The sequence below is a fragment of the Onychostoma macrolepis genome, chromosome 09 (assembly GCF_012432095.1).
Source record: "Onychostoma macrolepis isolate SWU-2019 chromosome 09, ASM1243209v1, whole genome shotgun sequence".
Classification (NCBI taxonomy): Eukaryota; Metazoa; Chordata; class Actinopteri; order Cypriniformes; family Cyprinidae; genus Onychostoma; species Onychostoma macrolepis.
This window is the reverse complement of record NC_081163.1, coordinates 5,756,348-5,881,449: the sequence shown is the minus strand read 5'-3', so window position 1 is coordinate 5,881,449 and position 125,102 is coordinate 5,756,348. Positions and strand designations below refer to the sequence as shown.

General features: G+C 37.3%; 2 protein-coding genes and 3 long non-coding RNA genes across 8 annotated transcripts; 3 read left to right on the top strand and 2 right to left on the bottom strand.

Annotated features, from left to right (window-relative positions):
* The first annotated feature begins 8,260 nt into the window (after positions 1–8,260).
* igfbp2b (insulin-like growth factor binding protein 2b) lies at positions 8,261–34,012 on the top strand. Of its 2 annotated transcripts, XM_058786045.1 has the most exons (5): positions 8,261–8,745; positions 23,929–24,086; positions 26,591–26,626; positions 26,904–27,044; positions 27,917–34,012. In XM_058786045.1, the coding sequence occupies exons 1-5, from the start codon at positions 8,403–8,405 to the stop codon at positions 28,073–28,075; spliced, it is 837 nt and encodes a 278-aa protein (XP_058642028.1). In that variant the 5' UTR covers positions 8,261–8,402; the 3' UTR covers positions 28,076–34,012. The 2 variants fall into 2 exon arrangements, with proteins under 2 accessions (XP_058642028.1, XP_058642029.1); XM_058786046.1 differs by lacking the exon at positions 26,591–26,626 and having other exon boundaries at positions 8,263–8,745.
* A 132-nt stretch (positions 34,013–34,144) lies between these two features.
* Positions 34,145–49,529, bottom strand: igfbp5b (insulin-like growth factor binding protein 5b). 2 transcript variants are annotated; one of them, XM_058786048.1, is made up of 4 exons: positions 48,421–49,529; positions 40,131–40,255; positions 39,917–40,036; positions 34,145–38,329 (listed from the first exon to the last, which is right to left on the bottom strand). In XM_058786048.1, exons 1-4 carry the CDS (start codon positions 48,746–48,748, stop codon positions 38,195–38,197), a joined length of 708 nt encoding a protein of 235 aa, XP_058642031.1. In that variant the 5' UTR covers positions 48,749–49,529; the 3' UTR covers positions 34,145–38,194. The 2 variants fall into 2 exon arrangements, with proteins under 2 accessions (XP_058642031.1, XP_058642030.1); XM_058786047.1 differs by having other exon boundaries at positions 40,131–40,342; positions 48,421–49,522.
* Positions 39,965–48,405, top strand: LOC131546470 (uncharacterized). 2 transcript variants are annotated; one of them, XR_009272716.1, is made up of 5 exons: positions 39,965–40,056; positions 40,999–41,092; positions 41,208–41,361; positions 43,074–45,551; positions 45,637–48,405. It is a non-coding gene; the product is annotated as an uncharacterized LOC131546470 (long non-coding RNA). The 2 variants fall into 2 exon arrangements; XR_009272715.1 differs by having other exon boundaries at positions 41,208–45,551.
* Positions 49,530–56,708: 7,179 nt separating the features above from the next.
* On the top strand, positions 56,709–99,596 carry LOC131546472 (uncharacterized). The gene is made up of 4 exons (XR_009272718.1): positions 56,709–56,764; positions 57,548–57,587; positions 76,931–77,074; positions 99,298–99,596. It is a non-coding gene; the product is annotated as an uncharacterized LOC131546472 (long non-coding RNA).
* A 19,709-nt stretch (positions 99,597–119,305) lies between these two features.
* On the bottom strand, positions 119,306–121,955 carry LOC131546471 (uncharacterized). Its single transcript, XR_009272717.1, has 5 exons — positions 121,901–121,955; positions 121,573–121,677; positions 121,227–121,299; positions 120,440–120,533; positions 119,306–119,360 (listed from the first exon to the last, which is right to left on the bottom strand). It is a non-coding gene; the product is annotated as an uncharacterized LOC131546471 (long non-coding RNA).
* Between the last annotated feature and the right edge of the window lie 3,147 nt (positions 121,956–125,102).

The following is a 125,102-nucleotide window of genomic DNA, read 5'->3' as shown; positions in this document are numbered from 1 at the left end:
TCAGAATTCATAAAAGCTGTTCATTTGTGAATATTATCATAAAGGACAAATTATGTAAGGATCAAAAACCTTTAGTCACAGGGTTTCTCTTCTGCACTAATCCAAAAGCCGATGGAAAAATCCTATTGTTTTTTTGTTTTTTTTGTTATGGGTTGGCATACGATAATAAGTCATCACTGCAGGACTCAATATGTGATTCATTATTTCATGCAAAACTTCAAATCTAGTGATTATTTCACTTCACAAGCATCAGCCTGATGCCTTTTTGTGTCTGTGTGGAAACAAACTCCCAAAAGTTGTGTTGCTGTCGAGGAATCTAACTGGAGCTCATCATTTTCTTGCTTTCCAGTTTTCATTTGCAGCGCACATCAGGCGGTCAGTAATGTGAGCATGTCATCTGAGACCGAGACGTAACAGATTTCAGAGACAAACTAATGAGACCTCAACATGAAAGACTCATAATGATTAAGGACATTTTTAGGGAGTGATGCGTAAAACTTTAAGCCATTTCCTTATAAGTTTGTTTAATTATCCCTCCTTGAAGTTAAAGGTTTTCGAAGAAGTAATGATCTCACTGAAAGGCTATATTCTGGTAGCTTGACAACTCAGTAAAAACATTGTAAACAATCATCTTTGCTTAATCCAGAATTGACTCACTTGAGTTGTTGAGGCACTGGAACATATTCTGGATTCTCCAGGGTTGAAGAGTGACACCAGCCTTGTCATTTCTGCCAAACTGCTGTTGTGATGTGCAACCAACTCCGCTGTGGTGGAACCGGGTCCATTTCTGGTCCAGGGTGACCACGTTTACCCCATGTTCGGTGCTTTCCTTGGAGCGCAAACAGAGCGGGGCCTTATTGTTTCTTTTAATTTTAAACAGCAATTAAAGTGTAACTGGAAAACATTGCTCACCTCTTTCATTTCATCAATCCAAGTTCTCGTCCTGGGTGTTAGCAAGTCCAGATGATCCTTGTCTCTGTTCCTTTCAATTACAGTCCAACGTGAGCAATGGAAACATTCTCCAGCTCCACTGTTAAATTCGCTTCGATGAGACAACCGCTTGAAAGATGGACACCTATAAATGCTGTGAAAATACCTTTCAGCGCCATTCTGGATTTTCACACGGCGTAAAATGATTTACCTAATGCACATCCATCTGGAGTTGCTAGGCAACATACACATGTTACAATCACAAGACATTTGCGATGGGAAAAATTTCCAGGAGTGGTTATGTGAAAACATTTCCATTTTAGAGAGATGCAAGCTTAATCCCGTTAGCCTCTGAACAAACACACAGACTGGATCCGTATTAGGACCGTGTTGCAGGTCTCAACAATAAGGATTTTTTTTTTTTTTTTTTTTTGCTGGCTCAGTTGGTCCAGTAGTTTCCATTTTTCCTTGCCCTGCCAACATTTTCACTGGCCCTAAGGCAAAAATTAAATATTTTGCTACCAAGAGTCAGAAGCAAAGTATAATTTATATTAAACACATTGTAAAACATGTCAACCCTCTTCAGGTTTAATTGCTGCCTTAAAAGTGCAATCAAGTTATAGCTTAGTGTTAAGTGCATTACATTTCATCTGACCGCTTTGAATGAATTATTTTAACCAGGGAGGTCCCGTTGAGATACAATATCTCTACAATATTCTACCACAGAGTCCTGGTCAAGATGGGCATCAGAAACAAATGGATAAATGATGAACACAATTAAAGGTCATGTTATTTCAAGATTTCTTAAAGACAATATTTTTATGACAACTTCTTAAGAAGACATACTAGTAATAAAAAGCTTTAAACAAATTAATATTTCACATTTCATAATCTCTATTGGAAACAAATGTGCTTTTCAACTTTCTATTTATCAAAGCAAATCAGCATATTAGAATGATTTCTGAAGGATCATGTGACTCTGAAGACTGGAGTAATGATGCTAAAATTTAAGCTTTCACACCACAGGAATAAATTTCATTTAAATATATATATTACAATACAAAACCATTATTTTAAATCATAATATTTCACAATAATACTGTTTATTTTGACCAAATATGTGCAGCCTTTGTAAGCATAAGAGACTTCTTTCAAAAACATTTAAAAATCTTATCAATCCCAACCTTTTTCACAGTAGTGTATCATCCACACAAATTAATTTTCATAATGGTTTATCATTTGCAATAACTTGAAGTGTACATAAAAAAATTAAAATAAAATAAAGCATTTATTATTTACAAAAACAGCACAGAAGTCACATCTAAATCGTATGGTAGACCAAGGTACTCAAATCAATAAATAACTAAACCAATAAAGCAAACGTTTATCAGCACAGAAGGACGGCAGAAAACAACAGATAATATGCCTGAATGTTAAGTTTGACAGAAACAAGATGCCGACTGGCTGTCTTTTGTTTAGGACAACTAGACCGACAGCCTTTTTCCTTACTCAAATGTACAGTGTTGATAAGGAACTGAAAAAGCTGCCCAGTTCAAGAGTTATTCCTCCCTTCCAGATTTTGAACCCAGCCCAGATCATTAACCGCCATATGTCTCCTATTGAAAACACATCTACTGTACAGGAAACCTTAAGAGAGGAAATACTCGTACATGATAATAGGAGCCATAGACCAGCTGACTCGAGCAAAAACAAGAACCAGTTGCCTGAGTTTTAATGACGGTTTGACATGAACAGCCTCCAGAGACAAGGATTATGGAAATGCATCCTATTGACTTCTACTAAAAATGAACCAACTGCCACTCAACTAAACCGAATGTACTGTATAGTCATGCGTGCAAAGTACAAAGATAAGAAAACAGCAGTTGACCAGTTGACATTTTCATGGTTTAATGTGAATAGGCTCAAATCTGATAAAATTGTGCATCTAATGAGTGGAAAAACATTCCCTGAGTCAGAAGAGTAAGGGACAAGAGGAAGCTACAGCTATTCCAGACTGGGATGAATACTAACCCAGAAATTTTAGTAGATTTATGACACATTATAGCTGTCAGAAGCAAGAGGACTTTTAGAGGTTCTGAACACAACACTACTGTTCAAAAGTTTGCGGTCAGGAAGATTTTGAAAGAAATTAATAGTTTTATTCAGCAAGGACACATTGAATTGATTAAAAGTGACAGTAATGACATTTATATGGAGGATTTCAATATCAAATAAATCTTGGTTGATATAATGAGTGCCTCTGAGGAACAAGTTGCCAGATTTTGTCAGGTTAGTGACTCCACAACACTCCACAACTAAATTTTTTTTTTTTAAAGTTGTGATCGTGAAATAAACTGTACTTTGAATGGGCAAAATGTGCAAACATAAAGTCTACACTTTTGTACATACAGTATCTGTCTAAATGGGCAGTCCTTGGCCAGGATAAGCTGCAATGTGGTTCAGACTTTATACTTAAAGTCAAAAATCCGGTTAAATGGAGATGACCTTAAACTCAAAACTTTCTAGAGCCGGATCAGACCTTCCTTAATCCTCCAGGTGGCACTCAGACTCCAGTCCTTCAGTGAGCCTGATAAATGTCTCTACTTTTCGCTGCCACTCTTCCTAGAAACCCAAAGGGAAGATGTCCAGGCAGTTCTCCACACTCAATGCAATTATTTATATCTAGACACAAAGAGGAGACTGTGTATCTTGGCAAAGCCGAGGGTTCAACCCTTTCAGTTGACTGGCCGCAGTTCACCAGTGCCAAACAAATTACTGTGTGGTGGGGGCCGGATAATTAATGAAACATGGAGAATGCAGAGAGAGAATGATGTTCGCATATCATGATCTGGGAGGAAAGTTTCAGAGGACAAATGAAGTGTAAAATTAAATCTGCAAGTTGGTTGTAGAGATCTCCCAAAATAGAATAAAAATGAGGACACAGACACTATTATTTATTGTTTCACTCATGGAATATGCTGTATATAGCCGGATGACTACTGAATCTACAGTACGCCCGAATAAATTCAATAAGCGAGTGCTACTTTAGGATCCGCTTAACACATTTCACGTTGTTAAAACCGTTTTTGGGAATTGTGTTGATGTTCCCTCAAAATCAACACTGAAAATCCGAATAAAAGTCGTCTGGGCCTAATAATAACTAACCAGAGCTGCAGTAAAACACGACATGAAGAGCTGGCGCTAACGGTGGTGAGAAATAAAAACCATAATGCTTATTCACCATAGATTCCGTATACACTTCCTTGTGGAGAAAGCCCTGCCAGATTCTGGTGTGTTAAGAGAAAGGAAGTTCAGAGATGGTGTTGAGGGACCAACTTGTCAGACATTACCTCACAGACCAATCCAAGGTGGCTCAAACTTCATCCTTTGCTAAGTTGTACAACCTCCGCCTGGAAATCCCAGAATTTACCCATGGGTCAAATGCAGGAAGCTTGTTAACAGTGGAAAAGTGTAAAAGGCATTTTTTCCCGATGCTCTCTCGCCTCGTGTATTGGTAGCATGAAACAGGTGTCCCTTCACCTGAATGCCAGCTTGCTCAACCCTTAGCTGTCTTCCAGAATCTCTTTGCCTAATGTTTGGATGAGGAAATTTCTAATTACGGAAAACTTCACTTAAGACGAAAAAGAGACTGTTTCCCACACACACAGATTTATTTTTAGTGAGAAGAAATGTCGTATTTAGTGTGGCACAAGAACACCAACTCTGAGGATGTTTATACATAGACCAGGCTCGTTGGCTGTGCAGCGGGAATTCTATGATATTCCGGTTGGTGACCTTGGAAAGACATTGTGTAATACGGCAGCTGCTCAGGTTCATGCCATTTATTTGTTTTTCCAAAATAAGGGACCATTCCCTTCCTACATTTAAATCTCTCCATCTTCTCCTAAAGAAATGGTTGTCCCAAAAATGAAAATTCGCTCATTATTTATTTACTCTCATGTCCTTTCAAACCTTTTTATTTTCCAAGTAAGATTTTTGAATACATCTTTTCCATACAAACTTCAAAAGGAACGAAAAAATAAAAATAATTATAGTCCATAAAACTTGTGCACTGTATTCTGAGCGTTCTGAAGTTATACAGTAGATTTGTATAAGAAATAGACCAAAATTTTAAGTCTTGAGGGAACTGAAGTAGTGACGGATCACTACTGTACATCCGAGTGTAATGGATCATAGGAAAATTTGATCGGTTGTTGACTGGATGTAGAGATGTAGGCATTGCACTCACAATTGGAGTCAGGAAGGTCCAGTTATGACATGAAATTTATGAGACTGAAACATTTTTTTAAATAAAACATGCACAAATAATTGATTACAATAAGTTGTAGAAGAAAATAGGGTGAATTTCCATTTCATGCTGACTTTTAGTTATCCACTGATGGTGCATCAGAAACATACATACAGGTTTGGAATGACACAAGTGGGAGAAAATGATGATTAAAGAAGAATAAATAAATATAAAAAAAAAAAAATTAAAAAAAAGTACAACTAGTCCAAAATAATTGGCAAAATCAATCAGCTATTCTTTTCCATCAGAAAGCAAACTAAAAATGCAACGTTACATCTCACAAATGGTTTGTTAAGCAAATTTGACTGCATGTGTTCTTTTCCTGATGATATACGGTGATTTGTATATTCAGGGCTAATCGAGACTTCAGCCTAATGTCTCCAAAGTCTCTTTCATAAGCCACAGGCCGCACAGGCATGAATAAGCCATAGAATCATAGACAATCCATTAAACAAAGAATCCTTATGCCTGACAGCTTGTAACTACAGGCTAGAGTTACTCAGTCAGCGGCTGTTTCTGTGCTCATAAATCAACAGTGATCAACAACATTCAGTCTCTACAGCAACCATGAGAGGCAGACACATGGGGTAACAGAAGCCTGTTTAACAGCACAGCTCTTGATCCGTATACAGAGAGATACGTGATTTGGGAACAGAAAGAAATAAAATAAATAATAAATTAGCAACAGCTGTTATTGTCAAGCCCAGGCTTTTCTGCCAAGTCCAGAAAAATAACAGTAGTGTCAGCCAAAACAAATTAACAAGTGCACACATCAGCAAAAGAGCTTAAATATTATTAAGAATTAATTAGTGGTGCATGCTAATGCAAGCATTGCTATTACTATTGCCCAGGGTTAGGTTTGAACAAGTTTTGAACAAACTATATGTATTAAACTTCGGTACATGACTTGTCTAACAGTAGCTACGTTTAAATGCACTCAAATAATCAGTTTATTAATGGCTCAATCTGACTAAAAAGCCTTCATGTGAACATTTCAATCCATCCGACTGGGATATAACCAAATAAAACTTTGATCAGATTGAAAGTGGTGGTCTAGACCTAGAAAAATTCAATTGAAAGGAAAAAAAATAATCATGTAAATGCCTGAACTAGAAAATCTCCTCATATAGATTAAAAAATACTTTGCGCACACGTGCAGTGCCATGACAAACATATTTACATACACGTTTAACATCTTACAAAACACATACACATCTTAAGAAATTTGGCACATGAAAACATACCTGGTGTTTGTGCTACTGACATGAATGATAGCCTATATCTCAAATCGTATAGATCGTTGATGAAATCTCTCCTTTACTTTCTACACTGTAAAAAGTGATAAGTTGACTTAACTTAAACAAATTGAGGAAACCCGTTGCCTTAAAATTAAGTACATAATAATTTTAAAAAAGTTAAGTGAACTTGACAATTCAATTAACTTATTTTTTTAATTATCATTTACTTAAAAATGTTAAGGCAACAGGTTTCCTCAATTTTTTTAAGTTAAGTCAACTTATCACTTTTTACAGTGTAAGTCATAAATGGCCTACCAACCACCCAGAGCACAAGAGCAATCACATAACATGCTAAAAAGACTCAAAACAACCCAGCAATTGCATAGCAATGACAATCGCCCCCAGCAATCTAGCATTATGGTTGGCCAATTTTACAAGCAACCACCACTCATATTCTCTTCAGAAAACATTAAAACCCATGTATCTATTTCTAGAGAGAACAAACAGGTGGACTACCACTACATTTAGATTTCACCAACATTACTGTTATTGTTATTACTGTAAAACCATCATGAATTAAGATAGGAAAGAATGTAAAAATAATCTTTGTCATTCCTCAGTGTGTTTTAAGTTTGAACCCCCTTAACTAAAGTCAAAATAAACCGTCCTAAAAAGATACTGTTTTTACATCTAAGTAAAGTTTCAATAGTTTTCAAAGAAAGTCTGGGTAACTAAAAAAATCGTCAGAATGGGCTAAATCAGGGTTCCTCAATAGGCGGCCCGCGGGCCACATCCGCGCTAATTTCAAATAATGTGTCATGAAAATTCAAACACAGCATCAGAAAGCGACATTAACTTATATTGTGTTTACGGAGACAGAGTTTGCTGCGCGGCGCGACAAATCCCCGACAGAAAACTGCCGCGTTTTATTTATGAAGTTCAAATGATTTGCAATGCTTTGTCGCGTCCAGTGTAGATAGGCTACTATGTGACAACAAAAACATGGCAAGTGTGAAGTAAAGAAAAGTGGACACGGAAAATAGATGATTCAAATGTGAATGGACTGAACAGTTTTGAGAAAAAAAAAAAAAGAAAAAAATTCTAAAATAGAATTCCGTGGCTTATTGTCACGTGCCGCTGTCGCGGGTGTTTAGGACAAAAATTACATTGAAAATATACTTTTTATCGCGTCACGTCTTGTTGGGACACACGGTGTTACAGTTTTAATATTCAATAGGCAAAGTTCTTCTGTATCTAAAAGCAAAAATGTTCATAATTGTTTGAATAAAACAGACTATTTCGACTGTTTGCGCCGAAAACTGATAGCGCCCAGTCACATCAATGGATAGGCTACCGCAATTTGTAAACTGATTTATTATAGACTCAGATATCAAAAATAAATTATAATGTCATTAGGTGTTTTGTTTAAACTAACATAGTTGACATTAGAGGACAGTGCTAGAGGCCATAGGATTTCTAATGTTCGCGCCGAAAACCGATAGAAAATCGCTCCCAGTCAAGTCAACAGATAGCCTACTGTAATTGGCAAACTGATTTTGTTTTTATAAAATGAAATGTAGGAGACATTTTTATTTATTTTTTGGCTGGAAATGTTACTATAGTAGGCTAATTTCAACTTAGAACTTAGGAAACATAACAATTGTTGCAACCATAACAAACATTGTCCCAAAACAAGCAGCGTATCTCTGGCAGATGAAATAGCCAACAGTCGCACGACATCGACTTGTTTATCTATATTTGACTTTGACTGGCTTTTGACGTGATGTCATTTCGGAGTAACATGACAGCAAATAGGACCCAGCAGAGCTCTCCGGCGAACCTCACCTGTCCCCAAACGCACTTTTACTTTTCCACCTGAAGTCGCATGCAGAATCACGACATCTGTCAGACTTAAAGATAACGGCATGTTTCCTGCATTGCTCTGCAGTTTGTTGCTCCTGCACAGCTCGCTCGGGGAGATCGTGTTCCGCTGCCCGAGCTGCACCGCGGAGCGCCAGGCGGCGTGTCCCAAGCTCACCACCTCTTGCGAGATTGTCAGAGAACCGGGTTGCGGTTGCTGTCCGGTTTGCGCCCGGCAGAAGGGCGAGCTGTGCGGCGTCTATACGCCGAGATGCGGGAGTGGTTTGAGGTGTTACCCGAGCGCGAATTCAGAGTTACCGCTGGAGCAGCTGATACAGGGACACGGACGATGCGAGAACAAAGTGGACCTGGAGCCCACCATGCCCAACCAGGAGTCAGGACACAGTGGTGAGTCTCAAGACTTGTTTGTGAACATGAATTGATGCACAACCGCTGCCAAAATGTAGGCATATCGCATGGATGATGTTGCACTTTGATGTCTCCTCAATGTTGATTTCTCCTTGATTTGGGAAATTAGCACTGAGTCAAATATCAGTGCAGGGTCTTTGTTCTGGCACCCTTTTCTCCACCATCTTGTTTGATTGTTTATACAGCCCCTTTGTTAGATCACCAACTTCTGTCTGAATTGCTTCTGGTGCATCTGCTCATACGTGCTCGATTTTGTTTATATCAGGATTCTCACAGTCATTGGAAAACCTGGGAATGTCAGTCAGTGTTAAAATTAGGATTTCTTTGGGAAGGTCATGGGAATTCATGCAGTATTAAAAAGTCATGGTCATTTGTAGAGTTAATATAATTAATAAAGTTACTTATTGTTTATTTTTATATGGATTCATTTTGATGTATTATATATTTAAATATAAAATATGTTTCAGATATTTCATCAGCTACATATGCTCTATAAAATAATAGTTTTATAAGTAATTATAAAGTGTAATATAATAAAGTGGAAGTAATAAATTAAAATAGGACTTTTTATCAGTAATTATAAAATAAAGTGTAATATAATAAAGTGGAAGTAATAAATTAAAATATTTATAGAATATATATTATAACTTACAGTAATTCTTATCCATAAACAACATAAAAATCAACATAACCCTATATTATACTCGCACAACACTCATAACAGATTTTAAAATAATGATTTTATATGTATTTTATAAAAATTTTATAGAGCAATATCTAGTTCATGGAAAACAAAATATCTACAAAATAAGGTGCTCCATTTTTGCAAAAATTAAACTTTTCTCAACTTTGAGTTGCTGGACACACCCACATCCCGTCCTCAGTGGTCACTGAGTTCATGTCGTTTCATCAATGCAGACTGGAAAAGTCATGGAAATTTCTATAGTCACTGCTGGTCCAAATTTATCAAGTTATGTTAAGCTTATCTGGTCTGGTCACAGACACTCAAAAACACTGGGAAAACCATGGAAACTCATTTTCAAATTCTGTGGAAACCCTGTTATACTTACTTGAATTAGGTGGATAAAGTACCATATAAACCATGCTTTTATTATTATGGTCCTCGTGTTTTGATACAGTCAGATTAGATCACTTAAGCAGCAGCATTAGACATTTGAGGTCAGCTTCTTTTGTGCCTCCTTTAGAAGCAATTGGAGATCAATAACATTGTGACAGCCTATAACATATGTGGCAATGAAACCCACACTTTTGGGTGCAGTAGGATGATCAGTGTTGAAATTTAGTTGACCATGGGACCTTTGATCCCCTCAGTAAGCAAACAAGCTTATCACCTGTTGAACGTTTGCCATTCTTTTATTTGTCTTGGTGGTCCCAGAATAACATATGTATACGACTGTGAAACTTTCTCAGGGGTTAGTTCTTTCTGAATAGGGAAATAAGTGTATCATGCACAGTGCTGCCTGTTGCCTTGATAATATCATTTGTATAATCCCATGTGGATGTCATCAGAGGCCGTCTCTTTTGCTCTAAAGGCCAGGATGAGCAGTTCTAACCTTTTGCCATGCAACTGAAATATGTGACCTAGATTTCTAATAAAATAAAGAATTTTCAAATTACTGATGACTAAATGATGCCAAATGCCTCTGCTTTGAAACAAATTGGCAGCAGTTATCCTGTTGTGCTGTTGAATTTTCCAAGAAATCAAGGGTGAAAGGCTAATGTCGTCTGGCACAAATTGGACTTTTGCACACTGAACTTTGAGGCCCGTCCAGGCACCCTTGTGAATCTGCCCCGATACGCTAGCTGAGCAGCGTTTGAATGGTGTATTTTGGGATACCAGTAAACACTAAGCAACAGGGTTGCCCAGCACCAGCAGTTAATCTGCTCATTTCCAAGCCTTTCCAATGCAGGTTTCTAATAAAGAGAAAATACTGCCAGCTACAAAGATAGTTAAAGTTCACCGTTACTCACCCTCATGTTTTTCTGGCACTGTGTTATTTTATTTGTTCTGTGAAAAATAAACATTTTTAGGCTTAATGTCAAAGCTTTTGCATTCCATACAAACACGACTGCAAATGATTTTAGAGGAGATTTTTCAGTGAATATTACAGTTTTATTATCTATTTGTCACACAAAACAATTGTAAGGCTCTCAAAGACATTGAATATGGCAGATAAAGGGTAAGTTCACTGATTTTCAACCAACTTTGCATTGTTACATTGTCGGAAATATGTGTAAATGAACAATGTGTACGTTTTCTCTGCATTACCTGCACCAAGTCTGTTTTTTTGGTTACACCTTATTTTGATAGTCCACTTTAGAAATTCTACTATCTATAAGTAACTTTGTAACTACATGTCAATTACATGTCAACTAATTCTCATTAATTTGCAACTACATGTCTACTAACTCTCAGAGTAGACTGTTAAGGTAGGTTTAGGGTTAGTAGAATAAGTTTCTCACAGTCAGTATGTTGTATGTTGTGGACCCATCAAAATAAAGTGTTAGAAGATATTAAGCAGACAGTCTACTAATACTCTAATGACTGCTAGTTGACATGTAGTTGCAAAGTTACTTACTGTTAGTAGAATGTCTAAAGTGGACTATCGAAATAAAGTGTTACCTTTTTTTCTCCACAGCCTCTTTTCTCTGTTTTCTCTAACTTTTTACTGCGTTGACAGCCAACTTTTATTAAAACCTAATTTTGCCAATGGCAAATTACCCCTTTAAGTCACATGGACTTTTCAAATGATACTTTTATTTTGCTTTTTGCAGCTTAGCAGTATAAATCACCATCCACTGTGATTGCATGGAAAACAGAAGCTCAGATATTCTATATTCGTTCTCTTTAATGTTTTCTGGAAGAAATAAAATAGTAGTTGGACTTGGAAAAACGCGAGAGTGAGTAAATGATGACATTATCATTTAACTAACAGTTTAATCAAAACTCCAGTTGGCAGATTACTTGGCAGTGAGGTGTGTGGTCAGTAACATACACATTTATCTTTCTTTTCTCACTGTTTTCTGTGAGAAGAATTCAAAATCTGCATCAAACCAGTTAGTCCTGTGAGTACGGTTACTGAAAGTCTTGTGGAAATCATGTTAGCCAAGACCAGTGTCCACGTTCTGGTCCTTTACTTCTGTTTATGCTTAACAGAAAACACAAATGAATGGCGAGTATGTCGTCTATTAAGGCTCATTAATGCTGTGAACTATGAATGAATGTTGTAATTATGAAACTCACTAGAAGGTGCTACATCCAGGACCTCTGATCCTCTTCTTTGTGTTCGCTGCATGCCTTTGTGTTTTACTGCGTGGCCACTCCTCGGTATAGCTTTAACTCAGTGTTGTGATTTGGCACCCAGGCATTGCATCTCAAATGAAGGCTCATTTTGCACTGCGGCTGGTGAATTACATTCAGTAGTTCCATCACACTGAGCGTCTCTTAATTATCTGAAACCTCGCTGTGCATGGTCTTAACTGTGAGCTTAGTGCACCACCTGTAGTTAGCATTGTTCATAATGTCAGGAGGCTGCCTCAAACATGATAGAGCATGCATTAGGACCTGATTAGAGGAACATCTTTAGTAATGACACTTAACCAGTGCACAGCTGCTGGCTTTCGTAATGTTCCCTTGGCTTCAACTTTGGATCAGTTTCAAGAAGTCTAGAATATGTTTTGTCCATATCCAGGGTTTTGAGAAGAACTATTTTGCAGCATGTTGTGAACACACATCTGAGGACCTCTGTCATCATTATGACCTTTAGCATGGCACTTAAAGGATAAGTTCATGCAAAAATGGAAAATGTCGTCATTTATTTACCTTCATGTTGTTCCAATAAAAAGAGCTGCTTTATTTCCAAATGATGGCAGTGTATACATACAACTTCAAGTCTCATATTAGTTTATTGTGAAAAACAGACTAAAATCTAAGACATTAGTCACTAATCTAAAGAGTTCACAGATCTTATTCCAACTTGAGTTCAATTAGAAAAATTCCGTATTTAGATGTGTCACACCAGATTTGATGGCAAATGCCACTGGTTTTTGCATGGCATGTGTCCTATTACAATAGTTTTGAATATATTTAACTGCATATGAGATTTCAAAGCTATAGCAGAGGGGAAGATTATTAATATTACTTCAGATGACTTGGAATATAGCCCAAACTATATTTGTGAACTTTGGTTAGAATAGTGAACGTCTTATATTTTGGTCTGTTCTTCATATAAAAGTCATCATATGACTTCAGAAGACTTGCATGAGTTGTTTAGACTACTTTTATCATACTTTTATAATACTTTTTGTGCTTTTTGGGGCTTGGCAATTTGTATGGAATAAAAACCAGACTCAAAAATTGGCTTAATGTCATTTTTGGGCTTCATGCAAGAATGAAAAAGGTTTGGTACAACATGAGGTTGACTAAACACAAATTTTGTCATCTTTATTATTATTTCTATTATGTTTAAAATATTTTTATTTAGCTTAAACATTTTGAAATATTTCTTGCAACCATTTATGGTTTTCATCTAATATTTATATTTTTTTACCTCAGATTTTTAATCATTGTAGTTAACAGTATCAACGTCGCTCAAAGTGAGCATCAGTAAATGTACTTTAAGTTGCTTCTGATACAGTTACAAAACCAGGGATCCAAATAATGACTCTGATGACGAGTCTGATAAATCCAAAATAACACCAATCAATATACTTAAAAATAAAATGCTCACAAAAATTACGAATACAGTCATGGATCATTAGCTAAAGTCAGGTAAAAAGATGCACCTGTACACTTTTGCACCGATTCACTCCAGAAAATCCAGCCTCCTCACCAACATCCTACAAATATATCTCATGTTTATTCAAACTAGCGGTTTGTATCTCATGTTTGTTTTTCAGCCTTTTCCTCTTTCTCCTTGTATCGCGTGTACTGTGATTGCACTTGGATCCCTTCGGGGTCTGATGTGCTGAGACACGCTCTCTTCAACACCTTTCCAGTGCCTACAGTGGGGATGCCTTGGGTGACGGCTGCTTGTCAAGACCTGTGACACCAGAGAGGCTCCTTGTAGGTGCCGTGACTTTACTTTTGCTCCGGGGCATCTGGAGTATCATGGTGTCAAACAAGCAATTGAAATAACAGAAAATTTTTTTTAAAAAGCTTGGTCCTTTCTCCCCAAGGCCATCCTAGACAATCCCCCACAGACTGGAGAGACGATGAAGGAGCGTCAGCAAAATACACAGTCTGACACATCCAGCCATCTTTCACTATGTGGATAATGCTGGCTGCCTGCCTGCCCGACTGATACACATGAACATGTCAATATTGACTGCAACGGGTATATTCACTATGAAATGATTGCAAAGAATACAAGTCTAGTAGCAGAAAGGCTGTGTTAATATCTCTCGGCACCCAGCTACATTCCTGTCAGCAGGCCTATTTTGTTATGACTGACAAGAATTACGATTTGTAACTTACATGCTGCCATCTTAGCTGTCATGCTGATTTCAGCTCAGTTATAATCTTCTTTGGATTTTATAATTGAAAAACATTTATATGGGCCATTCTACAAAATTGATGCAAACTACTGTCCTGTTCCACAACCAAAAAACACATTTAAATCTACTGAATCTATTGAAACCCACAATAATATATGTAAAATCATCTTTTAGATGGTACTTGCAATTGGGAGGTGGCTGTCCCAAACCCTAACCCCTAAATTTGATGAAAATGATATAGAAAAAATAATTTCTGCATTTTCATGTCACTACCAAAACAGTGTGTTTTAGTCTATTGGCTGAGACTGATTTGAACTACACCCCCATACATTTATGATCAGGAAATATTTATGTGTCACTCTTTCTCATAGCTACATGTGTAGATAGGCCCCATCATTTTGAGGTAAATGTGTTAAAAAGTATGAAAAATCTGTGTAACTTTAAAGAACATCACAACCGAACACCATTTTTCTATAATTAAACACACTTTTTTTGGGAGTTATTCCATAACATTTAGTTTTTATGTGTATAACTGTTCAGAACTGTGCTAGCTAACCATAAGCTGATTAGCATCTTTGAGCTACGTTCTAAAGTATCTAAAACTGTCACTACCGAAAAAGTCATGACCGGAACATTTGGTGAAGTTTCGGTTGTGATATAGTTTTTTTTTTTTTTATGTTATATCATAAAATTGTCACTACAGTAACAGTCACGACCAAAACATGTCGTCATTGTTTCAGACAAAAGGGAACACATAATCCTTTATTTGGGGGAAATAAACAACGTTTTACCACAGTTATGCAATATTTTTGTATTTTAGTATGTTTTAGTAGTGTTTTAGTATGTGGGTTAAAATTCTGTAGTGTGATGTGGTCGCTACCAAAACATTACTGTCACTAATGAAAATATGTCTTCACGAGCTAAACATGGTTTTGTTGTTTTGTTTTGTTTTGTCTAAAATAAAGTATACTGAATTATCTACTAAGATTTTACGATAGAGTTGGTTCAATGTATATTCAAGCTAATGAATCCTTAAGTTTGAAATCAGTATGATGAACTTTTTACAGAAAACTTGGATTTAAAATACAACAAACCTCATAAACCACACTTGAAATATTGTTAAAATTGTAATTGTTATTGATTTACCTCTGAAAACTTTTTAATTAAAAAAAATATATATATATATATATATATATATATATATATATATATATATATATATATATATATATATATATATATATATATATATACAGTGAGGAAAAAGTTATTTGATCCCCTGCTGATTTTGTACGTTTGTCCACTGACAATAAATGATCAGTCTATAATTTTAATGGTAGGTTTATTTGAAGAGAGAGAGACAGAATAACAACAAAAAAATCCAGAAAAACGCATTTCAAAAAAGTTATCAATTGATTTGCATTTTAATGAGTCAAATAAGTATTTGATCCCCTATCAATCAGCAAGATTTCTGGCTCCCAGGTGTCTTTTATACAGGTCAAAAACTGAGATTAGGAGCACTCTCTTAAAGGGACTGCTCGTAATCTCAGTTTGTTACCAGTTGAAAAGACACCTGTCCACAGAAGCAATCAATCAATCAGATTCCAAACTCTCCACCATGGCCAAGACCAAAGAGCTGTCCAAGGATGTCAGGGACAAGATTATAGACCTACACAAGGCTGGAATGGGCCACAAGACCATCGCCAAGCAGCTTGGTGAGAAGGTGACAACAGTTGGTGTAATTATTCGCAAATGGAAGAAACACAAAATAACTGTCAATCTCCCTTGGTCTGGGGCTCCATGCAAGATCTCACCTCGTGGAGTTTCAATGATCCTGAGAACGGTGAGGAATCAGCCCAGAACTACACGGGAGGATCTTGTCAATGATCTCAAGGCAGCTGGGACCATAGTCACCAAGGAAACAATTGGTAACACACTACGCCGTGAAGGACTGAAATCCTGTAGTGCCCGCAAGGTCCCCCTGCTCAAGAAAGCACATGTACAGGCCTGTCTGAAGTTGCCAATGATTCAAAGGAGAACTGGGTGAAAGTGTTGTGGTCAGATGAGACCAAAATCCAGCTCTTTGGCATCAACTCAACTCGCCGTGTTTGGAGGAGGAGGAATGCTGCCTATGACCCCAACAACACCATCCCCACCGTCAAACATGGAGGTGGAAACATTATGCTTTGGGGGTGTTTTAATGTTAAGGGGACAGGACAACTGCACCACATCAAAGGGATGATGAATGAGGCCATGTACCGTCAGGGCCAGGGCATTGAAGCCAGCCAGGGCATTGAAAATGGGTCGTGGATGGGTATTCCAGCATGACAATGACTCAAAACACAGACGGGCTGTACATTTGCTTTCTTGATTAGGGGGACCTTGCGGGCGCTGCAGGATTTCAGTCCTTCACGGTGTAGTGTGTTACCAATTGTTTCCTTGGTGACTATGGTCCCAGCTGCCTTGAGATCATTGACAAGATCCTCCCGTGTAGTTCTGGGCTGATTCCTCACCGTTCTCAGGATCATTGAAACTCCACGAGCTGAGATCTTGCATTGAGCCCCAGACCAAGGGAGATTGACAGTTATTTTGTGTTTCTTCCATTTGCGAATAATTACACCAACTGTTGTCACCTTCTCACCAAGCTGCTTGACGATGGTCTTGTGGCCCATTCCAGCCTTGTGTAGGTCTATAATATAACTATATATACACATATACATATACACATACATACATAACATGTGTGTGTAGAGGAAAGGTGTGAGTTACTAGAAACGTGTACTTTGGATATTATACAATTTGCATACGAACAAAATTTGTGGAAAAAGACAATATTATCTGTTTCTGTTGTGTTGCGCCAAGTAGCCCCGCCCACTCTGAAATTTTATTGGATGAGGGCTGCCATAGTTTTGAATTTTGAATTTAGTTTTTATTTATTCTTTTTTTCAGTCTGTGTTTTCAGTTTAGTTTTTGTTAGTTTTTACTCTGTCTTTATTCTTAGTTTTAGTATTTTTAGTGTTTAATAGTTTCTGGTATTTATATTATTTAGTTAATTTTAGTACATTTCTCCTACCTGGTAAAGCAAGTTAAAATTATATAATTTAAATAGTAGCCAAAAATAAAATCATCAGTGCTGTCTAGTGTTAACAATACTGTTATCTAGTTTTCATGATAATGCAGGTGGGTACTAAAATGTACAATATTCTGTATCTAAAAAATAATAATAATAAATAAATAAATAAATGTTTTTTAATTTTTCATTCATTGTGAAAAAAAATGCTCATCACTTGAATATTGGTTAGGACACAGTGTAAAAGTCCATAATTTGGACTGCATTTTCAACTTTGGTATAGCTAATCAAACGTGTTAAGAGAGCTTGAAGATTGTTTTGCACTGTCAAAGCAAATATTTCCAGAGACTTTAATACATTCTTTCTGTAAACTAATGGTAGCTGTACTTAGCAAACTGTCTTCCTGAGACCCACACTTAGCACTGTGCCAAGTGTGTTATCACTGAGTTTTATAAGCTTGTTGCTCAACCGCTTGTCAAAAGCTGAAACTCAGGCAGTCCTTGACACTCAGGAGGCTGTAGTTGCTATGGTGCCAAATGGAGATCAACAGTACTTCACAAAATGAATCCAAGGCATTTCCTGAGGAAAACTTTGACTTCAAGCTGTTTCCTCAAAGGCTCAAATCTTAACACTGAAACTAGGTCACTATTATTTGTAAAATTCTAACTGATTATCAAATTGCTTGCTGTTGAGGAATATTACAACCTTAAAGGCACAGGTCACCCAAAAATGCTTTCCTGTTCCACAGTAGAATAAATGCATACAGGTTTAGAATGACAAGAAGGTGAGTAAATTATGTCAGAATTGTCTTTTTTTTTGGGGGGGGGGGACCCTGTCACTTTAAGGGTCATTCATATTGACAAATATTAAATTCACATATGCATTATTGAAAGAGAAAGTTTTGTTTTAGTTTGCGCTATTGCTAGAACATGAGTGTTAATATATAAGTGGATATCTATACAGCACTTTTCAATTTATGTGTATGCTGTAATAAGTAACCCAGTTATCGATTTAATGTGCATTCGCATATAACTTTTTTTATTATTATTTGAGAAGCACCTTTGAAAACCAGCATGACTCCCTGTCGCAGTCCTTCATTTACTGACATCTCATACTTTTTTTTGTTGAAATCCGTTTTTAGCATACATAACTTATCAGCAGAAGCACACACAATCATGCAAAGACTCGAGGACTGAATCTCATTCGTCTGCAGAGAACATTTCCTTTGTGCACAGTGGCAGCTGAAACATTGAGGCTCCTTCAGCAGGCCTCTGATTTATGATCGTACAACTTCGCTGTTTAGTCTTTGCATATGCAATTACAGAAAAGATAAAAGAGAGAGAGGGAGAGAAGAAGAGAAAGACAGAGAAAAGTGCTGGCACGATCCATCGTGTATTGAGAAGAGGCTCACGGCGGGTAGTTTAGGTTGAATGAAATCTTAAACGCTTTTTCATCAAATGGGGGAGAAAAAAAAATGGGAAACTGCTCCCAGAGGATAGTGACAAATTACTTCTCAGAACGATTTTCTTAAGTGGAATCAGAGAGAGTGCGAAATACTAAGACATTGAACAGATGTTTTAATGATGTAGAGGACACACAGAGGACACCAGTGGAAGTTCCTGTAGGACAGAATAGTAGAAGAAGTGGTTTGGATTGTCTTTTATACTTGTGGTTAATGGGGAAAGATGTAGCTCTTGCAGCTGTTTTCACACTTTGTTTGGTTTAAATCAGAGTTCTCTTCGAGTGTTATTTTAGTATTTTGTTATATACCACTATAGTTTTTATTAAGATTTTGAATTAGCTTTTATTTTAATATTTTCAGTTGAATTTTAGTTTTCGTTTTTCAAAAATGTTCCTAAATATAATTTTAGTTTAACTTTAAGGTAGTACGTTTATTAGCTACATAAAAGGAACACAACATTTTAGCTTAAATATTTCATCTAATATTTTATTTCAGCTTTTTTAAAATTTAACAGATATATTCCTTAATTGTTTTAGTTTACCAATAACAACAGTAAGTGTTTTATATATATATATATATATATATTCATCTGAAAGCTTAATTTCCATAGTCATTCGAGAATCAGAGAGAGTTGTTTATGCAGCCAGTGGTCATTTTGAGGACCAGCTTTGGCATATCTTTACTTTATTTTCGGTTTCTAAACTATATTGCAAGTGTATCATATGATGTGCCAGGCCAAGTGAAAGTCGTATCAAATTTGAGCTCCAAAAACCTCTTGTACATGCCCAAGGGAAGCCATTCTGCACCCACCAAAACCAACAGTTAGCTTTTGCAAAACCCTCCCACACCTGGTCCTGTTTTGCCGGACATTGGCATAGCTTTCCTGTGAGTCGTGTAGTTCCACAAAAGAAAGGAAATTAAATTACATTCTACACTGTTATTTCATGCCGCCGTGGTACAGCGGGTTCTTGAAGTTACAACCTTCACAAAAGGCCACATGGTTATGTAAGGAAGAAAGAGTGCCAGATACAAGCCGGCTTTTCGGGCATCGCAGCTGCTTATGTTTTTCTTGCATTACTTTTTCATACTGACACATTCTGCTCGCTGCAGCCTGTTTGGAAAAACAACATGGCCGCTCGGCTCCCACTTCCTAGCAGTGTGGGTTGAAAAAGCATTTTCTGTAAATGTTTAACCGGATGGGTAAACTGTGGACAGGTTTCAATCAATGTCAGTGTCTTTGGGTTGTTTTCCCATCATGCAGCGGGCCTCAGTTCATCCACAAATTGACCAGAGCTTACTGGTTACAAGAGCTTCATGTTGCATGTCGCTGAGTGCATGTTTGTATATATCAGTAGATTGTGTACTGTAAACCAATACGACCGGTTATAATCCTGCCGTCAGACCTCTGCATTTTGATAAATCCTGGAGAGAGCCTGCAGTTTCAGCTCATTAGAGAAGTATGCATGGATTAAACCAAATCAGCAGTGATGGAGAAGATTTAAAGTGTTTGATTATGGGTGGTAGCGTGCAACCAGAGCAGAACTGACCTTGAGATTTTTTGTTTCTCAGTTTTCACATAATAGTTACTGTGATTTAAAAGTGCTGTCATTTAAAACATTTTTAAAAAATGTAAATTTCTACTTCTTATTTAATTTTATTTATTTGTTTTTGCACATCACACCATATATGCTATTAATTAAAAAATATTTATAAAAATCAAATCAGGATACCCTGTTTTTCCCTATTTTTTTGAATACATCCTAACAGCATCTTACATGTACATCATAGACAGAAAGTGTATTAAAATACAAATTTTAAACAATTTTATTTTATTTATTTTTGCATGTTGGACTATATATATTTTTTTAATGTTAAAAATAATCATAAAAATGTATCAGGAAACCCTGTTTTGCTGTTTTTTTCTTTTGTTTGTTTTTTTTAATGCACAATATGTGAATAGCATCTAAGTGTACATCATGTAGAGATTCTTGCTAGTTTCTGAGTGAAACATATGTTGGTTGTGCTCTAGGCCTACTAGACGTTTCCAATGATATATGTAAAGGTTATTCAATCTCTGATGTATTTGCTCATTCCTATCATGATGATGTTCTCATTTCATCGAAAATCAAATGAAACTCATTTGTCAAAATTAAGTGGTAGGTAAGAGTTAGTCAGATTGCCTATATGCATTACAAAATTCACATTCTAGATTTTGAGTCAAGTGGGTGTTTTTTGAATACATTAGTTCTAGTTTAAAGAGCTGAAAACGTTGGTGATCAATATCGGTCCAGAAATTTAAATATAAACCACTTTTCACCGCTGAGCTTGTTGCAATTCATTATTGGATTGTATTTAAAATTTTTATGTACGATAGATGTAATGCTGTCTTAATGCAAATATTCTCATTTGAACAGGTATCGTGCCAGAAGTATGTCTGTGATGTTGAGGTTTTGGAACAGACTCAGTATGTAACTTCACAAGTGGCACTTGACTTTTCAACAGCGTGTCATGCTTCCTTGGGAGAAGCGAGAGAAAAACCGGCCCAGGCCCTGAAAAGAGTTCCTGTCCACTCCCCAACCGCACAGCCCACACACTAAGCCTTTGGAAAGAGAGAGGAACTGTGAGTGGGAAGTGTTGCTGGTGTAGGCCCAGGGATGAGAGTGTGGAACAGGGATGCTTCCGAGGATACGTAATGGCAGGTGTCTGCTGAAGCACGCCCGCCAATAATTTCTTCAATGAGGCAAACTCTGGCAAAGTCGCCCGCTATTTCAGACACTATTCTTAGGTCTGTTCCTGACAATTGGGCTTGAAACTTTAGACCACAGTATTTGGTGCTGGACAATGCTCAGAGCGATCACCCCCCTTCAGATCTCTAGGCTCCCATACTCACCCTGCGCTGACTTCATTCGAGTGGCTCTGGGCTCGTGGCCTGAGGGTTCTGCTTTTTAATGTCGATGGGCCAGACACAGAGCAGATCTGAATGCAGGCAAGAGTTTCAAAGGGCCAGCTAGAGTCCAAGTGACCCGCTCTGTGCAAGTGACGTTACCTTAAGGGACACACAACTAATTTGCCCCATACAAAGTCCAAAAGTACATATTTGCTGTTACAGTACATTTGGAATCAAATACATAGAGGTTTGTTCAGCGGTCTCTGTGCTTTGATGCTGCCCCTGAATTTAAGGGGTCAGAAGAATGTGTTGTCTTATTGTCAGATGACTTTTGAAGAGTCTTTGTTATTTGGTCCTTTTTGAGCATAATGCTATGAAATGTTGTTGTTGTAAATATATTTCAAAATTATTAGTAATTACTATTAATTAAAGCTGCAGTCTAAGTTTTGCCTCTTTGTCGCCATCTCTGTTTGAAACCTGCAATTGCAGTTATTTGCGGAGTTATTTTTTTAACGTGGGTCGTGCACGGATGAATCTAATGTTTTGAGGAGTATGTGTGGCTGTCACTCACCGCACCGGTGTGGATACTCACTGTACTTCGGAATCACAGATTCTATTCCTGCGTCTTGAAGTATGACAAAAATAAGAATTTTCACTGGATATTGTCATCTGATTGGCTAACAAGTCTGACACTTTTGCTTTGACCAACTGAGGAAAAAAGCATTACAATAAATCGTGCTACAATGGTGATTAAATCTAGCGATCAGTTAGCTCATATCACATCAAACCGTGCAAATTATTATTACAGTTAAACTTTGTTCTCAGATTGTTCATGTTAACAACATCAGCATTGCGTGACTACATGTATGTAGTGTGTATTAGAGTTACATGTAGATTTCAATTTCTGCACAGTCTAATCTCTAATTGTTTTACCATTCGAATTTCACATAAAGAAATTCTTTTAACCCAAAAAGCAAATCATTCTTCCTTAGAACTGGTTATCTTTAAAATACAAAACTTGTGTAATCCCATGTAGGCTATCTGTAACCAGATTCACATTTAAAACTGGAATATAATCTAATTTCAGTCACTTGTGTTTCATAAACACGTAAACCTTCTTGGATTACAATCCGCCATCAAAATGATAAATCCACACATGCGATAGCCTACTTCTTTATGTTTGCAGACGTGGTGTAATGACGCTGTCATGCTCAAATTTCCTGCCAATTCCTACCAGTACCACTCAAATTAGAAAACATTATTATAAGCTTACCGCTGTGAATCGGGCTAAGGTAAGGAGATAGTTTTGAACACTGGCTGGTTATGTACTTGCTCAAAAGTTACGGCCTGCAGCTTTAAATATTAGTAATTAGAAATATATTTTTTCTTAAAGGGATGGTTCACCCAAAAATGAAAATGCTTTAATTCAAAATAGTTTGGGCACTCACTCACACTGTTTCAAACCTGTAAGACTTTCTTTCTTCTGTGCAACACAAAATAAGATTTTTTTTTTTTTTTTTCATACAATGAATGTAATATTTTTGGTAAACTATTCCTTTAAATAAGGATAAAAGTCTCTTTTTGTTGTTAGTAGTTCACTTGTGATTTGCCAGGCACGTTTTAACTTAAAAGGCACATATCTCTTCACAGGCCTCTATGACTATCTGAATCAAGAGCTGTCATTAATCCCAGCCTTTAACTTTCTCTCTGCCTTGCTTTGATGCGCTGCCAGAACACTGATCCTGGGTTTGCTTTCATTGACAAAAAAGATAGCTTGCGGTCTTTGACATGAGAGCAATAATCCAAATTTCTATAAATAATATGTCAATTTATTATGCAACATCTAACCTAACAGGGTTGTGCAGCATTCACTATTTGATTGACAATAGCTTTTAAGAAGCTATTCAGCTGTAAGTGCAATATATTTATTTGCATGTGTATGTACTATTTATGCATTATTTATACAAATAATAGACTTTAAGTTCATGGGCCATGGTGGAAGAATCTGTAGTAGTTTACAGAAAAAAATATATTTTTATTTATTTATTTGTTATGTTCTGATGTAAAACTAGTATTGGAATTCCTCTGTTTGGTTATGCTGAATGTTTCATTTTAATTCATTAAATTCCCCCTTTAAATCCTGTATGCCGGTTTCAGCTCATGAATTGAAAGAGAGCCAATGATAAAAGTTTGCCCAAATCCTTTAACCTACCCTTCTTTCATTAGGAGAATTAAACGGCACGCGGTCCCCTCCAGTGAAAAAGCCTGGCAAAGAAAACAACTACCAGCACATCAAGGAAATAGCTGTGAAGCAGCATCTCAACAACAAGAGGACCAGGATGTACAGCCCCCAGGACGATCCCAAAACACCTCACCCCAGACAGGTGAGTATCCTGTTATGAAGAATCACAGGGCAACACAGAAAATATTAGACCTAAAAATATAAAAACCTGTATTCACCTTGAATGTCATTGTGTTCAGTACGGCAGTGCCCTCTTCTGGTTATCAAACTAACGCACCACACACACACACACACGCACGCAGTCTGGCATATGTGGTTTACGGGGACTCTCCATAGGCGTAATGGTTTTTATACTGTACAAACTGTATGTGCTATTGCCCTACACCAACCCTACACCTAAACCTACTCCTTACAGGAGACTGTCTGTATTTTTAGATTTTCAAAAAAAACACCATTTAGTATGTTTTTTAAGTCTTTTGGTTTACGGGGACATAGGCAGTGTCCTCATAAACCACCTTCACATTGTAGTACCCATGTTATTATACAGATTTGTGTCCTCATAAACCATATATAGCAGTTCACACACACACACACACACACTTGCTATGACATAGATATTCTCTTTTATTTATCAGCTAAACATTAATTTTCCTAACACTGTCTTCTGGGGTTCAGATTTACGGTATGTCCTTTGTACAACCCTCTATATTTGATGTTGCTATAATTCTGTGGTCTGAGGTTGTTTGTCAGTGTATAATTTATTGCTTCAGTATGTTATTTTCGTGATTGGAGCTGTGCAAAAACTGCTGTAAGCTGATTTTCGGGTGTTTTTCGTATTAAGACTGTTTCTAGTGCCATTTCCACTATGTTTTCAGTCAAAAACATATGATCATTTCCTTAGTTACCTAATTAGCCAGCGATTTCTGGTGTCTAAAACACTGCCCGGTGATAGCATACAGTTGCATTGGGATTGCCAAGGCAGAACAAACGGCTGCCGTCTCTGCTGAAACAAGGAATGAGCCAGTGCTTGTCGAATTTGGCCATCACGCAAATCCACAGAGAGTTAATTAACTTTTCTTGGACTTGTACCATGCTTTACCTGCACTCTTAAATCCTTAGCCAAGTGACCACTGTAACACCCCAATCAGCATCTCTATCAGACATCATCTAATGTTTTGAGCCAATAGACAAATTGTCTTGCTAATTTACTTCAGTTGGCAAGTCATTTTTTCTTCTTTTTTTTTTTTTTTTTTTTTTTAAGTACAACTTGAAGTAAATGGCAGTTCTGGCAGTTTTCTTAGTAGCTCAGATGTCGGGCTTGTTTTGCATGACATCTTTATAAGATCTAGCCTGTTTGCTTTACGTTGTCATATTAGCATATCCTCACCATTTAAAGGATGCTTTAAGCGCATTGATCTGGAAAACAATCCTACATTGACTCATATTTTCCTCCTCATTGAACGTATTCTATAGCTGCTATTAGGCAAGAACTAATTCAAGAAAAAGACAATCGATGTGACCATAAACAAACAGCAGCGGAGACAACAATAGCTGTCCTATGAAGCATACTGGGTCTGGTTTGGCCGACCTGAAAGCAATATTCACTACGGCTAAATGATATGTTGATAAAGCAAATGGATGTTGGAAAGTACCATAAAAAGGTAGATGCAATAAAAATAAGAAGCCAAGGCAATAAAAATTCAAACCAGTGATAATGTTAGGGTAATAAAAAGCCAAACCGAATAAACAAGTTTTCTGTGGGGGCCATAAATCAGTAGCATAACCATCACATATCCCATGAAAAGCAGACATTCAAGGAGAATGTCAGGGTGACGGCATGTCCGATGACAGCAGGGGACTGTTCACTGCTTTGTGATGGAGCACTTTTCATCCGCACGATACGGATAAGATCCCTGGCAGGCTCTCTTCCCCCAGTGCCCTCTTATCCTGGGCCAAGCAGGGAGCAGCCATCATGAGAGATATAGGGAAAAAGAGAAGGAACGGGAGACAGGAATGGTCTTTGATGCCGATGCCTGTCCTTGCGGAGAGGTGGGGAGGCAGAACTAAGCCAGCAAATTAGCTCGAGTACGAGATTTATATCAGCCACACAAATGTTTCATGAGGCCGCCGGCCTGCTGTTTATCTAACTCTCCTTATATGAGTGTTTCTTTGAGGAGTTTTATGAAAACTAACTTTTTATTAAATTAAGGTAACATTAACTCTATCTTTTTACCACATTTTGCTATGCCATCATCACTTATTTTTGCTACTTTTCAAATGCAGGTTTTATAAAAAAAAAAAAAAAATTTTTAGATGTTACTGTACTTGTTAAGCAATGTAAATCTAACTTGTCAGCAGCATATTTTGAAATTGAAAGATTTCTGATGTCTAAAACAGCCGTAGCACAGCTTACACACTATTTTTTATTTTACATAATTTCTGTCTGTAATCTTGTGCATTTAATGGAAAAACTGAAAATATTACAGAATTGTGTGTATTTAGATAAAGGAGATTGACAAAATAAACTAGTGAGCATGTAAAAATGTGGTTTAATATGTTTTAAGAGTTAAATAAATATTCAAATACATGTTTGTTTGTTTGTGTGTGTATGTGTGTGTGTGTGTCTGCTTGTTTTTGTGGTTTGAGGACACAAATTTGTATAATGACATGGGGATGACAGAGGTATTACAATGTGAAGGTGATTTATAATGACACTTCTTGTGTCCCTGTAATTCAAAAGACATAAAAAGCATACTAAATTGTGTTTTCTTTTTTGAAAATCTAAAAATGCATTCCTATGTTTCCTATGAGGGGTGGGTTGGGTTGGGTGGGGTTGGTGTAAGGCGATAGAAAATACCATTTGTACAGTATAAAAACCATTACGACTATGGAGAGTCCCCATAAACCATAAAAACCAACGTGTGTGTGTGTGTGTGTGTGTGTGTGTTTGGTTATACAGAGCCAGTGTCAACAGGAGCTGGACAGAGTTTTGGAGAACATCTCCCGAATGACGTTCCATGACAACAAGGGTCCTTTGGAAAATCTTTATGACCTGAAGTTCCCCAACTGTGACAAGACAGGACAGTACAACCTAAAGCAGGTGAAAGGACCAATATTTGACTCAGACTTTCAAAGACATTATCATGGTCGGAAATTAGCAGCTTTGGCAGCTCAAATAGTTTTTATTTTGAAGTTTTCTTGTCCATTTTCAATTTGAGATATTTTGCAGGTCACTTGCAGCATTGGCCGGGAGATTAGCACAAAAAGTACTCTCATTTGGATGGCAGCGGGTGTTAATTTCACTATAGGGAAATAGGAATATGAGACGTTGCACAACCTTTCAATCTGCAGCATCCCGCTGTTTTATTATCCAATTCCATGTGGAAGGTTCAATAAAGAGTCAAAGATGGAGCCAAACAGAAACTGTGTATAAAACAGTCCCACATTCTCTACAGAAGGCTGTATATATATATATATATACTGAAACCTTCATGAGTTAACAATTGTGTTCACAATTATGATATAATATTTCTGTGTCCTGGCATGACATGTTGCACCTTAAACCAGGACAAATGTGTCCCGGAGAAGTAAACGGGTATGTTGTTTTGACATGAAAACCTTGTTCCCAGGGCTCAAAACAGTGTACCTCACCACACTTAATTGTATTGCAATCATCCTGTTCCTTTTGCAATTATTGTAACTGTCAGTTTTTGTTCTTTGCCATTGGAGGACAAAATTGAGAATCTGTTTTTTGCCTATTTTGGGTCTCAGCGTCAGCTATGTCCAGTTCAATTATGACCTCATTTTGGGAGTGCTCAGTAGGGGTCAATGAGACGTGCTGGGCCAAATGAGGCGGGAGGGCTGTTTTGGGGTAGCGCCTCCACCCCGTACTCGCCCACGAGCTTCATTAAGCCCCCAACACCCACCGTTTCCCCGCCCGTCTCTCATCATCATCTCTCTCTTGTGTTCCAGTGCAACATGTCCAGCCACGGACAGAGGGGCGAGTGTTGGTGCGTCAACCCCTACACTGGTGTCCAGATACCCTCGTCCCCCAAAGTGAGGGGGGACCCCAACTGCAGCCAGTACTACGGTGGCCCCGAGCTGGAACCACCCACCAGCCAGCAGAAATAAACGCACCCTTGCCCTTAAGGGAGACGCCCCGGGTCGAAGACGAGGAGAGTTAAAGCGAGTGCAAGAGCGATGTGCATGTGTGTAATTCTGTACGTGTATGTGTATGTATATTTTCACAATAGTATGATCTGTATTGTCGATAGGAGTGTGGAAAGTCACATGCCAGCAAAGACAAGCAAGTCAAGGACAGGTAGTTAAACCTCCCCCTTCTCAAATCCAGATAACTGTACTCCAAATTTAACTCTGAGTGATTGTTTTTTTTCTGCCTATTTATAGGCTCGTCCGGTGCCTTTTAATCTTGTGACTGAATCTGGTTGCATAGAGTCGCTTATACAGCATTTGCAGCTGTTTGGTGCGAAGATGTGTCCCTTTAATTCTCCCTTTTGTCTTTGGAGACCCGATAAAAATGGTGGCGTGTTTTTTTGCACCAGAAACAAATAGCAACTGCAAAAGCAGCAGCTTGACGTTGATTTAAAAGTGAATCCCAAATTTTGGAAACCAAAAATAGAAAGCAGAGGGGTCTTTTTTGGGGGGCTGATTTGAGAGGATATGAGCAAGTATTTTGACAGCTTGAGTACCCAGCAGACAAATCAACCATAAGTACTCAAGTATTTGTCGATATGCATCAAACTGGCATCTTTTCTGCATGAGTGTTGCGTTCTTAAGACCAAAACATTTTCAAAATGTGTCTCTAAACCACTGCTTTTGTTTCCATTCAGTTGCATCGGGCTGAAAGTCGCCACATACGTGAGTTGCTATATGGTGTCGCTGCAAATTGCCACCCCATCTAACCAATTGGAGTGCAAGGTACGAAAGGCCCAAAATGTCAAACAATCGCAAAATTAAAAACGAGGGCCCTTTTTGGCACATATTACTGACCTTCAATCAGCATCATATGTTTTGAAGTTCAAGTGTGTTTTTACAGTCAATAATTGCTGTTGCTTCCAAGTACTCAAGATCTGGCTATCCCTGTTCCTGGCAGCTGATAGACCTCTGTTCTCGTTCTGCTTCTCTACCATGTGGTAGAATGCAGGTGGTGTATGTGTGTGTTTGTGGAGTGGGGATCAGCATTTACTAATGATGTGCTGACAGAGGGCTAGATTAGGACACAGGGCTGACATTGACGAATGTGATATAAAGTGGGTTAAGTGCCTATAAATAAACACAGGTTTGCCTGCAGTGCCAGTGGGCTGTGCCTCACCTTGATTCACTCTCATCTGCGGAGGGATGTGTTGGGGTTTGGCAAGGGTAATTTTGCCCAGTGTAACGCTTGAATGGGGTTAGTTGAAGAGTCCTGTGGAGGAATGTGAAGTGGTGCATGGGTTTAGTGAGCCTGTTTAACCAGTTGTTGTACCATTTTTTCCCCCCCAGCTGAGTGAAAACGTGTTTTATTCCTTGAACAGCCCAATGCAACAGCATTTTCTAAAATAAATAAAAAATAGATAAATAAATAAAAATGTTTGACATTACTACTGGGCTGAAATTGGCTCAGCTGGTCATAAAGATCCAATAGAAAATGACAAACAATGAAGTAACATACAGTGGGATTCAAAATCTGAACCTGGGATTCAAAATCTACATTAAACCTAGAAATAAAATAAAGGTTTAGGATTCTGTACATTTTTATACAGGGGAAAAAAAATCTGATTCTGTAATGTCTGGGTCATCAATTAGTAAGTATATTTGTCAAATTTGGTGCTGGTAAGATTCATATATTTTTGTGGAAACGGCCTTTTTTTCTTCAAGAGTCTTTGATGAATAGAAAATTACATGAATGGAAAGAACAGAATTTAGCTAAAATAAAAAATCTTCTGTAACATTATAAATGTCCTTAATGTCACTTTTGGTAAATTTACTGCATCCTTACTGAATAAAAGTATCAGTTTCTTAAAAAAAAAGTTACTGACCCCAAAACAATGCAAAATAGAAGCATTCTAGAGTCTAAATAGATGTGACCAGTGAGATTTAATGGGTTAACTTGCTCTGTCAGCAGGTGTGATCTGTAATGCCCTGTTCACACGGACACACAGCGGGTTTTATCGCTGAAGGCCCCCAGATCAATGTACTGTTGGATTGCACTGGGCGTTCCTACTACTCTGTGTTCTGACGTCATTGGTGGCCTGTGTGAATGGCCAAAGCTTCTGAAAATTTGATCACAAATGGGACAAGAATCCAGGTGCTGCTCATAAATTTCAACTTTTAAAATTCCGATTCCTGTATTTTCAGTGTAGCCTTTTGGATGCCACTGTATGTGACCTTATTGTCATATCGCTGAAAATTGGCAGTGTGAACAACAATCAAGGGTTGTTAAAGGGCAGCAGCTGTAACATCCCTTGATTAAGTTATATTTTAATTCACTAGCCATATCTCTACCTCTTAGTATCTCCTCCCCATCTGTCTCTCTCTTTCCCATCCTCTCTTTCTCTCTGAGCGTTGAATTGAACAGCTCAATCCAGAAATGGAAGTCGATAAAGCTTTAACATTGATCCTAACATGTTACAGTGTTCAGCCCAGCGTTTGCTTTTGTAGCTTAGCCTTTGCTATATTACCACATTAACCTTCAGTATCTTTCACAGTATTACCACATCTCGCTCGCCCTTAGTAGTAGCTTATATGTATTTACTTTATCTAGTTAGCGTTGTGCTAACTACCGCAGCAGACTGGCTCTCCAGAATCGTGCAGCCTCGTGTGATTTTGATGCCTCACGGATAAATTTGCTGAGACACGGGCTACGAGTTTTCCGTTTCGGTTTGTTTCCAAAATAGATCGCTGCCTGCCCTCCGGTGGCACAGTAAATTTTACGGTAGCTCGAGTTTGGCCTAGTTTGAAAACAGTGCGAAACCAATCCCTGTGGTTTTCGGGCATATTGATTTGCCAGAGCGGTTCCGATGGGATGGAAGTGTTCACGTATGCGTGTGTGTGTGTTTGTGTGTATTTGTGTGAAAGTTTCGATGCTGTGCCATGCCTGGAGCCAGTGTGACGGTGGGAAGGATTGCTTACCATCTGGTGCAGTGTAAAACTGTCAGAGCCGGTCTCTGCTTTTGGAGAGTCTCACACAAATGACAGGGGGAATTTCTTGAGCAAATCCAAATGCCTTGTGCCATGCCAGCATCTCACATGCCTTTTTTTTTTCTGTAATTCATTGCGTATCCTGTGTGTCACGAGATGCGGTGGCATTAAATAACATACATTACTCAAAGCATGCTCCTTGTGTCCACTGTCATGCAAATGGTGCATGAACTGAGTTTTCTGTACAACTGCAATGGAAAAAGCCATAAATGCATGCAAAAATAGACATTGGTTTTAAAATCTTGTAATAAAATCCAGCATGATTAAATGTATTACCTTTCAGACCCATGATTCATTTGTTGGGTTTCTTTATTGTTGTTTTTTTTTTAAGATTTCTTTGTTGGGTTTTGTGTTGTCTTGATAATGTTTTCCATGCACATGCATCGTAAGCCCTTACTGAAATTTTTGTTATTTTGGAATTTTAAAATGGCAATTTCCAGGCATGGAAGAGCCGTGGAAATGTATCATTAATATGTCTAATCTATATTAAATAAAAATTCATTAAAATTTTAATTTAATTTAATTTGTAATGCAATGCATTTTTTAAATGAAATAATTAATGAAATTCAATATTAAATTAAATGTTAAAATATTCACAAGCAAATGGAAAAGTAATAGAAATTCATTGGTCAAAAGGTGTGGGAAGCTTGTCTTTTGAGCTTCAAGAAAATTGATCAACTTTTGGCATTTTCTGGAAAGAAAAGCTGAGAAGAACTTGACTGTGGGTAGAATCAAGATCATCAGCTCTCTACTTTTTATATATGTATATATAGTCTGTATAAACATTGGGCCATCTTACGTACCATGGCAGTGCACATGATTCTGATTTTATTAAATCTAGAAGAGATTAAGTAGAGATTCACCGCTTCCCATGATGTACAGAATTTGATCTGCGCTTATCACATCTGTTTTGGCATTCCTTCCTTAAAACAGAAAGCAGAATGTAAACGAATCTCAAGAATATTACAGGAGCAGCCTACCTCACGCAGGGACCGGCCGAGGATGAAACGCTAAACTCTAATCGTGTTCTGAGGCGAAAGAGTGGTGTGGAGAGCCACATGTTGTGATAAGATGGAGCCATCTATAGTTGTTCAGCTAATTGCGTGATAAAAGAGACGTGAGTGCTTTGAAGTCTAAAATGCAGTTGTCAGTTTCTTTGAAGGCTTTAGTAATTGTCATGTTCACTGCCCTACAAATCAAATCGCCGACACGTGTACCTCTCCGGGTCTGCTTCGTTTCCCTTTACTTGATCTGGCTCTTACAAATGAATGCTGCTTGACTGCAGACAAAGCCCTGATCCATCACATCTGGAGTCCGTAAACCTGAGTTATCCCAGGAAGAACTTCACCTGTATGTCTGCATTAGTGATTACCTTGAGGCGACTAAAGTCTCGCCAGACTCCAACCATATCCAAGACCTATTTCACATCACATTTTAAAATAAAATGCACATATTGAATTGGCAGAGCAGAAGCAGCACTACTAGTAGAGATTTGGCTCTGAACTCCCTAGAAATGCACTCTTAACCTATTTATCAACAATCTTGTGCAATATAGGCTCTTATCAGTGGCACTTTTTGCCTTTTTGGCTTGATGCTCGAGTCCAAGCAGTCATGAAATGTTGTGCTAACTTGCCCTGGGGCTTTGTGATAAAACATGGCTCCACATTATCTATCCGTACTGTGAATGGAGATGTTGGTCCTTTCTGCCGGTCAGAGATCCCCCCTTGATGTTGGGACTCTTGGTAAATGACTTCCTTGTTCCTGAGCAATCTCTTTGACTTCTGTGGAAAGCCAGGTGCCTTGCCTCCGGGCAGAGTTTAAATGCAGTAAGTCTTCATCCAAAATAAACCTGTATCCTGTAACGCTGGGTTCCTCTGGGCTCCTCACCCAAATCCTGATTCATCAATGAAGACAATTGAAGTAGCAGACGAACAATGTGTGCATGTCATAGATTCCCAGTGGACTGACCATATGACTATTGTGTGTGTGTGTGTGTGTATCATGTTTATGATTACATACATACACCTTTCTTAATGATTACAGTACAGCACTTAACATGGAAGTAAACTGGGCCAGCAAGGGTTTAAAAGCAACAAATATTAACATTGTGTTTTTGTTAAAGCATGTGCATGCATTATGCAGTAAAAGCATGTTTATTGTATGAGCTGGAAAAAATGTCAAAATTGTCCTTTTTGAGATATGACTACATTTGAAGGTGAACGATGACCTGATTATGCATTAAATCATATGAACAGCATGTTTGTGAACCCTTTTAATATTGTTTAAAAAGCATCCCAGAATGGAATTTTGGTTAATTCCTATACTTCCATTCATGCTATTTTGTAGATTTAATGACTTAATATTATTATAAAATGTGGAACGTGTAAGTTAACGCTTAATATTTTCATGACATTGATGACAGAATATTGATAATAGCTTTACAAATAAGATCAAGTGATTATATCACTAGTCTTATGCTAACACTTTTTAATTAATGTGGCTTTCAAGTGTGTATGTCCATCAAAAGTGCTTTACTGTTGCTTTTTATTACAAAATCAGGTCGTTATTGCTGAAATTTGTTGTTGTCGATAGCACCCAGAACATTCCTGCCAACCTGATGGATTAATAAGCAGTGTATATACTTGGTAAGTGTTATGATCATTTCAAGATAGTGTGTCTATTGGGTCATTGAAATCCTACAGTATCTGTTGTCTTTATATTTGCATGCAGTGTGTGATAATGGTGTGACATCTGGGAAACTGTCCTGTGGTTACTGCCTTGGCTAGTGATAAATCTTTATTTAAATTGTTCTCATAAACAAGATCAAAATCATGTCATGTACAAATAAATTTATTGCACAAGCTTAAATGAATACATAACTTTATTTAAATAAATGCTTTGTCATAACAAAAAAAAAAAAAAGACAAAGGTTAAAAGAGTACATAAATTACAAGTTGAATAAATATTACACAGTGATATTCACTTTCTTAATAATTTGAGTTTTTTTTTTTTTTTTTCATTTTATTGGTTTTTAATAAGAGTTCCAAATGCTGAACATTTTTAGAGTCCTCCAGCCACTAAAGGGTCTTTTTCACATGCCAGTTTAAGCCACATTTAGGTGGTCAATCATCAAGTCTTTTCTCATCCACAAAAAAAGAAAAGCAAAAAAGAAAAAAAACCAAAAACGTTATGCATTCAGAGAAAGAAAGAAAACCTGTCGTTTCTACTGTAGTGTGAGTTATGAACGCTGCTGTCTACCCAAGTATGAGATTCGGAATCTGATGAAAGCAGATAAGCACAAAAGCAACATGCTGCGTCCTGGCAATCGATAGTCTGTTACCTCTAATTACAAATCAGAACGGATCAAAATCACATTAATGACACTTCTTTCCCATTCTCACAATGATACCCAGATGGATTCTATGACCTGGGGAAACAAGGTAAAACGGTTTCAGCCATAGTGCATCGTCTTATAACATTCATGGTTTTCGGATAAACACTTTTTTGACTCGTTGCATGCCTGCTTATCAGATTCCGAGACTGTCCATCTAAACATTCTACTGTGAAGTGTGAAGCACTGCAAAAATTAGTATTTTTGTCTGGTTTTTCAGTACAAATTTCTAGACATTCTTAAAACAAAATCACTTGACAACACTCATTTTCAAAGAATTTGACTTATAGGAAAATTCTAGCATTGTTTACTCACTGATGTTCTTTCTTCCATGGAACACAAATTCAGAGCAGGATATCCAAGCTGCATTTTTCCATACAATAAAAGTGAATGGTGACCACGGCTGTCAAGCAAGATTTTCAAGGCAAGTTTTGAACGAATAACTTAAGTTGAATTACATTTGTCACACAAAGTTCTCCTACAGCTATGAATGCATTTCAGAATTTCAGACTTTTACTGTGCATCTTTTGGAGCTTGACCGACCCTATAGAAGTGAGCAGCTTGAACATTTTACGAACCTTCTCCTTTGGTGTTCCATAGAAGAAAGCAAGTCAAACCAGTTTGAAACATAAAAATGAGTACATGAATTTTAATTTTGGGCCAAGTTGGTTTTTGTTTACCCTATGGGCAAACATGTCCCTAAATGTTGTTCAAGATATGTTCTGAAAACAGCTTTGCTTTGTAAATAAATTCAACTAGTCTTAAAGTTGTTTGGATGACTTAACTGGAAAACGAGACACAAATACTGATTAAGAAATCATTTTTGCAGTATGTATTGTGTGTTGTGAAAGGAGGCCCAGCACAAGATCACCGCTTGAGGCTCTCACCTGCTCTCCTTCTTCCCGGATATCACTGAGACGCAAAGTCTATTAAGAGTAGATTGAGAATAGACTGTGATTGGTAGAGTTGTATTACTGGTAAACCCACTGAATGATGATGTGGGTCTCAGGCTTGGGCTGTGAAGCCCCTGTCAAAGGTACTCAGGCAGGGTATCTGTCCGAGGCCTGCTCCTGCTCCTATACCTGAACTGAGATTCACTTTGAAACGGCACTAAACACGTGGCAAGGTAAGGAATTAAGTGCAAGCTGCTTTTGGAGGAGGGGGCTTTCGGCATGGATCAGGACCTGGATAACGCTGATTACTGATTTTGCCCTGTGGTGACTGACACCTACGAGGCTAATTGTGCAATAACAGAGGCGACTAGGCCTCCACGACGTACTCGAGACACCTGCAAATGTCTGGTTAACCCACACACCCTTAACTCACTCTTTCTTTTTCATGCCACCTTCCATTTGAAAGCCAATTGTCATTCGCGATTCTTTTTTGACATACAACGGTTACATTCTGCGGACCCGTGGTTATTTCAAATCACAGCCAGGCCCACACGGAATCTTTGTGCGTGGAATTCCGCAAAATCGGAATGCCTGGCATTCGCAAATTCCTGCTTCTCAAAGCTCCACGCCTAACATACGGAAAACGCGGATGCATGGATTCTGTCCGGGCCCAGTTTCGATGGGTACTTGCGTGATCTGGAGAGATGCAGCCCTACAGGGTACCATGTTAGCGACTATTTTTTCAGCCCCCTCCAAGCAGTGAAACTATGATCATTCGGGCCCTGAAATAAGATCCGGACAGACCCATTGTGGCAGGGAAATGGCTTCACTCACTCTTCAAGAGCCGACCGGTGAGTATCCCTGTGTGATGTATAGCTTGATTGAAAATACTCTCGTCAGCAATTACACACATTTGCAGTCTCTGTCAAATCGATCGTCAGCTTATTCGTAAGAGAAATAACAGTAAATGAGCTAGCGCTAGCTGGACTATGGTCTCTCCCTATCTTAGCCTCGGCGCAGGGAGCGATTTCTGATAGCTGCTTGACATACAATGTAGTGTAACGGATTTCATATCTAATCTGATGCTGTATTTGAACGCAACTGAGGTCCTTCGTCAATATAAAAAGGTCGTTTCGTTCCCCTTGGCTATTGTGTAACATTCACGTCACCATTCAAATGTATTTGCATGTAGGAAGGCACTGAGACTCGCACACAGAAACTCACACTGAACGACGCTGTAGTGAAACGCACCTTCTGTTTCCACCTCGGTTAATAACACAGATGAAATACAGGAATACAAATGAAACGTGTCATCGTGCTGACCATAAGAGCTATTACCTATTGGTGAACAGTCAAAGTGGGCGGAGCTTAGAAAGTGGTCCGACCTGCATTCAAATGAGCAAGTTGTCATTGTGGCAGGTCAGATGGAAATATGCAAATTGATAATGCTAACACTCCTCTGCTGAGCACCTGATGGTTGTGGTTGTTTGTTAAGGATAACAAAATAAAAATAAAACACATTCAATAATCTAGAGTTAAAGGTAATATACCAAGGTTGCACCTATTTCAGTGAAACCACATGGTCGAGGAACATGGCTCATAAGTGGACTGTCATTACCTCCATGAAGTCAAAGGAAACAGCACATAACAAAAATTGTTGAGAAAAGAAAAACAAAACATTACAGACAGAAAGAAACTACCGCTCTGCACGGTGAACGTCCGTCAAAGTTCAAACGCAAATGCTGGGAGCATTTAAGGGTTACAGCATCTCTTGATTTTAACTCGGCCCAGATGCCACAATATCTGATACGAAACTATTCCAGAGTGGCCTTTTCTTTTCTAGGCATGGGCACTGATTGATTCTGTGTGGACTTTTTTTTTTTTAATCCGGGACCCCGTGTAACTCTGCATGGCAGCGTCTGTTTACATAGGCACGGTTGGCATGTTAGGTAAGCTACAAAGTCTAGAGCCACTGAAACAGATTTGTCTAATGGGATCTTGGTTTTCACTACGTTCTGGAAGGGATATGCCACAAAGAAAAAAAAGGTATTTTTTTTAAAGCTACCGCCGTATTTCATTGCTCACACGCGTGCACACGCAAGCGCACGCTCGTACACACACGCATACACTGAACTTGGTGAAGTTACACATTTCCAAGCAGGTTCCCCAATGAATAAGTGCTCTGACAGGACCAAAAAAAGCCTGATAGAGATGACTGTATCAGCAGATCTCTACCATGTGTTTTCCTTTCTTTCTTTTCTTTTGGAAAACAACACGTTTTTTTCAAATAGTAAAAGTTCCTGCTATCTCCTTTGATACCTTGACAGCAAAAGATGTAAAAGACCAAGATAGCCCTGTTAATATTCAACATGCCATATATTCTTTTTTTTTTTTTGGTAGTTTTTTTGTTTTATGTTAACTTTAAACAAAACAGTATGGTGATCAAACCCCAGCTTCTATAAAAATATATAATTGTATGTATATATTTTTTAGCAATTTTTTTATTGTTGTTGCCGGGACTCAGCTCTAGCAGGGGGCTCCTCTGATTGGCTGAGTCCAGTGAGATAGAGATGAGCGCTCAGTCAAAACGATTCCTGTGGATTATCTCACTTTAACATTTTCTTTTTAGTCTGATTGTTCGTATTTGTAATAGCTGTTGTGTTTCTTTGTCGTTTTGCATCAAAATCTCAAAGTGACTGGCGGGTAGACTGGTGGGACAGGACAAGGAGGTGGGCCCTAGGTCTGGTGATCAGGGTGGGTTGATTCTCACTCGTTGTTGTTGCTGTTCTCCAAATCCTTGCACTGGATGTTACCTCCGCTGTAGTCTGTGCCGGGCAGCTGCACGCCGTATTTGTCCACGCACCAGCAGATGCCTCGTTTCCGGCCACGGGAGGGCTTGCACTGCAGGGTGGATAAGGGACAAAGGGTCATAAAAAGTTGCAAGCTCAACTCAAAAGAAATGCCTCAACTAGGACCGGATGGTATGCTGTCATAAAATATTTTGGTAACACTTAATTTTAAGGTGTCCTTGTTACACACATTACATGTACTTACTATTATAATAACAGTTAATTATGCATAATTACATGCAAGTAACCCTAAACCAAACCCTAACCATATGGTAAGTACATGTAGTCAATTAATATTACTCAGTACTTAAATGTATTATAAACACTGTAACAATGACACCTTAAAATAAATATTTTTTTATGATTATAATGGGCGTAGTTTAGTTTTGAACACTGTAAATCCTAAGGATTAGTATTATCTTCAAACTCAATTAGTCCACTAATTGTTTGAGTAGACTAGTTAATAAAACATTACAGCTAAATATGTAATAATACGAAGAAAAAAAAACAAGGCTATAATCAAGTATTGAACAATAGGGTTAGTAATTGTCTCTTTTTATTTATTGATTAATCAAATAATTAAAGGATGTACAGGGATTTACGGCAATAAAGAACAGCAAAAAAGAAAAGACCTAGAATATGATATGTCTAATATGCAGAAAATGTCTCTGTTCATGTTTCATCTCGTCACATTTAGTTATAAAATACATGAATCATGTAAACGTTGAGACTGTATTTTCAAAATTAAAAAAGGCGACATTTGACAAAAAAGTTTAGTAGTTTGCATCAGTGGATATTATTGTTAACATTCATAAAACAGTTGTTGAATATTAAATGTTTAGCTACAAAACGATTCAGTTTTACTTGTAAAATGTTTTACCTCACGCTCTTTCACCACTGAAACTGAAGCGTTGCATTTGAATTCATGTTTGGCAGCAAGCTAGTGAATCTCACTAATCAATCTCATTAATCGATGTTAGATGACTGGTGTTGAAATCAGTGCATAAATATAGAATTCAACTGATTTATGGTCACATGTAAATATATTTTACAAATATGTTCAATAATCACTTGGATTGGGTCCATGAAAAAAAATTAAAAAGAAAAAGAAAAAGAAAAGAATCAAATGGGATATAAGAGACAATGACATAAATGTTATGTTGTAACGTACTTTTGATTAGTAAAGTATTCTCTGGATTAGTATAGTTCTCTGGACATGGTTATTAATATTTTCAGTTCTTGTCCTCAATTTTTTTTTTTTTTTTTTTTTTTTGGCTGTGTTTGTTGCAGACAGGCTGACAATCTATGTATTTAGTGGTGGGATTTTTAAGTGACTCTTTATGCATATTACATCGATACACCAATAGGCGGCGACAGCGGTGATCTTTTTAAGTGAGTCATTTGAATCACTGACTGAACCGATTTGTTCAAAAAGCGAGTGAGTTACTGAATCACTCAGCAATTATAAATGCAGATTCATTCACCAAAGGAAAACCATTGTGTTGCGCAACGGTTCTGTCTGGAACTATTTTCATGAGTTAACATCGACTGACAGTGTTAATCAACGATTAATCAAAAAGTTCATTATGTTAGATGTCAATGTTAATATATTATACCATAAAAGTAACAAGAGTCGTACCTGTTTGCGCTTGAAGAAGCCCTTCCTGTCACAGTTAGGCAGGTAGAGGGAAAGAGCCATGACGCGGGAGGTGTCTTTCATACTTTGAATGATTCCATCCAGCTTCCTTCTGCAGGGACCCTGTGTCAGACGAACACATGGTGAGTTGCATCATCACCTCAGCATTTAACGCCTAGCTATCGTTTTACTGCAGCTGCTGCGTCACACAACTTACAAATTCAGGCTCATGCTTGTCGATGGGAAGGGGGGAGTAGTCCATCGACCCCAGTGACCGATGCTTCTCCTGTTGTTTCTTCTTGTCCTTGCGCACGGCAGCATGCTTCTTGCTGTTGATTACGTCTGGTTTGGGGTAAAGGGGAATTTTAGGAATCTGGTCTTCAGTCGTGTCTGGCTTCACTGTATCATCATGCTCTATTGATTCGCGATCTAAGACAAAGAGAATCAAATCATAAGCATTAACTAGATTTTTACTGCATAGAAATGTGAGTGCCAGTGCAAAATCATCAGCATGATGTTAAAGTGGTTGCCATATGGTGTTTTGAATCTCTATTATTCTATATTATATTCATGTCTCTAGATTTATCAGGTTCTTTAAAGTTAATGTATGAGATTTTTCCCTCCACCAGGCAAAAACCGAATGCATTAGCACACCTCAATTAGCCACACAATTTGAGGTATCATTCATACAATACCAATGATGTATGAATTTGATTGGCTGAGGCAGACCAGCCTAAAAATATAACTTTGAAATCTTTTTGTCATCCTAACAACAAACAAAGTGATGCGTAATGAAGTCGATTGTTAGATGATGACTGGTTGACCATTGTGGAATGGTGTATTTTAGGTTGTTTAGCACAGATTAGCACAATAACGCAGTAGTAATTTGCCTTAGCAAACACCTGTAATGATCTAAATGTCCTGACTTCAACAATTCAAAATTAAATTTGACTTATAAAAACTTGGCAAATCTCTTATAAAAACCTCCCCAAAGGCTTTAAGATATTTACACATCCTAGTTGCTAATGAGTTTCCAGAGCGTAAACTGTTTTTCCACCAAATGTTTCCTATGCATTTGTTTACAGAGGGTGTTGGCAGGATCAACAGCTGATGACCACCCCCAACCCAACCTATCCTAGGTTGAAACACTTGGCTATGCCTGACTAAACATCCAATTGGGTTAAAAATCTAATATCTCATTCTATTTGGTGTAATTTCTCCAAAAATGCATTTAGCTGTACAACCTAAACATTGAATGGACTTCTGCTGAATAATTCTGTTGATTTCATTGTAGAGAATGTGCATGACTACAGGATTTGGGAGTGAGAACAGAAACGGCTTTTCAAAGGATCCTTAACAGCTTAGAGACAAACTTGAAGAACTTTGAAGTCTCAATAACCATAACACCATGACAACCACAATGTTCTTCTGCAGGAATCTAAGGCTAGGTGAGTAGTAACTGTCAACACGTGTCCGGGGGAAATGTGGAGATATTACAGAACAAATAATTCAAGCACATATAGTTTGATAGTAAAACTCCACAGGATACATGCCTCTACTAATAAACTGTCTTTCCACTGAAGTCAAATACTGTTGGACAAAGCCGAGTTTCATAAAACTGAACACTTGAACCATGCAGAGAGAAGCCAAACATAGTACATCCAGAGGAGATTAACAGGTCATTAACACTAAGCATACAAAGTCAGGATATATAATTGCATTGACATTTAGCCATCCAAACCAACAAAAATCATCTGATAAATTATTATTTATCAAATTTGCAATACAAAATGGCATTTTAATAGGAGTTATTGCTTTTGTTCATTTGTTTAGGATTGTGGTTTATTGCATAAAAAAATAGTTTAAATATAATATTAATTCCTTTCAGATCTAATGCTGACATGAAATTCATTGTGCATTAAATCCATTTACTGTATATCCCTTATTCTAAATTGAGACATAATTGTGAAATAATTGTGAAACGCTGACAAATGCACACCTGTTTTTGCACTTCCTATATTAATGCACCAGGTTGCATGGCAGCCAAATTATTATAGTTAAATAAAACTGAAACCATAAACACTTTTATTTGAAATAAATTTAAATTCAGCAGAAAAAAAAGTCAACTTATTTTGAGATAGTTGTCAAGGAAACTTTTCTTGTTTTCACTTAGCTAACTTGATGTTCGACAATAACTAAAACTAACATAAAAATGTCTAAAAACTAGAGAGGAAAAAAATAAATAAATCTAATAAAAATGACCTTTTAACTTCAAAGTTTAAATCAAAAGGGATGTATAACACTAAAATAGCACTGCTTGGCATCCATAACACAGTTGATGCTATTTATTATGCAAATAAGCAATATTACTTGGCAAATTGTTCATGCATTTGGAAAGCATTTAATTTGTAAATACTTGGGTAAGGGATCGGCACAGCATTATGTGTTTAGACTGATGTTAAATTCATATTAAATAGATAGTGTATATTATTGTTGCTATTGTATCTTAGAGTGGCTTCATTCGAGAATCAGACAGAATGGAAATGGACATACAGTCAGGCCCAAACATCGATGATGTTGGGTTGCCAAGTATTTTTGCGCATACAGCCAAGAGGGCATTATCAGACAGCTGAGGCAGCCAGCAGAAATGATTGAGATAACTGCCCTCACAGTCCCCCTGAGCTCCAGTGCTTCACATTGCTGCGGACTGGGGCAGGGTGTTCTGGAGCGGCCCGGTGGTGAAAGAGTCTGTCTGACCTGGAGACGCATGGGGCGGGTGCCTGGTCATTACAGGAATTGGTTTCCTGGCTTCTGAAGTTACAATCAGAGCATGGTGCTGTCTCTTTGAAATCAATCCCGCAACTCATGACTTGGCAGACTGAAATTTCTGTACAGATTTCCCCGCAGGTTTGGGCTCCTGAAGCCACCTAATCTGAGATCGCCTCATGGAAATGTCGTAGGGATGTTTGCCTAGAGGGAGATTTACATGGCTTGGAAATGTACACTTCAAATGGGAGGGCACAGGATGACTGGGTTGGCACAATTCCTTATGGCTGTTTTTGTGATTTTTCCTCCTCGTGCATGGCACAAACGCACCGTGTTTGTGAAATCAACAATGCCTAGAGTTTACAAACCACTAAATTCGTCTTTTCTGTTGTAGGCTTTTCGGAGTGAGGACCAAAATCACTTTTTCCATGCTCGTGGTCCCCAGCTTGTAAAGGTTTAGCGGGTCTGTGTTTAACATCTGACACACAGCCAAGAACCTGGAGCCCGGCCAAACCAGACGTATCACGTGTAGCCTGTCTATTCAAATGAGCTTTGGAAAGAATGCAGAAGAGGTATTGGTGTCTCTCCTCTTGGTCTTGCAAAACTTTTCATTAAGATAAAGGGACCCGAGCTTTGCCAAAGGAGATGCATCTGATAGGGCTCTGTTTAATAATTTACACATGCGCTGGGCAATTATACTTCATGAATATCCACAGTTTCTTACAGCTTGGGGGCTAATGATGAAAGCAGATCTCCTTTTGAGTTGCGTTGTCACCTTGTCTGATTCTTTTTTTATGAATGTGCTGCCAAACACGCCGAGAAATGCTTCTTAAGGCCCTAAAACCACGTGTTTTAGTGTCTTATTAACATGCACGGTTGGAATTAGGTCTTCCTATTGTTAAATATTCAGACTAGCTCGCCTTTGAAAGTCGTTCTTGAAGCAAGCCGTTCTGCTTTGTCTTGCATTCATTGTCACAGACCGACCATGGCATCCCTGGCAAGGATCCACAGCTAAATATTTAAAGCCTGGACCGTGTCCACAACATGTTTGGGCCTCTGTAGCAGGGAAGCATGCCGCAAACTAAAGAAAACACCACGAATGCAACCGAGCACTAATGCTAGTTAAAACTGGGGTAATTGCAAACTACAAAGCAACATTAAGAGCAAGACCTGACTGATTTGAGATAAAAGTTTCCATGTTGCAATACACTATCGGTTACGACCAAGAAAGCCATCATACAACTTACTATTCAAACAAGTCCCCTGTAATTCAGGACAATGCAAAGTGATGACACCTGTTGATGCCCTTCAGGCTGAGAGCACATGTGTGCACCTCTTCATCGCCTGACCGTGTCTCATGTCATCAACACTCCGAAACATGAACTCAGGAGGGTGCTCTTCAGGACATCAATGGATGACTCCCAGTTGCTGATTTCAATTAGCTCAGACAATGGCAAGAGAGCGATACTGTCTGTAAGCTCAAGGCATCTTTCCACCAAGAGTATCTAGCTACAATCTTTCCTCTTCTAAACTAGGCAAGATCACTTTTTTTTTTTTTTCCCCAAGCAAACTTTAGCCATCCAAACAACATTAATCTTTATAATTACTCTTAAGATTGTATATAATCATTTGTAGGTGGTATGTAATTATTTAGGAAGGGAAAGTGAATAAAAGCCTAATTTGAAACATTATTAGGAATTTCCAAAATGAAGGGTGGGATATATTGAAGATTTTAAACAGTTTTTAAACTATAGGAGTTACGGCTTGGCGATATGATGGTAAAACTGTGTCAATCAGAGATTTTGCTATACTGTACGAGTTAAACCATGGTAGATATATTTGCATGGCTATCAGTGGGCAGGACTGCTTTACATTATTTACACATGAGAAGAAGAAAAACAAGCAGTAATGTGAAAATATGAAGCGAGACGTGTCCCTAAACAATTTGAGGACTTTTTTTATATAAAGGAGTGTAATGTGAAGAAATTTTTGCTTGTTTAGTTGAGTTTACATTGAGGCTCAGAATTTAGCATCGTAACTGCTGTTTTTATGTAGGTCAAGCGAGATTTTGAGTGTTATTTGATGTGATTTTTTATGAATGGATATTACGGCATGATGATTTCATATGCAAACCTTTTTAGGCTTCATTTGCATCTCAGAATTCAGAGTCATAACTACTTGTTTTGTATGTCTAATAAGTAATAGTATATATTTTGAGTGTTATTTGATGTGACACAATAATCATTTTATTTGCGTCTAACAAAAAAGAAGAGAAAATCAAACGTAACTTTTATTTGCACTTAGTTCACTAGGTTATCTAAAATTATGTGTTACGGCATGATTGTAAATGTAAACCATTGATTTAATTAAATTTACAGCAAAAATAACTACAGTATATTGAAATTACTGTGTTAGCACGATATAAAGTTACTCATAAAATACAATAGGAAGTAGTGCAATAGGAAGTAGACTTATGCACACAACGTGTGTGTGGCTCAGAGAATGAGCTTTACCAGTCATTTTCGAATGAATCTGCTACCCTAAGCAGGCCAAATTCTGTCACCACACTGCCTTTCCCATGATCCTCAACAACTAAATGTAACAGCTGTAACAAAACTAACGATTTTGTCTTGTGCTGTATCCTCCCGAGAATCCTGCAGGGCACAGAATTTGAGGCAGCGCTTTGGAACCACATCTGAACCTGTGCTGCAGGCAAGAAATTAGGCACCTTTTGTTCTCCTTCCCTGAAGAAACGTGACACTGCGGCTCCCCCTCCACCGGCTTGAAGCACATGACAGGAGGTTTCAACAGGTCGGCGTCTTCTGCTCAACCACAGGGTTACAGCCCTGCTGTCTGCTTACATTTTCTAAACGTGAGCAGTAAACCCATAGATTAAATAGATTGTTTTTGTCCATTCGCTGTTTTGGTCAGCCTGACATGTGTTCCTATTTAAGCAGGGCCCAGCATGAGGATGTCGCTGCCCAGGAATCACGTTTCTGACAGAGACGAGACTACTGTGTGAGCTGATTTTCTTCACAGCTGTTACTCACTCGCTAGCTTTCCAGGTGCCAATGACAAATACACGCTGGACAGATTGCTGTTAAACTTTACTGGAAGAAGTCATTTAAGCATGCCAAATAGGTTCCCTACTTGCATACCTCTGAAAGGATGACTGGGCACTTGATATACGAGCACTGTAGGGATTATGGTTAAAAAAGAGGAGAAAGTATTCTGTAATGTAGATTTCAAAAAGCTGGGCATCACTTTCAAAAAGTGCAAGAGATCTATTCAGGTGCTATTCAGTGAAGCGACGCGTATATCTTTCAGTGTCAGTCTGATGTTGCAAACAAATATATGTTTCTGTGAGTTTGGCCTGTGGCGCAATAAAAAAATTAGATGACAGACAGGCAATAGAAGAACAACTGCGTTCCATTCCCTTGTAATCGTTGTTTAGTTATGGCTACGTCTCTAGTGGGTAAATAAAGCGCATAAATCAGCGATAACGAAGTAACCGAATACAACAGCCAATTGCTTTCGGCCCATTTCTTTACGATGGTTTACTTGCACGCTCTTAGATTCAGACCTGCAATCGTTGCGAACGCTGCATACAGTTCTTTTGGGCAAGATGCCTGTAGTCATATCTGTTAGCAGCTGCATCCAAGTTCCACATGGCATGTCCGAACAGAAAGTCTCCCTTGTGATCGTTAGCAAATTTGCAGTATTTGTCAATCCTGGAGCTAAATGACAATCTGGCGTCGCCTATTGTACTTGGCTCTGAACACTGAATCTTTAAACCGTGAGCGCCAGCATTCAAGACCATGAAGGTATGACACTATTCACGTGAGTGAGACATGATTCCATTTTAAACTTGTATTTCAATTTTATGTTTGCACAACTGTGAAACTAAGGCGTGCTGGGGGAATAAAAATGGATCGGGAAGACACAAGGCCAAAAGGCTCTGAATCCTAATGCGGGCAAGGACGCTTGACCTCTCTCCCTCATTCCCTCTCTCTCTCTCTCTCTCCCTCTCTCTGTCTGTCCTGCCCAGCTAGTAAAACCAGGCTGAAACCGAATACCACGGGAGGCTAGAAGCGTCCCTCTAAATTCATCCCCATGCTTGACGAATAGCTCTTGATAGATCGGCTCCACAGACATTCTGCTGAATCACAAGGGCTCGACTGTGTGCCCACTGCAATCACAGAAGGGGTAAACCAGCAACCGCACTCATCAGAGGACTTCAGATAGAGACAAACAGGTTTCTGATGTGCACCTGTGTGTGAGGGGGTTGTATTTGTGTACAAACGGTCGTGGTGAAAGCCCACGACTGAATTCAACCTCATCGGTTTTGAATATGTGCTGTCTTGTTGGATAAAGCATTGCTGTAGTCTAAAAGATATAGTTCTGTAACCCATCATGCTATTTTTGTTCATGTGGCTCAACTGGTAGAGCACTGCACTAACAACGCCAAGGTTAGGGGTTTGATGCCCGAGGAAAGCATGAATTGAGTGCACAGAATAAAAGCATCTGGCAAATGCGTAAATGTAAATAATTATGCATGCTGTGCATGATTACTCTTCGTAAACGTGTGATTTTTGCACATAGGTCGGCTTGTAGAGACACCGTGGCTACCCTCCTCCCCTTGGATTTAATCTTTGAACAGTAATCCGACCCTCAACACCACCCACAGACTTAGACCTAAATTCAGAGCAACCTAGAATCTCAATCAAGAATATCATGAGGCGTGGGTACACCGTACAATGATGAGAGGTGTGATCATAACAATGGAGGAGTCCCTAACGTCAATAGAGCACCAAACAAATGCCATTGCCAAATCAAACCATAACTAAACACAAAGCAAGTGTGTACGAGGTTATGCATCTCGAGGCGTCTTTACTCAGTTCAGAGGAGCATACTAAAGTATGCAATTCTGCTGAATCTGATGCTGCTTTGCTTCTATGCCAATGAAATGCAATGAAACTTTGCCTTTATAGTGCATATATTTATAGGTTAATATTTTAACTTTCATACATTTCACTGCACATCATTTCTATGTAAATGCATTATATGATACTTTATATGCAGCTTCAGTACAAAAATGGTACAGTGATGGTATCAGATGGCAGTGCCATGGTACATTGATATATCCCTTAAAAAAGTACAGTGGCAGTGACTTGGCACAGTGATGGCATTAAATGGGAACTTTCAAAACAATACTATGATACTACTATGGTAAATGGTATAAAACATGGTAGTACCATGGTATATGTCCAAAATGCATTGGTAGTCCCAATGATATTGAAATCCCAAGTATTCTATACTCATTTTATAATGCTCAAATTTGAACGTATCTGATGACGATACAATGGTACTGGAATGGCATTTACATCATACTTTAGATGCGTCCAAAAATGTCATGGTACATTTCCAGAAAACGCGGTACCACCACGGTACTTTTTGTATAAGTGCCTTTGCAGCGTGAAGATGGAAACCGTTTTGTTAATATTTGGCTTTGGATGAAACATAAACAGGCTTCACTAATCCTAGTAATCTACAGCGCTGGAATATGATGGAAAACAGCACTGAGCAGCGCAGCTCGGCCACAACACAGAAAAGCTCATGCAGAAACATGCGCACGCCATAAAACTGGATCAGCGCAAGCCACAAAGTTCCCACCAGATACACGATCTCAACGCAACAACGCTTCCGTGCAACAAAGGCGCACTGCTTTCCAGTCAACTTACCAATGGGTGGGTGCGGTGGTTTGTATCCCTTCTCGTTCGTGCACACTCCCCTGCCGTGCAGCAGGGCGTGAAGCGGCTTCTCCTCGCCGTTGCGCGGCAGGCAGCGCAGTCCGTGCGTGCATGTACCGGTGTACACCCCGCACGCCTGCCCCTCCGCCAGAGCGCAAGTCAAGCAGCAGCCGCAGCCGGGCTCCTTCACCAGCTGACAGCCCACCGGGACCGGAGGACACATGGAGAGCGCCTTCTGATCGCACGGCTCGCACGGCACGTAAGAGCCTCCGCTGATGGACAACGCCGTGAGAAATGTACCCAGCACAAGAAGAGCCATGCTTGGTTTCAAAGTGAATGAGGTCCAATTTAAGTGAAAAATGAGAGCAAGAACTAGATATGAGAGCGCATGAACGTTTGGCTCAGATTCGAGTGAAAACTCCGCATGCAAAGTGAAAGCACAGGTTGGGGTGTCTTAAAAATGAGAAAATAAAAACAGTCTTTGATGAAAAATAGAAGATGAAGAAGAATCCGGTGGATTTTTATATAAATATATACATATATATATATATATATATATATTAAAAAAAAAAATGATTCACTTGGGTATTCTCCAATAGTCCAGTTTGTGCGCAATTGATTGCGCACTGAAATTCTGGACTTTCCGATTCCAAAACACTTTCCCCTCTGGAAGTTTTCTGAGCAGACTGATCAACTTCACAGCAGTGCTTGCCTTTTTAAAAACAGCCAAACCCAAACCCCTAACTATGAATAAGCCAAACAGCGGTGAAGGGAGGCGCACTTGCCAGATCGTGGCGCAGCGCCAGCGCCTTTTTTCCCCCCTCGGCAATAGGATCAGTCTTTTACGCAGTGATGCCAAGAGCGCAGAGCAAAACACAAATCCATGCAAAATCGAAGATATGCTCCTCTGAGATCTTCCGTGCACTTTGTGGCCGGTAGTATAGCGTCAGATTCGTGCACGAAGCTCAGCGGCTTTCCAGCAGATTCAAGACGAAACGCGTCAATAGGCAACGTGGATGTGACATGATAAAAACGCTTGCTCACATATAGAGAATACACACAAAAGAGCAAGATTAGAATCGCTCTGCTGATAGGCACCACCCGTATATTAGTGAGCGCAGAGATGCATGAGTAGGGGAGAATGGGGAGTGTTTTGTTTTAACGTCTGTAACTCTGTCTTGTTTTGCTCTGCGTGTCTCAAACTTTGACATAATATTCCTATGTTTGTCTTCTGCAAATTAAAGTAGTTTTGAAATCTACTACTTATCCATAAACCGTTCAAATCAGTGTGCTGCTGATACGGTAGCACTAATAGAAAACACGGATAATGAAATTGACTTGTTCAAAATAATGATTATGCTTTCAAGCGTTTTAATTCAAAATTGCGAACATGTGGGACATATTTTCAGCAAAAAGAACAGACAACTACTATAAAACAATAGTTATGAATAGTTTTGAAAGTGTCACAACTGAATGCTATATATCACATTAAACAGGAGAATTCGCTGATTCAGATAATACCACTTCTGTCATGTATTCTTCATTGACATAATCACAAAGCCAGGTGTGATCATGTATTTCTATCTTCTCATAAGGGTGTCAGTCATCTAGTGATGTAACTTCTTTCTAAATGGTTAAACTGATGGTGTTACAGCTCAACTGTTGTAACAAAAATCCTATATAAAAATGTCTCAGCGACATATGCAGCAATAGCTAGGCTACTGATGGCATCCCTGAAGTCCATATCACTGCAGCACACAATTAAAACCAGCTGAGGTGTGTGGTGAATACTGTGGTAAATGCTTAAAATCTCTTTTCTCTCATGCAGAGAGGTTTTCCTCGAGTTGCCAAGTCTCGTTTGAGCTTTAGTTACAGTGGTCTTGGTGGTAGTTTAAGAATAGGCAATCTACACCCACCTGTTCTGAACTCTGAACTGCTTAAACCACAATTTAGATGAGATTTAACAGACACTATTGTTTAATCATACCGTTCGCTCGGTGTCCAAGTGGCCCTCTGCTGTTTACATGTCCCTGATTTGCCTTATAGAGTGCTCCAAAATGGCATTTGCACATGTCCCATATGTAAAGTTCATCAATGGGTTGCTCTGTTTTGCTTTGAAATTGCTTTGTCAGATGTGTGATAGCTGGTTTAAAGAACTGCACACGATATTTCATTTCTTTTGATTGTTCTGTGCTTTCCATACATGCTGTCTCTTGTTTTACCCAGCTGTACAAGCCTGAGTGTCTGTATGGGTCTTGCTGCTGAGTTTAGCTCACCTCTGAGATTTTGACCACTAGAAGGAGCTGTTAGCAATGGTAAGAGGCTCACCTTCGAATGAATGCTGGCCCGCAGACGCTGAACGTTTCATTACCAGAGATTTACACAGTGCTGCTGTACACATCTCACACTCAGGAGTCAAAGAGACAGACATCAGCCATCAAGAATGTACATGCTGTTTTGATACATGAAGCATGTTACATGATACATGTTGCTTCTGTATGCATGTTTTTGAAAACTTCACTGCTTAATATATGGGTAGTTGACGTATCAATGTGTCCTATGGTGTGATGTAAAATGTAACCCCCCCCCAAAAAAAAAAACAACTCTTAACATTGAAGACAAACCTCTCTCATGCTATTTGTAATTCTAAGAATGAAGATACATTTTTCTCATGTTATTTGTATGTTAATTTTTTTTTTCTACATTTTTGCTATGTCACACCATAGGACACAGTCCAATTTTTATTTGTTAACTACTCATGTGTCTTTGTGGTGTTTAGATTTCATTAAAGTAAGCCTGAGTTGTCTGATTGATATCATCTTTACACTAACAGCTCCACAGCGCCTGTCTTCCTGGCACTGGTGTACAGAAAGCTTGCAAAGATGTTTTACTGTTCATTGAATTATGCCTGTTTTCATATTTGTTGCTGAATTTCTTCATGAGTCATCTATGATCTACCATTCTGGACCTGAACTGGGACTGTTTTCCAGTCGTATAAGCTATCAAATTGCCCCAGTTCACTCACAGCATATTTATCCCTGGATATAAAACAAACTTAATGGATGCAGAGTGCAAGTTACTGGAAACGAGCTGGAACTGTTATCCGCTCGCTAATGAGGAGATAAACGGTCGCAAATTACTGGTGTGAACACTACTAACCAGAGTACCATGTGGAGATTTATTTTTTATTTTTTACATTTTTAAAAATTGTTTATTGATATTAATTAACGTTAGGCAATTATTTTTTCTTGTGGACCATGTTTTAATATGTTAAATGTTAAAAGTATTTTATAAATTGTTATTATTTGTGTAATATTAAATATGATTAAATATAATTTATATGGTTTTATTAAATATTGTAATATTATAAAATAATATGATAAAGATATTGGATATAAATTATATTTTTATAATGTTATTATAATGTCACAACTAATTATATAATTTCACTACATGATTTAATTTCATATTTATATTTATATTTTTCATTTTATTGATATTTCTTTCTCTAATCAAAATGTTTTAAATACTGTTTTCTTATTAATTAATGATTTAAAAATTACAAATAAAAAAATATAATAAATACAGTTGAATAAAAACATTAAACGGTTTACAAATATTAACACATTGTTATTTTCAAACTTTTCAATCTATTTTTTTTTTTTTAGGTATTTTTGAACTTCTGTCTTTAAAATTAAAAGGTTTATTTCCCTGTTATTTATATTTATGTATGCTTAATTTAGTTGATAGAAGTAACAGATTAATTAAATAATATTCCTAATGAAAAAATGCGTCATAAGCGAGGAAACCAAATAAAACAGTTTCAAAACACTGGACATCTAAAATTATTTTAACTAACAACAGCCACTTCCCTAATAAAATCATCCTCCAGGAAGTGACAACATTTTGGAGGGAAAGCACCAGCACAAACATCTTTGAGTATGAGTGATGGTTTGCTTGGATGTTTTGTGCTCTTAATTGGTTTGTTGCACTCTAAAACATTCAATCATATTTGTTAAGTTTATGACAATTAAAAATGCACTTCAAGTTATGCAAACTCTCAATCCCTCAATAAGAAATGGCTAATTTTGTTGCTTTACATCTTGCCATCTAATAAAGTGGAAGTGTTTGTACAGTACGCAAGTTAGTTCATGTGGACAAGTTTATTTGTAGCTACCTGAATAAAAACACATGGGCTTGAATGACACAGATGAACTTTCTCGCCTCCTAGAGTACTGAAGTTTAAGTGTTTGTGTACTTGTTAAAATATGTTTCTGCCAGTGGAAATCCATACAATTTCCATACTATTTTTGCTTATTGGGTTCATAATACGTTTTGCTGTTTGTTCGCATGTCAAGAACTTTTCCAATGTGTATAGCAAAAGTAGCATGTTATGCTATCTCAGTCACATTTTAATTGTGTTGTCCGGTTCTTTGAATATTTACAATGCTTGAAATGTTTCTCAGTTTGCGAAAGCAGTCGCCCACTTGGTGAAAAATCCATGGAAAAATGCTGTCAGAGGAAGAAAGGTGTCTATGTACAAATATTATGAGTAGGATGTGGTCTGTGAACATCAGTGTAGGAATTTCTCGCTCTCCATCATGTCTGAAAAACGCCTTAATTGGTAAATTAATGTCTCTCATCATGTAATGTCTCCATCTGTCTTTTATTCAGTCAGCCTTGTGGGCGTTGCACTGTTTACACAAACTAAAGATTTCAAGCGTTAACATGTATGTTAATATGTGGCTGTGAGATTGTACAATAGTGTTGTGTGTGTGTGTTTGGCGAGCTCCTCCGGTGTTGTTTTGGTATTATTTATCAATATTTTGAATTTGTTTTTATTTTAATTTTAGTTGTAGCATTTTTTTTAATATATGTTTTTGTCTTTTTTATTAGTTTTTATTAAATTTAATTAAGTTTATTTTTATTTCCATTTCCATTCTTCAACATAAACTAGTTTGATTTTGTTTCATTTTCACAAGTTTATGTCTGACATTTATATTTTAATATTTAAAATTATTATTTTTTTCAACCTTTTCTTTTAAACCTTCTGTCTACTATTTATAATATACAGTATAATATAATATGATAATATAAATCTGTATAATATAATATAAATAATATAGTTTTCATTTTAGATTATAAAAACAACACACATCCCTAGAAGAAATGCTCTCATGTCTGCCAGTTCAGAGTTTTTTGATTGTAAACTGTGCATTTTGTTACTACACATTTTGTCTGGAAAACAGTAGCCTTAAACCTTCAGGTATATCTAGCCATTTAAATTTCGTAATATCTGTGCCACTAGCGTCATTAAACTGAAACGCAAAAATAATAAACGTTTTCAAAACAGTTTTCTGCACAGTGTCCCCATTATCCCTTGGTTGGTCAAACAGTTAGTACAGCTCCAAACTAATAATTTTGTTACCATTGGAGTCCATATTGGTCGAATCGATACAGGTTGCTCTAAGCTTTTCTTTATGTTTAGTTTTACAAAAATGTACGTTTGCAGACACGAGACAGTTTGTGTCCAGATGTGTCAGGACTGACCAGTAGTACTGCCCCCAGTTATCCATCTTTTTGTAGTTCATCTCGGCCTAATTCCCAGGATTACATGGCTTGCCTGTTGAATAGAAGCAGCATCAGAGAGACAATGAGGCTTCTGGATGCCTTAAACTCACACAGCTAATACATGTTCAGCTAACCAGTATAGCCCAGTCAAAGATTATTTAAAGAAATAGATTAAATATACTGTGTAAAAGAAAAAGTGATCATACAATTGTGTGTGTGTGTGTGTGTGTGTTTTAAATGATTAAATACTTCTTGCTGACAAGTGGATAAAATCGAGTGGTTTGGAGGACAGTGGCAAAGACTGGTAAAGATTTAAAATGACAATTAATTTGTTTTGGGGGGTTGCACTGTGAGTCTTTTAATATCATCTAAAAAATATGCTTCTAAATATGTTTGACAAGATGTTTTGTTATACAAATGCTGTATTATGCAGCCAGGCCAGTAGATGTCACTTTGTAAAGATACACTACGCACCTGCGCATATACACATTTCTATAGACTACACATGTGCCTGACGTCACTGATTTCACAAATTCACATTTTCGTAGTTTACACGTCGACGTCGTAGTGTAAACTACGAAAGGCTCCCAAAACGATTTGATTTATAGTTAATATATTTATTTATTTATTCCCGATGCATGAGTGTCCTTCTCTGAAAACACTTTCATTGGATCTTACTGTTGATTTTGATCAACAAAATCCATTCCTCTCAACCATCATTTCGCAAAATATTAGAGTACATGCAAGTTAAAAGTGGCATGTGAAAAATCTCATTAATTTATTGCAAAATCAATAATACAGTGTTCGTCTTTCATTTGCATTTCTGAAGTCTGTAAGGATGTTTGGCCCAGGGATTGTGCACATACTTAGAGGTCAAAGCCGTGGTTTTTGCTGGCACAGAATATTCCTCCAGACAACGCATGCAGAATTTGTTCTCAGCTAACCCACGTTTCCTGACCTTAAAAAAAGAACAGGGTTGACTAAAAACATTCCTGACTGAAGATTATCCTACTTATAAAATGCCTGAGGGGCCCTTTTTTTTAAAGGACATTATAAGACGGATAGTAGTGACTAGGCCCAAAGAATTTGCAAACTTTTCTGGGAAAAATCTGGGAAATTCTATAGAACAGGTTTTAGATTAAATTAAATGTGCTTAACAGGCGGAAAGAACTATAATACCATTCGAAAATTTGGGGTCAGTAAGATTTTTTTTTTTGGTGAATACTTTGGCAAGAATGACCAAAAATGACAGTAAAGACATTAATTGTTACTTTTTTATTTTATTTTATTTCAAATCAGTTCTGTTCTTCTGTATCACTTTTTCCACAAAAATATTAAGTAGCACAACTAATAACAAATGTCTCTTAGGCAGCAAATCAACATATTAAAATAGTCCAAAGTTTCCATCCAAAATTGCGAATTTAACTTATGCGCAAATTTGGAATATTGCATAAAACATTTGCGAACGAGCACCGTTTCCATCCAACAAGTCAAAGAGAACAAAATCGTCACTTCCTGGTAAACTGGCACTAAATAGCCTATAGAAAACTAAGATAAGCTACTGAATATAATAATTTCCTTATAAATGTAATCTTTGCAGTAAACAAATTAATTGATTTATTTCTGCATTCTAAAATAATTTAGAATTATTAGCCATATATCGGCAAGAATTTTAATACTGATTCATCAGTTATATGGGTTAATGAACTGTTCATTGAATATTGGTACATTTTATCATAATACAATTTTTATGTGACCTAAAACAGACTGCTTGTGTCATATTCTGCTCATCTTGAGTCTTTATTTCCCCTAGGAGGAATAAACCATGTGACTATGCCCTGCATTCTTGCTTGTTTCGTTCCTCCAGGCCTGCCAGACTGCTGCCTGGCCCGCACAAACCGACGCATGTTTGACATGCTCTGCTGTCCTTCATAATGTCGTCACTATTTAAGTGCAATTGCTTTTTCTTCTTCCAGCAATCTGTCTTCTGTGACAGTACTCCACCAAAGATATGCACCATGCACACGCTACAATGGACGTATTGTTGGAGTCTTGCGTTCGCCCGTTCAGAAAGGTGGCTGCGCACTGACCGCAATGAGGCCACGCCAGTGGTATGTTCTGCTTTCTCTTTCAATGACCCAGCCAAGAGGACTTGTGTCGAACACGGCAGCCATTTGTAGGGGAATCTGGTCTGGTTCTTGGTTTCTAGTTTACGACCGGTCAGTGGGTAAGAATTGTGATTTGGTCGTGGATCCCAACTGCGTCTATGGTTCTGCAGAGACTCTCAAATAGTTCTAGAGAGGACATGGAGGCTTTGCAGAGTATATAATTATGTTGCAAATTTTCCTGTGGTATGAAGGATGTTTATCAAGGGCCCTCATTTTCGAACCCGCATACGAGAGGCTCCCGTCTCTGCAAAGGGTTAAGGCAAATTCTTGACCAAACTTTGTCAACCATAAACCTGGCAGTGACCTGTTTCTTCGCCTAGCTTGTCTTAACGTGACATTCGAGTGTAATTATAAAGGCAAACCGTGCTGTGAAAGCACTGATAAGCAAGCTAACATTAAGGCCACTTAAATGCACTCGTTTCACAATGGTTCTATCTCAGCCGTGAAGAAAGTTCACTTAGCATGAGATTTTATTTGGAAGAGGACACGGTTTCTCTCATTACCATTTTTACTTTCCGATTTTAGTATGCTGCTGGAGTTGCCAGCCAGGGTGGAACCAGAGAAACACAGTCAAGGAGAGCATGAAGCACTTCAAGGTAATTTATGTGCAAATTCAGCATGGTGAATGAAACTTTTTGGCTCCCAAATCAACTCACAGGGAAGATGTCTCAGTGCTACTGTCAGCTGTTTGTTGTTTTTGCAACTTGAGAGATATGTCAACTCGACTATCCCAGTTCTGAGCTATTAAACCTCACATCTTTTAGTTTTCAGAGTGTATAAGTTAACATGAAATAAAATATTACCTTTTTTCTCTCTCTAATGCATGTTCCTGGTCTTACTGTGTGGTTCATTGGTGTGCCCCTCCAATAACCTGATATGTAACGCCTGGTTTTTATCTCCCCTCCCTGCACTTAATCATTGAATATGGCAATAAAAATAACTCCTACTACTACTACTAATACTGATTGAAGATTATGTTTCTCTTAGAAATATGTAAAATTACAAAAGTACAATAGTTTGTGAACAGCAAAAATGGCTTCTTATTGAATAATCAGGTTTAGTCTTTTTCCATTTCAAATTTAGTTTATTAAATATAGTTTATTTCAAATATAGCTTTCCTGTAGCTCAAATAGTAGAGCATGGCGCTAGCAACGCCAGGATCATGGGTTCGATTCCCAGGGAAAGCAAGAGCTGATAAAATGTAAAAAAAAAAAAAAAAAAACTGTAACTTGAATGCAATGTAAGTCGCTTTTAAGCGTCTGCTAAATGCATAAATGTAAATGTAAAATGTAAATTTGGATGAGTTTCTTTCTCCAGCTGAACACAGCAGAAGATATTGAATTACCCACATTCTTCAAATTGTCTTCTTTTATGTTCAGCAGAAGAAAGGAACTCATACAGGTTTGGAACAACTTAAGAGTGAGTACATTTTCTGCATTTTTTTTCTATAAATCAGTATACATTTGCTTGCTAAGCAAAACTTCAGAGAATGCATCTTTATTGTTAGTGTATTTATTGTCTTGCTCACTATCTCGTTTTGAGGATTTTTAGATACATTCACTGGAAAATTACTTTTTTTTTTCTTTTTTTTTTTTTTGCAGTAAATGATTTTAAAGTACATTGAGAGAAAATTTGTCATGACAACTCAATAATTTGCAACAATTTTATTACATGTTTTTTCTATTACAAGCATGGAAGGGTTTGGATTAGGGGTTGTATTTTATGGTTAGCTGATACCAGATGCTCAGTTGTTAGCTGTTTTAAGATGGACTAGATTAGAAGGTCTCAGTTCAGTTGGTTTAGCTAGGACAGTTAGTCTCCTAACCTGCAAACCAGCCTGTCCAGGGTAGGAGACTAGTTAAGGCCTGCATACCAATGGCTTCTTCAGAATGATTTAAGGCATCCAGAGCAACTTTCAAAAGATGTTTCACCCTCATAACAAACTTTTACTTTTGTTTTGATATTATCAGTAGTTTAAGTGCATTTTGCAGCTAGTTTAAACAGTTACTGCCATTCAGGCTTTCATGTGAGCAGATAGAGACCTTGAATGCCTGGAAAATTCATAGCCAAAATGAACATGTGTTGTAGAGATATCTCTCCTTGAGATGGTTAAAAGCTTAGCTAACAGCCCCATTCAGAAAACGGGCATTTAGCTCGGCCCTGAATGGGCTTTCAGAGATTTCGAAGGCACAGATTTTATCTGGCTTCCCTGTTGATGTCTGTTGGTTGCTTTTGCCCTCTTCTCACCAGGAGAACGTGTAAGCTTTGGAAAGCTCCTATAGGGGTACCACCTACAGTAGGAAGGGAGCTTTTGTAATCATCGACTGTAGCCATAGTCACTGATGTTTGTCACTGAGGTCTTTGTGCCAATGTATTTTGGCATGTTTTTGTATTAATTTAACCGTGTCCATGGCGACAAGTTTTTGTTACTATGGCAATAGCAGACAGGATTTATATATTTCTGACAAATCAGGTTCCAATGGGCTGCAGAGAAACGAACTCTGAATGCACTTTCCTCTCTCTCATCATCTTCAAGTGACGTCTTTATTGTGATCAATGCCATTGGTTGTCATTTATATGATTACTAAAATTTCAACGTAATTTTATTCTCAGCTGATGCATATTGCACAGGAAGGGTGCATTAGACAACCTGGAAAGTTTTGATTTGCAAATGTTAATGTCATCAAGTCTTTACTCAGAATTTTGTAAACTAGATATACATTAGCAGAAATGTATATTCCAGTTAGTTTTTGGTCTTAAATCTGTAAAATAGTAAGTACTTTTAGGCAGGCAGAAATTTTGATGAGTCTACACTAATTTCTGAGATTTTTTTTTCAGAAACTGGCATTTTTAGGAAAAAAATCCAAACATTTATGGTGCATTTAAGGAACTGTAATGCATGAGCTTGTGTATATTTATGCATGTGGATGCAAAAGAATGTTTAATAATTTATAGTTTGTTTGTTTTTTGGCAAAAACAATTTTATTTAATATTTTGTCTAATTTAAATATGCATTCTAATTTCATTTACTCTTAGTTCTGTTGAACTCATTTTACCATGTTAAAATTGATTTTCTCCACCAAAGCAGCTCAGAAAAAGCAAGAAGTTCTGCAAATTCTTTCTGGCTTAGTTCCCTCACAGTCAATGCCAGCTCTGCAGTTTCACTGAGCAACATTTTACATCTTTGGCCGATTCGAGTAGTATGAGTGCTTTTGCTGTGCTTTACATTTAGGAGGTATTGTTAACAAATAGAATGTCAAATTCTATTTGCTCTGTTTTTCTGTCATTACTTCTACAGTAGGTGCCAAAACATCTGGAATACTGAGATCAAATTGTTTGAGGTTATATGCCTGCTCTTTGGTCTGCTGCTGAAATTTACAGAGCTCGGAGAGTTCATCAGTAGCATATTGTGCATGATTTATGGCATGTGAAGGATAATTCTTCCCATCTTCTGTTTATGCAGTCCTACTAAAAACTGAGTTTGAAGTAACGTTCACCTTGAAAGAAATGAGACTGTATTGGCACGCTGTGCTGGAAAACCTGACATATGATCAGCATTCTTGTGAGTGGGAAGCAACATCTGTCTGTCAGTTGTACGTTGAAAGGAAAAGCATGATATAATGTAATTCTCTGGCTTAAGTTATTAACTATTAGCTGAATGTAATGACACTTAAATGATTTAAATCATCCCAACAGTGTATTCATATCAGTTTCTCTGTCTTGGGACACAAATTATGAGACTTTGGGAATGCACAAAAAAGATCTTTTCATTAAAAAAGCCAATTTTGATTAATTAAACATTCACTAAGCAATCGTCATTGTTGCTAACTCAGATAAGCTAATATAAATAATTATTTGAAGATTTAGTTTAAGTGGTCAAAAAATGACGAAAGCTAAATTTGTAAAGTATTAAATGTCTGCCTTGTTTGAAAGTTTTGAAAAAAAGAAAAAAAAGTTTTGATAAATAGATAGATAGATTGATTTTGTATCTGTTGGTATTTGATAGAATCCATGATGCCATGTGTCTAAACAAGATGTCCAGGACCTCCAGCAGAAATATAGGCCCACAACATCAAAAATACAGCAGTATATTTTATTGTACACATGGGGTACTTTTTATCCCCGTGTTCACCAAACCCATCTTGAGTGTTTGCTGCTAAAAAGCTCCTTTTTTTTTGTTTGTTTCATCTGACCATAGAAGCCAGTCCCATTTGAAGTTCCAGTCGTGTCTGATAACTGAATATGCTGGAGCTTGTTTTTGGATGAGCTAGGAGAATTTTTCGTGAAACCCTCCCAAACAACATGTGGTGATGTAGGTGTTGTTTGACCCCGAGACTCAACTATTTTCTGCAATTCTCCAGCTGTGGTCCTTGGAGAGTCTTTATCCACTCAAACTCTCCTTCTCACCGTGCATTAGGACGATATAGACATACGTCCCCTTCCAGGCAGTTTCGTAACATTTTCTGTTGATTGGAAATTCTTAATTATTGCCCTGATGGTGGAAATGGGAATTTTCACTGCACTAGCTCTTTTCTTAAAGCCACTTCACTAATTTGTGAAGCTCAAGTATCTTTTGCTGCACAACAGAAATATATTCTTTGGTTTTTCTCATTGTGATGGATGATTAAGGGAATTTGGGCTTTGTTTTCCCTCGTATTTATATTTCTGTGAAACAGGAAGCCATGTCTGGATAATTTCATGTTCATAATCAGTGCTCAAAATTGTGAATATGAATGGGAAATATATTTCATAGATATTTTAATCATAATAATTTCTAGGGGTGCCAATAATTGTATTTCGGACTTGTAATAAATGTGCCAACGTGTATTTGAGAAAAAAACATTTATTTCATAATGATATTTCCCCCCATTTTAAATTCTTATTATCCAATGAAAGGTTAGATTTTTGTGAATTTTTTAAATAAAAGATCAAAAGGATTAACAATGTATATTAATTTTCACAGCGTTCTTTGGTCATATTTACCAAGGGTGCTGATATTTTTGGCCATGACTGTGTGTGTATATATATATATATATATATATATATATATATATATATATATATACTGTATATAGATGGATGGATGGATGGATGGATAGAACATTTAATTTTCCAGTTTACCATTACCTGTCTTAAAAGTATTCCTCTTCCTGTAATTCCAATTCCACTTCCTATGGGGTGTGGCCACCTCACATTCCATCTTCTGAAGCCAACCCTGCAACTATGCAGAGTAGACTAAGCATTGAAAAAAGTTTGTCTGCTAGTATAGCAGACGGCTGCAGTTGCTAAGGTTGGACTGGTCAGTAACGTTTTTGAGGCGCGGCCCAGCAAAGGGTCAATTGTTTTATATAAATGTCTCATTTGGGAAAAAAATCTAAACAAGCTTGTCTAACATGTCTTTGCAGAACTCTTTATCATTTAGCCTTGGCCGTGCAAGCATCGCCTGGGCCTTGTAAATCCTACATTGCACAAGAAACTTTACAAATCCTAAACACTATCGCCTACAAAGGATCAATTTGCAACTGGGTGCAATCAAAACATCCCAGAAAATATACATGGTCCATGTGGTCACAGCTCATGTGTTGATGTTACTGAGTCAGGACTGCTTCAGTATGCTTGGATTGTCTTGGATTGTTTACAGCGCATCTGTTCTCTCTCAGAGCTGAGCTGTTTTGAAAGATTTATGTTGCAGATCTGACATTAGCTAAGCTTGTGATGAGTTGCCATGGAGATTCCAATTAGTGGTTCCACATCATCTTGCCTCAGATATGGTAAGATAATGTATGTCGTCCACAGTGAAATCACTGTAGATGCTCGTGTTCTCTCCAAGTATTACTACATTTTTTAAAAGCGAGCTTCAGAATAAATGTGTCCGTTGCATGTAATTGTATGCATGCAGCGATGATATCAGCAAGGCCGAGCCAAAATCAAGAGCAATTTATCTTCATATTCCCTTTCTGTCCTTTTCACTTACTTTCTCACAGCAATGCGCACAAGTTGCCATTCATTTTCTCCGTGAGCAGAGCAATCGCTTAACCAGATCTGCATTTCCTAGAGGAAACACTGGTGCTTGCAAGGCAGCAAGAGAATAGAGCTAAACAGGCTGTTCTAACCAGCCAAATTCTGACCACTTGTTTCTGTGTGCAAATATTGTGACGACACCACCGCTATTGGCTAAAATTTGTGAAGAATGAATTATTACCTTCAAACAAAGAAAAGTTTGAACGGTATCTGTACATTATCAAAATTTGTGGTAAGGGCAAAGAGGGAATTTTGAAAGAAAATATACAAAGTGTAGTTTCCTCAAGCAAAACTCAATGCTAGGGATTGAGCGTGGTTGCTATGCAGTTGCTGAGGTGTTTTGAGTGGATTTAGTGTGTTGATGTATGGTTACATGGGTTTTAAGCAATACAATGATTTTAGCTTGTATTGTAAAAGAACGTTAGGCCTACTAACTTAACCACTAACTTTAAATAAATAAATAAATAAAAGCCTGTTATTACATAATTTAATTAAACTTTGTTAAAAAAACTTGTACTTGTCAAAACATCAAAAGCAGTCAAATGTCAAAAGTTTTAATGACAAAAAGTACTCATTGTATCATTTACCTTAAAAACGGCAAAGTAGTGGAAATCAGGATTAGGCATAAAATAATATCTTCAGAGTCATTCCTTAATGTGAAAATCAGCTGGAAACTGAATGAATAGTTTTAATCTGGCCCAGCCTAACAGACATGAAGATAGGAATCATGTCTTATATGGCAAAGGATAATAGAAGATTTCTTCACCTTACAAATGGTTGTCTAAAGCAAAAATGCTAAGAAATGCATCATATTTGTGAGAAAGTGTGATGTGCTAGAGAAAAAAAATATATTTTATTTATTTAAAAATTATTTATCACACACACACACACACACACACACAGATATATATATATATATATATTCCCCCCATATATTTTCCACTTATTTTTCTTTCTTTCTTTCTTTCTTTCTTTCTTTTTTATTATTTTTGCTTTTAATCCTCTAAAAGTTGGAAAAGTCCACCACGGGATACGAAATAAGGGTAATTGCAGCATTTTATCTCTATCTTTTTCTTGCAATTTTGAGTGTATATCTCACAATTCTGACTTTCTTTTCCTTGCAGTTCTAAGAATCGCAAGATAGAAAGTCAAAATTGAGGTATAAACTCAGAACTGCTAGAAATTAGAATTGTGAGATGTTAACTTGCCACAGTGAGTTTATTTATTTCTTTACTTAAGAAGTGATGAGTCAAATCTTTTTTAAGGTAATCCACATTTTTGGCTTTGTGCCTAACCTGGAATATTCTTCTAAGTGTATGCTTATCTGTATATTAATATTTAATGCTGCCACCTTATCAATATTTAGTCATTCAAAAGCGTTTTTTTTTCACCAGAATAGCTTGTGGTGTTACGCAAAAAATAATATCTTGTCTACTTTTACAGTATACTAATTGCAGGGATGGTCAATTTAAGGCTTAAGTGCCTTGATCAAAGAGCAGGATTGTGTTGTCAGTAAGAGCAGATTTTGCTTCATCCCTACTATGATTGATATGAAAGCTTTTGTCAGCATCTCAGAACCTTAACTAATTTGCTATGGACACTAAACACCTTAGTTCTAATGACCTATATTCTTCATGGTTGATTAAAGTCTTGGACGGGCTCTCAGAGAAAGGCCTTGTTGCAATAGCGTCGTCTCTCCCGGGCCACTTTGAATTGACAAATACATTTTGGACCAGAGAACAGAAAACGACATTTCTCAAAGATCTGGCTTTCATAAAGCCTCTGTCATATTACCAGCATGACTTGCCATTCCAAAGCTCTTGCCACAGTTTCTCTTATTAACTCGGCCCGTGCAACAGCCATGTGTCTTTTTGTATTAGACGGGTGTCAGTGTACCCACATGTCAGCACCCTGAACGTCAGAGAGCGTTAGTCGAGCCTCACGCCTGACCCCAACATGTGACCATCAACCCTAGAGTCACATAACCTTGCAGTTATTTAAAAGGTCATGACAGGGGGCCCCTAATGCCGTTTGCCACTCCTGACCCCTCACCTTGCGAGACACTTGCTCAGTCTTATAATAAACATTAGGACCCGTGCAGCTGGTCACCTATGGGACATCTGCTTCTGAAGGCTGCCAATTGCTTTTGAGCTTTGGAGATTTTAAGAGGCTGTTGGAATTCATTAACGGAGCTGAATGCATTGATTGTTTATTGTGAGCAGCGGTGCTTGGGGAACGACAGACTGAAATTCGGAGATGGTAATCATTTGAACTACTTTTTTTTTAAATCAGTAGCGTGACAGTAGTTTAGCTTTCAAAATAGAGCTATTCCAGTAATGAGCAACTTTTGGCGTAGCGTGACTAGCAAGCATCTTTAGAACTGGGTGAAAATGAGGTAATAATCAAATGCACTCTTTGTTATGTGTCTCTGTGCTACATTTCATTAACATGTTTTTTTTTTTTTTTTTGTATTGAAATATGAAAAATGAAATGTAAACACTTCCTTTCTTTTTTCATGTCATCAAGAATCAAATCTCATGTTGCTATTCAAGTGTGCAAACATATTTTCTGATCATAGCTACAGCTGGGAAGGAAAACGACCTTATAATTGATGTACCTAGTCTGCAATTATTTGTGTAAAGTGCGCACTAACATGTCAGACATTTAAACGTGCGTTGTGTATCAAGTCATCATCATTTTGAATACAGATGCATCTCATGAAAAATAAACACAATGGCTGTTACAATATCAAGTGCTGTTGTTCATAGAAGCCTGGCTCTGTTTTTTGAAAAGAGATGAAAAGCAGGTTCGGTTTCTGACAGCAATAAACAATCTCTGGCTTCATGACTAAAAGAGCAAATGTGGTAGTTGAGCTGCACCGCTTCAGTGTTTCGTGACTGGAGAAGCTTCAACGTCACTGGAGATGCAATAGAGGCTTAAAGATTCAGTAATGTTTATCATCCGATTATTCTTCTAAGGCAACCGTTTAATATTTGAAGGTCATTAGATGCAGCTTCCGTGCTCATTGATGATTTTTTCTCAGAAGTGGACTTATGGCTCCAGATGCACATGTGTGCTGGGCACAGCGTCTTGAAAAATCATCCTGGCCTCGTGAACATCCTCGGCCAAGCTTCACTCGTCAGATTCAATGTGCCTCATGGATAGTTTTAATGTGCTATTGTGATGCTCAGCAGTTTGCGGGCATTATGGATGGATGTCTCAGCTCGAGGGAGTTGATGGGAAACAGGCCATGACACGGTGAGATGAGTCACAGAGGAAAGCGCTGAGTCCCTCATTTTCGCCTTTAAAGTGTGAACGATGAGAATCATTCTGACTGTAAAATGAGTCAGCAAAGCATTTAACTGAACCGCAATGTTTCCCTGTCACATCTTATGTGTGATTTTCATTTATTTTATGCAAACGCAAGCTTTGAATACTGGGAAAAAATAATGTTTTTCGGTGATCAGCTTTGCACTTGTGAATATTAGCCATTTGGGAGTTCATTGGTTTGCCAATAGCTTTGATTTAAATATGAAGCAATAACTAATGGTAACAAATCAATCCAAATCATTTCACTAAAATCATAATAAATGCTTCTGTCATGATACAATTCCCCTGGTAAGGAAAGTTTTTGGGCCAATCATAACTTGAAAGATCTGTTCCCACTGCAAAAGAAAACAGCTTAAACCAGCATGTGTTTCTGTGCTTGTTTGCATTCACCAGCAAAAAATAGCCGATGAAGCTGATTGCAGTAGTTTTATTGATGCATGATGTCTTGCTAGTTAAAAAGCTCGGCAACTGGCTGATAACAAGCCATGTTATGGCAAATGCAGCAGTATTTTTTAAAGACTCCATGCTAATTTTAGAAAAGTGCATGTTTATTTATATAAATAATATATATAGATATTACATATCACTATTGGTTTATTTTGATATTTTAGTACTGAAAAGTGTTAAATACCACTGCTGTTTGTTCAATTATTATGATTCGCTTGTGAATCTATGTGAATATACGTATGCATACGGATGAGGCCCATAGAGCCTCATTGAGACCTTGCTTTTATGCTTGAAGTTAGATGTTCATTTGTCAAGAGGTTCTAGACACATCATTTCGAGTGCTACCCAACTCTATGAGAGCATCAAAAACATTGCATTTAAAAAAGGCGCTGCACGTTGGACAGTTAATATTTGTTCAAATGGTAAGCCAGGCCTATTAGTTGAAATAAACTAATTTAGTAGCAGTTTGAAAAGCATATCTATACACACAGTCAAACCAAAAATTATTCAGACAGCAGATAGAATTTTTGATATCTGTTTACTACTGGGTGCAGGACACTATAGTTCATTTATGTAAGTGAGGATAGCAAAATAAAGTAAACTGTGACATATTATACCCACATATTGCTAATGCAACCTTTTTACAGCACAGATTGAACTAAATTAAACGTCTCCAGGTTACGCATGTAACCATGGTTCCTTGAGGGAATGAGACGCTGCGTCACCACGCTTTGGGAACGCCCCTGCATGACCGGCTCTGAATCTGCTGTGTAATCTGTCCAATGGAAGGGCGCGACGTTACAGGCGAGTGACGTCAGAGACCAGGAAGCATAAAAGCACGTGCGGCAAAGCCGGCGTCAGCCTCAAGTCATGGAAGAACTGTGCTGGCAGGGATGCCGGAAGTATGGCAATGTGACGCAGCGTCTCGTTCCCTCAAGGAACCATGGTTACATGCGTAACCTGGAGACGTTCCTCCTCGGGAACTCGAGCTGCGTCACCACGCTTTGGGAACGAGATGCCTACGCCGCCATACTTACAAGTCCCTGCCCTGTGTGTATGTCTCAACATAAACGACTAGGACGAGAGGACTGAAGAACCTGGGGTAGTACCGATGTCTAGGTCGTAAAACCGGACAAAGGTGGAAGGGGTGGACCAACCCGCAGTGTTGCAGATGTCTGATACAGGGACACCTGCAGAGAAGGCCTTGGAGGCTGCCATACCTCTAGTGGAGTGTGCCTTGACCCCCAAAGGCGAGGAGAGGCCAGAGGACTCGTAACAGGCCGTGATTGTCTCGACAATCCACCGGCTGATAGTCTGCTTGGTAGCCGGGAGACCTCTCTTGGGCGGACCAACGCACACAAGCAGTTGGTCCGACCTTCTTCACAGGGCAGCTCTGTGGACGTATGTGTCAAGTGCTCGCACAGGACACATACAGTTAAGCTTCGCCTGGTCTGGATCCTGAAAGGGAGGAGGGTGGAAGGCCTGCAGTACTATTGGCCGCGGTGCAGTAGTGGGGACCTTAGGGGTGTAACCCGCTCAAGGGTACAGAAAGGCGCAAAGTCGAGATAGGAAGGCGCCACTCATAGGGCCTGAAGGTCACCCACTCTCTTTAGAGAAGTGATTGCTAACAAGAACGTAGTCTTGAGGGTAAGATGACGATCTGAAATTTCCTCTATGGGCTCGAAAGGTGGTCTACACAGAGCCTCTAGCAAAGAGGTCCACCTCTGCCTGATAAAACATTCTCCATATCTGCTTCACCACCTCGGGGTGAAGCATCCATTCCCCGGGCCTCGGCCCCTGTCTCGACAGTACGTCTGCTCCCACATTCAGGTACCCAGGAATATACAGTGCTCTCAGTGAGAGGAAATTGTCCTGGGACCACAAGAGGATGTGGTGTGCCAGTTTGTACATTGGGCGCGAACGCAGACCCCCCTGGTGGTTGATGTAAAAGACAACCGCTGTGTTGTCGGTGCACACCAACACATGGTCTCAGGTCTGGGAGGAAATATTTCAGTGCTTGATAGACTGCTAGCATCTCCAGACAATTGATGTGCCATAGGAGATGGCGGCCACTCCACAGACCGCGGGCTGAGTGGTCTGACACTCATGACTGCTCCCCAACTGGTAAGAGATGCGTCCGTCGCTAACGATAACTGGCGACACGGAGCTCCCAGCACCGGTCTCCCCATGTCTAGGGCTCGCACACACCGTCGTATGTAACAGTGGTTTAATTTATGACAAGTGTGCACCTCAGAAATCTACATCATAACTGGAGTTCTGACCTTTGTCACAAAAAGTATTTTTTCGTTGCCTTCTTCCCTATCACGTTTTAGTAATCATCATAAATTATATTTCAGTTGAAAGCCAAAAACCTCAAAATTCATCCTGTGAAAACCATTTTAAAATCAGATATCGCCTTATCATGGAAATAGTTCTTTAAAATCATATTACAGAATGTTTCAGTTTGACAACACAAAACATTGAAACAAAAACTAAGAAACAAACTTAACTGACAAGCTTAATTTTTTAAATGTACATTCTCAACATTGGTGTATTAGCATTTGCAACAAAAAAAATGTCATAAGAGTCTGTTTTCTATACATCAGATTTCATTATTATGAAACACCGTACCCTTAGGGGAAAATCCCTTGATCTTGAGCCACCACTGTAGGGGTCTCATGTATAGCAGGCCAAATGGTATCACGTTGGACGCATCTGCCATCAGATCCAGCAATCTCTGAAACTGCTTGACAGTGAGTGACTGGCCTTCTCTCACTCTATTGACTGACGCGAGGATCGACTCGATCCGAGCAGGAGACATTCGTACCTGCATCGTGGTCGAACCACGCCCAAATAAGTGGTCCTCTGTACCGGAGAAAGCACACTTTTCTTGGCGTTTAGTCTCAACCCCAACTGTTTCATGTGAGCGAGGACGACATCTCGATGTCTCGCCGCTTCCATCTCCGACTGAACTAGAATCAGCCAGTCATCGATATAATTTAGTATGCGGATACCCTGAAGCCGCAACGGAGCTAGTGCTGCATCCACTACTTTTGTAAACGTGCGGGGTGAGAGTGCTAGACCGAAGGGAAGAACCCGATATTGGTATGCTTTGCCCCCAAAAGCGAACCTTAGGAACTTCCTGTGACATGGAAGGATGGATACGTGGAAGTATGCGTCTTTTAGATCTATTGTGACAAACCAGTCCTCGGATCTGATTTGTGACACGACTTGCCTCAGCGTGTGCATCTTGAACTTCAGCTGACTGGCTGAGCGGTTCAGTTGATGCAGATCTATGATCGGACGCAACCCCCCATCCTTCTTGGGAGCTATGAAATACCGGCTGTAAAACCCGGATTCCCTCTCGTGAGGAGGGACCACCTCGATGGCCTCCTTCCTTAATAGGGTTTTCACTTCTTGTTCCATAACCAGAGCCTGCTCGGAGCCCACCAGTGTGGGAGTCACGCCACTGAAGCGTGGCGGTGGAAAATCCCTTTTCTACAGTCTGCAGGACCCATTGGGATACATTTGACAGTAGTTTCCACGCTGCTAAAAAATCTACTAAGGGAACCAGCCTCTCGAGGCTGGCCTCTGGTGTTAGAGGCGGCAGCTCGGACCCCTGTGACGGCGCACCACCAAGCGGGGCCCGAACTATCCGTTTTATAGCAAATCAGTGTAGTGTCTTATCGAGTGCAGTTTATGTATTTCTGTGAAAGTGCTTGAGCAGACAACAGAAAAGAAACAGACACACAGAGAGCACGGTTCTGAATGACAGAAGGCTGATGCTGGCTTTGCCGCACGTGCTTTTATGCTTCCTGGTCTCTGACGTCACCCGCCTATGACGTCGCGCCCTTCCATTAGACAGATAACACAGCAGATTCAGAGCCGGTCACGCAGGGGCGTTCCCAAAGCGTGGTGACGCAGCTCGAGTTCCCCAGGAGGAACATTGATTATATATATATATATATATATAAAATCCTTTTTTTTTTTTTTATCTCAGAAAACAAATCTATATCTGAGTGGATATTTTGCCATTACCATCGGCCTTCAAGTATGCTTGTGTTTTGATTTTAGGATCCGGTATGCTCATCATTGAGACATTGTCATTATTTGTTACCCTCAAGCACAGCTTAAGTTCTTCTTCCAGAGTTTTTATGGATGTAGATCCCCTTGATGTTGATTTGTACAGGATGAAATGATAATCAGGTAGGCCAAGGAAATGACAACACTGAAACGTACCCCATCACCCATTATGATGCTAGTCAGAGGAAACCTAAGACCGCCAGTGACTCTGGTGTTACCTCTGAAGAGTGGACAAATTTTCTTCTTCCAGAGCAATGATGTAGAAAACATACAAGCTTAAGCACGTTTCGAGAAGGAAAGGTTTATTGAGAGATCATAATTAAGACTTTCTGTGGTTATTTGTTGATCCAACAATCTCATTGAATCATCACAGGAGGATTATAAAAGTAGCTTAGATTACCCCTTTTTTGTATTCTGTCTTTGGCCCATTCAGTCGCCCATTCGCCATCTGCTTGAGAAAGAATCCTCACACATTCCCAAACACGTGCCACTGATCTGTCTATCCACTGGTGCAGAAGTTCTTTGTCTACCATATTCGCTTAGAGGGCTCCATTTCAATAAGCACGGGATCTATATCTCTGATGAGTGAGATGTATGGACTAAAACAAATCTTTAGCGAAGGTAGAGAAACTGAGAAAATAGTGTGTCGGAGAGCGGTAGAGGTGGGTAGGCCTGAGCCAAGGCCTTCATTGTAACCCAAGTACTGGGTATGTGGGTGCACTCTCCAGGTTTTGGGCAAGCTGCAAGTTTAAACAAGTCAGGATATAATCTCTTCCATTGGCAGCACGGCGAAGGAAGCTGTGAAGATAAATAGACACGTCAGTTACAACACTGGCCAAGTGTACTTTTTTCCACCTCGGTTGCGGTTGGCGACGTCCCTGTGTCGTACCTACAGCACGTGAAATGTGAACTCTGATCGTGATGGCAATCATGTATCAGATAAGGCCGTTGGGTTCAGACACGCTGCTGGCAAGCGAGAATTTGCACCTTTCAGTCAGCTTTCGTCATGCATCATTCAAGGCCATCTGAGAACTTTGGGTTTTTGATTTGTCATTTGATTTGGGAACCATCAAATATGATCCCCACGGGAAAAAAGAAATCCATTTTTTAAAAAAATATTATTATTATCATTATTATTTTGTTTTTTCTCAAAGTCATTTGCACAATGCTCTTTAGTCACTTAGTATTTTATTTTGGTGTGATAATCTAGTAGATTACTTAGTATATAAAACCACCTTGTCATCAAAAAGTTTAAAAACTCCTGACTGAAACATCGAGACTTACTTGGTCAAGGAAGCATGCTCCACATGCTGTTTAAAGAATAGCTAAACCAGCACCAAAGCAATATTATATAGCATTAACCTGTCTGAAAATTTAGAAAATTTACTTTTCAGCAAAGTAGGCAAAATCCCAGAGTGATAGGAGCAGTGATTCTGTTTGCTTTGGCATCTGCGTGTTATATGTCAGTCAGCTACGTCTACAGAGCATTTATGTGTTGGCCTTGGCTAATGCTGCCCTGACAGGCAAGGGGATATTTCTGTTATTGTCTTTCTTCCTGAACTCAGATGCCTCAGGATTGGGTTTCCAGAGGTGGCTACACTGACAAATCATTGTCAATGGTATGATACCACAATCACATTATGAATGCGGAGAACATTAGTCCTTTTGTGTCGAAGAAGGTTTGGAGACAATAGCTGAGAGGTGTATATTTATCTTCCATTTCATTCTTCTTGAAACCAAAGCACCTCAAATAGACACCTAGCTATATTATATCAGCTCCTCCAATCTTGAGAAAATTCAGTCAATGCTGAAGCCGTCTGACAAGCTAACGCTTATGACTACAGACTGCAGACCTCCATTGAAAAGTAGATGTTAAACCTTTGATAATCCCAGAGAGTGGCTTCGGTAACCAGCTCTGCTTGACCCAATTGAGACATAATATCTGTGGAGGTTCATAATGGGTTTACCAAAGAGTTTTGGGGGCATACGGGAAAAGCACAGTGTTTTTGGCTTTAGATTTGATGCCAGGGTCATGACTAACCTTCCCACCCCTGACCTCTAATGATTCATGGATGAAACTGGGGAACAGTCATGGAAATATCAGTGTGTCTTGATGGCGTAACTGGTTGTGGAAAAACCACTCGTGTTTTTCTCTACGGATGTAAGCCAATCTGACTCTTCTCTGTTATTGTTTAAGAAGAGGGAGTGTGTTCACCGTGATGATATAAAGCTTGAATGGTGTTGTATTTAATCACAATCACACCAAGGGTCCACCCTTCGCCTCCCCAAAGACGACATATGAGGAGCACAGTTTGAGGGCCAGCATTTCAACCTTTCTTTTAACATTAAAAAGAGCCTCAAAACATCCTCTAAAAAGAAGAAGGGGCAAAACGATGACATCTATGACTGATTTGGACAGGCTAATCTTTTAGTCTTGTGGGTTCATTCATCTAAATTTCAAAATAATAATAATTAAATATCCCTAATGGCTGCATCATTAGCTTTTTTTGCTTTAGCATCATTAGCTGGCTTGCAATCCGACACCAAACAGTAAGCCAACTCTTGTTGTAAATGTTTAGCAATTTGAAATGACAAATTGTATGTTTCAAACGTGACAACCCTGCTGAGTCAGTGTTTGCCTTTTCTGACCTTGCCCTCGGTGGATGTTGAGTGATTCAGGCTAGAATTCAGTCAGCAAACGCTTTTAGCTAATCAAAGCCAGACTGTAACTTACCAGCTAAACAAACTAGCCATTCCTTTCTGTTCAGGAAGCTATCAAATTTGTACAGTTTGCTAACTAGTATGGAGATGTTAGCAATTTATTTGCTATTAGCATTGCTAGCAGTTTGTTTATACATACTTTTTTTTTTTGTCATCTTTGCAGTCAAAAAAAATAAATAAATAAAAATTGAGTATGCAAGACGTGTATGCATGAGTATGCAAGAATGCACCAAAAAGCATCACAGTGTTGGCAAACAATGATGGAAATGTTTAATATTAACTTAAATGATAAAATTATTATTCTTAAATATTAAATAGACAAATATTAATTTAAATGATTAGTTCACTCCAGAATTAAAATTTCCTGATAATTTTCTCACTCACATGCCATCCAACATGTTCATATCTTTCTTTCTTCAGTCAGAAAGAAATTAAGGAGGAAATGTTCCAGTATTTTTCTCCATATAGTGGACTTCAGTGGGGACCAATGGGTTCAAGGTCCAAATTGCTGTTTCAATGCATATTCAAAGAGCTCTACACAATCCCAGCCAAGGAATAAGGATCGTATCTAGCGAAACAGATATCTGTCATTTTTCTAAAAAAAAATAATAATAATTATGTACTTATAACCGCAAATGCTCGTCTTGCAGTAGCTCTGTGATGCACATCCACGACTTCATGCATTATGTAGTCACGTAGGAAAGGTCACGCGTGACATACTGTAGGCAGAAGTACCGACCCAGTGTTTACAAGAGTGGAGAAGGTGGACCTTTCAAAATTTGTTGTATGTTGAATGATGATGATTGATACTTTATTAATCCTAAAGGAAATTCAGATATTTATGTCTTTGTATCAGTCTATTGTTTAAAATTATCTGCTCATGTGCATATCCTGGATATTTAAATCTTTTGAAATCTAAAAGACCGCTAGGAAAAAACGTGACCTTTTCCAATGTGATTATGTAATGCGCAAAGTCTAGGACATCCATCGCAGAGCTAGTGCAAGAAGAGCATTTGTGGTTGAAAACTACATAATTTTTATTTGTATTTTTTTAAATAACCGATCGTTTCAATAGATAAGACCCTTATTCTTGGCTGGGATTGTATAGAGCCCTTTGAAGCTGCATTGAAACGACAATTTGGACCTTCAACCCATTGGTCCCTACTGGAGTCCACTATTAGGAGAAAAATCCTGGAATGTTTCCTCAAAAACCTTAGTTTCTTTTCAACTTAAGAAAAAAAAACACATCAACATCTTGGATGACATGGAGGTGAGTCAATTATCAGGAAATTTTAATTCTGGAGTGAACTAATACTTTAATGTAATATCTGGTTAATTTTGAAATGGAATACCTTCTTTTGAGATTAAAACCAATGTTGTATAGGGCCTTCTGGAAGTGAATGCATTCTAAGAAATGTTCTTTCTGTAAATATTTTCTTTGCTGACATCGGATTGGCTGAATTGTCTTTGAAGAGTGGATTTTTGAAAGAGGCTATGTGACTGAAGTTAGCAAAACAGATGTAATCACTTAGAACCCTTTTAATGGCACCATTCTGTCATTTACAGGCCCTGAGCAATCAATTTGCACATTACTACAGCATATTCATATGAAATATGTCATATTAGTGTTCATTATTATTTTATTTTTTGCACAGACAATTTTAAGTTATTGACTTGATGACAGCTAATCTTTTGACAAGGTGACAGTTTCACTTGTGAATGGAAATCTTATTTGAAACAGCATACTACATACTACACTTAGTATTTCCACATTATATAATATCTTTATCGTGCACAGTAGGCACATTTTCTGTGTGCACAGAATACCTGGATGGCCCACAGTATTATATTGACCAAATATGTAGTATACAAGACAGCATATTATGCAGTTATCCCATAATGCAGTGCACTCAAACTAACCTTCCACTGAGTGCTACATGTGAACATGACTTTCGTTGATTTTGAAGCCTAAATACAATTTCCTGAAGTAAAAAGCTAATTCTAGGCTATAAACACCTACAAATCGGTTGCATGAATTCAAGGTCACAATCATGAATCTTCCAACAACTCTTTCAGTCTTTATTTAAAGCTGCAGTCCGTAACATTTTTGGTTAAAAAATGATCCGAAATCAATATTTGAGCAAGTACATAACCAGCCAGTGTTCAAAATTATCGCCTTACTTTAGTCCAATTCACAACGGTTAGCTTATAATAATGTTTTCTAATTTGAGTGGTACGGGTAGGTTTTCGTGGGAAATTCAAGCATGGCATTGCATCATTATGTCACGTCTGTAAACATAAAGAAGTTGTCCCAGCTAATAGACTATATCACATGTGAGGATCCTGCAGGTGGCGGATCATTTATAGCTTTTCTCACAGCAGCTAGAATAATTACATTTATCATTTTGATGGTGGATTGTAATCCAGAAAGGATTATGTGTTTATGAAACACATGTGAATGAAATTTAATTATATTCCAGTTTTAAATGTGCTTCTGTAATCCAGATAGCCTGGGATTACAAAAGATTTGTATTTTAAAGAAAACCAGTTCGAAGGGAGCATAGTTTGCTTTTTCTGTTAAAAGAATTTCTTAATATGAAATTCGAATGGCATGACAATTAGTTTAGACTGTACAGAAATTGAAATCTACACGCTAATACACACTGTACTCATAGTCACGCAATGCTGATGTTAACATTAATAATTTGAGAATAAAGTATAACAGTAATAATAATTTGCACAGTTTGATGTGATATGAGCTAACCGATCTTTAGATTTAATCACCATTGGTAGCTAAATTTATGGTAATGCTTTCTTCCTTAGTTGGTCAGAACAAACGCGGCAGACTTGTTACTTACTTCTTCAGATGGCAATATATGGTGAAAATTCTTATTTGGGTCATATATTCCAAGACATAGGCTAGAATTTGTGATAGCGAAGTACAGTGAATATCTACACCGGTGCGGTGACTGACTGCCACACATTCACCTCAAAACATTAGATTCATCCGCGCTGCAGCCGTGCCGACTGACAACTCACGCAAACAAGATAATTCCGACACAGAGCTGCAATTCCAGGTTTTCAAACAGAGATGACGACAAAGAGGCAAAACTTATGGACTGCAGCTTTAACAAACATTTTCCTTGAAAGTTAGAATTAATAATAATAAATTCAATTTATATGGCGCCTTTCCCAAGCTCAAGCATGCTTCACAATGACAAAAGCAAATAAACAATCATTTCATACATACTGTATATGGACAATAGACATTTGCCAAGTCCAGAACATGCGATTACATTTGCATACCACAGTAATAATACAGAATCATAATAAATAAAAATAATAAAATAATATATATATATATATATATATATATATATGACCCTAGACCACAAAACCAGTCATAAGTGGCTCGGATATATTTGTACATTGTATGGGTCAAAATTATCAATTTTTCTTTTATGCCAAAAATCATTAGGATATTAAGTAAAGATGTTCCATGAAGATATTTTGTAATTTTTCTTCTGTAAATATCAAACCTTACTTTTAGATTAGTAATATGCATTGTTAAGGCGATTTTCTCAATATATTGATTTTTTTTGTACCCTCAGATTCCAGATATTTAAATAGTTGTATCTAGGCCAAATATTGTCCTATCATAACAAACCATATATCAATAGTGGTTTCTAAAAATTGACCCGTATGACTGGTTGTGATCCATGGTCACACCCATAGGAAAGAAAAATCAAAAGTGAGATCTCTTTAACATCAAATATTTCTCCTAGACAGACATTAGGTTACTTTAAGATTGAATGGAGATTTTTGCTTGAGTCTCCTGCTTCTCAAACTTCTCTCTTGAGACAAAAACTCTAACACTCTCACAATGGTCTCCTTTAAAGCTTTAGAAGAGATCTCAACAACATCACACACTGTGCTCAGATATTTATCCTTGGTTAAAGACTCTGGTGGTCTCATATTTGTCTCTTAAAGCTTTAGAAAAGATCTCAACAACACTGTTACGGAAGGGGACTCAGACAGAGGAGTAGAATATAAACAGGTATCTTTATTGACATCAACTGAAGCTGAGGGTAATGGCAGGTGAGTATCAAGGGCAATGGAACAGTTCTTGGATAAATGGTGACTATAACCTTGTATCGCAGGAGATCGTGGAATGGAGACGGAAGACAGCATACACCTCTTTGAGTAATGGTAATATACAAAAGGAGATGACAACAGAAGCAGACGTTGGGATGGCGCAGAGGAGAACAAACTGGAGGAGAGACAGAAGGTCTGTAAACAAGCAAGTAGGTAGCTCAATGTATCGTCTAGATAGCTTGGAGTCCTCTTCATATCAACAAGACCAGACACTGGAGTGAGGTGAGGTGTGTGCTTTTGTAGCAGTCTTGATGAGGGTGCTCATGAGGTGCAGGTGTGATCAATCAGAAATCAGGTGAGGGTGTGCACTGTGATTGGGAAGTGAGTGAGCCTGACCGATCTGTGACAATCACATACTGTGCTCAGATTTTTCTCCTTAGCTAGAGACTCTGGTGGTCTCATATTTGTCTCCTTTAAAGCTTTAGAAGAGATTTCAACAACATCACACACTGTGCTCAGATATTTCTCCTAGTCTAATGTTCTCTCACATTTGTCTCTTCCAAAGTTTCAAACAAGATATCAACAACATCTCACACTGTGCTCAGATTTCTCCTTAGCTACAGACTCTGGATCTCTCACATCTGTCTCTTTTAAAACTTTAGAAGAGATCTCAATAACTTTACAAAGTGTGCACCAAGTCAAATGCCTCAATACGAGCTCAAACATTTCTACCATATAATATGTATTAATAATCAAATTAGTCAATTAATTTCCTTTTCTCAAATATTTCTCATGTCTCATTTGTGTCTACTTCCATTTCTCCTAAGGAATTTTAGGAGAAACATCTGAAATGCTGTTGATACTAAAATGAGAGATATATGAGAATCTCATCTAAGCCCTATTCGGACAGGATTAGTTTTACATGGAGAGGTGGGGTAAAGTAATTTTTACCAGAGCTTCTCAGTGATTTTAGTCCCGTCCGAATGTGCCAGTGCAGTAAAAATTACAGTGACTTTTACCTTCTGTAAAAAGGTCCGGAAGAATTACCACAGGTAATACTAATCCCGTGAATAGACCAGCTGTAAATATGTACATAAATATTCCGTTATTTCCTATTTAAAAGTAGTGGTAACACTTTACAGTAAGGGTACATGAATTACCATGAATTCATGCATAAATTAATGTGTGAATAATGCATTACTTCATGCATTAATATCTCATGAATTATCAGGAACTAACATGACTTCAAAGTCTTTCATTCATGACTTCATGGATGAACAACACCTTAATTAATACATTAACTAAGGTGAGTACATCATCATGATTTATGATTTATTACGCATGATCATGATGTTTTCTTTGTTCACAAAAAAAAACAAGGTCTTTACTATCTATTGTGGATAAAGCTATGCTTATGGTACATTTCTTTCTTGAATTATTAAAGGAATATACAAAAATCCACATTACCTCATGCATGCATACAGGCTAGAACAGTATATCAATTAATGTTAAAACTAATGTTTTTCATTAAATATGATATGAGTTATCAAGCATGTTCATATCTTCTTCATAGTAGCCTGCAGGTAAATGTACATTGGCCAATCACAGAACACAGTATGTGAATTCTGTTAACATCGAAATACAGTAATCATCATTAACTAAGCATTAACTTCTCATGACTTCATCATGTGTGTGGCCCCTCAACTAAAGTGATATGAACATGCTTGATAACTCATATCATATTTAATGAAAACATTAGTTCTCACATTAATTGATATACTGTTCTAGCCTGTATGCATGCATGAGGTAATGTGGATTTTGTATATTCCTTTAATAATTCAAGTAGTCTTACATGCACAAAATAATGCTTTTTTGAATCATGTACCATAAGCATAGCTTTATCCACAATAGATAGTAAAGACCTTGTTTTTTTGTGAACAAAGAAAACATCATGATTATGCGTAATAAATCATAAATCATGATAATGTACTCACCTTAGTTAATGTATTAATTAAGGTGTTGTTCATCCATGAAGTCATGAATGAAAGACTTTGAATTCATGTTAGTTCCTGATAATTCATGAGATATTAATACATGAAGTAATGCATGATTCACATATTAATTTATGCATGAATTCATAGTAATTCATGTACCCTTACCGTAAAGTGTTACCAAAGTAGTTTTCCACGTTTTTTCCACGCTTGAAGAAACATTCAGTTGTGTTCTAGGCGGTGGGTCAAGTCTGCGGCAAATCTCGAATGTTTTCTGCATATGACAATGCATACCATTCAGATCAAAAAGAAGGTCAAAAGCACTTGTTAGAGGCACAAAACTTCTGTTAGCTTTAGGTACGTGTCTATTGCAAACAGAATCCAATCATAATTTAATTAATAAATCGATGGATGTAGCATGCACATGACGACAGGGAGGTGACGGCGGTGCGTAAATCCAGTTACTCCTCCCACTTCTGGTAGTTTTACTGAGATTTCTTATCCCGTGCGAATTGGCCATTAATATTACAGACGTCCTGTGGTAAATTAACATTACTCCATCTACCCTTGTAAAACTAATCCAGTCCGAATAGAGCTTAAGTCTCCTGAGCTTAGGAAAAGCAACCACTGAGCAATAAATTTTTCATATGGGCATATATATAATACAACAAGGCTGTAAAAGCGGACTAGTAAGAAGATGAGTTTACCTGTTTAGCGTGATGACATTTAATGTCCGAACAACTTCTTTATTCCCATTTAGGCACTTGTTAGCAACCGACTTATTCAAAATCTAAAAAGTCTAGCTGATGTTTTTGATGTTGTAGAATAAAACATGAACATATCTTGAACTTGTGTTAACCACAGATATTATTTCATGTATTTAACCAAAAACCTATTTAAAAAACCCACTGACAGCGGGACAGTGGAACTGGAAGTCACTTCTGGGTATTCAGACTCATTTCTGCAGCACTTTGTTTCCAGTGACGAATGCACCAGAAGTAATATCACCTAAGATTTAAAACACAATTTTTGCATATATATATAGTTTTGATTGGACAAACTTTAATAATAATATTAATAATATTTTTTTTTTCTTTCCCAAGATGGTAACTGGATGTCAGGTTGTGCATGTCCATTTTTGTTTCTAATAGATTAACAACTATTAATTATTTAATTATTCTTTAAATAAATAAATAAATAACGGTATATTGTAAGCTAGTATACCATTCTGAACATAGCCTGAGACTAAGCCTACCTGCATTCTCGTACATGTTTTGTATTCATTGTCATAGTCTTGCCATGGTTAGGACATGAGATCGGGGTCAGGTGTGATGTATTACCCACCTACATACAGGATCTCCTTATTTGAATAGAAATTCCTGTTTCTATACAACACCTCGATACTATTTGAAGGTGCGTATATAAAACAAATAAAACTTGCTTTTGTCAGGACATGAATTTGCAATTGGGTGTGTTGTATTACCTCCACAGACGGGAACTCCTTATTTGGAAGCGAATTCCCCTGATTGCAGACAAGAAATTCCCCTGCTTCACACTTTTGGTTTGGTTTTGTGTGATTATTCAGAGTAGTTAGTTCAGTGCCTGAGGGTATAACAACACAGTTTTGTAATTAGGTAACCTCCCTGTAAACCAACTAGTCATGATGTGCTTGGAAAATATTAGCAGGTCTTGTTTCTACCTCGCTGATTGATTGTACCTCTGGAATAGCTGATGACGTACAATTGTGATCAGCAAGAGTATAGGAGAGATGAGTGGGACAACCATGGTGGGCTTCCTCATGTCTCCGCATTTGCCAGCGCAGACAGAACAGCTTCACTCTGATCAAGCACATGACATCACTGCTTGTCCCTGGCAGATAGAGGTATGCAGAATAGACGTTCACAAGGAGGAGCGGCGTTGCGGTCCAACTACGATCAGTAATGGAAGAGTTCTTAGTCACACAGGGCCAAACCACACAGCATCGAAATAATTTGCTAAAATGATTTAGATCAGACCACATCATGCAGGAATTAATCTTTGACATCATCCGGACAGCTTCCAGTTATCACCGAAGAGTTGCATAAAATAATGCATTGTGCATCGATGAGAGCATTTTAAGTCACTACGGAACAAATAAACAGAATAGAAACAAGGGCCTGTTTAGACCTTTACATCTTAATTTACTTAATTAATTTATTTAATTTTACCATTTACAATGCGAATCAAGTTCTATTTCAATATTGTTGAGGAACAGTTCACACAAAAATAAAAAAGCTGAAAATGTCCTCACACTCAGGCCATCCAAGATGTAGATGATTTTATTTCTTCATTGCAACAGATTGGGAGAAATTTAGCATTACATCATTGCTCACCAGTGGATCCTCTGCAGTGAATGGGTGCCGTCAGAATGAGAGTCCAAACAGCTGATAAAAACATCACAATAATCCACACCACTCCAGTCCATCAGTTAACAATCACAATCTTTTGAAGCACAAATCTGTGTGCTTGTAAGAAACAAATCCATCATCAGAGTGTTTGAACTTTAAACCATTGCTTCTGGCCAAAATACAAATCCATAATTCTTAATAATCTCCAGTTGTCCTTGCACATCAAAGTCTGCCAACACATTTATTTAGAACTGGTTTGGACAGTTTTCACTTGTAAACGGTGCTTGATCTGTGCATATTTCTCTCCTGATTCAGATGAAATGACTTTTTCACTGGAGAAATCAACATTATGGATAAAGGACTAAATACAGAAATGGTTTGAAGTATTAATTATGGATTCGTTCATTACAAACATGCAGCTTTTCACTTCACAAGATGTTAATTGATGGACTGGAATCATGGAATACTTGTGGATTATTGTGTTTTCATCAGCAGTTTCGACTCTCATTCTTACGGAACTGCAGAGAAGCCATTGGTGTGCAAGTGATGAACTGCTAAATTTCTCCAAATCTTGTTCCGATGAATAACAAAACCATCTACATCTTTGATGGCTTGAGAGTGAGCAAACTATAAGCAAGTTTTAATTTTTGGGTGAACTATTCCTTTAATAAATGAAGCAAAAAGCCTAATTTATTAAAGGAATAGTGTTAAAACATTGACCGAATACATTTCAATTTTAATATAACAACAAATTATGTTTTCAGGCAGGATTCTTAGGATTCTTATTTGCATTAGCCGATCTTCGGGCCATTGTCTTGTTTCAAACAGATTGCCCAAAATAGATGCTAATATCTTGTGTAAATGGGTCTAAAGTTCCATTCATGCATAACCATGAGTTAAATACCAAGAGGACACTGATTTGTCACAAACATAGTTTAGGCGATTGTGATTTCAGCCTGGTATTTGCACAGGTGGATGATGCAAATCAAGGGAACGCTTCAGCAGTTTTCGAATCGCTCATTTACAGTTGACCTGGTGTGGTCTAAAGCCTCAGCTCTGACTAAACCCAAGGACAAACAGTGACTAAATGCAAGCCCAATTGTCTAAGACAAAATAATGAATGCAACCGTCTCTGGTGTCTCTTTCTCTAAGGGGGTCAGAAGAATAGGATAATGACATCAGGAATGAGCAAACACATGTAAGGAAGCCATGGGTGATCCAGCCAGACTTCCCACACGGCGCTTGTCAACACTTTGTTTCAGAGTGAGGAATGTTTTGCTCTATTGTATCAGTGTAATGGTGTGGCCATGTGTAACAAGTCTGGTGATGCCTTGAATATTAATTGATGTGCGTCGACTTGTGGAATTCCGGGAAAACAGCGTTTATTGTGCTTTAAAAAGGTTAATTTGGTTCTTGGAAATACAGAAAAGGTTTATATTTTTCTTCTGGCCTTTTAGTATTAAATAGCTTTCAAAGTGAGGGTTAATATACTACCATTTTTGGTAACACTTTATTTTAGTGTCTCTTAATTAGTTGCTTATTAGCATGCATATTACTAGAACATTAGCCATTTATTAGTAGTAATTAAGCACATATTAATGCCTTATTCTACATGACCTTATTCTACATCCCTAATTCTACCCAATACCTAAACTTAACAACTACCTTACTAACTATTAATAAGCAGTACATTAGAATTTTATTGAGGGGAAAAGTCATAGTTAATAGTGAATAAGCGTTCCGGTCCCACTTTATATTATGTACTTACATTTAAATTAATCATTTGGTACAATGCATTTATTGTGTACATACATGATCTTACATTGTACTTATATTGTTAATAATACCTTTATGTAATTACATCTGTAATTAAATTCTGTAATTTGTATAATTTACACTGTTGACCCATCCCTTACACCTTAACCCACCCTTAAACCTACCCATACCACTTAACCTGTCCCTAACCTAACCCATACCCCACCTCAATAGCAGCAGAAGTGTTTTGCAATACAATATGAACGCAATAAAGTACATTGTACTTATTTTTTGATGTAAGTACATAGTAGTTAAGGCCACCTAATATAAAGTGTGACCAGCGTTCCCCATTCTAAAGTGCTACCCAGTTTTTTTTTTAGTTTTTTTTAAACCCTGAAAACTAACCAAACTTTAATTGCAGAAAAAGGTTCTTGTTAATTGCATTACTTTTGACATAAAATATGTTCCATTCTTTGTCATCAACATCATGATGTGTATTAAATATTACATTATGCCAAGATTTCTCAAACTGGTGTTCATGAATGAACTATAGCAGGTTTGTGAGTTGATGAAATGCTGGAAGACTTTTCAAATGTATAAAAGCGGTAGAATTTTAGAAAGGAAAATTTCAAGAAAGAAAAAGGAGAATTAGGGTAAATCAAATTATGACTACTACCATTGTGTGAATAATATGTAATCATGTAATCTATAAAAAAATAATTGTAATCGGATTATGAGCATTTTAAAATGTAAAATGTAATTTAATTTCAAGTGCCTTTTTGGAATGTGATTACGTAATCCAGATTACGTGTAATTAGTTACTACCCAGTACTGGATGGGAGCTATGGTTGCCTAAAAACTAATTTTGCTCATTGGTTGCACCACAATATTTTTGGTAACACTTTACTAAGGTGCTATTAGTTACACTACATGAAGAAGGTTAAGCACATGGATCTGACACTGATTTGGGTTTGAGATTCAATATCAATCCACATTTGCTCAGTTCTGTTTACATGTAACATTTATTATTAATAATTAATTTGGAGATTGAGTCTGCAGTAGAGGTCCTGTCTGAGATGTGAACTGAAAAGTCACAATTTACTATAAAGGTACAAGAAAATGATCAGAATTAGAAAGCCGGTAATTTGTGTGACAATTAATGTGTAAAGTTTGGGACAAAAAGGCACTTTTACCTGTCTGAAACAATAGCAGGAGCTAAAACTATAATGAATTATAGCCTGTATCAGGCTAAAGTGTGGTTTTAATGTGAGAAGAGATGCATGCTGCCTAAATTTGTTTGAGTTGCAAGTCCAGAGTCCTTGGTCCTATCTGGTATAAAGAGAGTATGCTGATAAATTGTTCTATAGTAAGACTTTTAAAAAATAAATAAATAAATAAATAAATAAATTATGAACGTAGAAGTCAGTGAGTTCATTTTCTCTACTTCTTTAATTTAGCTTCCACTTCCAACACCAGCTGGATTCTGTCAGTGCTACTTGCAGATATATTGCATTTATTTTCTCTTTAGTTTCCAAGCAACCATATGAATTAAAATCAAATAACACGTTTGAATGCAATAGCTTTTGTTCGTGATATTGCAAAGAGATTGAGCAGGGAATACGATTCTCAATGCTCGCATGGCCTTCCTGCCAAGTTCCTTGTTATTGTACCATGTCCTTCAGGTTGGGCTCTTGTCTGATAAGCCCAGGGTGGCTACTCTTTTCATGAGGGCAAATGAAGCTGGAAAAGTCCCCATCCTTCCCGGGTGTCATCTGAATCACTGCTGCCTGGCAAGAACTTGAAAAGGCAAAACCACTGACCAGGAGGGGAATTCTCAAATGTGACGAAAGAAGAATTTGATAATTGCTGTGGGGCATCAGATTTTCCTCAAATTGACAAGAGGTCAGACCAGTTTCTTAATTTGTGAAAAGGTGAGCTGTACTGAAACACAGCCTCCTGGTTAGTTAGAGGAAGTGAACTACAACTGGAAAGTCCCTGTGAGGGAATTAATGTGGAACTTTCCAGAAAGGAAAAAAATAGTTATGATACTGGTTTTGTTTGTATTGACAATTTATAATTAGATTGAACCGGACGTTTGCTATTCTCAAACAGAGTTACGTATTGTAGGTCAAACACTGGTCAAATTAATCCTGCATATGTTTTTCCCCCGCATGTGGCATTAATGTCAACCTTAATGTTTCATCACATATCCTTCAAAAGGTAGAAAATGGTTTAATTTTTTTGTTAAATGTTCATAATTACCTAAGAACCTAGTTTAATGTGCAAAGATCATGGTAACTAAGACATTTGTAAATAAAAAAATAAAAAAAGGCATTGTTGTAACAGGTTGCCGAGGCGGGGAGTTCGAAGGAGAACAAAGGAGGCAGATAATCCAAAATAAAGAGTCTTTAATAAATCCATAAAGGAACATACAACCACTTAAAACGACGTTAGACAGAACAAAGAAACTCTAGAAACTGAAGGCTTATAAAGACAGGCAAACCAAAGGAGCAAACGAGGATTAATAAACACAGGTGAACAGACTGAACGATGATTAACTAATGATGAGAACAGGAAACAAAGCAAATATGGACAAACAGGAACTCAAACACGTGACAATTGTTTGTTGACCCAATACATCATTTTTGTCACAGTTAGCGTGAGATTGGGCCTACTTGTTCGTTTGACCATTGAGTGACCTGTTTGAAATTGTCATTATTTTTGCAGTTCTGTTTGATGTTATAGGTGAAGTTATAGGGTTGTTCAAGCGAAATCGAACAATGGATTGGTGTGACATGATTTCAAACAAAATCAGGCCATAACAAAGTTAGTTTCTGGAGTTCGAAAGAGCTTGCCAAAGCGAACTTTCCAGAAAAGGTTGGTAAATACCTTTTTCGCTTCGTTCCTTCTGTTCAGTTTGTCAAGGTCTGTAAGTAAAAATTTAATTAAAGTTGTAATTTTAATTGAAAGTGACACTGACACTGTTTTTCTTGTTTAATAATATAAAACTTACTTTAAAGCAATCTATTGTAGTGGCATAAAAAGAAAGGTGACAACTTGATGTATAGCTTGTGCAAACATATCAACATCGTTATGATCTGATGCTTTCCTTCTATTTTCTCACTGCTGTCATTTTTGTCATGCATTGGGACGTTTGCTAACAGTATACCACTGATTGCATTAATATAACTACTTTTCACCTCTAAGCGAATAATGAAAAAAAAAAAAAAAAAAAATCTGCCATGAGTATACCGGAGTATATGGTGCAGAAATGACACAATTCACCTTTAACCTAATCAGGGTTTGCAAAATATTCTCTAGCTATAAATCTTGCAAAGATTGCATGGTCTCCCAATGGGCCTAGTTGGGGTGGTTGCCATATACAATTTAACAAGTCTGTGAGGAATACACACACGATCCCTTCAATGGCTTGCAGTGACTCAATGTCTTAGGTCATGTCTGATTTTTAAAACCAATGGCATTTTTAAGTTTTGGTTCACTGGAGATATTTTGGAATGTTTTTTTTTTTTTTTTTTTCTGGTAGATGACAAGGTAGCCAACAGTACAATTTATTAAATGGACCACTAAGTCAAGCATATTTATATGGTCCTTTATACAATACAGATTGTTGAAGCAGCTTCACAGTAATAAACAGGAAATATGAGACCAATCCAATTTCTACTGTGAAGCAGCTTTAAAATAACATTAGCGTCATTATTCAGCTCCAGTCAGTTCAGCGATGATTCAGTTCAGATCCATAAAGTTCATCAATTATGAAATAAGTTCAGTTCAGCTATTTAGCTCTACAGAATGCAATAATGTCCATGAGATGAAATATCTGTCTATGGTGCACGTATCACGCAGGGAAGAGCAGTGATGATCGACATGCTTAAAAATACTTGATAACATGTATCGACCCAACTGGTCCTTTGCTCAAGGTTTTTCACTCCCACTGCACCTCAGCTATTTTCATGAGCTACAGATACTGGGAGTGAATGAGCAGTGTCTCTGAGAGATGAGTCAAAACAAATACCAGACTGTGTATTCGGAATGAAGAATGTCCTTGCAGGGAAAATCCTTGTGAAGACAACCATGCTAAAAACAACTCAACTCAGCGTCTGTATGTTCAGTCTTGTCTGAAGCACTTGCTCCAATCCCAGAAGTAGCGATTTGCTTGAAGGTGTTTATATTTTCCCAGAATTAAGCTGGTCTGTCTCGGAAAGTGGAAATCCTCGCTGTGTGGATGTCTCATGACAAAGCCATGTGACACTTTCCACCTGTCAGTCTGAAGAAGATGATTGGATGTGTGTGCAGGACCAGAGTGTGAATGTACACACGAACTGAGTTTAAATGAACATGTAAACGTGTTTAAATGGAAACGGGTTTCAATTACTCTTAAACTTGACAAGTTGATTTGAACCAGTTTCCACTACACCTTGCAGTTTGTTTTCTTTGGTCAACTGTTCATTGATGGTAAGAAAGATGATGCTATCTCCTCCCAGTGTGCATGTTTGATCTATGCTGTAATTTTTTCACACCAGTTTTCCTGTCGTGCTTGAATTGGCAGATAACGTACAATTGACACGTGGAATACATCACTCGAATGGAATTTTAATGGATCACCTTGATTTCTCATAAACGGCACCCTGTCACTCTTTGACGTTTCGGTGGGGATTTTTTTCACCAGCCATTTTCCTCAATATCATTTTCATGATGTAATGCTGATAAGATCCTGGTTTTGCTGGATAATTAGCATGCAGTCACTTACTCCTTTCACAAATCGGCCATTATGAAATGGTAACACGTGCAGACGGAATAGTTGGGGTCCAAAACGAAAACTCGCCAAGCGCCAAATGAGAGGGAAAAATTGGCTAGATACTTATCCGATGGCTGGTAACTTTATTAGGAAATGCAACTTTATGTCTGACCTTAAATGATGCAAGTGATGGGAATGGTTTATGTGAAAGAAAAAATGGTAACACTTTACAATAAGGTTCTATGACGTTACATTATTTAATGCAATTGCTGGCATGAATTAATCAGAATTTATTAATCTTCATAATTGTAACATTTTCAAGTTGTATAAGTAAACACAAATTATCAATGTACAGTAGTATATTTACACATTAAAAATTGTTGTTCATTGCTAGTTCAAAATTACAAATTCATGACCCAATGTTAAAAAAAGGACTTTTTTGTAAAGTGTTACCTTAAAAATTAGATTGACACATAGAGAAAGAAAGAGAAATCTATGATGACCCGTATATGAAATATTTATCATATTAAGCCTCCAAAAGTAAAAGTAAACAAAATGTGGTAAAATAGCTGTCATTAAAGCAAGATCTTCATGGCTTATAAGAAATATATAGGTAACACTTTAGAATAGGGACCAATTCTGTTTATTAGTACTTATTAAGCACATGTTCTGCGTGACCATATTCTACATCCCTAATCCTACCCAATACCTAAACTTCACAACTACCTTACTAACTATTAATTAGCAGCAAATGAAGAGTTAATGGTTTGTTAATGGCGAAAATTGTACCTTAAAATTTGACTGAAATATATATAGTTAGCCTTTTTTTTTTTTTTCTGAATTCACTTGTCATTGGCAGCTCTGGTATATATTTATTTTGGGTTCAAGCATAAAGCCTGAAGGATTTCACAAAGGTTTAGTGTTTGTTTGCTATTGGTTGGACAAACCGGTAGTCCCTCCCTAAACTCACGCCATTGGTTGAGCCAGAAGATGAAATGTCGGGGTGCTGAAAAAACAAGCAAAACAATGTTGAACGTGTTAAACGGTTCCGCAAAACCCTTAAATGACTCACTAGTAGTTGTCTGGTATAGGAGTGAGTGTTTCAAAATCAGAACAATGACACACATCAGCTTTAATGAAGAGCAGCTGATCTGATTTGTAACAGTGGGCTGTATTAGTATGAAAGAGGGCTGGGTTGAACAGGATGTATTTCAGACGCACCACATAGCTGCAGGGATGAGATCAATACTCAATGACCGTTATTCCCACACTTAAATGACCTCCTGACCTCTGATGTCCTCTCGATACCATGTGCCTCACGAACAGTATTCTGGAATGGTTCGAAAAGCACAGGTATGTAGTAGATATGCATGTGCGATTGGTATAAGAAACGCTTTTCATCTATACATATTATTTTATTATTTCAATAATAATAATAATATATACATTTGTGTTCCTTTGGCCTGGTTTCATGTGCTGTCTGGCAGTCTATCTGAATGCTTTTAAAGAAGGGTAGAGCTTTTTCAGTGTATTGTGTTTCTATGAGGGCCTTGTGTTCTCTTTCACATACCATGTTCAGCCATAAACAATAAGAACATTATTATGGACAATGAAGCACTATGCATATAAGTTATAGGTCTTATAATTTTACCATGCAAAAAAATAAAAAAAATAAAAATCAGTTTTATGTAATGATCTTTCAAATCAACAGGGAAGGTTTTATGTGCAGGTTGGGTCCAAAAGTAAAATGTGAAGCACATTTTTGTTAATATTTTTGAATCATAATTAAATTAATAACCTTGAAATAGTAATAAATATATATTTGCAGATTTTCAGTGTGGACTTTTGGACCCCACTGTACATTGGCTCATTTTTCACATGTCTTTCCACATGACGTGATTTAAGTCAATACTTGACATGCTGTACATTACTTAAATGGTGCAGAGTGGAGGGCAAACCCCACTCATGCCTCCATTATTAGTCTGCTGTGTGTTTTATGAGTTGAGTTTATAGAGCTGGGCCTGGGGCGGCCGTGAATTTCACTCGCTAATCCGTCTGCAGGTACTGTAAAAGCTAAACTTGTGGCTCGAAACAAATTTATGTTTTGAGTAATCTGTAGCTGATTTACGACATTACGCCAGTTGTTTTTTCCCCCTCTGCACGGTCAAGGTCGGGTTTATTTATATTTAATTAGGATACACAAGAATGTTTCAAGACAGACACAACAAATCTAATTCCATCCATCAGTCTTGCAAAGCTTAGCTGATAAAACATTGACAGAGACGAAAATCCTCAAGAACTGAGTTAGAGGAAACAATCCTAAAATATCACTAGCTCATCGATCGACCGTATATCATCCCGGTTTTGTCAAGAATAAATCCTCACGGATTTATCGAGCCGTTTAAGGTCGAAGCATTTCCTTTATCTGGAAAGGAAACCACTAGCCTATTTGCAATCTCCACCCCTGTTGACAGATCCAACAAATTTGTTGCAATGTCTTGAGAACAGTGCATAACCTTGAGTTCTCAGGACAGACATTTGACCACTTCCAAAAATATTTCTCAGCATAACAGGGGATTTTAATCGTACTTTTGATAAAACGATTGCCCACATAACATTCAAGGCCTTGAGACTCCAGCATAAGGTCAAAGGGTTCGTTCTCAGAAGAGCAGTTAGCATGTATGTGTCAACTGGAGATAGATTTAGCAAACCGCAACAATGTTTCAAACTGAGATGCATGACAACAAGGGTTGAGAAAAGAGTCTTTTTTTTTTTTGTTTCATCACTCTGTAAATAACCTTTGGTGATTCGGTGGCTTCTCAAGCTGGGCTGGTTTTGCGAGCTCAGTGTTGATGGATCTCTGGGGTGTTTACCAAGAATATGTCTCCGTGAGGTTTGGAGTGATGTTTATCTGGATAGCTCAGCTGTGATGTTTTAATTTCCTCTTAACCAGTGCATAATTCTCAGCAGTGGCTGTTTGTCTCGAGGGTCTGTTTTCGAGGATCGTCTTCGCCTGAAACAGTAAAATTAACTCTCAGCAGTTGAGATGAGATATGACAAGATTCATATACACGGCAGCCAGTTGGTTTTGGAGCAGGTATTTTGAAACTGTAACTTACAGTGCCTCTCGTAATTTATAGTTAAACTGCACAAAAAAAATAAAAAAATTAAATAGTTTGTTGGATTTACATGATTTAATCATGTAAGTCAGTTCCACATAAATCAGTTCATGTAACATAAACATGTTCACGTAACTTCAGCGTCATCAAATTAAGTTATTTTGAATTAACCAAATTAAGTAGTGGTAAATTGATTTTATATGGTTGTCTCACAGGATTTAATTTGGTCAGTTTCATGTATTTTTTTTATCACATAATTAAATCATAAGATTCTAAGATTCCATAAACAATTCTAAATTCCAATATAATTGAACATTAAACACTATCAAGTCCCTTTATATTCCGTTTTCTCATCTTGCTCAAAAACACACACACACAAAAATAAATAAATAAATAATACATGGCATTTTTATTCTTCCAAAACATCAAAAACATTTTCAAGTACTGGCTTACATTACTAAATTTAAGCTTATTTTTGCATTTTGAAATGTATAACCATCATATAACTATATCATGTTATAATTTAATTATTTTACATAGTTTACAGAGTAAATATATATATATATATATATATATATATATATATATATATATATATATATATATTGCTCAAAAATTGCTCTTATTTCACATTCAGGTGATTTAATGGAGCTGCAAGTTCAATTATCCCCTTCGTCTCAGATATTTCTCTTGGAATTCCTCAAGTCAAATGCATATAGCATTGGTTAGATCATATGGTCTTAAAAAAATAAGTTGAAAACTGAGGTGATTGCAGGCAATTTGAGCAGAGTTTGAGATGTTTGTGATCTCTTCTGAAACCCTAGATGAGAAACGTTTGAGTTCTGGGGCCTTTATCTCAGGAGAAACATCTGAGAAGCATACGATTGTAAGAAAAATTCCATTGCTGCCTATGAGAAACAGTGCAAAATAAATAATAAGAAGAATCTCAGTTAGGTTGATAGATACAATGTAATGAAAAAGACATGCATCATACACTGTAATAATATTTTTTTGTATATACAACAAAGATTATTGGCCCACATTTTACGAGAAAATACTATTTCAGTCTTTCTACTTCAAATTTTTGTGCTTATTCAATGTGTTACTTGCTGTTTCTTGGTAATTAATTGTGAAATTCACTTCCAATTTCTGAGAGAAAATGATTCTACACCTTTTTTTTTTTTAGTGTACAGTATCCTTGTTAGAAAATGTTTGTTATTATAAAATACGGGTTGGAGCGTTTTTACTGTTAGTTAGTTAGTCCCCAACACTGATGGCAGTTCAGTACCAGGGTAGCGCTATTCTGTGATCCATTAACAGCCAGTAACATCACAACCTGTTTGTCTGAATCCGCTTTTGAACTTCAACCCAAGAAATGACATACCCAAACTGAAATGGTTGCAGCTCACGAACGCTTTGTACTGCAGGCACAATTGTGGTCTCTTCTGAAAGAAGACACTTGGGAGTATGTTGTCCAAGAGTCAGGATTAATTAAAGTCACAAAGGAATATAGTTAGAAATGTTCACATTTTTTGGAAAGTGATCGGTACCAAGATACTTGCATGTTTTTATGGAAAACACACACAACAATTATCCTTTGGCTGAATTTGATTCAAGTGTGGACATGTGGTTAGAAATGAGATGTTAACATTGAAATAAAATGTAAGTTGACACTTCTTTTTTTGTGTAGCCCTAGGTTAAATCAAGTGCCTTTTACTCACATGTTTTAAGTTGTGACAACATATTCAAGTACTCTGTTGGGTTAACTTATTTTAATTATGTAAATTAAGCAAGAAGCAAAAGTAGTGTTAGAAACAAGTCAGAATTTGGTCAGAAGGCAACAAAAATTCCTTCAATGCTAGGTTTGTATATTGTGGATTCTGTGTTGTTATGGCAAATTTTAATAAGCACAGGAAAATAATTAGGTTTGGTTCAGTCTAACACATTTTATTTTGTGGGGATTTTTTATTACTTAAAGTTTGGTTTTTCTCCCAAAGTGCTCCCAACATCATGGAAATGTTTTTGAACAGGAATCCCAATGATTGAGCAGAACATGGCCCACTTGTTTCAAACAACCATGAAATTGTGTGGAGCCAGATAAGACCTGCTTAGACACGTCTTGCTCTGAAAAACCCTCTCCACCTGCATATATACCGCTCTCGTTCCAGTTTCTGCTATATTTTCTCTTGTAGCCTGTATATAAACCTTGTTCTCTTCCTTTTGTAATTTGAACCACATCAACCGACTGACCGACCGTGGCTTAAGCCCGTTGTTTCTGTTTAAAACCTGTAACACAATGTTTACAGCATCAATAATCCCTTAATCCTCTTGATCCAATAATTCTTAGCGATTTCATCGTAAATGTGGCCACACATGCTTAATATAATCTGTACGTTTCATTTTCGTGCACGATTGTCAGAGCTTATTAGCATGAAAACTAACGCGAACTACACGGTCTGCCTTGTATAAGCACGACTGCTTCCAAGAGGCTGTGGAATCCACAAGTTGTTATTCATTTTCTCAATTACAGCATACATGCAATTACTCCCATGGTTCTCCTCCTTTTCTTGGACAGAGTTCATAGCCGCAGTTTGCTCGTCACAAAATGAATTAATCTAAAATCAACTCAATGTGTAGTTAAATATACCCCATACAATATACTCAGATAAAAATAAAATGTATCGTGCAATTAAGTGCCGAGGGTTTTTACCCACCAACATCCTGTATTGATTTACTGAGCTGGGATCCTAATGGCAGATGGATGCTTTACTGCTGTGGCGAATGGCTTTCCCCAGAATAACTGGGATTGAACCCAAGCTCAAGTGCTTGGCCAATGATAAATATATATTATCAATGTTAACAGGACTTTGCTACAGAAAATGTGGTTGAATTGTTTATATAGTGCACAACTTAAAGTAAAGGCTCTTGTAATCACGAAGCTTTTTGTGTATTACATACGGGATGCTCACATAAAAAAAACAAAAAAAACATACTGATATTCAGCATGATGCACAAAAATAAAAACCATGTTGTGTTTGGTTGCCAGGGCGTTGCTACGTGGTTGTTAATGTGTTATTTGTGGTTTTTAGTGTGTTTCAATGTGATTCCTAGTGTTGCTAGGTAGTTTTTATTGGCCTAATTCAAAAGCTTATCCTTAAGTTTTTATGATATTCTGATTCATATATGGCGCCATCCATTTATATATATAAATCCTTATGTTAGAGGATTTTTTTTTTTTTTCTCGAAAATGCTAGTTAATGTTATTGCATTGGACTAACATTTACTGACTTTGCTCACACAGGATTTAAAAATAATTTGTACACTTTTATTTTACAACTTTTTCCTCCAACTTGTTACACTTGTGGTGTTTCCGGTCAAAAATGAACGGCCTATAAAAAAATTCTTGTAAATCTCTCATTATGCCAAATTTATACCAATATCAGATTCAATCCTTTTTTTTTGTTTTTTTTTTTTCAATTAGCACAGGTTTTTTATTTGTTTTTGAAACTAATTGGTCATAGGTCTCATTGATCTGAGCTTATGCACCTCTGTTTTGGGTGAACATGGCCAAAATGATCCATAAATAATGCATTGTCTGCTAAAAAACTCAGGAACACCAAATTAGTTTCAGCAAGTCTTTTTGAAAACTAGCACCACAAATTTAAATGGCACACTATTTGAAGTATCATTCATGTCTTTATAACGCTAACATTTGTATTTTTTTTTTTTTCATATCACTTTGCTGTTTGTTAAAAAAACAAACTAATGATAATAGTTATTAGGCTGTCTGTGTTTGTGCACGTTCCTTGCACTTTTGTTCAAATGAATTAAAATTGTACACATGCAGCTGATGTTGCAAAACCGGACAAATACATTCTGATTAAATTAAATCCTGAGATATTTTCCGATGTTTGGCTTTTTGCTCAGGAACAGCTTATTTCAATTATGTGTTGTTTAACTCAACACTGAATTGCCTAACAATGATGTCAACAAAGTACTGGAGAAGTTAGTTTGAATATTATTATTATTGTTTGTACTCTAAATGAGGTGGAAAGTAAATTAAAACTGTGTGAGAGTCTGAGGATGTCTCGTGGGCCATTAGCTAGAGTATTTATTACCAGCCTCCAAGCTACAAGATTGTAGTAATGCTAAAGTTTTTAACTGTGTTGTCACTGGCAGCTGGTTGCTTCCTCCAGTCGGGACATCATAGATGATGGCAGTGTTGGCGTAACATCATCTCCTATTTCAATTTAGGTGCAATGTCACAGTGACCTCTGCAGTGGGAAGTGTGGGTTCGGCCTGAGGCACTGCTGACTTTGAGTTTCTGTTCTAAATTTCAAACAGCATTGCTAAGGAACAAAACACTGACATAACTTACAGAGTCTTTGTGCTGTTGTTGGCTAGTATTTATTCTTTTTTCCCCCTGTATCAGGTGTCATTGGTCCTATTGGTAGATGATGCATTGCTGCTCATTTTTCATAAAGTGGTCAATAATTGTGATGTTTTTGAAGTCACTTATGCTTTCCAAGGTTACATTTGTTTCAATAAAAAAAAAAAAATTAATAGCAAACTCATGAAAATAACAGTTCCAGTATCCACCCTCAGGCAATCCAAGATGTAGAGTTTGTTCCTTCATCAGAACAGATTTGGACAAATTTAGCAATACATCATTTGATCACCAGTGGATCCTCTGCAGTGAATTGGATCTGATAAAACCACATCTGATAAAAACATCACAACAATCGAAAAGTAATCCACTCCACTCCAATACATCAGTTAACATCTTGTGAAGCAAAACGCTGTGTGTTTGTAATAAACCAATCTATCATTAAGGTGTTTAAATTTTAAACTTTAAAAATTGTAAATTTTAAATTTTAAAATTTCTGGTCCGTAATCTACAATAATGTTTCCCTTGTCCTTTCACATCAAAATCCAAGGACGTATTTGTTTAGAAATTTTTCGGACTGTTCCCGCATGTAAACGGTGCTTGATTTGTGCATATTTGTCTCCCGATTGCGATGAGATTACTTTTTCAATGAAGGACACATAATTTTAGCTGTTAACTGATCTAAACCATAAATATAACCTACTGAAGTTGCAACTGCGACCTGGAGTTATTCATTTTCAATTTAATGCAAATGAGCAGCGACGTATCAATGCAAGTCATGAGTTAATTTGTTCAGAGTGTGCTTTATAAATGCAGATAAACTGCTATTGAAAGTCATTGAGGCTTTGAACAACATGGACAACTTGTGAGTGAGAGAGTAACAACAGAATTAAAGTTTCTATCCTTTGGACTATCCCTTTTTGCAGTCATCCATTGCTCAGCCAAACAGGAAGTCCCGTCCCAAACTTGTGTCATAGGTGGAGTAAAACTTGCTGTGTTGGGCCACTTGAACAAAACATGCGTTTGCAAACAAAAAATATGTTTGCGAACACCGGAGCCACAGTGTTTACATTTTTCAAGGAAATCGGCTCACAAATGGTTTACTTAAAGCTGTCTCTGCATATTAAACTGGCACAGGAGAAAGTGTTTGACCACTGAAAACATTACATACATCACCGTTTACTGGCCATAAGCGGGCTGCCCTACACGAGGGCTTTTAATAACACAAACACTGAGCCTTGGAGATTATCTCCTTCTTAAATTCCCTGACTCATATTTCACGTAAGAACCTAACCGTAACCGCACTGTTAGTCAGACAGCTGTGACGTAATCCGCCTGCTTCATATCCAGTGAGCATGGCCGAGACACATTCTGTCCTGATCTATGTAAATATGTCTCCAGCGCCAGTGCCAATCTTTCCCTTCACATTTCCTTATCTGCTAAGTATCTTCCACGGCCTTTCACTCGTGCCCTTTCCGCATACATACGTTCAGCTGCTTCTTCTTTATCACATTATGCTTTGCATGCAAGACGTCGTCCCATTTATCAGTGGAAATAGGGCATTAGAAACTGATTATAGCATTCATGCATCAAGGATTGGTTTTGCATTTGGCCTATTTAACCCCTATCATAGGTTTTGGAAGGGCTCGTCATTCACAGCCAACCAAACGTGACCCCGAATCTGATATTCAGTTCAGGGTGTGCGTTATGCATAGATTGCTTGATCTTTGCAAAGGGTCATTTGAAGTTTGCAACCGGATTAGTTACAGAGGTGTGATGGCATTTTTTTTTTTTTTTTTTATCTAAAGGGTAGGTGGCTAAAGGGTAGGTCTAGGATTACTCCAAACCTCTTTTTGTACTAGCAAAGAAAAAGCTGCTGTACCTGCAGGGCTTGGAATACAATCAAAGTTCTCCATTTCCCTCCGTTCCTGAAGAGAACAGAGTTATATCCATAGAGCATATATGCATTATTCTTACATAACATGTCTTTGTACAGTATATTCATGTTTCTGTAGCCTCTCTAATACAGAAGCACATAGAAGCACACACAGAACCGTATTTTGTTGGATTAGAATTTATTTAAATTGGTTTTAAGAGAAAAATGAATAAGAAAGAAAGTCTAGGGTTCCCCAAAATACACAATGGAATGCAACAGTAGGGAAAGTAAAATCCTGGTTATTTTCTAGATAAAGAAAATACTTAGTTAATAGTTTTGTATTGTGCCATCATTTATTGTTTTAATGTCACATGCAATGCCTTGTAATTTGCAATTCACAGTTCAGTCATCCACTAAAAGAATTTGAGAACACAGTATTAACACAACAATTTTTATTGTTATTCAAACCTAAGGATATAATATTTTGATTCATTTTAGAGCTAGTTTGGCTGGTTCATTTACTAAAGAATTTCCCCTAAAGACACAATAGGGCACAACATTAAGGGAAGTAAAATTACTGGTTATTTTTGGCTGGTTCATTTACTAAAGAATATCCCCAAAAGACACAATAGGGTACAACAGTAATGGAAGTAAAATTCCTGGTTATTTTCTAAATACAGGATTTTTTTAAGCATTATTTCAAGATACACTGACTGTACCATTAGCCCCAACATTATTCAACTTGTATATTATATTATTTGTACAATTTTATAGTCATTGACTTAAAGTCAATAGTTTTATATTTTATCTTCATTTATAGTTTTAATGTTGCTCGCAATGCTTTGTGATTTGCAGTGCTCATGGGATGATTACCAGAAGTTCATTCATTCATTAAAAAAGTACACAGTAGACTTTTGCATGTACGTTGTATCTCTTTTCAGGTTTCATATAGTTTTTTTTTTTCCTTTTAATTCAAACCAAGGATTATATTATTGTGATGTGTCTTAGAGTTAGTAAGGCTAGTTCATTTACTCAATAATTTATACAAATGCCTTTGAATGGGGAAAATACTTAAGTAACCAAGGAGATCAATTATAAAGTGATCGTTGACTGTTGCGCTCTATTGTGCAGTGAAAAAAAGAGCTATTGCACTGAACTGGAGGCCTGACAGAAGCAAGAATAAAAACATCAGAAGGATTATTCTATCTAAGCCTTTAGTTGAGGACTGGATTTTATTTCTTTCTTCCTGTTTTTTATTTATTTATTTTATTTTTTACCCTTTTAATTCCAATACTGAACAAACCCTGAATGGATTTACAGCAAAGATAAAGTGTTTTTCTTACTTCCTATAAGCAAAACTAATCTGACCTGTTTAATTCAAATTGCTGTAAGGAGCTACATTCTGTAAAAGGAGTTATGAAATAAGTCAGGCTTGGCTAGAAACCACAGCAGATGGGTTTTACACCTTTAAAAGCTCCTAATTTGTCGAGATAATGAGCTGATTATATTTAATTTCTCTCACACTCTGACATGACCTCATATCTTCAGTGAAACGGAAAAGTCTTGTTTATACCTGTAATTGTCTCCTGATTACATAACCGTTGTGAGTCAGGCTAAACGTTAAGTCAAAGGAAAGCTGGAAATGCAGCGGTAGTGTAATTCCTTTATGAAGCTGTAATGTAATTCAACACGGTCGAGCAGATGGTACCCCAGTTGACTGCGCTGATGACGATAATCAGGAAAGTGTCATTGTCAACCACCGCCAACAGTTTCCTGTGCCGAAACTGAGTGTTAATTAGTCACATGGTATATTCATTAAACTGCATTAATACCCAATGCTTCATCATTTAATGCTTGCTGCACTAATTCAGCTGATCAATCCATCCAAGATTGATTATTCCATTTAGCATTTTTAAAGGAGTCATGTAGTTGTCAGAGAAGTCACGCAGTCACAGTCTCCACCGTCACCACAGTCATCAACCACCACTTACACCCAATCTCACTCACCTGTGTTCTGATCACCCGCACCTGCCGATACTCAATCAAGTCACCTTCAAAAGCACGCTGCACCCAGTCTATCATCGTCTGGTCTACTGTTCACTACACTGTACCGTACTCCCTTATGCAACTAACCTGTTTATACTTGCCTTCTAATTTCCAGATTATTCTCCAGTGTAGCTCCAGTGAATCTCTCACGTTGATCCCTCTCGTTCAAGGACTCCAGCTTCAGCAAACCTGCAAGGACACAGACTGTCATTATTCAGCAACTCTTTCACAGGACTGGTTTCAGTATTCTCACTCAACTGCCATTGCTCTCCATGATCTCCCATCCCCTGCTTTTCAATAAACCTGCCTGTTGATCACTTGTTGTTTCTGGCCCTGTTTGTGACAGTAGTAAGGAACCATATTTACATGATATTTTGAGAGGAAGTGTTTGCTATACTATGCTATAACTTCAGTCCATTAAATTGCATACATTCAAACTAAGATAAACTTTTTTTTTTTCATTAAGTCAGATCTTGACATTTCCATTGTAGTGTAAATAGTTTTAGTTAATTTTTGAGTTTATTATTAGTTATTTGTATTTCTCAGTTAAAAACCGAAGCCTGTGAGCATGTCATCATATTCTGTTGCCCAGGAGTCTGAGGCAATTTGTATGCTTTTATGTGTAGCGTGGCCATACCTTTAAGATGAAAGCCTTTTGTGCACTAATTATTGGTTAAGTTTACATTTACATTACAGCACCACTGCATAACCGTTGTATCTGCATGTGTTTAGTATCCTGCTGCTGTTGATTTCCAATTAAATATGAAGGGGAATGAGATTTTAATTGCAAATTAAGAGTCAGTGATCAATTTCAGCTGACAACAGACCAACAGTCAAAATCTGGAACGCATATATTTCTGGGCCATTGTTATCCAAAATCCAAAAAAAGACGGGTTATGGCCCATCTTGTACACTGCGTAAAGCTGAGCTGAATCATAATGCCACACTATGCTTCATAAATCTCAAATATAGTCATACAAAAGAGCTGCACAGTAATCATGGCCTCAGTGATTATGGCCAAAATAAAAAAAACATCTAAAAAGGTGGGAAGCTGAAAAGCATGCAGTAAAAGAAAATGGCTCTAGATCATTGGTGCTGTTGCCAAGTCAAGGTATGAGCCCATGCACTAAGGCTCACTTGAAGGTTTCAGTTTCAATAGGAATGGGGGAGGGGAGGAAATGCAGTAATGCCACAGATTTACAACCTATTGTTGCAATGGCAAATCACCAAGCAACTAAGAAGGAACATTTGAGCAGGCTTGGGGAGTAACGGAATGCATGTAACGACGTTACATAATCAGGATACAAAAATCTAGTAACTGTAATCCGTTACAGTTACATCATAGAACAAAGTATTCAGATTTTACATTTTGTAAAAGTGGGAATATTATCAGGATTATTTTTGTTTCATTTAAAATGAAATGAGTTTTTTTGACATAACGATATATTTAGCGCTGCTTCATCATTGTTCCTGGTTCTGTTGACACTCATACTGACTCACGTGAGCCACCTGCTGGTGCGTGCGCAAATAACACCCGTCTACAATTATTCTCCTCAAACTCGGGATGAGACACTGCTACAGGTAATTACAATGCTGCTAGGAAAAACGTTTTCATGTCTGGAAATTTCACAGTTATGTTGTCTCTAAAAAGGATAAAGTACAGCGTAGGCTATGCATGAAGACTCTTGCTTTAACAAAGGCTACTCAACCAACTTGAACATTTGCAGGTACCACTAGCATGGAAATCATCATGTTAGCTAAAATTTTGTGTTTATTAGTGATTTAAAATTCCATGGTGTGCATGATAATAATAAAAAATAAACAGTAAAACTAAACTGTATATCCACTACATGTCTGCATAGCCTTTTAAATAAATATATACGGGCTGTAATATCTAGATGGTGAAACAAGACACAATTTTTTATAGTTTCAAATAGTTTTTGCAATAGTTTTTATATTAGTACTATTACTATTAGTTTTAATTTTAAAGTCATAGTTAAATAAAAGTAGGCTACTTAGATATTGCATTTTTTACTTTATTTACATGTAACTAAAAGGAATCCAAAAGTAATCAGATTACATTACTTTCATATTGTGATACTTGGATTACGTTACTGAATACTTTTTTGATAAAGTAATTTGTAACTGTAACGGAATACATTTTAAAAGTAACCCTCCCAACCCTGCATTTGAGCTGATATTTTTTAGTTCCAGTCCTGAGTTTATGTTGAGCGGACACTCTATCTGTTGTTCAGTGTGTACCCCACAAGAAGTGAAAGAAAGCCCGGGGAAAGGAGGTGATGTCATACTTGAAATGAAGAAGAAGAAAAAAATGCACCTGATTGTGAATTGTGTCGGGGGAGGAACAAAGAAAATTCCCTTTTAATCCTTCATTTGACACCAGGGAGGCTTGCCTGTTTGGAGGTTTCGGAGAAGTTAGTTTCGTCATGTCTAGGTTTACCAAAAAAAAAAAACACCCCCACTTTTTAGTATACACCTGCTTGTAATTTTTTATATTTTTTTTATTTTTTTGAAGTAGAACTCAATATGTTGGATATATGTTCAACCCACCAAAAACTGGTGATTGTTTTGCTTTGCATGAACCACAGACTGTAATACAATTATTATGTTTGTGGTTTTTGAGCACTAGGAGGTGCTGTCACCAACCTACTCAGGGACCCTTACGCAATGTGCCAAAAACATATCAAGTCGAACAGGAAGTGAAGTTTTTTTCTTGGCAGCTTTTTGGGGTGATGCAACCAGGGAAATCAACAAAACCCGGAGAAAACTGTTAGCAATCCTATTCATCTCAATGGAAACTCCTCCACTAGCATGTGATGCACCTGGAAGTCCTGCGGGCACACTGGCCATAAAGTTAAACTAGTTAATCTTTGTAGTAACTATGAATCAGTTTGCTGAACTGAAGAACAAGGCATGAAATACTTTAAACTTGAATATACTTGGTGCACATTGTGTATCCAAGTCCATACAAGATTTTTTTGTTTTGTTTTGCATACGAATCCTTAATTTTTGTACTATTGTAAACATTTTGATATTGAAAGATACCAAGCTTCTGTAAATGTTGTAGATCCCCACCAAAGTGTTGGCATATTTTTCTATTGTTTTCAATAGGAACACTGTTTTTTTTTTGTTTTTTTTCCTGGTAACCAAGAGTTGAAAAATGTTCAACTTTGGGTAAAATGCTTTTTATCCCATTCAATCAACATAGAGAAAGGGCAGGACAAATATCATCAATCATCACATTCCATTTGTATAATGACTAAACAGCAATCGAGAAATAGATATTGCTGTACCAGACATCTACAACTATATTAATTTGAAAAATAATGCTTGGAGGAACATTTAGTTCCCCACGGGTCCAGCCAAAGCACTCTCAAGTGCCAACTAGGCATTTTTAAAAGAGCACCTGGCATTTTCAGCTGGCTGGACACATGGCCTTAGTGTTCTCTTCATTGTCGTTATCAAGGTGATCTGACCATCATTTGAAGACTGCATGAGAGCTTCAGGCCAAATACGAAAAAGTATTGTTTTTGCCTTAAATTCAAAATGCAGTGTTCTCTGTCCTTTTGTGCACTTACTGATGATCCAGTCTTTGAGGTTGGACTTTTCTCATTAACCTGTCCAACCTCCTTTGTGCCCTGAGCCCTTGAAAGTAATTAACCTGTCAGTTTTTACCCGTCCAATCACAGTGGAAGAAGGGCGGGATAAATTTTGCATGCAAATTTTCTCACAGGTTACTAACAAGTTGGTAAATAAGGACTTCAAACAACCAAAAAAAATTGAGTTTACATGACAAATCTGACAACTGTTGTAGCAGCCTGTAAACAATTTAGCTGTCTTAGTGGTCTAGGCTAGTCCAGCTGTTTTCAAGCTGGTTTAAACTGGTCTCCCAACCTGACCAGATGAAAGTGGCCAAAACACCTCATAAACCAGTCAACAGGACAGGCTGGGAGACCAGCAAAACAGCTTAGGCTGGTTCAAGCTATGCTTGTTTTCAGTAGGGCTCTAAACAAAATATAAGGTCAAGATGGGTGTGTTTTTTTTTCTTTCAGCACCAACCTAAATCTTCACATTCCTATTTAAAGTTGGAAACGCAGAGAAAGTTTTACGTACACACACTCCAGAATATTTCGAGAAATTCCTTGGCACAGTTACGGCTGTAAACGTACTTACTTTTATAATAAGCTTTGCTGTGCTTGGTCTTTTTTTCAGGGGAGTTTAGGTACAACAAATTAAAGATCCTCCGTGAGGTTTTCGGGTTAACCTCTGATTAATTGTTTCTGTGTAGCGCAGTCAGTTGTGGTGAGAGCACGCTACTGTAATTTTGCAGCTGCTGTCTTTAGCATGACCAAGATGATACACAATCCAACTGGCCTTCCAACCTCATACCAGAGCACTTGAAATAGTTTTCTTTTTGTCTCTCTGCCTATTGCTCCATCAGTACAGCAAGCTGGGATTGTTAATATTATGGCTCTTCAATTCTGTAATCCATCCCAAACCATTAGGCTAGTTCGAAGAATGTCATAACACAGAGTTATGCTATTGCTCGCACACATGTCCTCTTGATAAGTGCAGACAGCTCCAAGGTTCACAGCATGAGGCAAGTCGGGTCACAGAGACCTGGCAGGAAACGTCCATTGGAGGGTCATTTTTGTGCTTTCTCGAATGATTTAAGCAAGCCGCTCCGATCCCTCGTATTTATATTCACTGTAATTGAAATTGATCAGCTGTACCCACCCTTAACCAAGGGATATGTAGAGCTCGGGCAGGCGCAGCAACAACCTCTGGGCATGAAGTAGGACATTACCCATAGCTGCCTTGGAGGAGGTCCAGACCCTGACCGACAAACCAGAGTGAGTCGGCCCCACGACGTGGCAATGCCTCCTCCAGCGCCTGGGGAAGTATTTGTGAGATTCCTCAGTTATATTTTCATAGCTAAATGATGTATTTATCTCCCTCTGTGGTGAGTCAAATATATGCATGAAACACATCTTGGGCAAACATCTCCAGGGAGAGAAGGAGGAGGAGGGAGCGAGGGGGAAAAAAAGGCCGTGATTCGATCGGCTTGTCAGGGAAACGACACGGCGAAGAAGGGAGAGCGACGTAACACAGAAAGATTCTCTGCAATCTCATTATTTTGTGCCATAAAAGGTTTTTACCCTGCAGCGTAGCCACTCTCGCTTGCCCCAAGAGTGACAATAGCCCTCAGGAGAAGGAGGTCACAGGTGAGTGAATTGATTTCACACTCGTCCCCCGGCTTTGATAACCGACATTGTCTCACGTTCCGTGCTGTTAGCGACTGTCCGTACGGATGGCCCTCTCAGTGCTGATCTGCTTGAGTTATTCACTAAGTAAGATGTGAGGAAGACAGCTCTTTTGAAGTAGCTCATTAAGTATTCCCTACAGATGATTCCACACTTAGGCTGATTAAAATGAGGAAAATGGGGCCCATGTGAAGAAGCTGGGAGTTCAAAATGAAGGTGGCATGCCAAGCTAAGAGGACTGAACTGTTGAACTTCCTACCTCTCCGTGCTCTTTGTGAATTCTCGGTCCTTTTGTACGCTCGCTGATGATCCCATCTTTGAGGCTGGACTTTTGTTGAACTTTTCTCATTAACCTGTCCAACCCCCTTTATGCCCTGAGCCCTTGAAAGTGCTTAACCTGTCTTCACATGCAGAGAGACCCGCACAACACACTTTAACACCCAAAAACCTCTACACACGCCGCCAGTGCAACAAACGCTCATACTGGCACGCACTTGCGTGGCACAAAGAGTTCAAGTACTTACTTGGCATGATTGTTTTAGAAGATGTGTTTCATGCAACTTACTAAATGTAGGGACGCTAAGCTAGTTAGATGGTAGGGTTGGTTTTTGAAGGGCTTTAGCGACTTTTCAGCTGTCAAGTCCAGCTGCTCGACTAGCTAAACAGCAGCTTGTCCCAGCTGGGAGACCAGCAAAACATTTTAAGCTGTGTTTTTCAGTAGCATGACAGTAGCAAAGTGTACATTTTCCAGTAACAAGCTACGCTATTCAACAAGTAGCAGTGTAGCGTGACAAAACAGAAATGATATTGCGTACACAGATTTGCAGCCAAGCAAGCTGAGATGATAAGCAAACACGTTGTTGTTGTTTTTTTCCTTTTATATAGATTTGGAAAATGTGTATCAATTTGTTGAAACAGTTGAAAAAATGATAATGATTCACCGATTGTTGTTGTTGTTTTTTTGTGCCAGATAAATACTGTTCTGAAGTTGTCATTTCTTAGGATAGTTGTATATTTATATATATATATATATATATATATATATATATATATATATATATATATATTTAAAAAGCTCATTTAAATAGCTTTAATATTAGTTAGCTATTTTTGTACAGTACATAACTCAAAGAAAAGCACAGCTTTAACTGCTATAAATGATGAATAAATACAGTTTCAAATTAGCACTGGAAAACACATAGCACCTGTCTTATTCTCACTCACACTTTGTTTGACATGATAAGACTGTTGTCTTTACAGTGACACCTCAATTTTTTATTTCCCTGACCCCGAGATAAGATGTAAGTGTGGTTTTTGAAGTGTAACTCTCGTGAATAATGTGGACTGTTAAAAGATTTGGATTTCACATAGAGGCTAAACACCTGGAGCCAATTATTTAACCTCCAAATGAGGCATCCAACAGCAGCTGTTTTGGCTGGGACTTTTGCCCAATTACTGGATGGAAGGATTGAGCTTGTCTTTAAGATGCTTGGCTCAAAATCCAGCCTACTGCCATCACTCAGAATCACGTTCCAGGGACCGAAATGAGATGGTGCACTCTTAACCCCAGAAAAGGATGCTTTAGTGTAATTACCATGACAGGCACATACTTATTGCTGTATTTGAGATACTGAATGAGATACTGAATGGTCTGAAGTCTTAACATATAAATGTGGTAAATGTACAATGATGATCTCCTTTAGAAGGTAATGATAAGGAGATTTATCTCATTTCTGTTATCTTACCCTACGTGTCTATTGACAAAGTGCAAAGTGATGCATGAGCAGCAGTGTCCATTATTCTCTAAAGTAGCTGAGCAAAGTGGTGAGAATGTTAAAAAGTCGGGAAATGCTGCAAATCAGAGGCCAAATCAGAGGCAAAAAAATGCCAGGTGACAGCAAATTGCTGTGAAGTTAAACCAAGACAAGGTTGTGACATCTGTCATGAGCATTTCAAAATCTGTTACAGATACACCAGATAGAATTTCAAAAAAAAAAAAAAAAAAGCCTTTATAAATGGACATTTTAGGCAAAATGTCCTTATACTGAAGTAACTTTTCCATACAATGAAGGTAGATTAATTTAAATGCCATACAAATATTCCATATCACTCCTGAGCTATATTTCATTCTTGTCTTCCGAGGTTGCACAATTACTTTGTGAAAGGGAATTTAACTTTTCAATTATATTATATATATATATATATATATATATATATATATATATATATATATATATATATGTATGTGTGTGTGTGTGTGTGTGTGTGTTTTCTGTTTTTATTTGAATTTTTAGTTAGGATTTTAGTAGTGTTTTTTGTGCGTTTTTCTCATTTGTAATACTTTTTTTTTTTTTTTTTTACATATATAGTTCTTAATTTTTTTTAGGTTATTTTAATACTTAAAATTGAACTAAAATATTTTTTAATATCTCAAAAAACGTTCACAGTTGCAATCAATTTAAAAAATGGTCCCTTTGGAGACACTGATACCAAAAGTCATTGGCTTTGTGCGTCATATGACTGACTGCGATGCAAATAAGATCAAGAATAATATTTGAGGCTTACGTTTCATTATATTTAATTTAATTGCAAATGCTTTCATTGTGGCTAGGGTGTGGATGGGTCAAGAAAAGTGTACTTAATAAACATTGCATGTACACTATAGGCACTTTGGGCGTTCGGAAATAAAGTGAGCATTTCTCCAGCATTAATCATGCATAAATGTAATGATTTTTTATTGAAAGCAATCATAGATCATACTAAATGTAAGAAATATTTTACAGACAAAAAGCAGCAGACCTCAACTGTTTTGGGTAGCATTGAGGGGATTTCTTCCAGACCACAGAACACATAGGGTCACCGCTCTCGGACCCAAGCTGCACCTCACCCCTCTTTGTAATTGGGCTCCATTGTGTTTATGAAACGCTTGAACTTGTCATGAGGCGCTGTGAGTTTGCATGTATAACAAATTAAAAAAAGAGCACATATAATAATATGCGAAGTGCCCCATTTAGACTCTCGAGTGCTCGTGACAGCTCAGAAATTACAATGTCTTTTTTTGCACCCCTCAGGAAATTAAGTTGCGACCGCAATGTGTTCAAAACGAGAGCGCTCACACCGAGCCAAATCCTTTTCATTTGCATGTTTTGTGCGAATTCCTGCGAGTCGATGAATTAAAACTCTGCGAGGTAATAAATCGAGCTTGCATTCTTTTGTCTGGATTGCATATTAATGTGGTTGGTTATGTGGAGCTTGTTATTTTCTTTTTCTTCATTTTCCAATTACAGCCAAAGAAGTTGAAAGACTTATATACATATATATAGGAAAGAACGTATACCATGTCTGAGTGGAACCCTTGGCTCCTGGAAACCTTTGCATGGACCTCAAACTCATTTGGACGGAGCGTGCAGTCCCCATCCCTGCATGGCCCCAGCTGACAATGCTCCACATCAACACGCTGACGATTGAGAGATCTAGAGTGACATGGGACCCTCTTCCATTCATAATAAAACAATTAAGTTGTTTGCTGGGGAATGGACGGAGTGTTCCGTCAAGCTACGGATTAGTCTCCTGTGAGCAACTGCATGATTCCCGTTCCCCCCACAACAGAGGCGGACAGCTGGAGGTGCTGGCGGAAGCAGGCTTCGTGCTGTCTGCTAGGCCATCTGGAAAAGAGCAGGATTCCAAGGCTGATGGTGAGGTGAAGAAAAGTGCTTTCCATTCTGCTCGGCAGCACCGTGATTTGTGTTACGCCATTTGTGAAAGGACCTGCAATTTCTCTCTGAGGCTATTCTGACATTTCTCACTTCCCATCTCCTGCCCCAGGCATTTACAAGGGCCAGCGGAGAGATTTTCACATCCCTGGTGGCGCTGCAATGCTCTTGCACATCAACTTTAAGGGCCCGGAGGACAGAATCGTGTCCTTCCAATAGTATTTTTTTAATACAGCCTCTTGAACCTTTTAACACAGTCATTTGAGGAGCAGGTTGCAATCTGTACGTCTGCATCGTATAAAGGGGTCACGACTTTCAGAACTCAAAACGTCTTTCGAGTCCAAAAATAACTTTTTTTTTGCACAGTATTTTGCTTTGTGCTTTGGCAACATCAGACAGATAAAAGTTGAACGCTTGACCACCCACAATGACACATCAAGTTTTCCTATTCCGTGTTAAGAAATTTTGCCAGTCATGGACTAACAATTAGGACAAACCAAGTGGCCAAAGTTTTGTAGGTTAGCTAAGCCCTGTTAGCCCCTGCTGGAAGATGCTATGACTTTTGCTGTTACCTTTTGGTTCTAAACAGCATTTTTCTGCATTGCCAACCATTTAAAATTAGTCATAAATTCTGACAAAATATATACAGATAAACTTAGACACTTATCGCCATTGAGATGACTGGAAACATGTCCCAGTTATTTTGAATTACCCTCTTTTTATGAATACAACATATTGACATAGAAGTCATTCTTTTTTTGTGAAGCAATAAAGAATTTAGGAAATGTGTGTTATTTTGATATCATTAGCATATTAGCACTGTCATGTTGTCTGGGTGTTTACTGGTGCTCTAGAATGGTGGTCATATAGCATTTATAGATCTGGTCCCACTTTATATTAAGTGGCCATAACTACTACTTAAATCAAAATACATGTACAATGTACTTGTTGTGCTCGTATTGTATTGCAAAACACTTCTACTGCTATTGAGGTGGATACGGGTAGGTTAGGGACAGGTTTGGTGGTATGGGTAGGTTTAAGAGTGGGTTAAGGTCTAAGGGATGGGTCAACAGTGTAATTATGAATATAATTACAGAAATGAATAACATATTGTAATTACATGCAGGAATAAAAAAATAAAAAATAAAAGTACAATGTAAGATCATGTATGTACACAATAAGTGGATTGTACTAAATGATTAATTGAAATGCAATTACATATCTGCATTATATGAAATGTAATTACATATCTAGATTTTTTCTTTTCTTTTCTTTTTTCTTTTAATTTCTGCAAAGATTGCACATTTCAACATATATCTGCCCTATCTGAACAACTGAAATTGAGATGAATGGGAATGCTAACAGCTCTTATTAGCAATGGATTTGATGAATTATGTGATGTTTTGGTATATTAGTTAGTTTATTTGACTTTAAAACATTCAAACTTGAGTGATAACATTACGGAAATCAACATTTAAATAGATGTGAAATGAACTTCAGTTTGTATCCTCATGTAAGCTATGTCAATCACTCACTGAGCAATGACTAACGTTTTCCATTCTGTTAATTTTCTTGCCATCATGTAAATACATTATAATTAAATGTAAGTTCCTGAGATTGGCCAGAGCATATTTCAAAAAGTCTTTTTTGTTTCATGTATTTATTTAAAACAGAGTTTTAAAAGGTTCTGCATACCAAAACTGACTCATTTGGCTTTCTCAAATCCTTCCTAATGCCATTTGGTTGTAGGGCAGGAAGACAAATTCCAGTAAATCTCAGTGACTACATTTTTCCAGTATTTCCCAACGTTATTTGCACCCCTTTTTTGACATCAATGCGGAAATGTCGTATTATATTGACTGCCATTTAGCGTTAGCCTGTCATTGCTATTATTGTTTAAACAAGTGAAGAACACACACACACACACACATTTATTAAGCATTTATTTTATAGCATTAATCAATCAAATTTGAAATATTTCCCAGTGCTCTTCTTAAATACCCCCTGAGGTTCAAGTACCCTTGGTCTGTCGGACCCTCATGTCTTGAGGTTGTGCTGATTGGCTGATCTGAGTCCTGTCTGTCTGTCTGTCTGTGGACAAGGTGTTTTGGAAAGCTGAGACTGAAAGCTCTCAGCACTCAAGAGGACATGGTGAGTGATGGGGCCAAGCAGAATGGGCTTTAAGTGTGTGAAAACTGGGGCTTGATAACAGGTTTTGGGATCATTTCCATTTAGTCTGTTTGTTTTTAAAACGTTGTTGCTAAGCAGTAGTGAAGTTGGTCTTAAACATGGCGGCAATGCAGGAACACGCAGGCCGTAACGCTGGAGGCGCATGCACTTCATTACATCTAATGCCACTCTGATGATATTTCTACTAACAGATTTACACAAATAAAAGTATACATTTCTGAACCAGTGCAGCTAATTTGTCCTCTGTTGAAAGACCAAGACAATGTTTATGCAAATTTTAGTAGTTTTGGTTGGACTCTTTGACACCAAACACCCAACGTTCTGAATTTGGTGCTTAAAAACAGGTTTTGCTGCTTATTTTTGTGGAAACTGTGATAGATTTTTTTTTTTTTTTTTGCAGGATTATTTTATGAATAGAAAGTTTAAAAGAACAGCATTTATTTGAAATAAAATAGTTTGTAACATTATAAAGGCGTTTATGGTCTTCTAATAATTAAATTATTTTTAAAATCTTACATACCCCAAACTTTTGAATGATAGTGTTTCCACAAGTTATTAATCAGCAAATTTTCAGCAATGATAATAATAAGAAATGTTTCTTGAGCACCAAACCAGCACATTGAGAATGATTTCTAAGGGATTATGTGACAGTGAAGGCTGATATAATGGCTACTGAAAATTCAGCTATACCATCACAGGAATAAATTACATTTTAAAATACATTCAAATAGAAAGCAGTCATTTTAAATTCTAACAACATTTCACAATATTACTGTTTTTACTGTATTTTTAATCAAATAAATGCAGCCTTTGTGAGCATAATAGACTTCTTTCAATATACTGTAGTATATGTACTGTAGTTCTTCTATTCTTACAGCTGCCATATTGAATCTGACACGTTCTCCTATTAATTTTTCTACAAGTAGTCTGTCGCCTCATATTTATTTTGTCTCTGACTGGATTCAGCACTTATTTTCAAGATAATGAGGTACAAAGACAGGGATATGGCTTGATCCAGTCATCATTTTCTATAATCCTACCTTCCACCTTCTCTCTTTCCTTTATGAGGTCTGTGCAGTGAAGATGGCTTCTCTTCACTGAGAAGCTATTATTAACTGCAGTGGCAATCACCTTTCCAGACTCCCACTGGTGTGTTTATACTGAGTCTCAGGTGGAAAACTCCTGGTGTCAGTGAACGTAGTTCCTCATCAGTGCAGCTGTCACAGATTGATACCTCATCTCTCAAAGGGGCTATTGACCCATCTATCACTATCACATCTCTGGTGAGTGGTAACTTCAGTTATGATTAATCACAGTGATCGTGCGTATAAAAATACCCTACCTGGTCTCATGGCATTTACATACCTGAGTGCACTTTTTAGCGTGACATGAAATACGTACCAATAAGTACATATCCCTGCAGTTTTCAAAATAAATGAACACTTTTACACAAATTTACAGAGTTGCGATTAATAAAGCGTAATTTTCGCACAATTACTTGAAGAATATCATGCTATGACTTCAAAACAATATTAATATGCTGGGAGATTTGAAAACTGATGCTTTTGAACGTTAGCATCGCACACAGCTTCATATCTATGGGTTTTCATAGATGATAAGTTTGTTCGGTTGCTCACGGAGTACGGAGACGGACTTAGGAGACAAGAAGCACCGGTTCGAAACCTGTGTAACCATGGTTCGACAAAGCAGTTAAAATCTGCATAAAAGGAAGTTCAAATGGCACAGTTGCATCAGCTAATACATTTTTATATCAGTTTTGCATTTGTTAACACTATCGGGTAGGTTTAGGGCTGGATTTGGTGTAGGGCATATTTCCAACACGATAGAGCATTAACCTTTAGCAACAGTCCCCGGATATTTGAATTCTGAACCACCGCAATACGTATCTGAAGCAACGTAATAAAAAAACAGCAATATGTACCAATATCTACGTTACATATTGAACCTGTGTTTTAGTGCCACTCAGTGGACATTTCTATTTGAAACTGCGGCGAAACGTGCAGCAAGGTACGTAAAACGGTGTCGCACAAAAAGTGCGCAGAGGTACGTATTTTTATGAGACCAGGTTGAAAATACCAGTACTTTTCTGGAAAGTGAATTTCTGAAGATATATATATATATATATATATATATATATATAAAGGGGCATGATGGTGTACACACATACACAGGTATGTACTGTCATATGGCCCATTCTGTGGCCAAAAACACTTCTGTGTTTTTACGATATTTACATATCAGGCTGGTAGAGCAGAGACCATCTGTCAAGGTACTGTATATGCTGATCTCCACAGAGACTCTTGGCCCAGAGCTGTTTCTTTCATCACCCTCTCTGCCATCAGTCTTTCTGATAGACATACTGACACTGAATGAGTGCGAGTTTGTCCGGAGTGCATGTTACCTAGCAGACGCTTTTTTTTTTTTAAACAATAGGCTTTCTCATTATATACTGGTCACACATTTCTTATACTGCAACTACTACTTGATCAGTATCTTGACTTATTTTCTAATAAAAAAATATTTAAACGTTCAGAAATTAGGTAATTCTGTCCTCTCCTCTCCATATATATATATATATATATATATATATATATATATATATATATATATTTTTTTTTTGCAATTCTGTAATGTTAACTCAGAATTCTGAGGAACTGTGAGATATAAACTCATTTTATACCTTGCAATTTTAAATTCATATCTTACAATTCTTATATTTGTTATAATATTTGGACTGTTCTATTTTATATTCTGTGGTTGAATAAATCATGCTAGATTTATGATTTTCCAAAAGATATTTTCTGAAAACAAGTAGTTGTATTTTGTTTTATGATGTATATTTTTGGATAAGGGTGTCAGGCATGTCTTCAAGTAATATGATAAACAAGAATATGTACCTCTATTAATACTGATATTCTGAATAAACAATTTTTGGCATTATAATTTATATAATGGTTGCTAAGTAACATAGCATGTTGCCTTATCAGAATGTGAGATTGCAGGTTTATATATATATATATATATATCAGTGCTTTGAAACTGCTTCTAATTCAGCTTATCCAATCTGAATGTCATCTGACTGATCAAAGATTTCACATTTACCTGTTGACTCTCTCACTGTAGACACACTTGGCTCAAAGGCTGCAGTGATGTTTTAAATTGTATAAGATCTAAAGACAAGGCACAAGATGTCTAAAGCAAAGCCACCTTCGTTTCACCCTGAAAGATATCCTACCAGGAGCCCATGTCCGTGGGCCTGAGAAAGAAGCCAGCTCTTTTGTGTTGAATCAGGGCTATGGACAACATTACCCTCATCCTTCCTCTCTACAGAACAATAGAGCTGGCACTGAGCTCACCACTCACACTAGAACCCAGTACGCTAGTTTCACAAGAAGGACTGGAACACAGCCAGAATTCCACTTTGTAAACTATGACTCACCACTGAGAGCAGCTTCTTTTCAATAATATATGCGGCGATAAAGCCCAGATTAATGAAATTATGCTATGGGCTCTGTTTGCTAAAGGATTCCAATAGGACAAATTGGCTAATCAAATACCTGTACAATAGTGCCAAATAAGACATTGGCAGTGTTTTTTCAATGGCCAATACTCTTACTTTCTTTCTTTCTTTCTTTCTTTCTTTCCTTCTTTCCTTCCTTCCTTCCTTCCTTCCATCTACCCATCCGTACATCCATTGTTCTGGAAATTAATATATGCTTATTATTAATTATTGATTGGTTGAATTATAGCACATGAGATACGAGAAACAGCAAAAATGACTTTTTCCCCACCCAAAAACGAACTCTGTAAGCATACAGTTGAATTGGCCAAATATTTGTGATAAATAATAAAATATATTTGTCCCAGTGTACTTGGCTCTTTATATATCATTGTCTAAATTAAACTGGTTGGTAATTTTATAAAATAATTGACAGAAAGCAGCTTGTTTATTATTATTATTGCTTTTGACTTTGCTTTTCCTTTTGGTTTGTTGTAAATGTAATTTTCTTGTGATCTTTTCTGTTTATATAGTATAAAATCAGTAACTGAACACTTCTAAATCAGCATGTGACAATTGAGAGGATACAACATTATTGTTGAAGGCATTATATTGCCTCTGAACATATGGTCAGTTTCATTGCCAACCAGCATCGAGGGACCAGAAGTTCTACATGCTTATAGAATGATGTTTGACAGAAGCCGATTAAATGGTTTGTGGCTGACACTGGAGATCCCATAACTGCTTAATCATATTTTTGCTTTACATGGCAATTTTGATGGGTTGGAGTGTTTGTTTCGTCCTTCTAGTTTTGCAGAAGTGACACATTTGACCTTTAAGTAATCTAAAATCATGGTGTGGTAGAATTTACATTATGATGTAAGCATCAGATGTAAAAACATGAAGTAAAGGGCTTTATTTTTCAGTTCATCCAGGTTAACACAGTTACTCTGATAAGAGTGCCAATCATCTACGTAAATTGCATACAGTATTCCTGGGGGAAGTCACGTTTGCCAAACGAATCGGCTGTTCGAAAGACTGCTTCCTCTGTTACCACAGCAACCCGTAAGCAAAGGCATCTCAAGTTTCATGGCATTGTTCAGTTGCATTATTTCACTGGGAGCATTGTGCTCACTTATGGAAAAACATAACACCTGTTTAATGTAGCAGTGAGGTTCCTGTCATAACGTCTCAGTGAAATAAGTATCTGATCCCCTATCAATCAGCAAGATTTCTGGCTCCCAGCTGTTTGGACTCTCATTCTGGCGGCACCCATTCACTGCAGAGGATCTATTGGTGAGAAAGTGATGTAATACTAAATTTCTCCAATTCTGTTCTAATGAACAAACAATACAATCTAAATATTGGATGGCCTAACATTTATAGTTCATTTTCAGCAAATTTTAATACTATTCCTCTCAGAAAAATTACACTCTTCTCCTTAAGGAACAGTTAAAAGAACCTCTTTTTTTTTCAGTGTGAAGAATATTTTAATAATCTAAGGAAACTTTTTCCACGATAAAGAACCCTTTGTGCAATTAAAAAGTTCCACAGAGTTTGTTTTCCCTTTTTTTTTTTTTTTTTTAAGAGTTAGTTCACTGGTGGCTATTTTCAATTTAGGCAATAGACAAAAACGTATAGCTCATATCAGCTTGAATGGGAACTGAAACTGAAATTGTTAAAACTATCAAAATTACAATCTGGAAACAATGGCATCAACATATTAGCATATTTAGCTCAAATTACACAAAAACTGTATTTTTCATTACCTATATTTATATCTATTCATCCACCATATAACACTGGGAGGAAAAAATGGTGTCTATGGTGTCTATGAGGCAGCTCACTAGACATTGGAACAGAGCCATCCTCTCCTCCCTTTTTGTTTTTCACAGTTGAAAAACTAATAGAGAACAGCCCAAAGCAGAAAGCCACAGTTCATTAGTGGCCGCAGCTCAGGACCACCAGATTTGAGTTAGTTCTGAATCACTGTGCATAACAGACTGAGAAATGGGGGGAAAAAGCAAGGACTTCTGGATCCCTTTAAGATGTGTGCAAATGGAATCATTGTGTGTGGGTCAGACGTTTAAGGGTGGTTTTAATGCACTGGCATCTGAAGAGCATCATTCACTATCATACCTCATAACTATTACAACATCAGAAAAATCCAATCATAACTATGTCATCTGTCTCACTCCATTGTACATCTTGTAATGCTAGATCATGCTGAATTTTGGAGGTGGCAGAATTCTAAAGTCTGGTGGGATTCTCATGCCCTAGAAAAGATGACACATCCAGATAGAAATACAAAAAGATTAGAAAAGCCAGTGTTAGAATTTTTTAAAAAGAAAACAAGCAGTAAATGAATAGAGTGCAAGTCTAAAAGGGAAAAGTGTTTTTTTTTTTTTTTTTAATTAGAATTAGAAAAGAGAACGTTAGAGGGTCAAATAAAGATGGAAGAGATGTGTTTTTAGCTGATTCTTGAAGATGGCTAAGGACTCGGATTGAGTTGGGCAGGTCATTCCACCAGGAGGGAACATTTAATTTAAAAGTCTGTGAAGGTGATTTTGTGCCTCTTTGGGATGGCACAATAAAGCGACATTCACTTGCAGAACGCAAGTTTCTAGAATTATGAACAAATTATGAAACAATATATACATTGTTCAATTTTCTGGTTGTCAAACTTTGAAGCTGTAGTATATTTTGTTTGCAGATGCAACTTGTACTTATATTTTGTATCAAATGCAATGAAACTCAGACATTTTTAAAAGTTAACTTAAGTTTCCAAAAACCTATTGCGGCCATAGTATATCTTCAAACAAAAACGGGGTCTTATATGGATGGATTGGCCCATGGAATTTTCTTTTTCCATAATATTTTCAATTAAAGGAGTATAGGAGCAGCAATTTGTGTTCATTTAAAGGTGCCATAGAATGGAAAACTGTATTTACCTTGGCATACAGGTGCATCTCAATAAATTAGTAATTCAACTCAAATTGTGAAACTCGTGTATTAAATAAATTCAATGCACACAGACTGTAGTTTAAGTCTTTGGTTCTTTTAATTGTGATGATTTAGGCTCACATTTAACAAAACCCCACCAATTCACTATCTCAACAAATTAGAATACTTCATAAGACCAATAAAAAATAAAAAAAACATTTTTAGTGAATTGTTGGCCTTCTGGAAAGTACTGGTATGTTTATTTGCTGTATATGTACTCAGTATTTGGTTGGGGATCCTTTTGCTTTAATTACTGCCTCAATTCGGCGTGGCATGGAGGTGATCAGCTTGTGGCACTGTTGAGGTGGTATGGAAGCCCAGGTTTCTTTGATAGTGGCCTTCAGCTCATCTGCATTGTTGGGTCTGGTGTCTCTCATCTTCCTCTTGACAATACCCCATAGATTCTCTATGGGGTTCAGGTCTGGTGAGTTTGCCGGCCAATCAAGCATAATAACACCATGGTCATTGAACCAGCTTTTGGTACCTTTGGCAGTGTGGGCAGGTGCCAAGTCCTGCTGGAAAATGAAATCAGCATCTCCATAAAGCTTGTCAGCAGAAGGAAGCATGAAGTGCTCTAAAATTTCCTGGTAGATGGCTGCGTTGACTGTGGACTTCAGAAAACACAGTGGACCAACACCAACAGATGACATGGCAACCCAAATCATCACTTACTGTGGAAACTTCACACTGGACTTCAAGCAACATGGATTATGTGCCTCTCTACTCTTCCTCCAGACTCTGGGACCTTGATTTCCAAATGAAATGCAAAATTTACTTTCATCTGAAAAGAGGACTTTGGACCACTGAGCAACAGTCCAGTTCTTTTTCTCCACAGCCCAGGTAAGATGCTTCTGACGTTGTCTCTGGTTCAGAAGTGGCTTGGTAGCCCTTTTCCTGAAGACTTCTGAGCGTGGTGACTCTTGATGCACTGACTCCAGCTTCAGTTCACTCCTTGTGAAGCTCTCACAAGTGTTTGAATCAGCTTTGCTTGACGGTATTCTCAAGCTTGCAGTCATCCCTGTTGCTTGTGCACCTTTTCCTACCCAAATTCTTCCTTCCAGTCAACTTTCCCAGCTAACAAATTTATGTTCTGAGAACGTTTTTGTAACGTTCTGTTTTGGTTGTGGGAACGTTATTTGGAATGTTCCAAAAATGTGGAAATGTCCAGTTTGTTTAACATTGCTAGAACGTTATTTGATGGTTAGCATAACGTTCCTACAACGTTCTTGCAACCTAAATTTCACTAAAAATATAACGTTCTATGAACGTTTATTTGGAACATTCCAAGAACGTTAAAATGTCCAGTTTGCTTAACGTTCCTACAACGTTATTTTTTTGTTAGCATAATGTTCCTACAACGTTCTTGCAACCTAAATTTCACTAAAAATATAACGTTCTATGAACGTTATTTGGAACATTCCAAGAACGTTAAAATGTCCAGTTTGCTTAACGTTCCTACAACGTTATTTTTGTTAGCATAACGTTCCTACAACGTTCTTGCAACCTAAATTTCACTAAAAATATAACGTTCTATGAACGCTTATTTGGAACATTCAAGAACGTTAAAATGTCCAGTTTGCTTAACGTTCCTAGAGCGTTATTTTATGGTTGGCATAACGTTCCTGCAACGTTCTTGCAACCTACATTTCATTAAAAATATAACGTTCTATGAACGCTTATTTGGAACATTCCAAAACGTTAAAATGTCCAGTTTGCTTAACGTTCTTAGAACATTTTATGGTTAGCATAACGTTCCTACAACCTAAATTTAATTTAAAAATATAACGTTCTATGAACTTTTATTTGGAACATTCCAAAACGTTAAAATGTCCAGTTTGCTTAACGTTGCTAGAACGTTATTTTATGGTTAGCATAACTTTCCTGCAATGTTCTTGCAACCTAATTTTCATTAAAAATATAATGTTCTATTAACGCTTTATTTGGAACATTCCAAGAACGTCAAAATGTCCAGTTTGCCTAACGTTGCTAGAACATTATTTTATGGTTAGCATAATGTTCCTACAACTTTATTTCCACCTACATTTTCTTAAAAATACAACACCCTAAAACATTTATTTGGAACATTACAAAGTTTAGTTTAATAAAATGTTATTTTAAGATTAGCAGTATTGCAACATTCGCTTTCAACATCATTTTTATTAACACAACCTTCCAGATACGAGCAAGTATATAATTACATGTGCATTTCAACAGGTATCTGAATTATTAAAGATAATCACTTTCAAAAGTTAATTAACACATTAAACAAATTGGTGAAATTTGCATATCATGTAAAATAATAATAATAATAATATGTAGTTTAATATTTATGACAATGAACTATAACTTCACAGCTAAATATAAACTATGAAATTAACATTTAATAATTGAGAACTTCTATATGAATTTGAGTGTGGGGTGTGGGTGCTGAAAACTGTGGTCCATGTCCCGTCTCTCCACGCTCCATCTATAAAGTAAACAGATTGGCTGATGTTACAAAGTGATATTACAAAATGCCTATAAAATAATTAGTGTGGCTATGCCAAAAAAATTATTAGGATCTGTGCTGCGAGTTCTACAAATATTACATTACTCAAGAGTCAAAGGTAGTTTCATTTGACTTGGCATATGTTACTTTCAATGACAAGCTACTAGCAGCATTAAGAAAACGTCTTCTGAAGCATCATTAGATTAAGAAAAATATAAACATTCAAATAATACATTTTCATCGTGTCATTTCCGAAAAACAATTTTAGGTCAACATAAATTGACCTAATTTATTCATCTTGATAGGTATACACATGCACACTACTGGAAATACATCATAATAGGGTAGTTAAGTCAACTGCAATTTCCATTTTATACCAATTTGAAACAGGAAAATCCTTCAAATATAGTTAACATTTAGAAGTCATCAATAAAGTTATTAAATGGCAAAAGTTGCCTTGTTACATGTTATTAGCTGATAAACTGTTACATGAACTCAGTTAAGGAAGGAAACTCAGAGATAAAACAGGTAAGATTAATAGGTTCTAGTAGGTGTTTCTGGGTAGGGATGCTAGCATTGACCCATTAACTGACAGTAAGAATTTTCGCTATTAACACATCAGTTAAATTGTTAAGGAATAATTTGTTTTCCTTTAAAAAAATGCTGCATGGATTAAAAACTGCATTGTCAAAATGGCATTGAGAGCAAAAAACAAGTTACACTCAAGTTGTTAGTTAATCCTTTAAATTTTACAGGTATTCAGAAACAAGATAAATAACAGAAGGTATAAGTAGCTTTTTATTATGTGTCAAAGCCTAAACTATAAACTTTTAGAAGCTTGAAAATAAAGACTTCCAATGGAAAGACAAAATGATGAATGAAAATCAAAAATAAAACATTTGTTTGAAGATGAATGAAATTCATTCAAAATGAATTTGGAACAACATGAGGGTGAGTAAACCATGACAGATTATTATTATTTTTTAACTATGCTGATCTCAGTTAAAATTTTTAAATGTTGCCAAGTAAATATAAAGTTGTCCTGACATGTGTCCTACCTTGTGTATCTTGAAACAATCTGCAGAGACTACTTTTCAGATAGTAGTAGATCTGCCAGGATCATAACTTGAATGGCTGATGCCATTATTGTCCCTGAAGACAAAACACAAAATTAGAGAAATTTAACTCACAATTAAGCAACATTTATGGACAGCTTATTTTTATGAATCATAAGACAATTTTTAACCACTACAAACTTAGCATTAGCAATTACCTGACATCTTTATAAGAAAACAAAGCAACTTTAGGATAAGGGAAAGTAGAAGTTTTTTTTCCCCCATCTATATTAGTTAAGTATATAAATGTATAACTATAATCAGAACTTAAGACTTCACTGGTATTTTTCTGAAGCAACACAAAATACCAAAAGACTTTGACGGAATGATAGACAAACTGAAATTTAAGATGTTATTCACTCTGCCAATTCACTCTGCATCAAATTGGTGGCACACTACATTACATCAAACATGACTGGTCTTTAGATGTCATTCTTGTGGGATGTTAGTTTGTTATTTTTCATCTGTATTGTGTAACGTTATTCACAATTTGATCTTTAGGTTTAAATTTCAATCTAATATTCACAAAACAAAAGTATACTATTGCTTCAGAAGACTTAACATTTGTGCTGCTGGTCATTTCTGGTCATCATTACATCTGCATTAATAGCAATTCATCAAAATATAAAAACTGAAGAACGATGAATTTAAATAACTGTTTATGAGGTGACAAATTACATCTTGTACAACACTAAAGCCCATCAATTTGTTTAATGTGAATTCTACTTACTTTATTTTAGGCCTATATTAGTATCAGCCGTCTTGTTGCAAATGACATCACACCACCCCTCGCTGCCTTTGCTCTGAAAAGATTGATTTCAAAAGCATGACAACAATTTGTTAGTATGAATTTTAAGAAAGACAGTGAGGAGCAAATAACAGTGTAAAATGTTAACTAAAGTTAACAAAACAGTCATTATAAATGCTCCTCAGCCCCTTTGTTCACTGCGTTCGGCGGATTTAGTAAACTTGATCAGCATCACATGGATATTCTAGATGAAACTGACAAAGCGGATAATAATGATTAACTAAAAGTTTAAAGGCATTGTAATACAGAGAATATGTCTTTGCTTTACCTCGCTTGAGAACTGTGGCGAGTGACGGTTACAGATGACGACATCCTGTCAGCTGTCTCTCCAGTTTAAAAATACAATTCGCGGGACTCGTTTGTCTGTGTCCAGCTGTGAGAAACCACACACACACACACACACTTTAATTTATCACTGACAAACTGTTGTGTATAACACTGCATATTTAACACTTGCCGTTGATAACTTTGATGTGGTTGTCCTTGCTAGCTAACATTACAATGATAACTGAGCTGGTTATCTTCAGATAAAATTGACAAAACACAAAATAACGTTCAAAAGTGCTTTAAATAGGAATAAAAAAGTGAATGCTTACCTGTTATTTTCCGTGACGGCGTCGCGAGCCGTCCGGCTGTGATCCAGTGAGTGTGAGCTGTGGGGAGGGGCGGATGTGACTGACTGAAAATGCGCGGTTTTGAAAAACACCGGATAATATTTTGTCTCGAGTAAAATTAATTTCTTTAAAAGGATTGATCTATGCTTAATATGAAACAGATTTATGTATTTATTGTATTATCTTTAGTTATGAAGGCTATTTAATTAATATTGAAAGAGATAAAGCAAACGTGATTTCTAGAAAAACAATGTTAGAAATCATGAATTAAGCAAATTTTTCTTTAAAATATTTTGTGGTCAGCCATTTAGACATAATAACCATATGGTAGATTAAATTAATTTATACTTATTTAGATTGAGTTCCCTTAACCTAATTAGATTTTGAGTTCACATCACATATATATTGAGTTGAAATAACTTTTTGTTAAATTAACTAATTTAATTTAGCAAATGCCACTGATTTACAGTGTATGACATTTCACTATAGGCCTATGACTTCAAAAGTTATAAAAGATATATAATTAATAATGATAAAGTATATAATTATAAAAGATTCAGTGACTTTGCCACATCCTAATCGAGGTTGTAGTTTCATATTTAAATACATTTATTATCATATTCTGTTCTATTCTTGTTTTATATAGCCTATAAGTTTTTTTTTTTTTTTTTTTCTAAAGATGTTTCTCCCAACATTATGGTAATGTTAATAAAGTAGCCTGAAATCATAAGGACATGAATACTGTTCTCAGAATGTTTTGATAACAACATAATAACATTTAGCAATTAATTATTAATTTAGAAATTATATTACATTACAATAACGTTCTAAGAATGTTGTTCTAAAAATGTTTTCTCTCAACATTATGAGAACGTTCATTAAGTACAAATAACGTCTAAAGACGTTCCAAGAACATTGTTCTAAGAACGTTTTCTATCAGCGTCATAAGAACGTTCATTAAGTAAAAATGACGTCCTAAAGACGTTCCAAGAACGTTGTTCTAAGAACGTTTTCTATCAGCGTCATAAGAACATTCATCAAGTACAAATCACATCCTAAAGACGTTCCAAGAACGTTGTTCTAAGAACGTTTTCTATCAGAGTTATAAGAACATTCATCAAGTACAAATGACGTCCTAAAGGCGTTCCAAGAACGTTGTTCTAAGAACGCTTTTCTATCAGCGTCATAAGAACATTCATCAAGTACAAATAACGTCCTAAAGACGTTCCAAGAACGCTGATTTTAGAACATTTTCTATCAACATTATGAGAACGTTCATTAAGTACAAATAACGTCCTAAACACGTTCCAAGAACATTGTTCTAAGAACGCTTTTCTATCAGCGTCATAAGAACATTCATCAAGTACAAATCACATCCTAAAGACGTTCCAAGAACGTTGTTCTAAGAACGATTTCTATCAACGTTACAAGAACGTTCATCAAGTACAAATGACGTCCTAAAGACGTTCCAAGAACGTTGTTCTAAGAACATTTTCTATCAGAGTTATAAGAACATTCATCAAGTACAAATAACGTCCTAAAGACGTTCCAAGAACGCTGATTTTAGAACGTTTTCTATCAACATTATGAGAACGTTCATTAAGTACAAATAACGTCCTAAACACGTTCCAAGAACATTGTTCTAAGAACGTTTTCTATCAGCGTCATAAGAACATTCATCAAGTACAAATCACATCCTAAAGACGTTCCAAGAACGTTGTTCTAAGAACGATTTCTATCAACGTTACAAGAACGTTAAGAACGTTCCAAAAACATTATTTTAATAACGCTTTTGTACTAACATTAACACAACTTTTAAAGAACGTTAGTGAATGTTCTGGGAACGTTCCCTGTTAGCTGGGTTGCATTTAATATGCTTTGATACAGCACTCTGCAAACAGCCACACCTTTCAGTAATGACCTTCTGTGACTTACCCTCTTTGTGGAGGGTGTCAATGTTCATCTTCTGGATCATTGCCAAGTCAGCAGTCTTCCCCATTATTGTGGTTTCATAGAACTAAGAAATATAAAATATATGAAAGTTTCACTTTTTGAAATAAGTTACAAGAAAAAATTAACTTTTTCATGACATTCTAATTTATTGAGATGCACCTGTAGTTGAATAATAACAGTTTTGTACATGGAAATGACATACCGTGAGCCTCAAACACCATTGTTTCTTCCTTCTTATGTAAATCTCGTGAATAAAAAAAAGACCACTGAAAAATAGGCGAATCGGAACATAACACCGACTGTGACTTAACAGTCGGGATCATTAATAGTTACGCCCCCAACATTTGCACATTTGCACTTTGTTGTTTCTGACGAGAGAATTCGCCAGAAAGAGGTATTCAGTCAGCGAGCGAGTGAAGAAAACACCGGCATTTTAGCGATGACTCATCTGAACACCTCTGATTGGTCATTGCATTCATAAGCTCAACAGCATCATGTGTGATTAGTTATAATGCACAGTACTGTAAAAACGCATCTGAATCTCTGGCTCAGCGCCAGCAAGCGAACGCATATTTGAATTTAGCAGCTGATGACATGAAGCACTGAACGTTCTAATCACGCTGGTGTGATTGTATCAAATATAAAAAAAATATTAATAGGCTATTTTTTGTCTTTTGGAAGCTGCTTTCAAAATCCACTTGGCTCAAAAATCTCTTTGAATGGGCATGACGCCTCTGGCTTCCATGTTGGACGGTTCCACAGCATTACACTTTGGAATTTATGGGCCTGAAAATAACTGTTCTACTGAGTAATCATACTTTCCCCATGTCAATTATTAACCATGACCATCCATAGCTTAATGCAGTATCTGTTGAATCTGTGAAATCTGCAAAAATGGGGCAGGCCAAGTAAAAGACAGAGAAGAAACAGACTGCCTGATGTTCTGAAGGTACAAGACTTGCATCATCTGAATACAACGGCTCTGTTACAAAACCCAGTGAGCAGTATTCCTGTCTACTGCCAAGACACCCATTACATAGGAAGTAAATCTATGCACTAGCATCACATTAAACAAGAAATATGACTCACAATGGATTTCAATAGAGTTTGGTGCAAGTAAGTCGCTCAGATCTTGTGTAACACTTAAAAATGTGTAAAAAATAAATAATTTACAGAGCACACACAATTTATCTATACGTTTGATGTTGAATAAAAACGTACTTATAACTCA

Excerpts from the sequence above, each read along its gene's own strand:
- igfbp2b (XM_058786045.1), top strand. The coding sequence starts at position 8,403 with ATGTTTCCTGCATTGCTCTGCAGTTTGTTGCTCCTGCACAGCTCGCTC. Across the intron at positions 24,087-26,590 it reads AAACACCTCACCCCAGACAG|GACACAAATTTGTATAATGA; the intron begins GTGAGTATCCTG and ends TTGTGGTTTGAG. Across the intron at positions 26,627-26,903 it reads ATGACATGGGGATGACAGAG|AGCCAGTGTCAACAGGAGCT; the intron begins GTATTACAATGT and ends TTGGTTATACAG.
- igfbp5b (XM_058786047.1), bottom strand. The coding sequence starts at position 48,748 with ATGGCTCTTCTTGTGCTGGGTACATTTCTCACGGCGTTGTCCATCAGC. Across the intron at positions 40,343-48,420 it reads ACCACCGCACCCACCCATTG|ATCGCGAATCAATAGAGCAT; the intron begins GTAAGTTGACTG and ends TCTTTGTCTTAG. Across the intron at positions 40,037-40,130 it reads ACAAGCATGAGCCTGAATTT|GGTCCCTGCAGAAGGAAGCT; the intron begins GTAAGTTGTGTG and ends CGTCTGACACAG.